This window comes from Pinus tabuliformis, chromosome 6, assembly GCF_031772625.1.
Source record: "Pinus tabuliformis cultivar Carrire ecotype Pingquan chromosome 6, CPIR1, whole genome shotgun sequence".
Lineage (NCBI taxonomy): Eukaryota > Viridiplantae > Streptophyta > Pinopsida > Pinales > Pinaceae > Pinus > Pinus tabuliformis.
In genome coordinates this window covers 67979712-68123890 of record NC_142292.1, presented here as the reverse complement: position 1 = coordinate 68123890, position 144179 = coordinate 67979712, and the positions used below count along the sequence as shown (strand labels likewise).

The following is a 144179-nucleotide window of genomic DNA, read 5'->3' as shown; positions in this document are numbered from 1 at the left end:
TGGCAAGGTCAAAGAAGAAAGCCTCCAAGCCTGCTAAAAATGTGTCTCCCTCTTCTACTAAAATAGAAGACAGTCTATTTGAAAGCATTCTATTTGAGGCTTCAAAGTTTAATGGAAATTTTGATATGTGGGAAATAAAAATGAGGGTTGTCTTACAGTCTCAAGGGATTGAAGTCTGGGAATCAGTGATTGATGATAGCAAGAAGGATAAAGAATCCAAGGAGTATAATGCACAAGCAGCAAAACTAATCTTGGATGGACTGCCTGATTCTGTAAAGAAGAATCTAGGGAAATATTTATCAGCAAAGGATATTTGGGACAGACTGCATGACCTTCATGCAAAGGGAGCACTGACCATGACCGTCAGTGAAGAAGAAAATTTTGAACCCATCATAGAAGCTGAATGTGAGAATGTTGACCTCATTAAACTTCAAGTAAAAGAAAGGGATGAAGAGCTCGTCAAGCTTAAGAAGGAACTTGATGAAAGCAAGAGGAAACATCATGAAGAAGTCATATCCATGACAAATCAGTGGAATAGAGCAAAGAAGCAGGAAGACGCCTTGTCAAGTCAACTTGAACAAAGGCACAAGAGAGTGAACAAGCTTGTAGAAGAGATTGGACAGTACAAGGTAGAGGTCTCCTCCCTTAAGTCTGAACTACAAGAAGCCAGGAAGCAGGCACAAGGAGCTGAAAAGAAAATGGAGAGCAGTCAAGCAGAAATCTCCAAAATGAAGTCTGATATTATCTCCCTCAAAATAGTAGCAGCTGAAGCTACTCGTAGCAAAGAAGAAACTGAGGAACAACTTACAAAGAAGAATAATGAGTGTGAAAGATTGGAAGAAGAGATTGTTCTCCTCAGGAAAAAGGTTGAAGGGATGAACAAAATCATGAAGAGCTCTCAAGCCTTGGATGACATGCTCAGCTATCACAGATCTCCATTTGATAAATCGGGACTTGGGTATGTAGGTGAACCCTCAAACAAGAATGAAAATGCTTTAAGCAAAGGAGATGTGAAGAAGCAAGAAAGAGATTGTGATGCTCCTAGTTCCAGCAAAGGCAAGGAGAAAAATGAAGGCTGCAATAGAAGAAATCCTACTCCAAGTAGAAAATCAGCTCCAAGAAGAAATGTAGTTGATGTCAAAGAGGCAAGATGCAATGGTTATCATCAAAGGATCTCAAGGCAGCAAGGCTTCAGAAGTACATCAAGGAAACCTCCATCTCCCAGGTACCAAAGTTCATTTTTTGGTTATTGTTATGCTTGCTCAAACTTTGGTCATAAGGCAAAAGACTGTAGAGCATTTCATAGAGATAGATGTTGTAGTCTCCGACAATCTCCAAGAAATAATTTTACAAGAAGAAATCATGAATTCTTATTCATGAACAATGTAGAATGTTTCAAGTGTCATAACATTGGGCATATGGCACATGATTGTAACTTAAGATGGGCTCCTATGCAAGCTAGACCCACACAAAAGAAGAAAGTTACACAAGTATGGAGAAGGAAGGAAATACAGTCTGAAAGCCCCTTGAGCTCCCTAGTTGATCTAAGTTTCTTTTGAGAAAACTTTGTTGAAAGAAGATGATGCATAAAGTTAAGGGGAGCATGTAATTTTTATCATAATTGCTGAACTGTTTTAACAGTCGTTCTTTGATGAAGACCTTTTCATAAGGGAAAGATATGAAGTTAAATCTGCCATAGAAGCAGAGAAGAAAAGTATGCAAAGCAAGAAGACCCTCACAGCAGTGGGAAGACAGAACATAAAACAACAGTTTGGAAATTTTTTTTGTTATGGAGCACATGCATTGAAATGCATAGCAATGGAAGGTAGTTTCCTTCTATGTAATGTTAGAGAATATACTCACAACAAAGTGAGTGTAATACACAGCAGATGGAAGTGTTTTGTATTGACAATGAAAATGCAAAGCAGTGAGAGGAAAATGAGAAGAGGGTAAAACGCATCAGAGCGTAAATGCCCAGTGTTTGAGAATACAATGAAATTTTTTACACAGTAGTGAAAAGGGTAATGCAAGTCTTGTTTTTGTTGTTGGAGAATATGTAGTAAAAACACACAGCAATGTGAATATGAAAAATGCAGCAGCATGAAATTTTTTGTTGTTGTTGAAGAAACGAAATGTAATGGGCAGCAGCACATGTAAAAGAAATTTTTTTACAGCAGCAAATGTAAATGAGATTTTTACACACCAGCAATGTAAAATCTCATGAGGAGAACAGAGTAATATTTTCGGTTGTTTTGGAACTGCATCTAAAGCAGTGTCTGGCAGTAATCCCTCCTTGAGAGGAAGTGAAGTTCTTGGTGAATCCCTCTGTTAAAGAGGAAGGTGCTTTTCAGCACAGTGTCATGGTGAATCCCTCAGTCAAGAGGAAGATGCTTTTCAGCATAGTGTAGTGAATCCCTCTGTCAAGAGGAAGGTGCTATTCAACATAGTCTCAGGTGAATCCCTCTGTCACGAGGAAGGTGCTCTTAAGCACAGTGTCAGGTGAATCCCTCTGTTAAGAGGAAGACTATTTTGATTGCTTGTGGAACTGCATGTGAAGCAGTATTGGTGAATCCCTCTATGTGAGGAAGATGTTATTGTAACAGTAGTTGGTGAATCCCTCTATGTGAGGAAGATATTTTTGTAACAGCAGTGTTGGTGAATCCCTCTATGTGAGGAAGTGTTTGGGTATGTTTGAATGCCCAGCAGTTGAAATTAAAGGGGAGTGTTGGAATGTTAATTCCAACTGCAAGTTGCAGACACCGTGCAGGCAGACGTGGGCAGCCGACTCAACAAGCACGAACGACGGCAGACCGAAACCGTTCAGCAAACCCGTCTGAAATTTCTCGGACCACTTTCCGGCAAAGGTATTTTCCATATGTTTGAACCCGATGCAATCAACCGTGGACGCATGTTCCTCCCTCTACGTCAGCCAACGTAATATCTCGGGAGGTAAAGTTCTGCAGCAAACTGTCTCCCGATATCTCCGTCCACTGTCCGATTGTTTCCATCGCTCTCCACCGTTGATTGCTCCAAACCTTCATACGGGCAACATTAAATATTTACGTGGAGTAAAAAAAACAAGTTTGGTTGACTGCCGAATTGTCAGTGAATGAATTGACCGCCATGCTGAGAATTAAATGGGTTCGTAAGTTGTTGGTAGAACCTTAAATTTTATTTACACGGAAGCATGGGAACAAAAATGTATTTTTTATGTTATTTGTTTTATGCGTTGACCATTTTTTATATATGCATTACAATGAAAAGAATGCATATTGTAGTGTATAATGTAAGGAGCGAATATTGCACAGCAGTGCGTAGAAGTAGTGTGAGAAAGAGGATAATGCACAGCAGTGCTATCCACGAAGAACAAGGGAGCAGCATGTATTTTGTTGACTGGTGGTAAAGCTCGCTGCGGAAGAAAAACTAAGAGAGATGCACAGCAGTGTAATGTGTGAGCTCAAGGCAGCGAATAGAGAAAACGAGGAGGAAGCATGAAAATCGTATGGTGTGAGTAAGGATTTCATTTTGTGAATCATGTAAAATTTCACTGCATATGTAAATTTATTTTTATAGCAGTAAGTGTAAAAAATAGTTTTACAGCAGTAATGTAAAAGGGGTTTTACAGCGATAAACCCAGCACAGTGAATTCTCAAGTGGAGAGAAAAGACAGAGTTTTTGTTTTTGATGGGTGAAAGTAATTTTGGTGAATCCCTCTTAGCAAAGAGGATGAATATGTATCAGAGTTGGCTGAATGTATTTTTGGTAAATCCCTCTGAGTAAAAGAGGATGAATGTTGTTTCAGGCATTTTATATTTTAATGAATACAAGGATTTTTATGGCTGTGTAATACTCTCTTCTTCAGTCATTTAAAAAAAAAAAGCTTCCCTGTGCACAAAAGATCCTATGGAGCAAAGGAAACAGAGCATTGTCTCTGTGTGGTGTTAATGTTTGTTTGGTTTTGGTATTTTCCCATTGAAAAATACCCAACACATTCTTCCGCAGCAATAAAAAGCGGAGCCTTGGACATTGGATGGCCATTTCCTCGTTGATTGTGCCCGATATTTTGTTCTGCGTCAATGAAATCCTATGTGCGCCCCGGTACTCTTCCAATGGAGGTAATTCTACCAACTCTTTTGCAGGCATTAACAAGCATTTAGCTTCCTCATGAGACTCGGAAAGAGCTAAGCGGTGCATCAAATCTTCCATTTCATACCTTACCCGCCCATCCCAACGGACCGGTGATTTTTGTATCATGCACTGATTAACCAGTTCTTCTATGTAAGAGGATGCTACATCGTATGCATCAACTCCAGAAGAAGTTACAGAAACAAATTCTTGAGCAATCCATGGATAGACTAGATATTCAGATCTTATTGGAGTATTTGGAGGAAATGATGCAAAATAAAGAAAACAAGGCTTTAGATTATCAGGCAAACCCTGGTAACTTAACCTCAGAGTGGGCATAATCTGCCGGTTTATGATGCCTGCTTCATCTAGATGAGATAACTGCGCTTCCCAGGTATACCGATACTTCTTTACCGGAGCCATGGACTTTCCTATTGCCTTGATGGCCAAAGGTAGCCTCGAACATTTCTCTAGAATACGTTTGGTATCGACACCTTGCAGCTGGCTCGGAAGTTTTCTGTCCATGCCCTCCTTGGTCCGGAAAGCGTGAACACAGAACAACTCAAGGCTGTTTTCTTCAGATAAATACTTCATCCGGTGGGTATAATAAGCCCCCATGGCATCTGAAACTCCCTTATCACATGTGGTCACCACAATCTTATTTTTTTTATTACGATTTTCCCCGCTTGTGCCAAGGGCCAAGCCAATCTGTTCCAAGATATCTTTTTGCCACACGTCATCCAGAACAAATAGACAACATTTCCCTTGTAGATTTCTATGAAGTCGGTATCTAAGCCCCTCCGTGCTTAGCTCCGTCAGCTTGCTGTCGGGATCATCTTCTATCTGTCTATCCATCTCGAGGAGCAGCTTTTTAATGTCAAACATCTGCGTTACTGGGATCCAAACCAGATGGTCAAAACGTTTCTCTGCGCCCTTTTGTTCTTGTATTTTCAAAATATTTTGGAAGACATGTTGGACCAGAAGAGTTTTGCCTATCCCTGCCATGCCTACAACGGCAATGACTCGTGGGCCCTCTTCATCTTCGTCTGCCTGCATTACCTTTTGTGTGATGATATCGATGTTCTTTTCCATGCCCACAATTGGATAATCAAGAGGAACTGGGCTCGATTTTTTCCTCAACTCTTTTAAAAATGCACCGTCATTAAGACAAGCATTCACATCCATAACGGACGCAAGATATCTGATATATTTCTCGCCAGTTGCATGTATGTCGCTGATTCTCTCTTTTAACTTCTTAATCTTACGGGCCATCCTATTGTTGAAACGTGGATCACGGAAGAAAAATAATGCGTTCCTTTCACCCGCTTCCTCCTCGTATTTCTCCACGGTCTCCACAGCATCGATGAGAAAATCCTGAAGTTTTTGCAGCCAGTTGGTGACTGAATCAGAGTTCCTCTTGTCCTTGGCGTCGTTCAACAGGGATTTAATGGCAACAAGCTCGTCACATATGGACTGAAAATCCGCTTTGAAATTGACAGCCAACGACACCTCTTGCATCACCTTGTCTGCGAGCATGGCCGTCAGTTTATCAATAAGCGTGTTAGAAACAACGCCTGCCATGCTTTCTTTTGCTTCTCAGGTCCTCCTCCTCCTCCTGATCTCACCAAATCTAACTTTTCACGGATCTCTTCTTCTAACTATCAACAAGAATAGATCCACTGCAATTAACTAGAAGCTACTACCAGTGAAAACAAATAAATAGAAAGTTACCTGGACCGCTAAATGCAACTTCTTCACTCGTGATCACCAGCCCACTGATCTCTGCGATGCAGTTACGATGCCATCAAATAAATAATGAAACGTCTTGTTAAATTCTCCCGAATGGGAGACAAAATACGAAAATTATATTCGAACGCTAGTTCGGCCGAAGTACGAAAATTATATTCGAACGCTAATATTTGAGGAGAACATGCACGAAAATTGTATTCGAAGCTAATAGTTTGGTGCAATTCGATATGGTGGAAAATTCGATAAGATTGTGACGTGTGATTCGACACTGTTGGCACATTGAAGTGACTGGCGGCTCACTGAACTCATATATTTCAATATCAGGTAACTCCATCGATCTCTGAAATGATTTATTATCTCTGAAACAGATTCAGTAACTCCATTGATTTCTGCAATGTTTTATCATCTCAGGGAGATTTTTCCGAAATGTTTTATTTTTTAAAAATTATTACAAATTACAAATGGGTAATTCGTTAAAGTAATCTGAACAACTTAAAAACTTTAACAGCAACAACCGTCAGACCCTACCAGAGTGGAGTCTATCCAAAGATTTAACTAAAAGGAATAAAGATGAAATGCAGTTTGGTGATGATAAATACGGACTAACTTAGCAAGAGTCGAGAAATCCCGACTATACTAGAGTGGGCTCTATTAAAAGATTTAAGTGAGAGGATTAAAGGTGAGAGGAATTAGGGTTTTCGGGGGATAAAGTTAATGATGGAAATTTCTGTTTATTTCAAACACAAAAAAGAAATTTGCACAGAGAACAACGCTCTGGTTTTCTACAGGATCTTAATCATATAAAATAATAATAAAAAACTGTTACAGAATTTGTCTTCCTCAACTCAGAGGGATTTACAACAGGAACTTCAGTTCCAGAATCTGATTCCACTAACTCCGAAAATTATATCTTCAGCACTACTATGCATTGCAGAGAAGAAAGAACTCTTCTTGCTGATACTCTCTACACTAAGCGTCTCTGCTCTTGCATTCTTTTTATATTGAACAACACAAAAATATCTTTTACAATACGTGTTGCTTTTCCCTTACTTCCGTGAAATAAAAAATAATAAAATTTAAGATTTCACCTACATTTACCAACCCTAGTAAATATCATTAATTACATGGCTCAAAATATCTTATTTGAATTTAATGCATGGCTTATCACACCATTGCATCGCAAGAAGAGAAAGGATGTGCCACCACCTCTATAACCTTTAAATCATGCGATCTGCGATCTGCGATCAGATCGCATCGCGAAATCGCATCGCAGACAATCAAAGGACACGTTGAAGTCTGGCAAGAAAGGAAGTGCGATATGCGATGGGATCGCATCGCAGGAAAATTCCAATCGCTGTTTTCTGAATAAGCTGGGTTGCTGCTCAACTGTCAGCTCCCAGCAGTTTAAAATTATCATTCCAACACTCCCCCTTAATTTTAACTGCTGGGTTTATTCTGCATACCTAGGTATTTCCTGAAATGATCAAAGCTTTTCTTTGCCAATGGTTTTGTCAAGATATCAGCTAGCTGATTCTCTGTTCTGCAGTGCTGTAAAACAATCTCACCATTGTTAACTAATTCACGTATGAAGTGAAATTTGGTATCTATATGCTTTGTTCTTTTATGAAAAACAGAATTTTTAGACAATGCTATTGCTGAGCTATTGTCACAGTAAATGGTTGTGCCCTTTCCTTGTTCATGACACAAGTCTCTGAGAACTCTTCTCAGCCATACTGCTTGGCATGCTGCTGCTGTTGCTGCCACATATTCTGCCTCTGCTGTTGACAAAGCCACAACTGGTTGCTTCTTGGAAGCCCATGAGATGGCTCCCGATCCCATATGAAACACATATCCCGATGTGCTTTTCCTATCATCAACACTTCCAGCCCAATCACTGTCAGTGTAACCTGTCAACATGAAACTTTCAGAAGAGGAGTATAAAATACCAAACCCCTTCGTTCCATTCACATACCTTAGAATCCTCTTGGCTGCCTGCCAATGAGTCTCTTTCGGTCTTTCCATAAATCTGGAAATTAAACTCACAGCGTGCATAATGTCCGGCCTAGTTGCAGTCAAGTACATAAGGCTGCCAACTATGCTCTTGTACAATTTTGGATCAAAATATTTGCTGCTGTCTTCTTTGGTCAATTTTAACCCCACTACAGTTGGAGTCACAGCTGCCTTGCTGTTCTGCATGTTGAATCTCTTCAACACTGCTTCTACATATTTATCTTGAGAAATGAAAATGCCATTTTCACTTTGGTCTACTTCAATTCCAAGAAAATATCTTAAGAAACCCAAGTCAGTCATTTCAAATTCACTTTTCATGACTGCTTTAAAATCAGCAATGAGAGAAGCATCATTGCTTGTAAAAATCAAATCATCTACATATAGAACAACAATAAGAATCTTACCGTCATTCTGCTTTATGTAGAGTGTGGGTTCACCATCACACTTGTCAAACCCATTCTCAATCAGATAAGCATCTATTCTGCTGTACCATGCTCTTGGAGCTTGCTTCAGCCCATAAAGAGCCTTCTTCAGTTTACAAACTTTATGCTCTTGGCCTTCAACTTCATAGCCCGGAGGTTGTTCAACATAAACCTCTTCTTTTAATACTCCATTCAGGAATGCAAATTTAACATCCATCTGATAAATCTTCCATTTGTGTTACACTGCAATAGACAACACTGTTCTGACTGTTTCCATCCTTGCTACTGGTGCAAAGGTTTCATCATAGTCTTTGCCTTGTTGCTGCTTGTAGCCTTTCACAACAAGTCTTGCTTTGTGCCTGTCAATCTTGCCTTCAGCATTGCTTTTGGTCTTATAGACCCACTTAACTCCAATGGCATATTTGCCTACAGGGAGGTCCACTAACTCCCATGTTTTACTCTTCTTAATTGCACCAATTTCTTCATTCATTGCTTCAATCCATTTATCTTCATTTACAGCATCTTCAAAATGGACTGGGTCATCAACATGACAATATAAAGCGAATAATGAATTCAGACCAGTATTGTTACTTACCTCTCCTTGTTCATAAATCTCATTCAGATTTCTGAATCTTGGTCTTCTTGGTGTGCTTGGAGTTCCATCCGAACTTGAGGGTATTTCTGATCCCTGTGGTGTGCTTGGAGAAGCACTTCCTTGACTTCTTAAGGCTGTTCGAATTCCCGTTTGTGGTGTGGTTTGTTGTACTTGCTGTGGTGGAGGAGGAGCCACCAAGGAAGGATTATTTGCTTCTGTCCCTTCCTCTTCTTCTTCGTGAGACACAATTGTCTTCACATTCACTGTCTTCTCTAAGCTTCCATCCCAAGCTTCATCTTCAATGAACTACACATCTCTGCTTACTATCAATTTCTTGGTGGATGGATTATAGAGTTTGTATGCTTTTGACTCATCACAATAGCCAATAAAGACACACTTCTCCCCCTTACTATCAAGCTTCTTCCTTAGCTGATCCGGTACATGTGCATATGCCACACAACCGAATACTCTCATGTGAGTGACAGTTTGCTTTTGACCACTCCATGCTTCTTCTGGTATTCTGTTCATGACAGCTTTAGTTGGGCATCTATTCAAGATGTAAACTGCGCAAGTAACAGCTTCTGCCCAATACTCATGCGGCAAGTGTTTTGCCTTCAGCATACTTCTGACCATGTCAAGAATGGTCCTATTCTTTCTTTCAGCAACTCCGTTTTGCTGAGGTGTATACCTTGCGGTGAACTCCTTTCGTATGCCATTCTCTCTGCAAAAACGCAGAAAGTCTTGGGAGATGTACTCTCCTCCTCTATCTGTTCTGAGCACTTTGATATAATGCCCACACTGCTTTTCAACAAGAGTTTTGAAGTGGTGGAATTTCTCAAACACTTCACTCTTCTGTTTCAGCATATACACCCATGTCTTTCTAGTGTAATCATCAATGAAAGTTAAAACATATTTATTTCCGGCAAATGATGGTGTTTGCATCGGTCCACACACATCAGAGTGAACAATTTCCAATGGTGCTTTTGCTCTTATACTCTTTCTTGCTGGAAAGCTTTCTTTGTGTTGCTTGCCCAAGATGCGGCCTTCATAAAGGCTGTCTGGTTTTTCGATCAATGGTAATCCCTTTACCATTCCCTTTCTGTGCAACAGATTCAAGCCTCCGAACTTGAGATGTCCAAATCTCAGATGCCACAACCAATTCACATCTTTCATTTGTTCCTGAAAGACTTCTTGTGTTACAACTACAATAGTTCTTCCTTCCTTCAAATTTGCCCTGAGTTTGAGAGGAAACATTCTATTGCTGGTCATCTGCACCTGTGCAATGATCTTCTTACTTGGAGGTATGTCTCTGATTGTACACAAATCATCTTTGAAGAACACATTGTAACCTTTGTTTATGAGCTGTCCAATGCTCAAAAGATTACATTTCAGACCAGGTACATAGTATACCTCTGGCACAATCATCTGTTCTCCATTTTTTGCTCGAATACTGACTCTGCCCTTACCCTTGACAGATATCGTATCATCAGTCCCTGTTGTTACCTCAGATTTCACATTTTCATCCAGATTGGCAAACATTGCAATATTTCCAGTCATGTGATTACTACAACCTGAGTCTAAGAACCAAAAATCTTCTTGTTTGTCTTGTGCTATGTTACATGTTAACAACACGTTCTTTGGGTTCTTATCTTCTTCATTTGTAAAATTAGCATTCTGCCTATTATTCATGTCACTTTGCTTTTTCCTACATTCATTGGCATAGTGCCCATATTTCTTACAATAATGACATTGGACTTGGGATTTATCATACCTTTGTCCATGAGCTTGCTGTTTGCTTGAACCTTCATCTTGGTTCTGATTGCAGCTCCTTCCTTCTTGTTGTTGATCTATAAGGTCCAATGGTTATTATGCATCACCTCTGCACTTCTCTGCTCTTCTCTTTGCTTATGGTTTACGCTATTCTTCAGCGTTTTCTCTGTAGTTCGGGTTTTTTCAAAGGTCCCATTCTTCCGCTTCCGCTACTCAACTCACTCCTGAGCTTGACCTCTGCAAAATCTCACATCGCAGTCTCTCAAGAGTTTCACTCTGATCCTTCAACTAGATTCAATGATTCATTTTGATTCCTCCGAATCATTCTTCTCCTCTGCGTAGTTCTACAGAACTCTGCCTACAACTTCAGTTACAGAACCTATGAATTCACACATAAATCAGTCGTTAAATACTCATTTCACACACTTACACTATTCCGGGATAAACCTCTGTATATACAAGTATAAACAATTGATTACATATCGAGACCCTCTGTCTCACAGGCCTGATCTTCAATATTAGTGGCCTCCTCTCCTCACTCTGCCCATAGGCTTACATTTATACCAGAAAGGTTCTGTTGAACTAATTCTGGTTCAAACCCTTAATCTACTGAACTGACTCCTAAATGTCCTCTATGTCCACTTCTAACTCCAGTTAATCCCTAAGAACTCTCTTTAGTTCCTCGAATCATGAAACTGCCTTAAGAGTTATAATTGACTTCTAACTCTCTTGTCATTATTAACCACTCATGTTCTCCTTAATTCGAGAGCATTTACAACATCCTCACAACATCTAATTAATTCTTATCCTACTCACTCAAAAGCCTAAATATTACATTAATTCATCACTTAGGAATTCAACTTCCTTAAAACACATGACCCCCTATGTCTACTAAAATACAATGATTTTCTCTTGGGTTGAATGCTCCTGCATCAGACTCCAAAAGTAGAAAATATTCATGATCTCCTGATCATGTGTTTTCGTGTGTTGATAAAAACTCTAGGGTCCGAAACTTTAGTTTGTAGCTGCCCAAGTGTCTTGCACCTTCGCTATTGTTGTATTTCTGTTGTCTTTTGTTTCATCTTCCTTTCTTTGTCAATTAGGTTCAAGTTCTGATTGATCATCCTTCATGTTGCTATCGTTTTCCTCCATATGGACTACTTCATCATTCACTGCCATAACTCTTCAATCTCCATCTCTAGCATATCTTTGGGTTGGTCCATATTCTACCATTCATTGTTCCCTCTTTCTCTCTGCTTCGGGTTGTTACTACTGTCCACTAACTCTTCAAATTGTTGTTGGTTATTTTCACTTTGTAGTTGTTGGTTTACTTTTTCTTCTACTTTTGCTCTTGCTCCAACTTTTTCTGCCCTAGATATTGCTGTAGACATTGTTGTAGTTACTGCTCTAGGTACCACTGTAGACATTGCTTCCACCCAAACTTCCTGAATATCTTTAAGGATATCTCCCTCTGCAACATCTAATTTCTGCATTGAATTTTGACTTTCCAGCACTCTCTCCAGCAATTGAGCATCTTTGTTCCATGGATTAAATTCTTCCACAGAATCCTCTTCTTTCATCTTTATTTGGTTGCTCATCTGTGCCAAATTTTCTCCAGCATCTGCAACTAAACCTGCATTCACAAAACATTTGTTAAAATAAAAAACATAAGGCTTCAATGCCTTATTTTCCTTTGGCAACAATTCAATTTGCTGCTCTGTTTCTTTCTCCTCTGTCAACACATCAGTATGTTGTTTTGAATTCTCAAAAGAATTCATGAGACTGTCAATTAGCCTCTCCTCCACATCCTTTGTTTCAATGATGCCTCCTTGCTTTTGTTCACAATAGTGAACTTCTTCTTTCTTAGCTTGCTACTGGTTAATTCTTCTTTGAAATTGTTTGATTCTTACTGCCTCCCTTTCATCCTTACCCTCTTGTTCTTTAAGAACCTCCATATCATCTTCAAACAATCTTTGTCCTTCCCCAATGACATTCATTGGATCATTTCTTTGGGACAACATTTCTTCAGTCTTCATTGAAATAAGACTGCCATCTTCCTCCTCTATGATAACTCTAACATTCTGCTGCCTACTCCCAGGTGACTCTTCTGTCTCCTTCTGGTTCTGAGATCTTGCCATCTCAGTCTTGATCTGAACAGATTTCAGATTCTGCTCCTTCTCTCTGACAAACTCTAAAGTTTGTTCATCCTCCTGTGATGTACCTGCAATCATCCACAAATTATTAATTTTAAAATCATAAGACCTAGCGGTCTTACTCGACTCTTCAGTCATCACATTTCCTTGCTTCTCTGAATCTTCTACGTGATTCAACTCCTCAGGCTCAACTTCATCTCCTTCCTTCACAAGGAATGGTTCTTGTCTTGTAAGAGCTCCAATTATTAATTTGTCAATGAGTTCTTTCTGCTGTAACAACTCAATACTTTCCTCATTTGAGAGGTCTTCTTCATCATACTCTGCTCTAGAGTACCTTTTATCCCCTAAAACACATTGCTCCTCATACTTCAGTTCAAGAGCTCTATTCAGCTTCACTTCAGAGTATTCATCTTCTGTAAGATACTCCTCCATGCTTTCGACAGCTTCACAAGACTGTCTATCCTCTCCTATGCATCCTGCAAGCACACCAAAACTATTAGGTTCAAAAACACAAGGCTTGATGGCCTTATACATCAGCTCTTCATCTTCAGTCAGCATCTCCTCATGTTGTTTTGAACTATCCCAATAGTCCATGAGATCTTCACTTGATCTCCATTCTTTAGCTTTAGTGTAGTCTTCACTTTCTCCCAGAATTTCTCCCTGTTCTGGTTCACAAATGGACTCTTCCATTTCCAACTCAACTTCCTTGAGTTTTTCCCTCAGCCACTTTACTTGCTTTTGTTGTAGCCTTCTTTGCATCTCATGCCACTCCACTGGCTTCTTCCTTAATACCCAACCTTGTCTCTGGTTTTCTTCTAGCCGCATTGTTAACACATCAAGTTCTTTTCTTATCTTAGCCAACTCCTTGTCAATCTCCTCTTGACTCAGTCTCTTGCCATCTGCTTTGGCATTCTTCTTCTCATATCTTCTATTGTGGCTTCTCTCTGAACCTCTGTTATGACTATCAGTAGTCATCTTCTTCTCCTCTTTCTTCATGAGCTCCTCACTCATCTACAACAAGCCTCTGCAACAGCTAGTCCTCCTCGCTGCAATCTTACCTCACTAAGCTCTCCTCACTCAGTCTTTTGGTAAGCACGGGTCCTCTGTCTAGAACCTCCTCTTGAGCAACACCTTTGCTCCTTCTAGGCTTCTGCAATCTTTCACTCTCTCTTGAGAACACTTCAGCTGTCCTCTCTTTGTCCAACCTCTTGTTGGATTCTTCAGGTTCACTACCACTTCTCCTTCAAAGTGTTTTCCTTACTCTGCCTTCAAGAACACATCTGGTTCTCCTCTCACAGCTTCTCTTGCTATCCTTTGCTGAGATGCTTCATCTGCAACCACAATCTTCAATTTCAATTTGAAACAAAACACACTATCTTACCTCCAAGATCTATGTATGATCTTGTTCTCCCATTCTTCTGCACTTTGAATGGATTGTCCTCTGTTTGGTCTCCAAGTCCTCTTTCCTTCAAAACTTATACTAAGCAATCTTTTTTTCACTTTTCTTCAAGGAATCCTTTGTTCCTATCTACTCCAAACCTCTGCTGGAACTGCTACAATCTCCTAGGAACTTCAAAAGTTCCCCCTACAATCTTCTGTTGTAGTCTTTATCATTCATTCACATTTGAGTGAATCTCCATTCTCCTCAAGAAAACAAACATCACTGTGTTTTCTTTATGCTTCTGCAGTCTCTTCTTCTTAGAGTATCACTTACTCTCATCTTATCTCATGCCTTCTACTTATCAGATTCAAATATCCTGATCTCTTCTTTCTTCTGCAATCACTCTTGTATTCTGCACAATTCTACTTTAATCAAAAGAGCTTAAACTCGCTCTGATACCACAAATGACGCAGGGTTACCCCACTTACACCCACAGTATGCATGTAAAATGCATAAGCACATTTGTCCCAGAAATTTTAACTCACCATTGAGTTAAAATCTTCAACTATCAATGGTTAAGGTCCCCTTATTAAACTCAACAGAATCATTCATTACAATAGCCCAGTCTTTCATTTCCTTCTATCGGGACTCTATCCACCTTATAAACCTTAGTTTAGACCTTACCCGCACATTAAGCCTTCATAATATTGCTGCCACATATATATAACCAAACCCCTCTTAAAACTTTGGCTAGTGCGGACTTAACCCATAAACCTACAACCGCATATTATTCCTATTATACCCCTTAAGAGAAATACACATAAACATACCTTTTTCCACTTTTCAAAGCCTTTGCACATTTTCCAATGTTTCCCCTTTATCGCTAAGCGCAATCGCAATTCTCTGCGGTCACCCTACACACTCTACCTTCCGCCTCCGATATGTGATAACCTTTGGATCTCAAAAATTATACACCCGCCACTATAACTCCGTCAAGTCCGTCTCGTGGCTTCAATCCTTTCCGTTGTGTTCCACCTTCTCCGATCTCCGATCGCGCTTAATGATTAAGTCGAACTTCAAAAGGAATACTCCCGCATCTATAGATCATCGGGTATGCGCATCAAAGCCTTCCTCTATACTCCAATCCAACTCCATGTAACATTTGCGATCTGACTTAATCTCCGTCGTTGATCTTCCGCCATGAGATCGACGACTGATATCCTTTCCTGTTCACCAAACTAGTCCGACATTCCTCTACCGTAGATCTGTACTCAACAGATCCAACGGTCCACGATGAATTCGGGTGAACAAGTAGTATGGGAAATACCCACCCGATAAGGCGGTTTTCCTCTCTCCTCGGCTGCTATGTGTCGTGATATGTGTGGAAGAGGGAAGGATTGTTTTGATTTTTTTATATGTATATGATCTAATCATTACAAGGAATGTTGATAATCTCATTAAAGAAATCAAGGAGTAGATGTCACAAGTCTTTGAGATGAAAGACTTTGGAAAGCTACATTATTGTGTGGGTTTGGAAGTCTGGAGGGATTCTGGCCAAAATTTTATGTCACAGAGTAAGTCAGTCAGTAGCTTACTGGAAAAGTTCAAAATGGATCAGTGCAAAGCTGCAGCAGTACCTTTACAGCAAAATTTAAAACTTCATAATGATGATGGATCTAAGGAGGCAGATGTGACTTTGTATAGACAGCTGGTTGGGAGTCTAATCTACTTGACTACAACTAGGCCAGATTTGGCTTATGCAGTCAATGCATTGAGACAATTTATGTCAAAGCCCCTTGAGAGCCATTGGGTTGCAGCAAAAAGTGTTTTAAGGTATCTCCAGGGAACCTTAGATTTTGGTATTGTTTATACTAATTCATGTGATGTTAGATTGACAGGTTTTTCAGACTCCGATTGGGCTGGAAATGTAGATGACAGACGATCCATAACAGGCTATGCATTTAGCATTGGATCTGGGGTCATTACATGGAGCAGCAAAAAGCAGAACATAGTATCCTTGTCTTCTGCAGAAGTTGAATATCAAGCTATGTGTGCAACAACATGTGAAGCAGTTTGGTTGAGGAGACTTCTCCTTGATGCTGGAGAAGAATAGAAGGTTGCAACAGTGATCAAATGCAACAACCAGAGCTCCATCAAACTTGCAAATAATCCATTATTTCATAAGAACACAAAGCATATTGATACACAGTTTCATTTTGTCAAGGAGAAAGTTCAGTCAAAAGAAATCCATATTGAGTATTGTAATAGTTGTGACAATGTTACTGATATTTTTACCAAACCTCTTGGTAGAATCAAGTTTGAATTGTTTAGGGAAGTATTAGGCATATGTGTGAATCCATTTCTCCATTAAGGGGGAGCGTTGAGATTAATGAGGAAATGTCTTAATGGAGTGATGATTCAAACTGAACCTTAGATTAGGAGTTTGTTCCTGTTTTCTAGGGTGTTGTTTCAACTTCCCTAATTGTGTGTAAATTATATATATTTCTCATATAATGAATATAAAGCAGAGTGTGTTCTGCAGAGACAGTCTTACAGGTGGTGTTCCACACTTATGAGCTGCTCAAATTTGTTAATAAATTTGAATTTTATATTTTTGACAATTGTAACCCATTAGATAAATACCATATTAGAGACTTCATATAAAAACTTCATGCATTTATAATTCTAATAGATAATGTTTTTTACAATTACAAAAATAACTTGATATTATATAAAAATAACTCTAATATTATAAAAGTTTCTATAGCTAACTGTATTAGAACCACCCTCTGAAATAGCTACCTGATAAAGCAAATTTGTGATTTGGCGATATTTCTTTTATGAAAATTGCTATTAAAAAAAATGTAGAAATTAAACTTGCCGTCATATCACTAAATAAAATGTTTAAAAAATAGGACAATTTTACAATATGAAAAATGTTGTTGATGTGGAGATTTAAAGGATGATTTGTAGACATTGGCCGTATTTTTCAATTTTAACATTAAAATAGGTCCATAAGACTTCAGTGGAATTTTAGAGAAGATGCCACAGGTTGTAAGCCTTCCTCGTTTTCCAATTAAAAAACAAGTGGAGTTTTGCAAAGGACGTGGTTTCTCATATGAGGACATAGCAAAGAAGCCATTAAAGGAAAAATAAGTGAAGTTTTGCAAAGGACGTGGTTTCTCAAATGAGGGCATAGCAAAGAAGCCATTAAAGGAATATGTATTCTCGAATTCAGAATCAAATCTCGGTTTCAAAAATGTCAAGAAAGACAATGGTTAAATCTTAAAAGTCATTTGTCGACTTGAAAACTTCAATCTATAAAAGAAAGAATTTTTTTAAAATATATTTAAATAGATTAATAAATATTAAATTTCTTGTAATGGTTATATAATAAATTTGTAAAGGCAAATTTAAAGCCATATTTTATGGTTATCTTCATACTTTTTCAGTTAGGGAACTTTGTTCATGATTTTTTTGTATTGGAAGGTTTTTCGTTTTTGAAGAAATTTTTAGTAGATCATAATATATATTGGGGAAATCTGACTTTGACAAGAATTGTTAATTCTTCCTAAAAATTTAGTTACTAGAAACAATCACACAGATACATCACACTCTAAAATCTAAAGAAAATGAGGGAAAGCATTATTTAGTTTTATGCATTGGCAACCAACATAATTTCCTTATACAGACTTAGTTACTGAAGTACCCCAACACAAACACATTGCACTCAATATTGAGAGACAATGAGAAAAAACATTCAAACCCACTCGAATAGTTTTCATGTATTTTTCACAAGGATCAAAAGCCAAATTAAACTCAGGTTTGCAGCTTTGGGTGTCATTATATTGCCTCAATTGGTGAAGTTGGTGTGTCATTTCTTCTTTGAAACCAAGGCTCATTACATGTTTCTATAAGTAATCTTGACCTAGATTTCCACTCCATTGCCCTAATTATTAATTTTTTAAGTGTCTTACACTTTTGGAATGGATAGCATTAGCATTGAATATGTAGTTGTTAGATAATAGGTATTTTTACTCTTCAATCAATATGTTTAATCCATTTTTAGGAAAATTAACTCATTCAAACCATAAACAAGTAGTCAAGACATGAGTAACTATATAACAGATTTAACTTTAGACTTATTAGCCTTAAATACAAATACCAAAACCAAAAACTCACACCTATATGATTTTGAAAACATTAAATAAAATACACTAAAAAAAAATTATTATAGAAATCAAAGTACAATTATTTCAATTTAAAATTTTTATTAAAAACAATTACTAATTAATATACACTTATCATTAGTTTTTATTCTCAATTAAAAAACTAATCCGCATTATTATTATTATAATTATGCTAATATTTATATGTTTATCACTGCATTACTTTTATTCGCAATAAAAAAAATCACTCCACATTATTATAATTTTGCTAGCATTTATAATAAGCCACGTTAAAAAAATCTTAGCCACTACCAATAAAATACATTTAAAAAGTCCAAAAACTATTTCCGAGTGAGAGTTGAAAGAAGCTCGATTTCTTAATTTAAATTGATGAGTGCATGTCGTCGTTTATTTATGCGTGTTTTTCTTATTTCGAAAATATTGTATTATAATTTTATTTGATTAACTTAATATATTAACATTTTAAGGTTATATCTCTTATATTTATTATAAGAAACAACCCGTTTAAATTTATTTTAATTTTTAATCTATTAAATATTACCAGATCAATTTTTTTCACTTTAAAAAAATTGTATTTCAAAAAATTTGATCTCTAGATAGATCTAGAGTCAAAATAAATCTTTAAATAAGTTATATTTAACATAAATATCATAAATTTTCATATAAAAATCCATAAAATTAATATTATTTTTATTTTTAAATATACCATAAATCAATACCATAAATTTTCAAAATAACCCTAATTTAACTAAAATAAATATATACCAATAAAATAAATACATTCAAATTTTATTTTATTTTCACTTACATCACAATAATTACATCACAGCATATCAATGATAAAAAAATTTACATCACAACAACATATCTGCGATAGTGAGGTAGAGAGCCTAAACTACAACATACATACAAATCAAACACTTCCCGGCCAAGACAAGAATGAGAATCACCAACATCAGCCTAAACTACAACATACATACAAATCAGATACTTCCCAGCCAAGACAAGAATGAGAATGACCAATATCAGGTTGAGGTTGAGGTTGTTCGGGTTCCAGTTCCGGCTCTAGCTCCGGCTCCGATTCCAATTCTGCTTTCGCTTCAGATTCCGATTCCGCTTCCCCATCAAATTCCAACGCTTCAAATTCCACATCATCCAATTCCAACGCTTCTATATCTGGTAAAGATGACGCCGGTTCTGCTGTTGCTATTGCTTTGATCTTAATTTTGCGCTCCAAAACTTTCCATGAGTTGACTTTCTCTAGTTCCACCAGCAAGCGTTGGTCCACATCTAGTTCCTCCAGATTAGCCAGTCGCTCTAATCCTAAGAGGGCAAATTTCAGTTGGTTGCAATTTCTGATCACCAGCTGCTTTAACTTGGGCAATGCTTTATCTTCTATGGATGGAAAGGATTTCAAACCCTTGAAATTTTCTATTTCGAGTTTTTTCAGTCGAGAAAATGCATTAGGTTGTCCCAATTCCCGTGGAATCTCTTCACAGCTTTCATTGTTTGACAAGCGTAGCATTTTCAGGTTAGGAAGATTTTGGAGGGCTTTAAAATGATCTGCCCCAATGCTGTCATCTCCATCCAACACCACCACCCTGAGGTTTCGAAGCTGAGAAATCCAATAATCAGGTTCAGGCGGGGGCGGCAGAAGCCTACATTTACGTAACCAAAGGATTTCAAGATTTTCCATGTATTTCAGACACATGCCCTTTGGAATACTGCAGCACTGACCAGATGCAGATGAAGGAACATATTCCAAGGAGAGCGTCCTCATCTTTGTCAGGTCCCGCCATATTTTTAACTCGGGGAAATATGTTGATATTGATTCCTGGTTAAATGCTAATGATAAGTGTTGCAGGGCGGTCAAATTTTTGACATCCGTCAGTTGAAATGCATTGCCTGTGTTTTTCCTTTTCACTGCGAAGTCTCCCAACTTCAACGTCCTTAAAGAGCGGAGTTCTGATATCCCTGCAGGCAACCACTCCAACCTTTTGCACCCCTTGGCATTGATATGTAGCATATATTTATGGTCACCTATCCCTGAATGCAACTTTTCTAGATTCTCGCACTGACTAACATCCAGAAACTGGAGGTTTCGGAGACCACTCAGGGATCTAGGAAGCTTCTGTATCTTTGTTTTGGACAAATTCAGGAACTTTAAGCCCTTTAAATCCCCAATAGATTTGGGTAATGACCCTATAGCAGTTTCACTTAAATCTAAGACAGCCAGATATCTCAACTTGTTAAAAAAGGATTCAGAAATTGATGTGATACCTTCATTCTTCCGCAGCAATAAAGTGCGGAGCCTTGGACATTGGATGGCCATTTCCTCGTTGATTGTGCCCGATATTTTGTTCTGCGTCAATGAAATCCTGTGTGCGCCCCGGTACTCTTCCAATGGAGGTAATTCTACCAACTCTTTTGCAGGCATTAACAAGCATTTAGCTTCCTCATGAGACTCGGAAAGAGCTAAGCGGTGCATCAAATCTTCCATTTCATACCTTACCCGCCCATCCCAACGGACCGGTGATTTTTGTATCATGCACTGATTAACCAGTTCTTCTATGTAAGAGGATGCTACATCGTATGCATCAACTCCAGAAGAAGTTACAGAAACAAATTCTTGAGCAATCCATGGATAGACTAGATATTCAGATCTTATTGGAGTATTTGGAGGAAATGATGCAAAATAAAGAAAACAAGGCTTTAGATTATCAGGCAAAGCCTGGTAACTTAACCTCAGAGTGGGCATAATCTGCTGGTTTATGATGCCTGCTTCATCTAGACGAGATAACTGCGCTTCCCAGGTATACCGATACTTCTTTACCGGAGCCATGGACTTTCCTATTGCCTTGATGGCCAAAGGTAGCCTCGAACATTTCTCTAGAATACGTTTGGTATCGACACCTTGCAGCTGGCTCGGAAGTTTTCTGTCCATGCCCTCCTTGGTCCGGAAAGCGTGAATGCAGAACAACTCAAGGCTGTTTTCTTCAGATAAATACTTCATCCAGTGGGTATAATAAGCCCCCATGGCATCTGAAACTCCCTTATCACGTGTGGTCACCACGATCTTATTTTTTTTATTACGATTTCCCCCGCTTGTGCCAAGGGCCAAGCCAATCTGTTCCAAGATATCTTTTTGCCACACGTCATCCAGAACAAATAGACAACATTTCCCTTGTAGATTTCTATGAAGTCGGTATCTAAGCCCCTCCGTGCTTAGCTCCGTCAGCTTGCTGTCGGGATCATCTTCTATCTGTCTATCCATCTCGAGGAGCAGCTTTTTAATGTCAAACATCTGCGTTACTGGGATCCAAACCAGATGGTCAAAACGTTTCTCTGCGCCCTTTTGTTCTTGTATTTTCAAAATATTTTGGAAGACATGTTGGACCAGAAGAGTTTTGCCTATCCCTGCCATGCCTACAACGGCAATGACTCGTGGGCCCTCTTCATCTTCGTCTGCCTGCATTACCTCTTGTGTGATGATATCGATGTTCTTTTCCATGCCCACAATTTGATAATCAAGAGGAACTGGGCTCGATTTTTTCCTCAACTCTTTTAAAAATGCACCGTCATTAAGACGAGCATTCACATCCATAACGGACGCAAGATATCTGATATATTTCTCGCCAGTTGCATGTATGTCGCTGATTCTCTCTTTTAACTTCTTAATCTTACGGGCCATCCTATTGTTGAAACATGGATCACGGAAGAAAAATAATGCGTTCCTTTCACCCGCTTCCTCCTCGTATTTCTCCACGGTCTCCACAGCATCGATGAGAAAATCCTGAAGTTTTTGCAGCCAGTTGGTGACTGAATCAGAGTTCCTCTTGTCCTTGGCGTCGTTCAACAGGGATTTAATGGCAACAAGCTCGTCACATATGGATTGAAAATCCGCTTTGAAATTGACAGCCAACGACACCTCTTGCATCACCTTGTCTGCGAGCATGGCCGTCAGTTTATCAATAAGCGTGTTAGAAACAACGCCTGCCATGTTTTCTTTTGCTTCTTAGGTCCTCCTCCTCCTCCTGATCTCACCAAATCTAACTTTTCACGGATCTCTTCTTCTAACTATCAACAAGAATAGATCCACTGCAATTAACAAGAAGCTACTACGAGTGAAAACAAATAAATAGAAAGTTACCTGCACCGCTAAATGCAACTTCTTCACTCGTGATCACCAGCCCACTGATCTCTGCGATGCAGTTACGATGCCATCAAATAAATAATGAAACGTCTTGTTAAATTCTCCCGAATGGGAGACAAAATACGAAAATTATATTCGACCGCTAGTTCGGCCGAAGTACGAAAATTATATTCGAACGCTAATAGTTGAGGAGAACATGCACGAAAATTGTATTCGAAGCTAATAGTTTGGTGCAATTCGATATGGTGGAAAATTCGATAAGATTATTCGACACTGTTGGCACATTGAAGTGACTGGCGGCTCACTGAACTCATATATTTCAATATCAGGTAACTCCATCGATCTCTGAAATGATTTATTATCTCTGAAACAGATTCAGTAACTCCATTGATTTCTGCAATGTTTTATCATCTCAGGGAGATTTTTCCGAAATGTTTTATTTTTTTTAAATTATTACAAATTACAAATGGGTAATTCGTTAAAGTAATCTGAACAACTTAAAAACTTTAACAGCAACAACCGTCAGACCCTACCAGAGTGGAGTCTATCCAAAGATTTAACTAAAAGGAATAAAGATGAAATGCAGTTTGGTGATGATAAATACGGACTAACTTAGCAAGAGCCGAGAAATCCCGACTATACCAGAGTGGGCTCTATTAAAAGATTTAACTGAGAGGATTAAAGGTGAGAGGAAATAGGGTTTTCGGGGGGATAAAGTTAAGAGACGGATATGGCTTTCCTCAGCAAATCGCACTTTAATGGTGTTGCCTTATCCAGGATTCTGGAATTTATTCAAATTTCAAAGTAAATGACTATGAAAATAAGCAGAATTCATTGTTCGATTATATGGAGTCAAATTTGTTCCATGAATAGAAGCGTATGTATTAGTCGGGGAAGCATATAAATCAGTCTTTAAGATATGTATTCTCGAATTCTTTTCGAATTAAAATCGTTCATTCAAATTTTCATACCGGATTCGTATTCGAACTGAACTTGGTAACTACGAAATGATATAGATGACTTAACCGAATAATGCACCGAATTCAAATTTGAACTGGAAATGAACTTTGCAAGTATGATAGAGAATGGGCGGCTTATTCAACCGAATAATTTAAAGATTGGGAATGACTAACTTCACATTTAATTCACTTTTTCCACCAACTATTCATGTGGAACAGAATCAATGCTGAGAAATAAGTTATTTTAATCAACACCGTTAGGAAGGAATAAAGATTGGAATTGATTAACATTACACTTCATCTTGCCACTGCCCACTGTGAGGAATGGGATCGATCATCTCACTTTGAATAATATTTTTAAATGAGCTTTGAGTATTGTGAAGGACGAGAATAATTGTTTTGACACTGTTACGCTCACGGCCGTTTGAATTTGAATACAAAACATTCTAAAATTAGTCTGCAGACTGAGGCGAGGAAGGTTAATTATGCCAAGGGGCGTTCCTCTCTGCGCTGGGCAGATCCAACCAATCACAGAGGCTGATTTTCTTCGTCCTTAAAATAAAAAATTGACACGTCAGCCCAGTTCGTTCATTTATTCGTTCCATACTCATCTGCCACTGTTTTCGCACGCCATTTCCGGTGAGGTTAAGTCGATGGCATATTCCCGGAATATTCTGGGATCCGACGGACATGGGCGCGGTCAATTCCCAGGATCCCGGAAATCTGCAATCGACCTAAGGCCGCCATTTCTTTGGGCCCGGGTATTTTAGAACGAAAGCTTCAATACATTAAGGTCCTTCAGAAAGCAAAGCTCCAGATTTGCTGCCATCCAATAGCTCTCCGAATCCCATTGCCAGTTGCTCGAAACTGCTTAAAATCTTTGCCCAGATATCTGCTTCAACCCGAGACCCAGAAAATCGAGTTTGTCAATCGCCATTGGATTTTTGTATTTGCTCCTGAGAAGTCAGAAGTCTGGAGTTTGAATCCCCGTGATCGTCTGCGTAGCCCCCACATTCGCAATCTTCTTCATTTCATTCGCCAAGGACTGTGACGCAATTGGGGTTGGGTTTTCTGTCATCATTTCCATCCCCTACCCGCTCTTCTCGAGGAGGAATTCGAATGCATCTGCGAATTAGTCTAATCCGGCGCTCGCAGCGTTTGAATCGGACATGTTAGCTCACCCGGAAGGCCTGAAATAGTCCACAGAAAACACCCACAGCCACCTGGTCCTGGATTGGCTGGGTGAAAAGGATGAAAAGTCGATCAGTAACTATCTGGATGATGGCTTTAAGCTCCTGGACGTATGCAATGTCGTCAAGGAGAGCTTCGCAGCTATGTTACCAGAAACGAAGTTCATAGGCGTGGAGCGCTACCAGATGCTCGTAGAGCTCGCCCTTCACTGCTTCGATAACAAGGACAACATGAACGACAAGAACTTGATCAGGGCAAAAGACATTCTCCATGAATGCATCGAAGCCATGAAGGAGGACAAAGAGCTCGACAGACAAGGGCAGCAGAGATCCAAGCTGGAAAACTGCAGCTCCATGCTTAAAAAAATGTGGGAGAAGTTAACCTCAGCGCTGTACTTTAGCTGTTCAAGTCCACCATTCATATCAGAGTTGCTACCATATAAAATCCGTTTGTGTCTTTTCGAACAAATTGCCAAATTGTATATGATAATGGATCTCGGTGGCACAGATCTTTGTTCCTATGAGGTGATCTACATAAACATGAGAAAAACAACAATTTCTTGGTTTCAGGGTTTATTCATTTTTTAAGTTCGCATCATCACAGAGTGTAAATCAGTCACAATAAAAGAGTTTTAAGTAAAACTCAAATTTTATAGCAAATCCACAGGGCATGGTACAAATTACCATAATAAATAGAAGCAATCCTTTCTGTGACAAGTTCCAAACTAGACTTGTAAAATAAAGATGCCTACAATTAGACGTAAACAGAAGTTCAATAAGCCAAAATGATACAAGAATAATAAAAACTGATATATGAGATCTGGAAGGATGCTTGAATGGCTCACAGACATAAAGGATTCCATCAGGCAATTCTCCTCCTAATGGAGCTCTAATAGCTAGACCAATAGCCCATGCTGTTCCAGAAGTCAATAACCCTGCTACATCTGAAGAATGCACTTCTCCTTTTTGTGGTGGAGTTTGGACTGCAACCTGTTCATCAAACGAGAACAAAACTCAGATTAGAAAGCACACTGGAATGATACTTTATGTTCCTAACCAATGGGAAATTATACACAAACTCCAAGTTGATTTCCTTCACAATCCATGAAACTTGAGAGTATAAACTTTGGTGAATAATAAGGATATGGAATAACCAGTATTGATGAAATACAATTGAAATTCATGAGATAAATGGGTAACAGGCATTCTTTGTTTTAATAGAGAAAAAACAAAATAGTTGTTTAGTATAGAGCCTGTGGACTTCTTATGCATAAAGTTGGACAGAGTAAGAATAGAGATTAACAAATAAGGTCTTATATATTTACATCGAGACTTATACTGGCCCTTTGAATGACAACCTTAACATACTGTCGAAAGCAATGAGAAAGTCCTGGAATTGTTCTTAAAATCCAGTAATAATCACTTGCTGTTGTTATTTCAACATTTGTATATGAAGTTTTATTTAGATCCTCTCTGTGCAACTATTCTGTCAGATCCAGAACAAATCACCATCGTTGATCTTACAAAATGATTTATTTCTAGGAGCTCTATACCACTTGCAACAACTTTTCTGCATCTAGATCTGGAAACCATGTATGATGTTCCATAAGCCAACAGAACCACAAAAATAGGCAGATCTCATTTTCACTGAAGTGCTCATCAATTTTGTCAGCCTCATTATCTGTGAATTCAAGCTTTGAAAGAAAGTGAGCACTTTTCCTCACTTCATGAAAGAGCATAAGCTAGTGTTGATAATATTGCCGAAATATCGGTGATATTTGGAAATATCACGATATTTTCAGCAAGCCAAAATATCGCCGAGAAAATATCGCGATATTTCCTTGCCTGAAAATATTGCAATATTTCCGAAATATCGCCGATATTTCGGCAAAAATATTGCGCGACGACCCTAAAAATTGCCGGGCAAGCTGGGCCGCGGCTAGGAAAAACAATTTTGGTCATTTCATTTGCCCATTTTGGTTTCTGAGTCTTGGAGAAGGAAGGGGAAGAGTTTTGTGTTGGTTGTCAAGGAGGGATTGAGGATCAAACAGCGATTATCACCACCAACTAAGAATTCTTTAAATCAAAAATTGAAGAGCAATGAGACAAACTTCATTTCTTTCATTAACAAGTAAGTTCTTAAAAACCCCTAGGGCCTATGTTAATGACTTTATTCATAGATTTAGGGTTATGCTTGCTTGCCTCTTTGCCTACCAACATTTTGCTTCTTTGTTTTTTTATCCATTTGCTATGGTTTTCATGCCATGAGCCAATGCAAGGGTTTTCTCCATATTTGGACAACAAGCTTCATTTTTTTTTAACTTTCTTATGCACCCTCTTATTGCCATTTTTCATTCACATTGTAAATAATGTAGTAAAGAAAAAATTAAAATGAGGTGGTTATTACTTATTATTTTTTGTGTTGGGATGTTTAATGCCAATTTTTTGTTTTTTTTGGTATCCTAGGTTTGAATTAGTTCATTACAAATATGCCAAAAGCCTTGGACCCATTTTGGGAGTATGGGGAGCCTGATGGTGGGACAAATCAAGCATATCTATCATGCAAATTGTGTGGGACCAAAATGGCAAGAGGGGTTACGCTATTGAATCAATGAAATACCACCTGGCTAGACTCCCTGGACATGATGTAATGCTTTGTACAGTTTCTAGTGCAGAGCTTATACAAAAAACTCTTGAAGCAATTGATGAAAAAGACAAAAAGGTAACTGCTAAGGAGAGGGCATTGATCTCAGATAGATAGCTACTAGTTTTATTTGTTTTGCTACATATAACTTATGGTGATGAGATACTTTTATATATGTGATGTTATTTTGTATTGGTTCTCCACATTTGAGTCCTTGATTGGACAATTATCAAGGATCAGTGAGATTTTGTGTCGCCTTTGATGTATCATTTTTATTTTACATCCACTACATCATATATACCAGTGCTTTCTTCATATTTATGTGCTAATGTGTTTATTTCGTGTTGTTATTGCTTTATATGTTTAAAAATCTGAAGAAAAAACAATGTATATATTAGGCATTTTTTATGTTTGCCGATATTGCAGATAAGATGTTTTCTCGACCCTCGCCGATACATTAGGGGAATATTGAGGTCTAAAATGGGCCTCTTAAAAAAAATGCACAACCAAATAAACTTTATAAGAACCAATAGGATTCAAGATGATGATGTCAACCATGGGAGATGATTCACCATTTTTGGAGTAAAAAAGTAAAAAGATTAAAAAATAATAAAATAATAAAACTATCTTTTCAACTCTTATTTTCAACTTATCTACCTAAGATTTTACTCAAATTTTGAGTGGGAGTACTCGTTGGATGCGAAATTTAATTCATCATCCAAAGAATACCATGTTGCATACTTCGATGGACCCTGCTACATGAAAAATGAGAAATACATGAAAAAACATGATTGCAATCACGTTTTTCATGTATTTCTCATTTTTTGTGTAGCAAGGTCCACCGTCCATCAAAAGTATGCAACATGGATACTCCTTGGATGAGAAATCAAATTTTGCATCCAACAAATGTTTCTGCTCTAAATTTGAGTAAACCCATAGGGAGATAAGTTGAAAATACGTGTTGAAAAATAGTTTTTTCTTTTTTCCCTCCAAAACTTGATGATGTAATCTAATCTTATTTTATTATTTCCACTATTATTTTATAACTTCCTTAGGAGGCCCATTTTAGAGCTCAAAACTCCCCTAATGTTTCGTCAATACTAATATTTTCAACATTGGCATAAGCAATAGATTGAAAGATTGAGATGTAGATGTTTGCACGCAACACTTATCGTAACCTTTCAAGAACGTTGGCCAAAGTATTTGCCCATCTTGTGGTGTGAAATAGATTCAAACTATTGTTCTGACTTAAATCTATCAGCAACCTAGGCAATTTCGCATATTAATTGATTGATTTGTACAGTAAGGCATAGCATATTAGTGAAATGTTTTACATGAACAAAAATCATAAGACTAAACAAAGGGTTTTATAAAAATCAGAGTTTTTCTAGCAAATTGCTAAGGTATATCACGAGCCCTAACCTTCACCCACAACAATGTGGGCTTAGTTAGTAGTAGTTGTCAAGCTAGTGGCCTAGCTCAAACAGTTGAGTGCTTTAAGCTTCAAGCAAGAGGTCTTGATATTGATGCCCCAAGTTGGCAGCCTCTATTGTGTGCCTCACTTAATGTCATACCAAGTCAGATGCCATAATCAACACAAATAGGTTTAAACTAGGTACCATACACAAAATGCATGGAAGTGCCTACGAGATTTTCCACGAGGTTTTCCTAGAAAAAAAAATAGTGGTCAAGTCACACAATATATCAGGGTTCAAATGAGAACTAACTCAATATATGTGAATTTGATAAGTCATAATAGATTGTTAGGGTAGATGAGGCTGCAAATGCTTGTTTTATTTTCATATTTTCTAATTCCAATGGTCCTAGGAAATTTCCCTCTGGGTTGGCCACTCTACCTGATCAATTTGATTTATATCCAGGAATGTAGTGCTATCTTGGAATTATGACAACACATGTTCATTGTTTGATGATTTTCTACTCAATTCCCCTGTCATAATATCAAGTCACTAATACCAAAACATCTAAGGTTCGTTAGTGAGCTTTGATATAAAAGTATCCCTAAAAGAGGGAAGAAATTTATTATACACCTATACCACAATGGTTAATTATTTTTGTTTCATTAATGGTAATTGATTTGTCACATGCTTCCACAACTAATAGACTGTATGTGAGTACAAGGATTGGTTTAATATCATTACCTGTCCAACCCATATGTAAGGGGCAACTTCATCGAACCATGAGCGTCTACTTAAATCCCATTATCAAAGAGCCTGGTTACAAACTTCCAAAAACTCTTGATGTGAGCTACTTGCAACAACCCATCGAAATAACTCCATTTATTCATTTTGTTCTTTCATCTGATTATGCCAATGAATGTGGGCATTATATCCATCTATACTTATGAATATGTCCAATATTTGAGGACTATCTATTCATTGATCCTTTTCTTGGCCACTGGAATAAGAGGGTGTTGTTCATTCAAAACGATTTATTACGTCCACTAATGAATGTGGGCATTATATCCATCTAAACTTACGAATATATCCAATATTTGAGGACTATCTACTCATTGATCCTTTTCTTGGCCACTGGAATAAGAACGTGTTGTTAATTCAAAAAGATTTATCATGTCCACTATAAGGCTTGACCTTAAATGAAAGGAACTTTGAAAGAACCCAAACGTCAAAATTTTTAATGGATCTAGCACACTTTAGTGTTCTAATTAAAGTAAGCTTTCAACAAGAAGAAGAACACAGAAGGGATCTATAAACGCAACCACTTTATTTAATTAATCACTGTAAATAATGCATGCCATAATGAATAACATAAAAAACCCTTGCCAATGGCATGCAATGTTGCTCATCAAATGAGAAATCAAATACAGTGAAGCACAATCGTGGACCCTAGATGGATCCACGAGACAAATTACACCCACGAGGTTTTTGTCTCTGGGATCAAACTAAAATTGGCCTCGCCAAGTTCTCAACAAAGACAAAATAGATAGATAACTCAAGATGATCCAAATGACTAGCTCTTATCCCCTTTTATAGGCTTGATGGACTCACTAGAAACCTTATTTTATTGTTTTCCCTCGAAAAACAAAGGCAAATACCATGGGCATATTTTGTCTGTTTTGACCATATCAAGAAAAGGGAATATTACAAATCCTCCCGCTCCAAAATTGCTTGCCCTCAAGCAATCCACATCTATCCATAGCAGACGCATTTGTACATTGATACGAAGATACCATACAAACCATTGTGCTACCCTATGCTTCCCTATTAAACGAACATGAATGGATCCTTCAGTACCTAGATCCCAAACAATCCTCCGACCAATCCTGCCATCAATAGATCCACCTGGATCCCAATGCCACCTAAGTCCTGGGACTTGTGGGTTATGATACCACCTCAGCCCTCCATCATTATCTATGCCTAAGGGCCCATGCTGTGATATGCCCTTGGCTAAGAGTATCCTCCTAAGAATCATCCCATCAATAGAGTACCAACTCATAATCTCTCACCAATCCATCCTGTGGGAAGGATGAATACCTGCACATGGAACAAATCTACTTTGTTGATGCTACTCAATGCCCAACTCATGTTGCTCCACCTGGTCACTCAACATGACCCATTTGGAAAACTCACCCTACTCTACCAATGTATAAAGGTGGGTTGGTAGTGTTGCAAACCCTATATATGTATTCCTGTAGAGGGTTGCTCTAAAACTCCCAATTGTACTCTTGCTTCCTTGTGAGGGACTTGAGTCGTTCCTCAACACTAGACAACTTGAATGTTGACTCGGCACATACTCTTATGAGCTCCTCAATTTTCTTGTTCTCCTGTAAGACAATGCCTCAAACTATTTGAATCCTCTGCTTCAACATCATAAGATCTGTCTTGAAATGCTTAATCTTTTCCCAACAGTCCTCTCTTGGAAATTTTGGTGCCCTACTGAATGTCTCTACATCTGTCTGCACCAAATGCCCAACTATCACAACTTCAACTTGAGCCTTTGACTGATTCTTTGGAAATGGCTCATCCTGCATACTATGTTTGTCATGTTTCCCCTCATGATCATGCTCATCATGTCGGTTCACTACTATTGGCTCCTCACTTAAGTTTCCTTGAATGTCTTCTCCCTGGCCTTCTCCACCTGTGGGGACAATTTTGTTGTTCATCCTCTCTGGTTGTCAAACATGGATGCACTGGTGGACTGTTATCTACACTTGATCGATCATATTTTTCATGGATGTCCTCCTCGAGATTTATGGACTCAGTGGTACAAAAGTCTACCACATCGTTAAGAGGAATTTCCTCCTCCTTTTCCCCATGTACTTCTAAGTGCTTGTTAAGCTAGATAATTATCATCAACTTGTCTTGCAAGTCTCTCTAAATGTCTTGCAAGTCTCTCTAAATAACATTGTGTTATTGCTCACTATCTGTACTTGACTACTCAAATCCTTAATGGGTGCTCTCCGAAAAACCAATGAACCCAACTATAGGCGAATCCACATGATCTGAAGGAGTCTCCAACTGTTATGCCCTTGTTGCCTCCTTCCTATCACCTGGGCATGAATGGTTACGTGCCCAAGGTCCCTTACAACTAAAGCATAGTCCTCTAGTTCTTAGTTTTTACTTGCTACAAGTTTTATTTCCTTTGTTCTTGCTTCCTCCATCAATCCTCTTTAGCTCCTTTGTTAAAATTGGCAACTAGGACCAAAGTCCATGTGGGTCAGCTTATTTATGGCAGCTGATATTTTTATTGGATCCCTCTCATCGAGAGGTGTAGGATTGATCCTAAGATCATCCGATTCCGATAAGTATTTATGGAGATATGAATTTATTTTGATTATGTAATTATTATCAAGCCGACCAACTCTTATGTAGGCTCTAGAAGCCCAAACGTCATGTCTATTCAACCTATACATTTTTGGTATAAATAGATGAGGATTTGATGTCATTTGTATACTCATTCTTAATGTGATCTCCTCTCCTCGTCTTGGGTTTTTGGAGAAGGAAAGTCACAAAAAGGATACATTGGCCTAGTTTGATGATGCCCTAATCCATCGCAGTCTTGGAGACCTTATAAGATATATGTTGCTCATAGTGAATGAGAAACGCTATTCATAGTGGATACGTTGTGGATGTTATACGTTGGTTTCATGCAGTCAAGGGAGATATTCACGCAGTCAATGGTCATGTTGTCCGCAGTCAATGTTCACGTTGTACAGGTTGACACTTATACGCAGCCCTAGCTTATACGCTGAAGTGGAGCCTAGCCGCAGTAAGGGAAGGAATATATATGCCATCACGCAAGGCATAAAGTTATTAACATGCAGGCAGAGACACATACGTTGGGTCATGAATTCGCAGGCAATGGAGACAGATACGCTGGTCATTGATGATACCTCTACGCAGATCATAGATGATATTCAACGCAGATATAAAGACTTATTTACACGCTGGTCATACGCTGTTCATGCAGAGATATATACGCTTCTCCTAGAAACATATATACGCAAGTAATGGTGACAGTTACACGCAGTTCAAACGTAGTCATGGTAACGCTGTTCATGAGGCACTTATACGCTGTCATAAGGGAAGCCGCAGTCAAGGCATGAAGTTGTATTAAGGAGCCGCAGTCAGTAAAGGGAGGAGCCACAGTGAACTGCACTGAGCCACAATCACGAAGAAAGGAACCGCAGTAGGGTTTGACTGCACCTAGTTTGGGTTTAAGGTGCAGTCACAACCTCAATCTCGACATACCAGTGATGGAAGATCTAGATGGTATCATTATAACAGTGTCGGTGATAAGTACAATGGCTCAAGCACTTGTGGTTAAGTAGAAGTACAGTAAAATGAAACCTCAATGAGAACTGTAACTTGGTGCCTCTCGATGGGTATCATGATCCAAGCATAAAAAGGAACGTTACCACGGTCTTAGTGGACTTATTTGATGGAAAGAAGCCCAGAACCCTCACTGTATCAGAATAAGGCTCCACTGTTACAGTTTAGTTAAAGTATAGTAGTGGAGACCAAACTTTCAGGTAGATCTCATGGATATGATAGAGAAGCAACAGTGAGGATCTCAGCATGATGATGGGCAGCGTGATGATGGATAAGATCATGGACATGGGCAGCATGATGATAATCATGATTAGTGCAGCATGGTGCAGTATGCAGTGGTGCCGCAAGAGGACCAGATGCATCACGATGATAGGTGAAGGAGTCACCTTGAGAATCAGTTGAAGCAGAATGTCTTCAACTAATCTCATCGTTATATGAAATGATCTATGCTAGATCTAGATAAGTCAAAGTGTTGACTTCTGTTGTAAATGTACTATCTCTCTCTCTCTCTTTCTCTACTGAACTTTGAAGAACATAAAAGAAGAATTGATCAAGGGTTTCCCCACATTGTGGGGTTTGTCCCTGGCTACTGCTACATCCTGTGTCCTCGTCTTGGCTTGTCTTCTGCGATTTATATTTATGTTCTATCTGCAGTTTATCTTAATGCTGATGTGATTGCTAACTGTGAAAATTTAAATAAATTGCTCTAGCATAGAACATACCTAAAATTAACATGGTATCAGAGCTGAGGCGAAGACAATGCCCAAGCAAGAGTGAAAGAGCAATCACCAAAGACAATAGGGACAAGATAAAAGGATCAATGGGTTCCACATCTCTTTTCTAAGTTCACAAAAGGTGAAGTCGAAGCTTAGCATATTATCAGAATGGCGTAGCAGAAGTCTCTGATGGCCCATCTAAAGATCACTTCATTGGGAAGTTCAGATCTAAGGATGGAAGAAAAGGCAAATGCCTTGGTTGCAATAAGTTCGGCCATTATGCAAAGGAGCGGCAGAGACACATCTCTTGATGAAGATAACAATCATTCCAGGGACATCTTCAATGATCAAAGGAATGACTGGTAATGCAGGTCATCAAGAAAATGGTCATCTCTTCAAAGAAAGCAAGGAACCCCAAAATCACTTTTATGTACCTGATCGCAAGAAGAACCTGGTGTCCATCTCGAAAATGGAAGTTTAAGGTTTCAGGGTGGCACTCATCGATGGAAAGGTACGTGTTTAAAAATAGATTTTTCAAAGATGTTTTAGAGTTCAGGGTTGTATCAAGTCCACTGGGGACCATGACCATTGACTCAGCACCGGAGGTCTGTGAGTCAGATGGTGACCGGGATGCCTGAATTCAAAAGGAGCATGAAGGTACATGTCTGAGATGTACCGAAGGAAAATCTTACAAGTGGACCATTCCCCTCATGTAGCAGGTCCACAGGTTTGGAACAACCCATGGAGTTTGAGATTCATGAACAGGGAATCTCATGTATACAGGTGGAAGAAAGCCCTCTATGGCTTGAAGCAAAACACCCCGGGCGTAGTATGAGAGGACTGATAGCTGTTTGATGAAGCTGAGATTCACTAGGAGTGAAACCAATCCAAACCATTACCCGAAGGCTAAGTTGCACGAAACGGGGAAACGGGGAAGCGACACGAAACGCGGAAGCGAAACGAAACGCGACCTCCCCGAATTTTGGAAACGGGGAAACGCGAATATATATAATAATATATATATATATATATATATATTAAAAACATTTAAAAATTATTAATATATATATGTGCAAGACTGCAATCATAAAGCATTAATGATACATTTACTTAAACATTTTAACATTAAGATTAAATTTACATCACAATGATCACATTTACTCATGAGTCATCACATAATGAAAATAAAAATATAGGAACTGGAAAATCCAAAATCAGCCTTTATTTATATTAGTATATGAGGCTGCAAGTACAATAAAGACTATAAGGCTGCAAGAACTATAGAGACAAGTCACAAAAGACTAATCCTCATCATAACAATCCTCATCAAAAATAGAAGCAGCAGAATGCTCAACAGTGGATGGTGGTGCTGAAGAAGATGATGCACCAATTCCACTTCCAGAATCCTCCTCAATATTCAGGGCAGCAAGAGAGAGATCCAAATCAGGATTTTCTGCATCCACATCCCATTCTTTAGAAGGACCACTGTTGTATTCTGGACCCCTACGAGATGCAAGGCGAAGGTTGGAGTGCACATAAACAAGATCCTCTGCTTTCTGTGAGCCCAACCTATTGCGCTTCACGGAATGAATAAAACCATAAGTGCTCCAATTCCTTTCTGCTGATGAAGAGCTTGCCACTTGTGAAAGAATACGAATGGCAAGGCTTTGCAAATGTACACCATTTGCTCCATGACAAATCCACCACCTAACTGGATTCATGGTGCTTCTCTCCTCCAAAGCTGATATATCTGCATAATCATCTATTCCTGCAGCAAAACTGGCAAATTCCTCCTTTACCTCCCTATGTAGGTGAGAAGGAAACATTCTCATTAGTGCTTTTTTCACCCCAGTAGCCACCTCTCTATCCTTATGGGGTGCCTTCCTCTTCCCATTGCTTTTAGCAATAAGCTCCTCATCATAAAATTTGGGGTTCAAAGCATGTGCTAAAGTGTGCAATGGTGTATTGAAATTGTTCCACCGGTCAACAATGATTTTCTTGATCAAACCAGCAAAATGATCATCAACAAACAGAAGTTGTGGAGACTCCTGCGAAATGATTTCCATAGTTTTCTCAACCATGGAATCCATGCCATCATATACCTCTCCCAAGAAAGGTTGGTCAGTGTCAGCACTCCGGAGAAGCTCAAATGCAGGGGTTGTGAACTTTAGCAAGAAATCTACCTTGCTCCACCAATCCTCATCAAGGCACAATCTACGCACCATAGATCCCCGCTCTGAATCTGCTTGTCTCCACTCAATCCACAGTTGACTCACCACCATAGAAACTAATGCATGCTTAACCTCAACAAGGCGGCGCAACATCACGAAGTTTGAGGCATATCTTGTCTCAGCAACTTTTAACAACTCCAATTTGGAGTACTCTCGAAATATGGCCTGAGACTGGTGGTGGTTGGTGATGAATTTGATAATCTCCCTTGCATCCCCTGTGACTTCCTTTATCCAGGAAACTTTGTTGTCGATCTCCTCTAAGATCAGATTCAGATTATGGACAATGCATGGTGTCCAAAATATGTTGTCATACCTCCCCTCAATAATCAAACCTGCAACTTTGCAAACTGGTGCATTATCCGTGATAACTTGCACCACCCTGTTAGCCCCTATTTGTTCAATAGCTTTTATAATAATATCAGCAATGAACTGTGCATCTTTCACCTCTCCTGAGCAGTCTTCTGCCTTGATAAACATTGCTCCTTTGGGGGAAGTGGCAATGATATTTATCAATGGTCTGCGCCTCATATCTGTCCAACCATCTGAGACTATGGTAACCCCAGAGCTACTCCAGGAAGAACGAATTGGAGCTAAAACGTCCTCCACAAGTTCCTTCTCATTTTTGAGAAGCTGGGTTCTGACTTTCTCATAGTTGGGCCCCTTGTACCCTTGAGGAGCTTTGTTAACTGCCCTCAACATATCTTGCCAGTAAGGAGAGCGAACAACATTGAATGGGATACCACATGCATAAATGCACCTGGCAACTCTGGAATCAGCTTCTTCTCTTGCTTGCACATTCACCAATCTAGCAATTCTGCTATCCTGAACTGATTGGGATGCCCCTGAGCCTCTGGTATGTTTGGGTGCTACTTGTTCATGTTCTTGACTGTGACCCAGACCACCTCTCCTCTTTCTTGCTTCAACTACAATCCTTGGCTCAACGTTAGATGTAGCCTGAGTATGCTCATCATGCCTCCTCTTAGTACCATCCGCCTCATCTTGCTCTCTTTGATATGCCCTCCTTACCAACAGATCTGCTGTTTTTGTGCAACCCACAATCCCCTGTCCTCCTCCATGCAACAGATGCGCCTTCACTCTTGGGTAGGAGCCCTTGTACGTAATATTGCAAAGAGTGCATCGCCATTCCCATGAGCCACCACCTCCACATTTTTGAAGCTTCACCACATGCCTCCAAAGAGGATAATATTCAACCCTTGGGTTGGCCCTAGGGTTTGAAGTTGCAGCTGCACTTTGGCTGGAAGCCATTGCTGCAAAAATAAATTAAAAAAACAAATCTGTAAATAATAAATTTATAAAAACGTTTTTCATATTTTTGGCTGTATAAACCCTAGAAAAATTAAAGAAATAGTAAGGAAAAAACTAAGAAATAAATGTGGCTTACCCAAATGAATTATCTGTGGTTGAATCTACCCTAAAATGCCAGAAAAGAGGAGAAATATGGTTGTAGTTGAGCCAAATCTGCTGCAAAAATAAATTTAAAAAACAAATCTATAAATAAAAAACGTTTTTCAGCAATTTAGCTGCATAAACCCTAGAAAATTTGAGGAAATAGTAAGAAAAAACTAACAAAATGAATGTGGCTTACCCAAATTAATTTTCTGTGGTTGAAACTACCCGGAAATGCCAGAAAAGAGAAGATAAATATGGCTGTAGCTGAGCCAAATCTGCTGCTACAGAAATCTCTTGCTGAAATCTCCTTCTCTTGCTGCTGAAATCTCTTTCTCCCGCTGCTGAAATCTACTTTGCTCAATGCTCAAAACACCAACTACTGAAACAACTGCCAATCTCCAAGAGAAACTCCTTGCTGAATAGTGTGATGAGAGAATGAGAGGCACAGCTCTTTTATAACTTTAGAAACGCTTTCTAGAAGTGATTAGAAACCCTAAGCTAAACCCTAAACTAATTAGGAATTTTTTTTTTTAAAAAACAAGTGCTTTTTTACAGGAAACGGGGCCCGTACGGCGTGGAAACGAGTTTCCGTCCGTACGGGCGCGTTTCCATCTCGGGAAACGCGCCCATACGGACGGAAACTCGTTTCCACGCCGTACGGTACGGGGAAACCCGTTTCCGTTTCGTTTCCGTATGGAAACGGACCCCTGCCCAGCGTTTCCTGCTACTTAGCCCGAAGGTTGTGGATGATAAACCTCTTATACCGGCACCTTATGCGGACGAACTATTTCTGACAGGTACAGACCCTCTCATTTGCAGAAGTAAGAGGGAGTTGGATTCCAGACATGTTTTACAGTTAGCATGGTGAGCTCATATTTGGTTGAGCCTCACTGGATTGATGCCAAGAATCTTCTGAGATATCTTTGGGGCACAATCTCTCATGGATTGAGATACACTGCCGGAAATAAGAAAACTGCATGATTATTCGAATGCTGATTGGGCAGGCAGTGTGGAGGATCACTAAAGCACTTTTCATTGCTGGTTCTCTTTGGATTCTGCTTCGATATCATGGATGAGCAGGAAGCAGAAGTCGGTTGTTATAAGTACCGCCGAGACTGGATACATAACTACGAGTATGACCTTGTATGAAGTTGCCTGGTTGTGGAAACTCTTCAGTAAGTACACATGATGAATACCACTGTGATTCTCTGTCACAACCAGAGATGGGATTCGATTATTGTGGAATCCCGTATTCGACGATTGCTCCAGCAGATAGACATCAGATACTGCCTTATCTGGGATATGGTAAGTCAATGAGTAAGGAGGCTCCATCACATTAAGATGATGTACAGGTCGATACACTTTGTTAGAGCCCCAGGGAAAGATCAAATTTGTGATTTTCCCGAACGACTTGGAGTCGTCGAGAGACCCTTGTACAAGGGTCCTGCATGTTGCATACATTGAGCTCTGGGAGCTCTGGGGGCTTGCGGTTCTTACTGGAGCAACATACGACCACAGGGTGACTCACCCTCCCCTGGTGGTGCACACTGGGACAAGATGATTCGCTGTCTTGTGGGACAAGATGATTCGCTCTCCTATGAAACAAGATGACTCGCTCTCTTGTGGGACAAGATGATTCGCTCTCTTGTGGGACAGGATGATTCGCTCTCCTGTGTAGCAGGATGATTAGTTCTCCTGTGAGGTCTGGATGATGTGTTCTCCATGACGATTATGTAGCAGGATGATTAGCTCTCTTGTGAGGCCTGGATGATGTGTTCTCCATGGCGATTCTGTAGCAGGATGATTAGTTCTCTTGTGAGGACAGGATTGATTAAGTTCTCCTGTCAAGGCATCCTACCCATGCAGTCTAGGACTCATGGGAAGTACCTCTCATCTAATCATTGAGCAGGGAAATGAGGATAGGGACCATAGTAGTACCGATGGACGCATCGCTGTATCTATCGTACTACCTATGCTAGGATGACCTTCATTGATCTGGGATCGATGATACTAGTCTAGGACCAGTGGTAGGAGTTGTACCTACTATGACGCTGACTTCGAGTCGGTTGAGATTGGTCTGGGACCAGTGGTACATACTCTGAGACTGACTTCGAGTCAGTGAAGGACTGATCTAGGACCAGTGGTAGGAGTTGTACCTACTATGACGCTGACTTCGGGTCAGTTGAGATTGGTCTGGGACCAGTGGTACATACTCTGAGACTGACTTCGGGTCAGTGGAGAACTCGTTTGGGACCAGTGGTAGGAGTGGTACCCACTATGACGCCAACATTGGGTTGGTTGAGACTGGTCTGGGACCAGTGGTACGCACTCTGAGAGTGACTTCAGGTCAGTGGAGAATGGTATGAGACATTCTCGATCAATTCTTCTTCTTCATAGTTCAGCAGAGCAAAGTTGAGCAGAGCAAAGCTCGCAGAGCCAGCAAAGCTGAGCAGAGCTGAGCTGAGCAAAGCTGAGCAGAGCTGAGCTGAGCAAAGCAGAGCAGAGCCAGCAGAGTCAGTAGAGCTGAGCAGAGCCAACACAGCTGAGCAGAGCTAGGCAGAGCAGCGCAAGGCACTGATGGCAGAGATAGTACAGTCGGACATATGGATCAGCAGATGGAGTTTTCCCTAGTTGAGAGGGTGTGTTAAAATTGGCAACTAGGGCCAAACTCCATGTGGGTCAGCTTATTTATGGCAGCTGATATTTTTATTGGATCCCTCTCGCCGAGAGGTGTAAGATTGATCCTAAGATTATCCGATTCCGATAAGTATTTATGGAGATATGAATTTATTTTGATTATGTAAGCATTATCAAGCCGACCAGCTCTTATGTAGGCTTTAGAAGCCCAAAAGTCATGTCTATTCAACCTATATGTTTTTGGTATAAATAGATGAGGATTTGATGTCATTTGTATATTCATTCTTAATGTGATCGCCTCTCCTCGTCTTGGGTTTTTGGAGAAGGAAAGTCACAAAAAGGATACGCTGGCCTAGTTTGATGATGCCCTAATCCATCCCAGTCTTGGAGACCTTATAATATATACGCTGCTCATAGTGAATGAGAAACGTTGTTCATAGTGGATACATTGTGGATGTTATACGCTAGTTTCATGCAGTCAAGGGAGATATTCACGCAGTCAATGGTCATGTTGTCCACAGTCAATGTTCATGCTGTACAGGTTGACACTTATACGCAGCCCTAGCTCATACGCTGAAGTGGAGCCTAGTTGCAGTAAGGAAGGAATATATATGCCATCACGCAGGGCATAAAGATTATTAACACGCAGGCAGAGACACATACGTTGGGTCATGAATTCGTAGGCAATGGAGACAGATACGCTGGTCATTGATGATACCTCTATGCAGATCATAGATGATATTCAACGCAGATATAAAGACTTATTTACACGTTGGTCATACGCTGTTCATGCAAAGATATATACGATGCTCCTGGAAACATATATACGCAAGTAATGGTGACAGTTACACGCAGTTCAAACGCAGTCATGGTAACGCTGTTCATGAGGCACTTATACACTGTCATAAGGGAAGCCGCAGTCAAGGCATGAAGTTGTATTAAGGAGCCGCAGTAAGCCGCAGTCAGTAAAGGGAGGAGCCACAGTGAACCGCACTGAGCCACAGTCACGAAGAAAGGAACCGCAGTAGGGTTTGACTGCACCTAGTTTGGGTTTAAGGTGCAGTCACAACCTCAGTCTCGGCATACCAATCATGGAAGATCTAGATGGTATCATTATAACAGTGTCGGTGATAAGTACAATGGCTCAAGCACTTGTGGTTAAGTAGAAGTACAGTAAAATGAAACCTCAGTGAGAACTGTAACTTGGTGCCTCTCGATGGGTATCATGATCCCAGCATAAAAAGGAACGTTACCACGGTCTTAGTGGACTTATCTAATGGAAAGAAGCCCAGAACCCTCACTGTATCGGAATAAGGTTCCACTGTTACAGTTTAGTTAAAGTACAGTAATGGAGACCAAACTTTCAGGTAGATCTCATGGATATGATAAAGAAGCAACAGTGAGGATCTCAGCATGATGATGGGCAGCATGGTGATGGATAAGATCATGGACATGGGCAGCATGATGATAATCATAATTAGTGCAACATGGTGCATTATGCAGTGGTGCAGCAAGAGGACCAGATGCAGCACGATGATAGGTGAAGGAGTCACCTTGAGAATCAGTTGAAGCAGAATGTCTTCAATTGATCTCATCGTTATACGAAATGATCTATGCTAGATCTAGATAAGTCAAAGTGTTGACTTATATTGTAAATGTACTATCTCTCTCTCTCTTTCTCTGTTGAACTTTGAAGAACATAAAAGAAGAATTGATCAAGGGTTTCCCCACATTGTGGGGTTTGTCCCTGGCTAGCGCCACATCCTGTGTCCTCTTGTCTTGGCTTGTCTTTTGCGATTTATATTTATGTTCTATCTGCAGTTTATCTTAATGCTGATGTGATTGCTCACCGTGAAAATTTAAATAAATTGCTCTAGCAAAAATTAACATCCTTCTTAGTCAGCACCCTTCTAAGCAATTTTATGTTTTGCATGACCAACTTTTCAACTAGATCATAGGCGGTTGGTGATACAACTAGTTCCTTTCTCCAAATGGTCAACAGTTTGGATCTTAGTATCTTGCAAATGTCAACATCTCCTTCTAAGAACAAGGACACAATCTTTTGCATGCTTGTTTTGACACGGTCGGGATGAGCTGATGTAATGCTAGTGTAAAAGGTCTAGAGCAACTGAAAGATTAAGTCATCACATTCCAAATTCAACATAAAGGTGCCAAAGTTGAACTCTACCATGAGTTCTAAAATTTTGCGCCACTTTTGAAAGGTAGGAAGCATCATGTTGTTCAACCCTTGAAGGGTTTCCACTATCAACTGCAATATCTCCCTCATGAGATCATTATTGTAAGGCGGTAGAGGTGATGTTAAAGCTATGATCCTGCTGAGACAAGAGGCAACTATGAGCCTAAATTCTTCACAAGGATGATCCCAGAGTTTGGGTTGTATCAATGCAAGCATGGATGGCTTGAGAGCCCAACTGAGTTTCTTCCATTCTCGCTGCCCCACCCCGGACAGACACGTGTCTAATTCCTCCAACTTATGAAGGTCTATGACTGAATTTTTTCATTGCAATTCAAATCCAAGTGCGAAGAGACACTTGCTTTTTACATCTTCCTTTCAAATATCCTTTGACTGTTGAAGGATAACATGGACCTTCCAAGAGAAAGGCATGTTGTTCTGCTCTTGCTTCTGATCTGTAAGTTGTTGCCATTTTTTATCCATAGAAGTATTGTAGCCCAAAGAATCAACTGATGTATTACTATGTTGATTCTTATGGTGTTTCCAAAAGTAAAATGATGACATTATGGTTTGGCATCAATGGATCTCAATACTTAGTCTTCCTTCTCTCTCCCCTTTTTGTGGTATCTCAACAATACCTTAGTGTGCATGATACAGGCTCACTAGAACTTGCAGCAATCACTCGACATACAACTTCACAACTCTACAAACAAACTCTTGCTTAGCCAATGTGTGATTAGCAATACAAATGACAACAATACAAGACTATATGCCAAACCTTGATTGTAACTTATCAAACTCAGACTCATACTCTGCCCCCAGCATACATCCATACTACATATACTGACATCCTTATGACAACAGCGAATTAAACTCAGTCTTTTACAAATTGATAGTATGGGCTACACCAAGAAATACGGCTACAAATCTGGTCTTATTTTCCATGGGTCACCCTAGAATCTATGGCAGCATATTGTAAGGGTTTTTCTAGAGATGAACTAGAGGACAAATACATTAATAGTTGATGAAAAGAACATTGAATGCTATAACAATCCTCAAAAGTTTTAATGCAACAATGAACAATGCAATAATTGGTTGGAGCAAACAAATACCGTATTAATTCTCTTAACTATATTTGTCATAAAAAGAACCTGGACCCTCTCGGAAAGACTTCAGGGAACTGGAGATTGAACCTTCACAATTTCACACTCCTTGGCAAGGAACACCTCTATTAGCCTAAGTCTCTGCAGTTCTGGCAAAGAATGGTACACAAATCACTCTAGACTGTCAATGATCTCTAGTTGCAACAATCCAAAATGCTCTTCCAATAAAATTCAACACACTTTATACTCTGTGCAAGCAGGCACTGCATGTCCCAGTGATCAAACCACTGAATCTGTCGCACAATATTCACACAACATCAAAACCATTAGTGTATACCATAGTTTTAAAACTAGGTCGCTCTAACTCAGAATCGGCCTAGTAGACCAAGCCATACCCCGGCCCGGACCGACGAGGTCAATTATCCGGTTCGGTGTCCAGTCTCTTGTCGAACCAGCCAAGTTAGTCACCAATTTGATCAGTTCGGTAATGGACCGGTCAGACTAACCAAGAGAGACTTAAACGGGTCGGTCTCGACAGCGAGAAAAAAGGCGGGTTGGGTGGACTTGAAATCAATTTTTTTTGTTTAAACTATTTCCTAGCCCCTCTATTCTTCTCCCATGCCTATAAAGGTGACCCAACCCGCTCATATTTCCTCACAACTATCTCATTGCATTTATGTGAGCCCTTGTGAGGAGTTTGTGAGCCGTTGGAGTTGGTTTTTGGAGCAACATTGAGGAGGTTCTTGGGCGATCTTTGGAGCAACATTGAGGAGTTGGTTTTTGGAGCAGCATTGGTTATGTGTTTTTGTTTTGATCTCTATATATTACATGTATTGGACAGTGCACTCAATGCCATTTTGATATAATAGATATATTCATGAGCATGCTTTGATCAAGTGTTGTCTTCTCTCTATTATTCTAATGCTTTGATTTTGGAAACATGAATAAAAATCTTTAAAAATATGGTTTTTCATTAAAATTAAATATTTAATGAACTTTTTACAAAGATTGAGTTGTTGGAATCAATTAGTCGGAGTTGACCCTCAGTGAGTTTGGAGTCTGAATCTGAGTTTAAAAACTATGGCATATACCTTAATCAATTGTAAGTGTACAACCCTTAGATTGTGCATGCAGGTGCCCCAGCGATCGAATTTGTGGCCCAAGGCCATTATGCACGCACAGTAGTATGGTTGTCAACTCTGAAATGTGGCAAATTTGCACGAGATCGTATGGCTCGTCGGCTCAGAGATCAGCATATGAATGGACCAATGTGATGTGTGTGGCTTTACGGCCCCCAATCCCTGTTGCCTATGTGTGAACAACCTGATGCATAACATTGAATAACCTTCGCACCATGGCACAAGGATGTCATCGTCAAGAATCGGCCTTCCACGGAATTGATGTGATGCCCTTCTTTAATCAGCTAGATGGCCCAACACGTGAGGAGTATGGCTTCATGTGATGCTTCACGATCTCTTGTGTGCTTGTGCATGGCTGCCGCCTGTACAAAATGGTGATTGGCTCCAATGACTCGGCCTCCAATACTTGTCGCTTGCACAACTCATGTATGCTTCAAAGCTTACTGATAACTCCACAACTTCAACGAGTAAATACCGTATGAGCCAAATGATGAGAAAAGGGTCAAAAAACAATAAAATGAGTGGCAAAACCATTAGATCATTTTATTGTTTTTCATTCATTTTATTGTTTTTCATCCATATAAATGGTTTGAGAGTGGCAAAACAGGCTCTTAAACATTCCAGGAGCGTTTATATGGATGAAAAAAATTAGATCATTTTTAAAAAAACTATATTATCAAAAAAACAATATTATCAGTATGCTTCAAAGCTTACTGATAACTCCACAACTTCAACGAGTAAATACCATATGAGCCAAATGATGAAAAAAGGGCATGGATTTGTTTAATTACGATTATCCAACCTTAAATTAACACATGACTGTGTTACCACCAGGGAATACTATGCAAACCCCACACTCAAGAAATCAAACAAAGAATATTCAGTTTCAATTTGTCTTGTGAGAACATAGATGACACATATTATTCCCGGCAAGTACCAAAAATATTTTGCATGGCATTCGTAATGGCTCCATTGATTCAGCTAAATCGCCACAGCCCTTTGATTATTGACAAATGTCAGGGAATGAACGTGGGACTTAACCTCCTATTAATGAACCAACTGGCCCAGCAGCTCGACCTTTGAGTCTGGCACAAATTCAGCCAGCAAGACAACATTTAGATCTCCTTCAAAATAGGTGTAATCCACCCACAATCTATTACAAGAATGATGATTGGTTAGTCTCTGCTATTTGGCCTTAAATACTCGAACTCCTCGAGCATAAATCAACATCTAATAAACTTTCGTAAATTGGCGTCCCAAATCAAGATATTCAACCACGAACTTAGTGCACTTTACATATACTATTAAGCCCCTCAAAGATAACGGACTTGGTCAATTAAACTCGGCTTGCAAAAGAGGTAAACTCGGTCAGCTTCTTCAGTGATGCAACTTTGACCTATAAGTTGTTCTTTTGATGCCATGGAACCTCATCCTCCTCATTAGGTGAATTTGGCCTTAAAACCTTGTGCTGGTCTTCAATAATTCAGTCCACCTTCAACTGAGCTTTGCCTTTCACAAAGGTATGTTCTTAGCCTCTCTGAAGACGTTGAAATGACACAACGATCAACCCTTAAGAAGCTAAGGAAATACTCAACTCTCCTAATGGTTTTGGTCTTCGTCACTACAAACATAAACCAGATCCGGGAATGACTAGCACAATTCGACCTTTAGATGAGTTGATCCGGCCTTCGTAAAAAATGCTCTCAACTCCTACCAAAAAAAAATTGCTCTCATTCCCTGCAGTTTGATCGGCCCTCCTTGATATTTTTGGTCTTATGACAACCCTTTCAAAATACGGCCTCAAAAGATAACAATAATTCAAGTTAGCTTCACGGCCTTCAACAAAAGTAAAAATTGGCCTTCTTTTAAAGATATTGGCTTAATAAAATTAAAGTTTTGGCATTTTTAAATAAATAATTTGGCTCTTTTTCCATTCTTTTATCTTTTTTCTTAAATAACATTAGACTTTAAAAAAAATACTTCTACAAAAACAACCTACGAGCAATGAACTCCGGAAAAATTTTACAATAATAAGCCAATTAGGGTGGTTATAGAAAACCACCGAAATCACTAAGATTCTAGCTAGGGTGATTACCTGAGGATCACCGAATACGAGTTTCTCCTAAACCCTCGATCTTCTCCGAAGTTGATCTGCAATAACCCTAAAATTGGCAGGATGCACAGCTCTGATACGATTTCAAGATCCCAAACATCAAAAATTTTAATGAATCTAACACACTTTAGAGTTCTGATTGAAGTAAGCTTTCAGCAAGAACAAGAACACAGAATGGAACTATAAACACAGCCACTTTATTTAATTAATCACTGCAAATAATACATGCCAAAATGATGAACATAGAAAACCCTTGCCACTGGCATGCAATGTTGCTCATCAAATGAGAAATCAAAGACACTGAAGCACAATCATGGACCCTGGATGGATCCACCAAACAAATTATTCCCACAGGGTTTTCGTCCTTGGGATCAAACTAGAATTGGCCTCAACAAAGAAAAAATAGATATACAACTCAAGATAATCCAAATGCCTAGCTCCTATCCCCTTTTATAGACTTGATGGACTCTCTAGAAACCTTATTTTATTGTTTTCCCTCGAAAAACAAAGGCAAATACCATGGGCACATTTCATCCATTTTGACCATATCAAGAAAAGGGAATATTATAAATTTCAATGCTCTCTTCTAGACACGAAGATCAGGGTCCTCTTTAAAATACTACCAGCAGAAAGGACACATGTTTCCATAATGCCTAAAGACTATTCCTTGACCCCATGTGGGAAGACATGCCCAACAATGAGTAACAACGGAGTAGGGATGCACCATTTTGTATAAGAATCATATGCATGTATTTATTGAGCAGATATATGTTGCATATCAGCAGTTTAGTAAGAGAAATTAAAGACATTGAATTACTTTTGTTTGAGTTTGTTATAATGTAAAACCATTTATCCCGCTTGCAAAAAAATAGCTATGAATTCAAAAAGTCGTTTTAGTTGAATAAGTTTATGATGTAAAACCATTTATCCTACAGAAAGATACATGTCAGAATAATATCTATAAACAAGGTCTTAAGCATTAGAGTAGGATATGTTTTTGTGAATGTTTAGTGCAGGTAATCAATGAAATATTGTAGCATATTTGACCAAGTGTAGCACCCAGACAAGTCTTTGAGAGGCAAGACAACCTAATCAGGGATCTATACCTTCTAAAAAAAGTTTTAGAATAATATCTATAAATAGGCTCTTCGGCCTTAGAGTAGGATATATTTTGTGATGTTTTGTATAGGTGGTCTATGAAATACTGCACACTTAGCCAAGTGCAGAGGCGACACTGTTCTTTGAGATAGCCTAGGTGGGCATCTATTCCTTCTTAAGAAAGTTCTCTCCAATGTACTATTTTAGGGATATAAGTTTCTGAGAAAGTTCTGTAGGGTGGCGCCCAAACTACTCTTCAAGACAGCCTGGGTGGGCATCTATACCTTCTCAGAAAAGTTCTTTCTCCTATGTGTTATTTTAGGGATATTTGGATTTTAGAGATAGTTTTGTTTAGCTAAAGGTGATAACTGTTGTCCAATCAGTTCATATCTGAAGTTTATTCTGCAGGACTTTCTAATTCCTTAAGGCAGTTATATTTCTATAATGGCTGGATTTACTTGCTTACTATACTTTTGTACTACGTTTGTATTGTCGTTTCCATAGTAAACTGGTTATACTAGATCTGTTGTGCTATTTTTGGGATACCTGAGTTTCAGAGATAATTTTGTTTAGCTTAGTACTATAACTGTTGTTCAATCAATTCAGATCTGAAGTTTATTCTGCTGCATTTCTAATTCCTAGATGCAGTTTTATTTCTACAATGGCTGACTTTACTTGTTATTATACATCTGCACTACATTTTTCCCAATTTATTGTTGTTTCCATAGTGAAATGTCCGTATTAGATCTGTTTTTGCAGAGCATATCAGTCTATTTTCAGTGCAGTCTCTGTGTCCATTAAAAGAAGAATGCATATCAGATTATCTTCTCATTTATAGTATCAGATTTCATATTAGATTCATAACAGTGGTATCACAACCACTTTCTTGGCATCATGGGGAAAACCAATGATTACAAAATTTCCTAGATCTAGAGAAGTTATAACAGGAAAGGTAGTGCAACTATTATCTATTCATTGATTGAAATCCAAGTTATGGGAATCTTGTAACAATGAATCTCTTGAGAAGAAAAAAATTGCAGAATATGTTCAGCTTTATGAAAAAGATAAGAGGAGATGGTTCTTGGAACTTGAAGATTTTTTAAAGGAGGAATCCAAAGTGGTGATAAAAATGCAAGTCATGTTGAAGACTACAAGGATGAAGTGAACATCTCTGTTCACAATTTGGGTGGCTCCAGAAATTGACAGTGCTACATCAGTATTAGCTGCATAGTATCCTGTCAATGATGAAGAGGACACTGCTAAATCATCAAGTATTACCACATGGCATACAAAATGTGATGATGACTATCAAGATCAAACTATTAATCTATCTGTTAGCTCATATGTCAACCAGAAGCTGTTGACACTCCAGAGATCATGCAATAGAACAGCTAAGTTCTAACCATGTGTGCACTCCCAGAAATCAACAATTTGTTTGTTCCATTGTTGTCACAATTATTTTTCGTAGTACAAGAACTCTTTCTCTACAAAAAGCTTAGATCCCCTGTCATTAAATGAAAAGTATTTTGGAATCTCTTGTGGATATGTAATTATTAGATCGTTGTTACTTCCAGAAAGCAAAACAAGAAGTACCAAATTTCAGAGAATAGACAGTAACTCACGATAAATTACCTTCAATCGTGCATCACACATACTTTGATGATCACCTGTCTGATTTTTCGGTGTTCTAATATAGCAGAAGGGAAGCTTTTTCTAGATCAGAGGCAGGGTGTCACAAATCTAGGACTATGGGCATCACAAATTCAACAAATAAGAAATATTTTGCCGAGTCCCATCAATCTTCTTCCTCCAAATACAATTTCACAACTTCCTAGAAATGTCTGCATGCTCAACAACATTTTAGAAGTTTCCAGGTTTGCCTTCTGATCCAAGTTGGACATTACAAAGAAGCTTGGACTTTGCAGCTATTTTGAAGGAGAGCCCACATAATTTTAAGACTTCAACTACAAAAAAAAAATGATTATGATGATAAATCAAAAACATGGATAATAAAAAAAAATTAGTGTATAGATTTTAGGGTGTTTTTTGGGATCAACAAGTGAAACTATTATCTACTTTCACTTCTTACATTCAATGCTCTCTTTTACATTGGAATGAATACTACAATGATTATTGTTTCATATTGGCTTATTCACCATCAGCTCACTCTTTTCTGTTTGCCTCATATGTTGTGTGCTTGGAAAAGAAGGACCATCAGAAATGAGCGATATTTCAGATACCATTTGGGATGGGGAAGATGTGAAAATTCCTACACTCAAGGAACCCCTACTACAGCAAAACTGAATTTACTTCTACTTGATTTTAATATACATTATCAAGTTATTTTCTGAATACTGAAGTAAATTACTTCTGCAGCCTACACTACTTAAAATTTGATTACATGAAACAGAAAACTAAGCAAAGAACAAGATACATACGACACGTTTATTTTTGGACAAAATAGTCCCCGGAAAAATCCAATGTGGAAAAACCGGTGCAACAGCTCTGAGGGTTTCTATTATTAAGCAGTGATTCTGAATACAATGCTGGATGCCCTCCCGGCAATCTAGTGACACAGCAAATACAATGGCGGAAAACTGAGCGAGTTTTACCTCACTCCACCCAGCAGATTCCGGCTAATCCGGCAACAAAACTGGCTAACCTCGTCTATCTCTGCGTTGGCCCTGCGTCAGCATGCACTGTCTCTTCTGCCTACCGCATCAACCTTCCCGGTTGTTCTGACATTTCCGGCTTTCTGCATGAGGGCAGCGACTGCTTATGCGCTAGCCCTTTTGGCTCTGTGTCAAGCCTGAGTAGGCCCAAATTGGCCTAGCGTCAATCCTCCTAGTTGCTACGCTGCCTCCACTAGCTTCTCTCTGCTTCTCTGTCCGTACTCCCAAACTATCCCTGCCCTTCTGCTCCAGAATGATCATTCAGTTCGAAATCTCAGCTTCCTATGTTGATTTGGGATAGCATCGGATGTGCTCTAGCCACGAAAATTGGTGGAGAGGCTAAGGCACATGAGATCTCCAATACGCAGAAAGGGTTTGGGTAAATTCTAAACAGTTTGGGAAGAAAACGCTTACTGAGCAGTATCTTCATGCCGAGTCCCATCATTTCCCTGCTCAAAAGTTGGGTGTTCTTAACACCCTCGCTACTCGTGCCCTTAGGATTTCTGATAATGAGAGCTTCGATAAGGAGAAATCCCATCTCCTTAATGTCTTTGTGGAGAATGGCTATAGTAGGCGCCTAGGTCAGAAGGCTTTCCTTAAAGCCTCTAAAAATTCGTTAATTAAAAAAGAACCTAAAGAACGCCGGCTAGGTGTCCATCTTCCCTATGTCCAGGGAACCACAGACAAGATTGCTCGGATCCTTAAGAAGTATGATATTCCCTCAACCTTTAGGCCCCTCAACACCATTCATAAATCCCTCCGATCGGTGAAAGATCCCATTGACCCTAAAGACATGAAGGGTGTCTACTTGATCCCTTGTTCTTGTGGGACCCCCTATATCAGGGAAACAGGGCGCTCCATCCATCAAAGGATCAACAAACATGCAGCTAACCTAAGACATGGGAGAACCAAGTCTTCAGCGTTAGCAGAGCATGCGGAAAAGACCAAGCATCAGGTTTGTATAGAGGAGGCCAAGGTTATTGCCAAGGTTGCACAGTTCCATCACCGTAAATTCAAGGAAGCTATTGAAATTGAAAGAAGGCCTAACAATCTCAATAGAGATGACAGTTGGAAGATCAGTAGCTGTTGGATCCCTGCCCTTTCTTCCTAGTCTTGCTTTTCCTTCCCCCCCCCCCCCTTTTTTAATCTTTTCGAGCTTTCGATGTTTCCCCTAAATTTCCCGAATCCTTCTCCTTGGAGCCTTGTCTTTTCCTTCCTCCTAGGGTTTCTCCTTTTGACTCAGTGGTTTACTATTGGTCCTGTTCTTGACCTTCTTCTTTTTTAAAATGTGTCGCTCTTTCTATTTATTTTTTCCTGAAAGATATAAATAAATAAAAACTTAACTAATATTCTTTAATAGTTTATTATTTCCATTAAATCAATTTTATTAAAAAAACCCCCTTTTACTCATCCCTAGTGATATAAATACTTAATTAAATAAGTTAATTTAACAACCATAGAATAATAAATAAATAAATATTTATATTTATAAATAAATAAATAAAAATAAATAAACAGAAATTTAACCAATATTAATAGTTTATTATTTCCACTAAATCTATCCTATTAGAAAACCCCCTTTACCTTTCCCTAGTAATTAATTAAGTTAATTTAACAACCAAAGAATAATATATAATAAAATAAAATAGAATAACATTCTTGGAATTAAATAAATTAATTTAATAACCGAAGAAAAACTTTCTAAACAAACCCCCTTTACTTATCCCTAGTATATAAATCAATAAAGAATTAAATATATTAATAACCAAAGAATAATATATGAATAAAATAAAATGGAATCACTTTCGGATATATAATATATTAAAAAAATATATATACTAGAATTATAATATTAGTTTTTATTACCTTTTGACTAAAATAATATAGTATTACATTCGAATATATAATATATTATAATTTAATTACTATATTTATAATATTATTTTTATCACCTTTTAACTTTTTAACATTATAATATTATCTAGCCGTTTTTCTTTATAGCCATTGTTGGTCAACCTAGCTGTTTGGAGGATCTGCTCTCCCTATTTAATATGCAGCCATGATTTGACTTCTCAACTTGTCCTGACAATGAACCACACTAGCTGATTCGAAAGGCGTCGACAAAGATTTTCTGCATGTGATTTACGCCGAAATTTCTTCTTATAAGTTTGAGAGATATTAAAATAATTAATATTTTTAATTGAGTCCCTAAGTCTAAACTTAGGGAAAATAGAATATTAATGTGAATTAATATAAAACTGTGTTAGAATGGTCCAAAAGACATGGATCAAGCCAGATCTAATCTTAGCCGTTGATTAGGAACTTAATCTCGTCCGTTGATTTGTCAACGAGAAAAGTATAAGAGGAGGCTTGAGGGTCACTTGGAGAAGTTGATCAAGATTTCGACTTTCTGGAGCAGGGTTTGTTGAAGAAGTCGAGAGAGTGATCAGAGTTACAGCTGAGGGGCAATGAATACAGAAGCAAAGAAGCCGGAACTGCTGAGAACTGTCGAGAACTGCCGGAACAGCCAGGAAAGCTGACACAAAGGGCAGAAGCCGGAACTGCTAGGAACTGCCAAAACAGCCGAGAAAGCTAACACAGAGGACGGAAGTTGGAACTGTCGGGAATAGCCGGAACTGCCGGGAACTGTCAGAACAGCTAGGAAAGTTGACGCAGAGGGTAGAAGTTGGAACTGCGGAGAACAGCCGGAACTGACGGAACTTCCGGGAACAGCTGACGCAGAGGGCAAACCCCGGAACTGTCGAGAACAACCGGGAAAGCTAACGCAGAGGGCAGTAGCCGAAACTGCCGGGAACAGCCAGAACTGTCGGGAATTGTCGAGAAAGCAAACGCTGGGCCAGAAAGGGCTGACGCAGTCCATAGAGGCTGACACTGGGATTTTCGTGGGGAAGATTGGAGCTGAGGAGCTGTCGGAGTGTTTATCCGGGATTTCAGCCGAAATATCTGTCTCCGAAGGAGTGGTACTACTGCCGAGATTTTTCTCTGTTGGGTGAACCGGTTTTGGCACCTAGATTGTATTCAGAAACTGCATAATAATAAAACCCTCAGATAGCTACACCGGTTTTCCCACATTAGGTTTTTCCAGGGACATTGGTCCAAAAACAATGGTGTTACTTGTGTGCTTGTTTTGTTTCCTTCAGTTGATGATCTGTAATGTGTTGAGCATGTACTTGTATTTATTTTCAGTAGTTACATGGTAAATAACTTGTTAATTAACAGAACAAGTAGGCAGGAATAAATCAATGAAGTACATGAAGGGTTTCTAATAGTTAGACTTAGAAATTCCAACATCCTAGCCCCAGAAATCGAACTCCAGATCAATTTGTTCCATCTGTGTGTCTTTCTAAATGAACCCCAAGCCTCCTTATACTTTTCTCGTTGAGACTTCAACGGCCGAGATTAAGTCTCTAATCAACGACTAAGATTAAAACTTGACTTGATCTGCCTTCTAGATCATTCTCACCCATATTTTGATTAATATTCATTAATACTTTAATTTTCCTAAGTTTAGACTTAGTAACCCCATTAAAAATATTAATTATTTTAATAAAATACAATCCAAGTGGAATTTCACCAAACGGTTTCTGGGTTCTTTAGAACTCATGTGCCTTAGCCTCTCCACCAATTTTCATGGCTAGAGCACATCCGATGCTACCAAAAACTAACACTCCATCTTAGCGAGGAAAGCGCTCTAGCAACAATATCTAACTGTATGTTGCTTTGTCTCTGAGGCACCCCTTTCCACATTATTGTTGCCACCAACACTATGTTATTGTTGCTACTATATTGTTGCCCATGACACTACCATTGTTACATCTGTACTACAACTCCCTCTCAAATGTTGCATCTGCTATGTTGCTAACACTGCCACTGGTACTGCAACTCTGTTGCTGAGAGAAGCAACTGAAAAAACATCCAACATTACTTAATTATGTTCAGCATAATACCATGAAATTTGAATATTCGAATTTGACTGCTACTAGTCTCTGACCCTCTGAATCTTCTACGATGTTGCTGACTTCTGCACTGTGCCATCTGGACTACTGCCAACCTTGCTCTGCGTTGATCAGTCATGGTCTCAGGCTACTACATCTGTCCTCCAATCAACCACCTGCATCATCTGACACTAAGTCCATCTCGCTACTGCTAAATCTCGAGCTCCCGTAGCAAGGAATTGATCCAAGAGGTGGACTCCTCAAGGATCCTGCCCACATGTAGTCCTCCCGACTACAGCTCAATATCGCCCCATTTCCCTCCTGGAGATGCGTGGGCACTCATGGCAAACTCATCTTCGTCAATTTTTGTTGGAGCAGCCTTAGGATCATGTTTCTCATCCTTATCCTTTTGCTTCAAAGGACATTGGGATGCAAAGTGGCCCAACTCGCCACATCTGAAACATTTCACCTTCGAAATGTCCTTCTTCCGCTTCTGCTTCTGCTGTCCCTTTGATGCTAGAGCTGCGTTCTCCTCCTCCTTGGTCTTCGTGCCACTCCCACTGTTGCCATTGAGGTTGACCTTTACTAGGTCCCTCCTTAATTCTTCCTATTGAAGAGTTGCCCACATCTCCTCCCATGAAGGTAGTCTTTCCCTGCCCAATATACTTTGGACAAAGACTTTCCATTCATCCAAGACTCCATTCAGGGCCGTCCTTACCATCGCGGTAGACTGAGGAGTAGATCCCACTGCAGCACGCTGGTCTCTGGTGTCCTGAAAACGTTGAAGATAGGAGTTAACCCCTTCTCCCTTTTGCATCAATGTTCGCTGCAACTTTTGTTCTAGGTACATCTTCTGTTGTTCGAAAGAACCTTCATACAGTGAAGACAAAGCTTCCCACATCTCTCGGGCTATATCTTTGCCCTACAAGTGTGAGACCACATGATCTCGAACTCCATCGAGTATGAACCTCTTCGCCTTCCCCTGCTTGGCCTTGTACTTCTTCTTCTTATCATTGTCAGTGGGAACAGCGACAACACTCTTGACGTAGGCTTTGTTGTATCTCTGAGATGATAATGATCAGCTATCATGCCAGGGCATCTAAGATATTTGTTTTGGGGGTTTTGTTTTAATTTTGGAGGACCAATGTATGAAACAGATTTAAAACAGTGATGCCTAACCTTCTTGAATAATACCAATATTAAACAAAGGGCTGCTATTAAAATCCACACAGTGATTTAGCTTATCTTGTGATGAGTAGATACAGAGAGATGTAATGACTATTACAGTTTTCAAATAGAAAATTAAATAACCATGAGTAAGAAAACCTTCAAACAATGTTTAGAAAGTTTAACAAAATATGCCCAAGATTACAAAGATACTGATGATTTTATGATTTAGAGGGAATTACTTAAACAAACAATTTTTATAATTCATTCTCTTTAAAGATGATCACTTCAGAAAGCTTATAAGAGTAAATTGAGACACAACTACTCCTACCTAGTTATCTTTGTAAAACTTAAGAATATGAAGAAAACACAGTGAATGAAAACTAGGAAAACTTACAAGGAATACGAAACTGTATGAATCAAAATTCAAAATCCTTTGCTTTGCTATTAATGATTCAGAAAAAGCTGAGTACATTTAGTGCTTACAAATGTTCCTTCAAGGGTGCAACCCTTAATAACTCGTGAAAGAGAGTCATTTATACAAGTTTAAAGCTAAGAAAATATCTTAAACAAATTTACAAAAATATCTTAATACAAAATCAGGAAAATAAACTGATAGTCGATCTGTCACTATTTTGTTGTTGAACTGTTGATGACTGTTCCTCAAAAATCTGGTTGCTGATGATCTGTTGATGACTGTTGATGATTGTTCTTGAAAATGTTGAATGTTGTTGATCCTCCTTTCAATCGAGTAAATCAGTTAACTATTCCCAACGTTTCTTATTTGGGATAGATAACTTAGTTACCCTTCGATAAAACTCATCCATTTCTGTATATTTAGTAAAAGTGGGTTTTATTAAAAATATATGTTTGATTTCATTTAGGATGAAAAAGGTATCTCTGAGTGCATTCAGCACAAGCCTTGGTGTTGTTGTACCTTTTATGTTTGAAACTGTAGCTGCACTGGCCCTGACCTCTGTAAGCTTGTGGACATAGTCTTCAATAGGCATTAACTTATCATTTATCACAAATATAGAGGGCAAACCCTTGCTGGTCAAGGGTTCCAACCTGCTAAAAAAACGTTGAACTATGACATTAACACTGCTGCACTTTTCCTCCAACTGAAGAGTGAGATTTTTCTTTGTAATAATCTTCTTCACTTCCAGTATGGTTGTTGTCCTGTCATCAATACCTAATTCTTCTAGCTCATAGTTGTCTTTAGAATTCAGAAACTTGATTATTTCAGTGGCTATTTCTAGCATGTCCTCAAGTTCCTTTGAGATAGTTTCAATAGCTTCCTGAGCTTTTTCCAACAAGTCTTTCTGATCAAAGATTATTCTGATATAAGGCCAGATATCTTTCATTGATTCAATAATCTCTCCCCATAAAATATCCTTTACCAAACCCAGTGTATTTCCAAGGTAAGAGTCTTTGATTTCTTTCTGCAATGTCTCAATTTGACCTCTTGCCCTCTGCAACTCAACTGCATGTGAGCTATCTGCAACTGCTTTCATGTGTTGTAATTCCTTCAGCTCATCCTGTAATTTCTTGATTTCTTTTGTCTGAATAGACAGGTTCTGAACAACTTCAGCAAGTTGTTCAGCTCCTTCTGTAGTACCTATGGTTTCTGTTATGCCTGAGGTAGAAACTCTAGTTATAGGGACTGCTGCAAGAGGAACTACATCCATTGGAATATGGGCCTTTTTCACAGCTTCCTCTTTCTCTTTGACAAGTTTCTCCATTTGCTCTTCCATCTGTTTTATTTGCAGATTTTGTTCCATGATGAGCTTCATCATGTCAGATTTCTTAATCGCATTTTTTTCAATCTCTTTAGTCATCAGGTCCTCTGAAGCTGGCAATTTGAGCTATTTCCTTCATGCTGAAACCTCAACATTTTTCTTCCTGACAAGTTCTTCTGCAACATTTATATTGGAGGGATCATATCCCATCTTCAGCACCAGATCTTCCAAAGATTTGATCTTGGTTTCCTTTGCCAATGAGGAAACTTTTTCCATCTTGAGCTGAGACTGTGTGTTAGCCAAGGTGACCTGCAACTTTGACAGACTCATAGCAGTGTTAGTTAAAGTTGAAGAAATCATTTGGCCCAATGTTGCACGAAGCGGGAGCGAAGCGGAAGCGCGAAGCAGAAGCGCAGAGCGCGGAAGCGTCATTTTCCAAAAATCTAGGGAGCGAAGCGTCCGCGGAAGCGTCTGCTATATATATATATTTTTATATATTTTTTTGCATTTATACTCAAAACAAACATCCCAAATACCAAATTAATTGTAGAAGACATGAAAACATGCATATTTTTGCATAAATCAAGATAGATATGGCATCCATGATTCCATTGTAGTTACTAGTATGTACAACAATCATCTATATTCTAGCTATTACAAACATACATCAAATTTTTAAGCATATTATAAAACATAAAACTATAAAAAGTATTAACCCGCGTAATAAATAATTTAGTTCTTATCCTAATATAATTCTTTCTATTTTCTGGTTCCATATTTTTAACCCGTATCTTATTTAGATTCTTAGATAACTTGGTTCCATTAAAACAATATTATTGAAATTATTCAATCCACTCAAATTTATTTAACCATTTCTTTTTCTTTCTTTTTCGTATAAATTTTAAAACATTTCTTTATTATTATATGCACATAAACATAAACATAATTTATGATTCACATAGCCAATTGACAGTCTCGGTTGATTTAAATGTATAATGATAAGAAGTTTCCTCGGTTTTCCATACAAAAAGTCTAACATATATTTAATATTCGACCACGCATAAACATAAATCATGGTTTACGGAACCATTTGGCACTCGCCACAGTTCTAGATGAAGAGGCTTAATTTGAACTTCGTTTATTCGGATGGAAATATATTACCCTGAACTTTACATTGTTATTCACATTGAATCAGTATATAATATGGACAATATTCAAACAAATAAATAGAATCGAAAGTTTTTACGAGAGATTTTATAGTTTATAGTCACTCGAAAAATAAACAGAATTGATTCACCGAATGCACAACAATATTATTTTCAAGATGAGAATTTATAATTTAGAATGACATGAAAACCGGGCAAAAAAGTCAATAAAATTGATTCTACATTAATAGGAATGATATTGACTCGTTATTGATCATATAACGCCAACAAAGACCAGAGTCTCAAATGAGCATAGCTGCAATATTATGATCAGAGATCAGCGAAGACACCCCGTGCCCGAAGCGTCTGCCGAACCGCGCTTCCGGGCAGGTTGCGTGGCGCCACCCCGTGCCCGAAGCGTCTGCCGAACCGCGATTCCGGGGGGCCGCAACATGAAATGGCAGGAATCGTTTTTTTTGCCCGGAATCGCGCCACCTCCAAAACAGAATCGCGCTTCCAGTGGGGATTCCGGATCGATTCGCTCCGATCCGCGATTCTGCCTTTGGATCCGGGGGGGGGGCGATTCCTGCAACACTGATTTGGCCAATCTGTTTGTGCATCTCAATTTGGTCAATTGGATGTACATCTTTAACATTAAACTCAAAGGAGGTTTGCTTCTAGTAATGTGCAAGAGTCCTGGGCTGTGGAATCTGAGCTTGTAAGAAAGCCATCTGCATTTTACCTTTCTCAAAGTCAAAGACTGAAAGAAGTCTGGCTTGAGAACTGGAAGAATGTTTCCAGAATTGAGTATAAGTATTCAATTTTAATTCCTCATTCTTCTTAATTTCACTAAAAACATGAAAAATGTCATCTTCTTTATCCTTCTGACTGCCTTCACTGGTCTGAATCACCTGCTGTTCCTGGGATGTGGTGGAATGAGTGGGAGACTGAGTAGACTGTCCACCAGATTGTGTGAAAAGAGATGTTTCTCCAAGTCCATCAAATGTTGTTTTCTGTGACTCAATAGTTGCACTGACCTTCAAAGAGAGCCTAGGTCTCTTCTTTCTATGTACAATTCTAAAACCTTGACTTGATGCTTCAGTTGTAGGGGATGACTGTTCTTCCCTTCCTCGTTTGGCTGTCTTTTCCTGTGCAAGTGGAGTTTGTAAATTTGAAGTAGAAACTGCTTGTTCTTCTGCTTCTTGAAGGGTGTTCTCCTTCCATTCTAACTGATTTTTGTATTGCTCAATTTCAAGCCTGGCTGTGTGATGATATGGAGTAAACTTATTTTCAACTCCGAGTCTAGAAATCACTCCCATTGGGTCATAAGACCAAGTGAAGCTGAGGCCAAACTTCATCTCCTTCAGTAACTTGTCTGCTTCTTCTCCTGCTGCTCTAGTGTTACAGATGAATGGACCAACCTGAGCCTTTAGCTTAAACTGTGATTTCTTCTTTGCAGCCACAAAATGTATTTCATCTACACTGAGCCTCTGCCTAATGTATTCTAATGCAAAAATTCTCATAGGGAGGTACTTAGGCAACTTGTAAGGTGGAAGTTCACAGCCAAAGACTCTGATCTCTGTATAATTTTGGTAAAGATACCAATCTCCTGTTGTGGCTTGATCAACTAACTGTAAAACTTTTACAATTTCATCATTAACTCTTGGTTCTGGAGTGTTGCTCATAAGATTAATGGCTGGATGAACAAACAATTCTATGAACTGTTTATATGAAAATTCTTCTTTCTCCTTCATTCCCATAGAAGTCCAAAAGATCACTGATTGTTGGTTGCCTTCTTCATCTAGCTTCTGCAAAGTGAATGGAAACTTGTCTCCCTGAAAATAGATAAAAAGATATACAAGTATTGAAGCATACTTGAATACCTCTTCAGTATTGAACTGGACAAATTGTTCATGAATGGTCTCAGCTAGAAATTGACTAAAGTTAAAATGAACAGTGGGTTTGGAACCAGCAGAAAAGATAGACAAGAAACCAATGATGGCTTCATCTACATGTTGATCAGAATAGTAACCAAGAAGATAAGAGAGAATGGTGGTAATTTGCTTGGTTCTGTCTGGGAATATAGATGAATCATAGGGAGGGTTTCTTTTAGGCAGAGGGCTATCTACAACTAGGAAAAGTTCTAGAGTTTGAGCTCTTTTAGTGAAATCTAGCTTTTGATAGGCTTCTGTTAGGCTTTCATGAGAAAAAGGATGGGTTGGCACAATAGTTGGGGCCTGCAACATCTGTTCAATGGACTGAGCATTTATGGAGCACAGGATTTCTCCTATAGGTGAGATAATAGCTCTTTGAGTGGGGTCATAAGATGCATGACATTTTCTGACAAATTCAGGTGCTCTGTGTATCTGAGGGAAGATGTAATGAGGAAGGTGGGAGTCCCAAAGTCCTATTTCATCCGTTTGATCAACTAATTGGTCCTCCATCCAGCAATAGATCTCAAACAAATCAAATTCGGACAAAAACTCATGGATTTTACAGTCTCTGTCAACCAAGGGAGTATGATGGAAGTCAACTTGTGGACGAATAAGAGGATTTGGGATTTTTGCAACTTCCTTCCCCTTAGGAAGCATTCTGTTGATTGAATTGCAAGATGAAAGTGACAGAAATGGGAAGAATTGCACTGAAACATAGTGATAACAAAATAACAGTATAACTGAAAATAGATTAAGTGGACCTGGATGCTGGCTCGTTGGTGAACAGGACAAAATATTTCACTCGAGTGGTGAATTGTCGTTTGGACTATAAGCAAGAAGTATCCAGTGAATTATGGAAATGCACTGTGTAACGGTTTTTATGAAATAACAGGGCTTATAAGGCATAAAATGGAGCGGGGTTGTTAATCAACGGCTAAATTCTCATTAATTCTCCAACGGGACTAAGAAACGGATCGATGGAATATTCATTTGCAGGGGTGGTGAATTAAATGGATAATAGGCAGATAGACGGAGGTTGATTGGATAGAGGAAGTGACGTGGGAGCAGTGGTGGATGATGACGTAGGAGCGGTGGTGATGGAATAGACCGAAAACCGCGTTCGGGGGTAAGTCTGAGTGGTAAATGGTTTGGGATTGTAAGTCCTGAATAACTAGGAGCGGGTGTTGGCAGTTTCGGAGGGCGGTTTCCAAAACTGTCGACTTCGGACTCCCGCCCCCCACTCCCCGGCTGATAACGTTCAGACAGCAAGGGAGGGCTGAGGAGCGATAAGGGTCATCGAATCAGAGGGAGATGCGTGGGATGGAAAGAAAATGAATGAAGTTTAATGAAGTGAGGCGGAAAGTGATGGTGGGGTCGCTTGGGAATTAATGGATAAAGCTAGTGAATAACATTGGGATTTGGAAAATAATGGTTAATTAAAACGATTCACTACATGCACATATATCCAATCTTTTAATCTTAGGGTAAAAATCCTATCATACTCCAATTCCATTTCATTTCTCTACCTACCCTTAACTTTCCTAACATTTTTACAATCTTAGTCACCCGAGTGCATTTGGACTAGCAACTCAACATTTTCCTTTTAATGATTAATCTACTTCTATCTCTTATTGCTTCCATTGGCTCAGATTAAACTATTGAGCCAATTTTATTTGCTACCTATCAACAAACAATTTAAATCTAATCCAATCATGATTAAACTGTACAATTGGATTGTATGAACTAGTGTGGAATTTAAACAATCTGCACACAACTTTATTTGCAAAACTAGAATTGACTTAAGAGTAGTGGCATTTGGATTTGCAACACTTTCAGAATTTATTATTTTTTCTTTTCTTTCTAATCTAACATTTTATTTTTTGTGCCTTCCTTTTTTAGGGCATCTATTCTAACATTTTATTTGATATGGACTTATTCATCAAAATATCCCTAACATTTTTTGTCTCTTTATTCTTTTTGTCCATATCCTAACTTAACATTTTCTCAAAATATATTTTTTTAAATGCTAACTTACCAAAACCAAAAATTGCTACAACAGGCTTCGAGATCGTACTCCTTCAAAATAGCTAAGATTCTGGTCTTCCATATGACATAGTTGGAAGCTCCTTCCAACCTGTCTTGATCTCTGAGCCCATGTGATGCCATCTCACCCAAACTGTCGAACTGACTCCTCTAGTCACTTCTCAGCACTGCTGCCCAGCAAGTGAGAAATTCGAACTTTTGGCAAGAAAAGTTCTCTGAGGAGAAAATTCCCCTTCTATGTGTCTTCGCTCTTTTCTGACAGATTTTTGCTCCGGCAGACACTGCACCCTTCAAGCACTGTGTTGAGGCTCTGCGTCACTCCCTGTGCCTCTACAAGCTTACAATTTGGAAATCGTACCTCTCTGTCAACTTTCTCAGAGAGAGATTTCCTCAAAATCTCTGCTTCCCGGCAAGGACTGCGCAATCCCTTCAAGGGGATTCAAAATGCTGCCAAGTGCAGCTATTGGCCTCTCTTCTCAGCGCTGGATATACTCTTCCTGTTTCAAAATCAGTGCTTCGATACCACTTGAAAAGTCCTACAATCAAGGAACCCCTATTGCAGCAATATTGAATTTACTTCTCCTACTTGATTTTAATACACATTATCAAGTTATTTTCTGAATACTGAAGTAAATTACTTCTGCAGCCTACACTACTTAAAATTTGATTACATGAAACAGAAAATTGAGCAAAGAACAAGATACATAGGACACAGTTATTTTTGGACAAAATAGTCTCCGGAAAAACCCAATGCAGGAAAACCGGTGCAACAACTCTGAGGGTTTTCTATTATTAAGCAATAATTCTGAATACAATGTTGGATGCCCTCCCGGCAATCCAGTGACAGAGAAAATACAATGGCGGAAAACTGAGTGAGTTTTACCTCACTTCACCCGGCAGATTCTGGCTGATCCAACAGCAAAACTGGCTAACCCCGACTATCTCTGCGCTGGCCCTGCGTAGGCCCTGTGTCAGCTCTGCGTTGTCTCTTCTGCCTACTGCGTCAACCTTCCCGACTGTTCCGGCAATTTTGGCTTTTTGCGTGAGGGCAGCTACTACTTCTACGCTGACCCTTCTGGCTCTACGTCAAGCCTGCGTGGGCCCAGATTGGCCCAGCGTCAGTCCTAGCTGCTACGCTGCCTCCACTAGCTTCTCTCTGCCTCTCTGTCAGTACTCCCGAACTATCCCTGCCCCTCTACTGCAGAATGATCACTCAGTTCGAAATCTCATCTCCTAGCCCCAGAAATCGAACTCCAGATCAATTCATTCCCTCTTGTGACTTTCTAAATGAACCCCAAGCCTCCTTCTTATACTTTTCTCATTGAGACTTCAACGGCCGAGATTAAGTCTCTAATCAACTGCTAAGATTAAAACTTGACTTGGTCCGCCTTCTAGATCATTCTCACACATATTTTGATTAATGCCCATTAATACTTTAATTTTCCTAAGTTTAGACTTTAAGAACCCCATTAAAAATATTAATTATTTTAATAAAATACAATCCGGGTGAAATTTCACCAAACGGTTTCTGGGTTCCTTAGAACTCATGTGCTTTAGCCTCTCCACCAATTTTCATAGCTAGAGCACATCTGATGCTACCAAAAACTAACAAAAGAAGCTTTCTTTACAACCCAATATGGTATAGATTCATAAAATAGCAATTTTGTTCGCATTTGTGACTTTGGGTACATAACTCTTTCAAAATAGAACCAAACAAAAATCGTCTAGATTTGAATAGTCAACTTCAGCATACATTACTGTAATATCATTCCTTCTCAGACCCTTGTTCAGCTACTGCAGCGTTATAAAGAAGACATGGCAACAAGGGACTGAGCCAAGTAATCTATGAGACCCGAATAAGCTTTATGCCCTTATACATTACATCAGGCAAGCATTTTATACGTTTCCCCCTCCGTAACATATAGAATTTCTACACCTTACCTTTCAGACAGACGAAGTCAGTCGAACTTCTGAATATATATCTGAATCTACTATTCGATCAGAAACGACTACCTTCCCTGTTATAGGTGGTTCTCTAGCTACCTTAGCTTTTGGTTCCTTGACTGGATATCTTTCCCTCTTTTGAGTTTTAATTACGCTCCAATACATCCCAAGTTTTCATTACATTCCCATACATCTTCCCTGCATTCAAGAAAGGTGAATTGCCCGAGAAAACTACGGTATGCGTCTAGTAGTTGCGATGAAATAATGAATGTAACAACTGAGTGGTATTGTCCCTCGGAAAGGAAGTGATGTCATCTCGGTAACGAACTTTAAGTCTTTAAGTAAGGGAAGTATTGCCATCTCGATGACAGGCTTGAAGCCTCCCCCAAAGTACTTTCATCTCCATATGTTGGCATGTGGGTTTATAGGCGTGGAATGCGAGTTGGGTTTATAGGCATGCGAATGCGAGTTGGGTTTATAGGCATGCAAATGCGAGTTACTAGTGTTGCACTGCTGCTAGACAGTCAGAGAGAGAAGCTTTACAGGTAGTTGTTCATGCTGATGGCTTCTCAGCTATTCATGTAGTAAGCATCACAATTATAGGACTAGCAATGTTATATGCCTTGTTCTATGTATATACTACATATTCATATAGGGGTGGATAAGCCAAATCCAACAAAAGTAACTGGATTGCCTCTTCTTCCAGTTGATTATGGATTTGCAGCCTCATTTGTATCCCATTTTGTTCAGCTTGGAGAAGAAATACATGTAAAAGCTGCAAACATATGTGTTGATCTGGTTGGGAAAGTGGAGCAAGGTATTCATGAAAATGATCCACAACCCAGCTATCATTGTTGACTTCAATGGAGACAATGTTGGCAATTCCTTGTGATGCTGACCTTTTTGAAAGTATCTGTATAGGACCTAGGTAATTTGCACAATGAAACTTGGGGGACCATGGCTATACTATATAAGATTGAAGATCCATCTGGGTAATAAACAGTTGGACAAGCCATGTTCGGCATCTTGGAATAGTTTCCTAGACTTGAAATCTCCTCTCCTCTGCTCTCCTCCCACTTGTTATTCATTCTTTTGATTCAATTGTATCCGTATGCAAGATATCTTCCATTAGAAGTACACATCATCCAAAGTATGAAGTCACCCATGAAAGATCCCATGGCAATTTTTTAGAGAGGATATTTTGTCCTTATATTTTTGGCAGTTATTACATTTGTTGTGTCTTCAAGTTGGCTTTCACAGCACGGTTACTATAGAGTCCAAGGACTGTCTTACCTTGACACCCTTTTTGCCTATATTTCTTCCCTTTTTCCTATACTTATCACCTAAATAATGCAATAGACACAAGGTTTTGTTAAAGGTAAGCATTTACATGTCTTCTTCTTCATATTTGTCTATATACCTTATTGTTTTGTTAAAGTATGCATTCGGCTACAAAATTGGCCTGTTTCTGCAGCTAATTCGGATTTCTGCAGTTGCCTCCATTGTTCACAAGGTTCAAAAGCTCCAGCTCAGCGAAGGAAGATACGGATGGATAAGGAATAGTCCCCTCGTGGATTCCTTCCTATTCCCTCAAACCAATTCATCAAGAAGGTCGCATGATAACACAGTCAACCCCAAAGTCAACTGCAAGATTATCACCGGGACAGAGTCCGAGTTTTCACGAAATCTTATCGATTTGCTTTTCCGAATAGCAAATCGATTGTTTAGCGATATAGTTTGATCGAAATAAAGATATTTAGGCTTGAAATGCTCATACTGTTATGCCGAGAAGTATTATAAAAACTATGGTCGCTCTGTGTTTTGGGTGTGCGCCGATTTATGTAATTTTTTAGAACAATTTGTTAAGACTTGTTTGCAAGTAATAGACTTGGTTTTATGTTTGCTATACGCTGTGTTGATTGGAGATTGTCGACTGATTCATGGAGGGCCCCTACGACCAGTACAGGTCTTTAACCGATTGCACTTAGATTTCTTTTATTACTTAATCATAGATGCTCTGTTTTGTGTGATGAAATGCAGTATGATGAATTCACCATTGAATCGTTGTATGCATAAGCAATTTCCTTTGCTTTATACCTAGCTTAACTCTGCCATTTGATTTGCTTTTTATCTGGTACAGTGTGACCATTTTCATTTGCTTTCTATTTAGTGTAGTTCCACTGTTTAATTTCATAGCATAGCGGCTATTCAGAATGTTTTGTTTGGATGAAGTTGAATAAGTAAAAGAGTGAGAGTTTTTTCCTTAGCAATTAAATTCAGACATTATTCATTTATAGTTTGATAGAATAGATCTCTCCTGCACATAGTAAATTAGATTTGGCTACAACATAAAAATTCAAGACAAAAACCCAAAACAGTGTAACACAAGTAAAGTCTAGAATCACCCACATATCATCCATTAACTGATTCAATAGAGAATAATTCCTAAGAAAACTAGCTAACAACTTTAAGGATCAAGACACTAATATAATTAACAATTCCATCTCCATACTAATTTTAAGTTTAGATCCTAATAGGAACATAACGACATAAAATAACTTCTAGCACATATAGTGCACCCGTGCTTCATCAGTATACCTGCCTTGGTCGATAATTTATGATTGACAATTTAAGGACATTAAATTGGCCAAACATTTTGGCGTCGTTGTCAAGGAAGTACAAATAGAAGTTAAGAAAAAAAATCATTAATTCAAAACATGATATGCGTAGGGATAGAGACTCTAGAGGTAGATTTGTAGGGCGAGGAAGAAGTCTAATTCCCACAAATCCACTCACTTCACCACGATTTCGAGATTCCACACCACCTACTCAAACCCGAATCTCGTTTAGAGGTTGACAAAGACTTCCTGAAGTCTCAAGATCAGAAATCCAATCCAAAACTTCACCCACTTCATCTACTGAAGCTGTAATTGAAGAAAATCCTACATCCCCAACTACAGGAGTAATTTTTCTATCCTCCACTGGTGAACAAATTTTGGGAGAAGAATTAGAAGTTCCTAGTGAAGAAGGGGAACAGGAAACTTATTTTGAACAACCATTGATAGAAGAACACTATATTAGTTCTGAGGAATCTAGCATCGTTGAAGAAGGGGAAGGAGAGGTACACAATGTCAATGGTGAGGAAAATAGGATCGGAGGAGGTAGAGGTAGAGGTAGAGGAGGAGGTGGAGATAGGAATAGAGGAGGGGGTAGAGGTAGAGGAAACCAAGATCCTTTTGGATTTCCTATTCTTGATGAAGATACAACCCTCACAATGAAAAATATATCACCCTCAATTCTTCCTAACTTCCACGGAAAAGGAAATGAAGACCCAGAGACATTTCTCTTTGAATTTGAAGTATTATGCAGATCATATGACTATCTGCATGATGCTCAAAAACTAAAATTGTTCCCTGCTACATTAAAGGACTCAACATTAAAATGGTTCATGAGTCTAGAAGTCCATTCTATAACAACACGGGGACAAATGAAAGAGGCTTTCTTAGGCAAATATAGAGATTATTGTATGCCTAGTAACCTTAAAGATAAAGTCTTCAAAATCACACAAAAAGAAGATGAAAATCTTGAAGATTTAGTAGAAAGATTTGTCTACAATGTTAAAAGAGCAAAAATGGACAATTTGGACGAAGAAACTTTAAAGCCCCTCTTGCTCAAAACTATTAAAGATGAATGGATCGATCTCCTTAACCTAACAGGGAAAGGAGATATTTCTCAACTACCATTTGCAAATATTTGTGATTTATGTGTACATATCTCAAGGGGTAAAGCACGAGTTGGAAGGTGTCCTAGAGACCCTCTCTTATCAAGAATTAATAAATATGTCGTTGGAACAGTCAGCAGGGCAAAATTGGGAAGTTTGTTTGATACCTTTAAGACAGATATTTTAGGAAGCCTAAGTGAGCAGATAGACACCCTTAAAATACAAAACAAGCAAAATTCTGAAAATGTTGCATTATCTATTTTATGTCCTAAATTTCGAAAGAAACATGCTCTACAAGAGTGTCCCTTAGATTCAAAAGCCATAGAAACTTGTGTCATATGTGCAGATAATCTTGGTACGAAGGAATGTCCTTCTTTACCAGGTCTCAATGTTGTATTTAATGGTGAAGGAATACCAAAAAAAATAGACCCTCTTTACTTTATAGCCAAGAGACCATGGCAAAACCCCCAACCAAATCAACCACAAGGGTTCAGACCACAACAATTTGCTCAGTCTTCACAAAATAATTGGAATCCATCTTGGCAGCCTTGGGCTCAGCCACAGTCACAATCTTGGAATCAAGGATGGAAAAATCCTTATGGGGCTTATGCTCAATATCAACAATATTCACCATCCTATCTTCCACCACAATTTCTACCCCAATCTAATCAAATCCCCCAAGCTAATCAATTACCGCAAATTCAAGTTCAAAATCAAAACCCACAACTCTCCCTACCATTTCCACAAAAACCAAATCAACTACTCGCTCAACCACTTCCGAATCCTAATAATAAAATACCACAACAACCTGTGTACAACATGGAAGGGAAAAATCCTAAGACTTATGTGATAACTCCACTAGATCTAAATAATGCCCAAAGAGTGTTACAAAGAAAACCCCCTGTTGTCATACAGGAAACAAGACCAAATCTTCAAAAACACAAAAACCAGTCAGAAGGAGAGACCTCTCTCCCTCAAAAAGAGAATAAACAGAAAATGTTCCAATAAATACTCCCATCATAGAACAACCCTCGGTATCAATTAGACCACCTTTCCTTGAACGGTTGAAAATTGATGAAGGAGTAGAAAAACAAATTATCTTGCTTGATTACAATATGATGGATGAATTGAGAAATGTCTGTATCAAGATTCCTTTATTACAAGCCATAAAAGAAATACCAATCTTTGCGAAAACAATTAAGGAACTAAGTACTCAAAGATCAGGAAGAAAAAGAAAAGACATAAAAAGAATTCAATTAGTCGGAAAAATTGCAGACATTATGATGGGGAAGACGACAATTCAAAAATATTTAGATCCAGAAGCCCCATTGTAAAAATTCACATCAATGGAACTAAAATACCAAACACACTGATTGATCTAGGAGCAGCCATAAACATAATGAGTAAACAAGTTATGGACACACTTAGGCTTCCTAACCTTCAATACACACCAACCTTATTACAATTAGCAGATAGGTCTGTGATTAAACCTGATGGTGTGTTGGAAGATGTTTGTGTATCCTTAGATTCTTGGGAATATCCTGTTGATTTCATGGTCTTAACACCCAAGAATAATTTAGGAGGACATCCATTAATTCTAGGAAGGCCTTGGTTAGCCACAGTTGATGCTTTCATCGGTTGTAGATCAGGTGACATGTTTATCTCATATGGAAATTCTACAAAGAAATTTACATTATACCCTCCTGCAAGAACAACAATAGACACAGAAAATGAAGAATGGATAGAAGATGAAGAAGATATACAACCTATTTTTACTACTGAACAAGTAAGAGAGGAAGACCAAATTCTAAACCTACTGGAAAATAATGAATCTTCCTCACATTATGATCGTAGTCGAAATGAGTATCTCTCATCTAAACAGGTATCATTGCTCTCCATGGAAAAATTTGGGAATTATTTGATAGAAATCTTTCTAAGTAAAACCTTGAATGTTAATGAAAACTTGGAAGAATTACAAAAGAATCAATTGGTAGAAGTTTTACAGAAACATTCTTCTGCTTTTGCATGGGAATACACTGATATGAGAGGGATTGATCCTAAAACTTGCATACATCATATCTACATTGAATAGAGTGCAAGACCGGTTAGACAGCCTCAACGAAGAATGAACCCAAATTTAAAAGAAATTGTTGAGGAGGAATTGCAAAAGTTGTTAAATGTAAATTTCATCTATCTAATATCCGACAGTCAGTGGGTTTCACCCCTAGTAATCATTCCAAAGAAAGACGGAAATGTTGGAAATACTGAGAGGGTGGGTGAATCAGTATTCCTTTTCAATTGTTATTTTTACCAGTTAAATCATTTATATTTAGAACACAAAATGAACAATAGGAATAGATGCTTTTATTAATATAATCTTTACAATAAATCAGGTACAATATATATATAAGGCTCCAACCTGTTGCCAAGCACCAACTTGGTCTTTTGTGAGGCTCCAACCTCTAGGGCACCAACCCTATCTTGTCAAGGCACCAACCTTATGTTTAGGAGCACCAACTCCAAGGACACCAATCCTTCCAATTCTAAGGCACCAAGGGCTCCAACCCTCTGCTATATATTGTCTAGATATGTTTGGTAGTAATTCTTTGCTCCCAAAATCTTCTTCACTGAATTGTGTCAATCTACAGTTTCACTGTAGTCTCCATGCTACATCATTAATGACAACCTTGTCTCATAGAAGGTATCACCATTGCTCTTCATTATACCCAAGCAAAATCTCCAAGTCACATCATGATGACTAATACATCATGGTCTTCAATAGTCTCCACACAACTTCAATGTGTCTACAATGAACTGCACTAAGCTCTGCACAAAGACAACTCTTTGTTTCAACCCTCTATCCTAACTGTCACAGTAACTGCTTCGGGAGTGAGGCTTCAAGAGTAACTGCTTCAAGAATGACTTCTTCAGAGGAGTGACTGTCGCAGTTTCATATTGTGCATTCAATTAAAAACAACCCTGTTCATACTCAGATAATCTTCTTAGATCCGCAGAGCGTCCTTTTGAACTATTATCTCAATCACTATCAAACACAGGTCCGAGCTTTTCAATAAATAACCCAGTAACAGAATTTTCAACCTTCGGCTTCCTTCTTCTTCCGCTGGACCTTTCGCCTTCCTTCTTCGCTCGCTCGACCTTCAGCTTCCTTTCTTATGCTAATTCACGTTCACGAGTTGTGAACTATCCTTCTTCTTTGTGATAGATGCCCGAGATCCGTTACCTGAAGTGAAGCGTTTCAACTTGTATATATATGAGTTTTGCCGATAACCAAAAAACACGTTCAATGGGAGGAGAGGCCGACTTATGAGTTTGCACATTAAAAGATTTTATCGGAGAGGCCCTTTTTTAATATTCATCCAAGGCTATACCCACATGGAGGTCCCACATTAATCGCAATCGCAACATTCATGAAAATCAGAGTTATTCCTTTAATCCCGCAATCGCAATTTTCAAAGGTTTGCACATAACATAGCCAATTCCCCTACTACCGACGGCGCGGATGCGATATGATATTAAACAGTTGTTAATAAATCCATCGGATTCACAAGTCTTATCACAATCGGCGGTCGGGTTCACGAGTCTTATCACAATCGGCAGTTTGGTTCACAAGTCTTATCGCAATCGGCCTTTCGGCGGTTACAACCCTTATGATTTGCGTAACTTCCTCAATACCTAGACGTGATACCACATAAAGGTATATTATATGGAGCTATCAGGTCCGCGTATTATATCGTAATCGGCATTTTGACATCCCTTTGAAACTTGCGATTATTGCGGATGCGATATTTCATTAAGTCATACTATAATGGTGCAGCGGGTCCACAATGTTATCGCAATCAGAGGATTTGGATATACATCCCTTATGATTTGCGATATGAACATTCCGATAGGCGGACGCGATATTTCATTAAGGTGAATTGTAATGGTCCCGCGGGTCCACAATATTATCGCAATCACAGTTTTCAAGTGGCATTCCTTTGTGATACATAACTTCCAATGCGGATGCGATATTTCATTAAGGTGTAATATAATGGGACCATCGGGTCCGTAACTCATATCGCAATTGGGGGTTCATTACTTCCTCCGATATGGCTCTTACTCTTGGCATATGCGATAGATCTGCATTGTCTTGGCTCGTCGCTCCTATGGTTTCTCTTTACTCCTATCCGATACACTGCTCCGATAGTTCTTCTATGCTCCGATAACTCTTCTTCTGATAGCTCTTCTTTGATGGATTTTGATGAACTCTTCCTGCTCCTGTTGCTTCACGAATCTGCTCTGCTTGGCTTCACATCATTATTTACTATCCAAAATATTGCCATATTGACATCAATGACAATCTAGATCAACAATCTCCCCCTTTGTCATTGGTGGCAATATTCTTCTTCTCTCCCCCTTTGACATCAATGGCAAAGGAGTGCACAAGGACTCCCCCTGTCGTGGTGCTCTTTTTTTACTCAAGATAGAATGATTGCTACCTCATCATCAGCTAGCACATTATCCCTTCTTCGTGTCTCAAAAAAACTACTTTATCATGGCTTCAACAATGCTTAAAGATGCTTCACTTCAATGCTTCAAAACGGACTCCAAATAGTCATACACCAAATGTCCAAGTCCAAGTTTTTACGCTTCTACACTTTATTTTGTTGTCTCCACAGTCAGAATTAAGAGGCCTTCACAGTCTGAATCAAGAGAAAATGCCACTGAAACTGTCATTCTCGCTATCTTTCTTCAAATCAGGATTCCTCTGTATCTCTGTGCTTCTCCTTAAGTTGTTGAGCTATATTCGACAACACAACATTCTCCCCTTTTTTTACTATCTAATCCTTCACTGTCTTTTAAATTCTTTCCACTGGTTGACAACTTTTTGCAATGCTTCAATTATGCTAGATTCTTCCAACTATTCTTGCTTCAAGCTCCATTTCCAGATGTGTTTGTTTGTTTGAAGGTTGCCTCTATTACTGTCCTTGATTTACCTGTTCTCACATTATATCCCTGAGTCGAGACATTCAACTTTTGTAATACCAACAACATAGTTATTTGCCCTATTTCTCTAGCATTGGATGGCCTTTTCTGCTGCTCCAATTTCTACTTGGTGATCAAGTGGAAAACATCTTCAACAACAGTCCAAAGAATGGTTACAAGATCGTGTTCTTCAAAGGAGTGTTCCTGAGAAATGATCTATCAAAGAATGATTGTTAATATAGCTCATCAAGGATTTCATAAGGACCCTTTCACAGATAACTTCTGCAATAATGATCAAGAATCACAAGCTCCCCCTAACTGTATGCATGGTCTCTTTTTGGCAGAATCCCATCATTAAACACTCGAAATATCAAGATTATCTTCATCAAGTCAACAACATGTGTTGTTGGCTGGAGAGTTCAGGAGATTTTCTGATTGTATTTGCTTTCTTCTCCATACTTGTGTAACTTTCTTCTCTGGCATGGTTCTAGCTTGTGTAGGAACCCAAGTTAAGTTACAATCACGTGCCATATGACCAATGTTATGACACTTGAACCATTCTATGTTGTTCATGAATAAGAATTCATGATTTCTTCCTGCAGAATTGCTTCTCGGAGATTGTCGGGGACCATAGTGTCTATCTTTGTGGTATGCCCTACAATCTTTTTCCATGTTTCCAAGGTTTGTACAAGAATAACAATAACCAAGAAATATACTTTGGTACCTGGGAGAAGAAGGTTTCCTTGATGTACTTCTGAAATCTTTATGCCTTGAGATTCCTTAATAATATTCATCGCCTTTTGTATTCTTGACATCATCTACAAGTCTTCTCGGAGCGGGATTTATTCCATTGTTGCCTTGACTCTTCTCCTTGCCTTTGTTGGAACTAGGAGCATTATTATTTCCATCAGGCTTCCTCATGTCCTTGTTGTTTGAAGTATGGTCACCCTTGCTTGAGGATTCACCTTCATAGCCAAGACCTGATTTATCAAATGGAGATCTTTGATGGCTAAGCATGTCATCCAAGGCTTGAGAGCTCTTCAAGATTTTGTCCATCCCTTCAACCTTTTTCCTGAGGGAGACAATCTCTTCTTCCAATCTTTCACAATCATTATTCTTCTTAGCAAGTTGTTTCTCAGTTTCTTCCTTGATACGAGTAGCTTCATTTGCTTCTATTTTAAGGGAGATGATATCTGATTTCATTTTGAAAATTTCTTCATTTTCCTTAGCTAGACTGCTCTCCATTTCTTCCTTGATCCTTGTAGCTTTACATGTTTCGACCTTGAGAAGGTTGATGTCGGATTTTAGTTTGAATATCTCTTCATCCTTTGCTTTTAGTTGGTATATCATGGTGTTTCTCTCCTTTTCTGCTTCATCAACCTGTCCTTCTATGATTACCAATGCTTCCATTGTCTTCTCAGCTCCTTGTGCTAACTTTCTTGCTTCTTGTAGTTGAGATTTGAGAGAGGAGACCCCCACCTTACACTGACCAATCTCTTCTTCAAGTTTGTTCAAGCTCTTGCGCCTTTGTTCAAACTGACTTGACAAGATATCTTCTCGTTTCTTTGCCTTATCCAATTGATTTGTCATGGATATGACTTCTTCATGATGCTTTCTTTTGTTTTGATGAAATTCCTCCTTAAGCTTGGCAAGCTCTTCATCTCTTTCTTGTACTTGAAGCTTGACAAGGTCAACTTCCTTCCTTGTTTGGTCTTGGTCACCAGCTAGTGCTTTCTTCTTAAGTTCCTCGTTTTCCTTTTTCAAATTGATAATCTCTTCCATGGCAGCCATAAGTTTAGTGAGGAGATCTTCTTCAAAGTCTTTTTCATTCTCTTCATCTTCTAGGTCTTCTTTAGCCTTGATGTCATCAATCTTATCTTCAGCTTCCTTGATGGGCTTTGGATTTTCTTCTTGTTTTCCATCATTTTCTTGACTAGAGATCATTGTGAATGCTCCTTTTGAGTGAAGATCATGAAGTTTATCCCATATGCCTTTTGCTGACGAGCATTTTCCTAAATTGTTCTTTATAGAATCAGGTAGCCCATTCAAGATTGCTTTCATTGCTCTTGTATTATGTTCCTTGGATTCTCCATCCATCATGCTATCAATAATCACCGATTTCCAAACTTCAATGCCTTGAGTCTTTAAGAAATTCCTCATTCTTGCCTCCCATATATCAAAGTTTCCATTGAACAATGGAGCCTTCACAAATTGATTGATTTCAATTTCGGTGGTTGAGAGAGACACATCTTTAGGAGGATTGGAGACTTTCTTCCTTGGCTTCGCCATTTGTGTTCTAATGATCAACCTTCAAGCTGTTAGGCTTTGAGTGAAGGTACTGGCTCTGATACCAATTGTTGGAAATACTGAGAGGGGGGGTGAATCAGTATTCCTTTTCAATTGTTATTTTTACCAGTTAAATCATTTATATTTAGAACACAAAATGAACAATAGGAATAAATGTTTTTATTAATATAATCTTTACAATAAATCAGGTACAATATATATAAGGCTCCAACCTGTTTCCAAGCACCAACTTGGTCTTTTGTGAGGCTCCAACCTCTAGGGCACCAACCCTATCTTCTCAAGGCACCAACCTTGTGTTTAGGAGCACCAACTCCAAGGACACCAATCCTTCCAATTCTAAGGCACCAACCCCAAGGGCTCCGACCCTATGTTGTCAAAGCACCAACCTTGGATTTAGAAGCACCAACTCCAAGGACACCAATCCTTCCAATTCTGAGGCACCAACCCCAAGGGCTCCGACCCTATCTTATCAAGGCACCAACCTTAGATTTAGGAGCACCAACTCCAAGGACACCAATCCTTCCAATTCTGATGCACCAACCCGAAGGGCTCCAACCCTCTGTTATATATTGTCTAGATATGTTAGATAGTAATTCTTTGCTCCCAAAATCTTCTTCACTGAATTGTGTCAATCTACAGTTTCACTATAGTCTCCATGCTACATTATTAATGACAACCTTGTCTCATAGAAAGTATCACCATTGCTCTTCATTATACCCAAGCAAAATCTCCAAGTCACATCGTGATGACTAATACATCATGGTCTTCAATAGTCTCCACACCATTTCAATGTGTCTACAATGAACTGCACTAAGCTCTGCACAAAGACAACTCTTTGTTTCAACCCTTTGTCCTAACTGTCACAGTAACTGCTTCGGGAGTGAGGCTTCAAGAGTAACTGCTTCAAGAATGACTTCTTCAGAGGAGTGATTGTCGCAGTTTCATATTGTGTGTTCAATTAAAAACAACCCTATTCATACTCAAATAATCTTCTTAGATCCGCAAAGCGTCCTTTTGAACTGTTATCTCAATCACTGTCAAACACAGGTCCGAGCTTTTCAATAAATAACCCAGTCAACAAAATGTTCGACCTTCGGCTTCCTTTCTTATGCTAATTCACGTTCACGAGTTGTGAACTGTTCTTCTTCTCTGTGATAGATACCTGAGATCCGTTACCTGAAGTGAAGCGTTTCAACTTGTATATATATGAGTTTTGCCGATAACCAAAAGACATGTTCATTGGGAGGAGAGGCAGACTTATGAGCTTGCACATTAAAAGATTTTATCAGAGAGGCCTTTTTTTAATATTCATCCAAGGTTATACCCACATGGAGGTCCTACATTAATCGCAATCGCAACATTCATGAAAATCGGAGTTATTCATTTAATCCCGCAATCGCACTTTCAGAGGTTTGCACATAACATAGCCGATTCCCCTACTGCTGACAGAGCGGATGCGATATGATATTAAACAATTGTTAATAAATCTGTCGGGTCCACAAGTCTTATCGCAATCGGCAATCGGGTTCACGAGTCTTATCGCAATCGGCGGTCTGGTTCACAAGTCTTATCGCAATCAGCGTTTCGACGGTGACAACCCTTATGATTTGCGTAACTCCCCTGATACCTGGACGCGATACTACATATTATATTGTAATCGGCGTTTTGACATTCCTTTGAAACTTGCGATTATTGCGGATGCGATATTTCATTAAGTCATACTATAATGGCGCAGCGGGTCCGCAATGTTATCGCAATCAGAGAATTTGGATATGCATCCCTTATGATTTGCGATATGAACGTTCCGATAGGCGGACGCGATATTTCATTAAGGTGAATTGTAATGGTCCCGCGAGTCCACAATATTATCGCAATCACAGTTTTCAAGTGGCATTCCTTTGTGATACATAACTTCCAATGCGGATGCGATATTTCATTAAGGTGTAATATAATGGGACCATCGGGTCCGTAACTCATATCACAATCGGGGGTTCATTACTTCCTCCGATATGGCTCTTACTCTTGGCATATGCGATAGATCTGCATTATCTTGGCTCGTCGCTCCTGTGGTTTCTCTTTACTCCTATCCGATACATTGCTCCGATAGCTCTTCTTTCGATAGTTCTTCTATGCTCCGATAACTCTTCTTCCGATAGCTCTTCTTTGATGGATTTTGATGAACTCTTCCTACTACTGTTGCTTCATAAATCTGCTCTGCTTGGCTTCACATCATTATTTACTATCCAAAATATTGCCATATTGACATCAATGACAATCTAGATCAACAGGAAAATGGAGTATGCATCGATTAAAGGGAATTGAATAAAACAACATTAAAAGACCACTTTCCACTACCTTTCATAGATCAGGTCTTAGACACTTTAGCAGTAAAAAAAGTATTTTTGCTTCTTGGACAGGTTCAATGAATATAACCAGATTCAGGTAGCCCCTGAAGATCAAGATAAAACCACATTCACTTGTCCATGGGGAACTTACGCTTACCGAGTACTTCCCTTTGGATTATGCAATGCTCCAGCAACATTCCAAAGAGCAGTCCTCGGAATTTTCTCTGATCTTATTCACGATTGTGTGGAAGTGTACATGGATGATTTCACAGTTTATGGGGATTCTTTCAATGAAGCACTGGAGAATTTAGAAAAAGTATTAATAAGATGTAAAGAAACAAATCTCTCGTTAAGCCATGAAAAATGTTTCATGATGTTTAACGAAGGAATTGTTTTAGGTCACCATATTTCAGGAGATGGAATTAAGGTGGACTCATCTAAAGTTGAAGTCATTTCTAAGTTATCAGTGCCAAATTGTCAATGAGATGTTAGAAGTTTTCTTGGTTTTACTGGATATTATAGAAGATTCATAGAAAACTTCACAAAAATTTCATCCCCACTCTTTAAATTGCTTACCAAGGACTGTGAATTCAATTGGGATTCTAAATGTCAAGCTGCCTTTGAAACTTTGAAAAAGAGAATTTTTGAAGCACCTATCTTAAAAGGACCTAATTGGAAATTGCCTTTCCATATCTCAACGGATGCTTCAGATTCAGCCTTAGGAGCTGTGTTAGGACAAAAAGATCTTACTCCTTATGCAATCTATTATACTAGTAAAAATTTAACTCCTGCAGAGTTAAATTATACTGTAACTGAAAAGGAGTTTTTAGCTATAGTTCATGCCATTAACAAGTTCAGACATTACATAACTAGCTATGAAATTGATGTTCACACAGACTATTCTGCCATTAGATACGTAATGAATAAACCAGTCACTAATGGAAGAATAACCAGATGGCTCTTACTGTTACAAGAATTCAACATAACTGTTCAAAATAGGCCCGGAAAACAGAACGCAATTGCAGACTTTTTATCTAGAATTCTGATAATAATGATCAACCCGTAGAGAATAAATTTCCTGATGAATATCTTTTTGCAGTATCTACTAAATCACCTTGGTATGCAGATATTGCTAACTATTTAGCTACAGGAAAAATGCCATTTCATTTGTCTCCTAGAGAAAAGAGGAGAATAGTCCACAATAGCACATCTTATTCATGGATAAATGAAGAGTTATACAAGACAGGACCAGATCTCATCATCAGAAGATGTGTTCGAGAGGACGAAATACCAGAAATACTTAAAGCTTGCCACAATGAACCATGTGGAGGACATTTTTCTGACAGAAGAACTGCTTATAAAATCTTGCTTTTAGGATATTATTGGCCTTCCATTTTCAGGGACACCAAGGAATATGTTAAGAGATGTGATAGCTGTCAGAGAATGGGCAAACCCACTCTTTCAAATGAAATGCCACTGCAACCACAGGTACTCATCAAACCATTTGAAAAGTGGGCACTAGATTTTGTTGGACCAATCAGCGCACCTTCAAAGTAAACAAGGTATATTCTAGTATGTACTGATTATGTCACTAAATGGGTAGAAGCTAAAGCACTTCTTTTTGCTACTGAAAATGTTGTAGTTTCATTTCTTTTTGAGGATATTTTCACTCGTTTTGGTGTTCCAAGAGAAATTGTAACAGATCAAGGAACACAGTTTACATCCAGATTAGTGCAGAAACTTGTGGAGCAGTACAAGATCAAACATCGAAAGTCCACTCCATACCATCCACAAGCCAATGGACAAGTTGAGTCTACAAATAAGGTGATTGAAGCAATCCTTACCAAGACTGTACATTTACATAGAAAGGACTGGGTAGAAAAGCTTCCAAAAGCTTTATGGGCCTATAGAACTACATGGAGAAATACTACAAGACATACTCCCTATGAACTTGTTTATGGGAAGCAGGTCTTACTTCCGATAGAGTTCCAAATCCAAACCTATAAGACAGTAGTCCAGTTAGATCTTGACTTATCAGAAGCACAGAAGCAAAGGATGAGACAACTTAATGAGCTTGATGAAATCAAACAAGAAGCCCTCCAGAGAACTAGCCTAGTTCAACAATAGAGATCCAGATATCATGATAAGTACAGTAAAGAAATAAAATTTCATCCAGGAGATTGAGCATTACTCTTTGATTTGAAGTTCAAAAATTTTCAAGGAAAATTCCAAACCCACTGGCCTGGACCTTATGAAGTTGAAAGTGTCTTTGACAATGGTGGAGTTAGAATCAGGACTATTGATGAAGAGAAAAATCCTCTTTAAGTAAATTACTAAATGGACATCGACTCAAACTTCACCAAAAGCCATTGACAAAAGAAGAATTTGTTAAAATGTCCAAGATAATTTAAAACTGATGCTGGTCAAGAAGAATTCTTCTTCTTTTCCACCTTAGAAATTTTACTCAGTTTTACTTTATAGATATATATATATATATATATACACACACATATAATAATAATAATAATAATAATAATAAAGGTATAAGCATGAAAACCAACATGTTGTTGGCATGTTTATACAAAAAATTTAAAGTGAAAACCAATTTTTGTTGGCACTTCAAATTTTCTTTTCAAAAAGAAAATAACAAAGTTCCTTTATTAAAGTTTTTTTTCTCAGTTGCAGAATCAGCAACTTTCCGTAGCTCAGACAAGTTTATATAGCTAAGACAAGTTTTTGTAGTCTAATAAAAATTTTGAAGCCTATAGGGACACTTGGTGATTTGAATTGAAGGACAATTGACAGAGCAAAGTACCTGCAGGAGATCTCAGAACAACAAATAAGGTTAGCAAAGTGAATCAAAGGTATGTGCTACTTTAATTTAGCAATAGGGATTGATATATTGCATATATGACTAAGAAGACATAGTACTACCAAAAATTAAAACGAAATCATTGCAATTTAAGGGTGATGGTCGCTTATCAAAAACATCATAATCCACCACTTAAAAACCTTGTCACATCCTCATTCTGAATCTACTGAAGTAATCACCGAATCATTATTTTAAATGCGCCCCAACGGTCAAATTCATTTCCACAACCCTCATTATAATCCACATGTTCTTGCATTTCTCCAAACTCACATAGCCACTCTGTCTCTCCACCACTAAACGAAACCCTACCAACACCATTCTCTTGTCAAAGTAACCAGTCCTTGAGGCAAAGCATCCTCCATAATGGGTGTCATTGTCCGAACCGAGCCAGCAAGGAAGAAATTCTTGGAGGGATATCCTCAGACCAGGGAGTTGTTGCAGAAGAAACAATGGTTGCAATTCATAGAAAAATTTGACGGTTTTCATAGGGAAGTGACAAAGACTTTTGCACGCTCGTTTGATGGAATGGAGGCTAAAATAGGAGACATTAAGATCACCATAACGGAGTCCATGATCGCAGAAGCTACTGAATTGCCTAGAAGCGGAGAGAAATGGTTTAAAAACAGGGGAATCAATGGAAAAGATTGGAAGGTCTTCCTGAAAAATCCAAATATGGACACCAATGTCTTCAAGAAAGGTATTCCTAGTACAGCCCTTAAGAGTAAATGGAGGAATTTACTACTTATACTTCAAAAATTTATCACTTGTGAGGGTTGGTTTGGATATATTTATTCATGGAGATAGGATTTTATTTGTGTTATGGGACAATTCGTCAAGGTCGGCCAGCAACTAATCTGCCCCCTCTTGTGCTCCACGTTTTACTATAAAAGGAGGAGGTCTTCAAGTCATTTGTACACACACACACTCTTCTTGTGATCTCTTCCTCTCCACTTTTCTTTGGGTTTGGTGGGAGGAGAGATCCTAAGAGTATACGCTAGCCTAAGTCTTATGATGCCCTAGCAGCAATGTGGTTGCAGTTAAAGGAGGAACATCTAGACGCAGTCAAAGGGAATATGCCATGCCCTAATCCGCATTCTGAGAGAGACCTTAACACTGTCATGGAGGAGAGAAGAAGTCTAAACGTTGACCTAAAGGCAGATGCCCTAATTGTTGTTCTATACAAGATCAAGGCACAGTCAAAAGAGAAGGCTCAATGCAGTCAAGGAGGGAGCTCTATCCACAGTTAAGGGTGGCCCTAATTCACTGTTAAAGAGGCCCTTATACGTTGTCCTAAGGTGCCCTAATCCGTAGTCTGTTGAGCCCTTATTCATAGCTAAACAGTGATCCTATTCCGCAACAATTGGGCCCTAATAAGCAGCTAAGAGGAGGTTCTATACATAGCTAATATAAGCCCTAATCCGCAGCTACAAAAGGCCTAAATCCACTACCCTATCCGCTGCCTTAGCTGTTGTTTATCTAACCCTTAATCCGCAGTCAAGAGACCTTAGACGCAGTTAAAAGGGAGGCCTTAAACTTCAGTAAAAGAGAACCCTTAGACGCAGTCAAGGAGAGACTCTTAACCACAGCAAGAAGGGGTCTTATCACTACATGAATAAGCCTGTAAGGACAACATGTTTGCTGTGATAAAAGAAGTTGTTTATCGTATGCCTTAAGGACTGTTTGATAAGCCACAGTTATACAGTGAAGGAAAGCGTTGAAGTCTGCTCCTTAGTGTTGCTGCATTAATGATGTTTATGTAACTGTTTTGAGGACATTTACTTCAGAGTTGCTATGTGCTAGGCCATAGGCCATAGCATCATAGCAAGGGCTTCTTAGAGCTGCTCTTTTGGAATGTTTGGAGATTATGAAGGAAGTTTAGGTATGCCTTAGGTACCCTCATCAGATCAACAAGCTTATACATGGGACAACTGCAAGTGGGACAATTGCAAGCTTGGTGACACATGGACAGCTGCAACATGGGACAACTACAAGCATGAAGAATCATGGACAGCAACAGCATGTTAAAGCATGGACAACGGTACGTACAGTGCAGCAAGTACATTGGGACAGCAGTGAGCATGGTGCAGCAGTGGCACTGTGTACAACAGTGATAAACACTGGGACAGCAGCAACATGAGGTCCAACATTGTGATGATGGGTACAACATGGTGCAGCATGGTGAGGCGCAGCATGATGATGAGATGCAGCACGATGATAGGTGAAGGAGTCACCTTGGAGAATCAGTTGAAGCAGCATCTTTTCAACTGATCTCATGTATCATCTTCTTAGAGATGATCTATGCTCTCATCTAGATAAGTCAAAGTGTTGACTTCAGTTGTAAATGTATTATCTCTCTCTCTCTGTTGAACTATTGAAGAACATATAAGAAGAATCTGTTGAACTATTGAAGAACATATAAGAAGAATTGATCAAGTGTTTCCCCACATTAGGGTTTGTCCCTGGCTAGCGCCACATCTTGTGTCCTCTTGTCTTGGCTTGTCTTCTGCGATTTATGTTTATGTTCTATCTGCAGTTTACTTTAATGTTGATGTGATTGCTAATCTGGAAAAGGTATTGAGCTAACTATGAAAATTGAAATAAATTGCTCTAAGCATAGAACATACCCAAATTTAACATGGTATCAGAGGTGAGGTGAAGATAAAGCCCAAGCAAGAGTGAAAGAGCAATCACCGAAGGCAGTTGGAAAAAGACAAAAGGATCAGTGGATTCCTTATCCCTCTTCAAATTCACCAAGGATGAAATCGAAGCAGAGAATATTATCAGAATAGCGCAGCGAAAGCTTCTGATGGCCTACCTAAAGATCACTTCATTGGGAAGTCCAGATCTAAGGGTGGAAGGAAAGGCAGATGCCTTGGTTGCAATAAGTTTGGCCATTATGTGAAGGAGTGTCTAAATGGCAGGGACACATCACTTGATGATGATAACAATCATTCCAGGGACATCTTCAATGATCAGAGGAATGACAAGTAATGCAGGTCATCAAGGAAATGACCAACTCTTCAGAGAAAGCAAGGAACCCCAGGTATGAAGAATCAAATGTTGTTTCTGATAAGATAAAGAAGCGTTATCTTGTATTGGCCCTCTCCTTCAGATTCTTTGGGAATCTGGCTTATTGATTGTAGTGCTTCAAGGCACCTCATCGGATAGAAGGGTGCTCTCTCGAATTTGGTAGAGATGGAAACAACCGTGGGATTATACTTGGAGTCGATGCCACCTATCCCGGAAAGGGTGTAGGGAATGTTACCCCTCAATTGAATGTGGGTAACTCGATTCATTTACAAGAATCTCTTTTATGTACCTGATCGCAAGAAGAACCTGGTGTCCATTTCAGCAATGGAAGTCAAAAGGTTTCAGGGTGGCATTCATCGATGGAAAGGTATGTGTTTGGAAATAGAATTTTCAAAGATGCTTTTATCTTTGAGTTCAGGGTTGGCAGGAAGTCCATTGGGGACCATGTCAATTGACACATAGCACCGGAGGTCTATAAGTTAGATGATGACAGGGATGCCTGAATTCAAAAGGAGCATGAAGGTACATGTCTAAGATGTACCGAAAAGAAAATCTTACAAGGGGACCATTCCCCTCATGTAGCAGGTCCACAGGTTTGGAACAACCCGAGGGGTTTGAGATTTATGATCGAGAATCTCATGTGTGCCGGTGGAAGAAAGCCCTCTATGGCTTGAAGTCACCTTGGGTTTGATATGAGAGAGGATTGATAGCTGTCAAATGAAGCTGAGATTCACTAAGAGTGAAGTCGATCCAAACCATTGTTTGAAGGTTGTGGATGATTGACCTCTCATACCGGCACCTTCTGAGGACAACCTATTTCAAACAGGTGCAGACCCTCTCACTTGCAGAAGTAAGAGGGAGTTGGATTCTGATGTGGAATGGTAAACTGCAAGCCCGTGATTACCTCAAGGATCTTAACTTTCAGAAGTTATATGGTGATGATGTCGGACCAGATTTGGGAAATGCCTCTGAGTTTCATAAACTCATTTGCATTGATGTTCTTAGTGAACTTCCGTCCGGACATATGTTTTGCAATTAGCATGGTGAGCTCATATTTGGTTGAACCTCAATGGATTGGTGCCAAGAATCTTATGAGATATCTTCGAGGCACAATCTCTCATGGATTAAGATACGCAGCTGGAAATATGAAGCTGCATGATTATTCGAATGCTGACTGGGCAGGCAATGTGGAGGATCACTAGTGCACTTCTCAGTGCTAGTTCTCTTTGGGTTCTGCTTTGATATCATGGATGAGCATGAAGCAAAAGTCGGTTGCTATAAGCACCGCCAAGACCAAATACATAGCTACGAGTATGATCTTGTATGAAGCTGCCTAGTTGTGGAAGCTCTTCAGTGAACTGTTTGTACATATGATGAATACCACCGTGATTCTCTGTGACAACCAGGGGGGGAATTCGATTGTTGAGGAATCTCGTATTCGATGATTGCTCCAAAAGATAGACATCAGATACTACCTTATCTAGGATATGGTAAGTCGATGAGCGAGGAGGCTCCATCGCATTGAGACTGATGTACAAGTCGCAGACATTTTGTCAAAGCCCCGAGGAAAGGTCAAATCTGTGACTTTCCCGAACGACTTGGAGTCATTGAGAGACCTTCTTATAAGGGTCCTGCATGTTGCATGCATTAAGCTCTGGGAGCTCTGGGGGGCTTGGGGTACTTACTAGAGCGACATACAACCACAGGGCGACTCACCCTCCCCTGGTGGTGCGCTATGTACAGGGTGAAAGGTTCAACCTTCCCCTGTGATACCCCGTGACGACTTTGGAACAGGATGATTAGTTCTCCTGTGGCGATTGTTGGACAGGATGATTAGTTCTCCTGTGGCGATTGTTGGACAGGATGATTAGTTCTCCTGTGGCGATTGTTGGACAGGATGATTCGTTCTCCTATGGGACAAGATGATTAGTTTTCTTATCGAGGCATCCTACCCATGCAATCTAGGACTCATGGGAAGTACCTCTCATCTGACCAATGAGCAGGGAAATGGGGTTAGGGACCATAGTAGTACTATCGATGGACGCATCGTAGTATCTACCGTACTCCTTCTGCTAGGATGACCTCCATTGATCTGGGATCAATGAAACTGATTTGGGATCAGTATGAGTGATATGACACAATCTCTTCATATGAAACTGACTTCGGGTCAGTAGAGAATGGTATGAGACATTCTCGATCAATTCTTCTTCTTCATGGTTCAGTAGAGCAGAGCAGAGCAGTGCAGGGCACTGATGGCAGAGATAGTACAGTCGATCATATGGATTAGCGGATGGAGTTCTCCCTAGTTGAGAGGGAGTGTTAAAATTGGCAACTAGGGCCAAACTCCATGTGGGTCATCTTATTAATGGCAGCTGATATTTTTCTTGGACTCCTCTCGTCGAGAGGTGTAGGATTGATCTAAAGATCATCCGATTCCGATAAGTATTCATGGAGATATGATTTTATTTGTGTTATGGGACAATTCGTCAAGGTCGGCCAGCAACTAATCTGCCCCCTCTTGTGCTCCACGTTTTACTATAAAAGGAGGAGGTCTTCAAGTCATTTGTACACACACACACTCTTCTTGTGATCTCTTCCTCTCCACTTGTCTTTGGGTTTTGGTGGGAGGAGAGATCCTAAGAGTATACGCTGGCCTAAGTCTTATGATGCCCTAGCCGCAGTAAGGAGGATGCCCTAGCAGCAGTATGGTCGCAATTAAAGGAGGAACATCTAGCCGCAGTAAAGAGGATGCCCTAGCAACAATCTAGTCGCAGTTAAAGGAGGAACATCTAGACGCAGTCAAAGGGAATATGCCATGCCCTAATCCGCATTCTAAGAGAGACCTTAACGATGTCATGGAGGAGAGAGGAAATCTAAACGCTAACCTAAAGGGAGATGCCCTAATCGTTGTTCTATACAAGATCAAGGCACAGTCAAAAGAGAAGGCTCAACGCAGTCAAGGAGGGAGCTCTATCCGCAGTTAAGGGTGGCCCTAATTCATTGTTAAAGAGGCCCTTATACATTGTCCTAAGGTGCCCTAAACCGCAGTCCGTTGGGCCCTTATTCACAGCTAAACAGTGATCCTATTCCGCAACAATTGGACCCTAATATGCAGCTAGGAGGAGGTTCTATACACAGCTAATATAGGCCCTAAATGAAGGCCCTAATCCGCATCTACAAAAGGCCTAAATCCGCTGCCTTCTCCGCTACCCTAGCTGCTGTTTATCTAGCCCTTAATCCGCAGTCAAGAGACCTTAGATGCAGTTACAAGGAGGCCTTAAACTTCAGTTAAAGAGAACCCTTAGACGCAGTCAAGGAGAGACTCTTAACCACAGCAAGAAGGGGTCTTATCACTACATGAATAAGCCTATAAGGACAACATGTTTGTTGTGATAAAAGAAGTTGTTTATTATATGCCTTAAGGACTGTTTGATAAGCCACAGTTATACAGTGAAGGAAAGCGTTGAAGTCTGCTCCTTAGTGTTGCTGCATTAATGATGTTTATGTAACTGTTTTGAGGACATTTACTTCAGAGTTGCTATGTGCTAGGCCATAGGCCATAACATCATAGCAAGGGTTTCTTAGAGCTACTCTTTTGGACTGTTTGGAGATTATGAAGGAAGTTTAGGTCTGCCTCAAGTACCCTCATCAGATCAGCGAGCTTATACATAGGACAACTGCAAGCTTGGTGACACATGGACAGCTGCAACATGGGACAGCTACAAGCACGAAGAATCATGGACAGCAGCAGCATGTTAAAGCATGGACAGCGACAAGTACAGTGCAGCAAGTACATTGGGACAGTAGTAAGCATGGTGCAGCAGTGGCACTATGTACAACAGTGATAAACACTGAGACAGCGGTAGCATGAGGTCCAGCATTGTGATGATGGGTGCAGCACAGTGAGGCACAACATGATGATGAGATGCAGCACAGTGAGGCGTAGCATGATGATGAGGTGCAGCATGATGATAAGTGAAGGAGTCACCTTGGAGAATTAGTTGAAGTAGCATCTTTTCAACTGATCTCATGTATCATCTTCTTAGAGATGATCTATGCTCTCATCTAGATAAGTCAAAGTGTTGAATTTAGTTGTAAATGTACTATCTCTCTCTCTCTCTCTCTGCTGAACTATTGAAGAACATATAAGAAGAATTGATCAAGGGTTTCCCAACATTGGGGTTTGTCCCTGGCTAGCGCCACATCTTGTGTCCTCTTGTCTTGGTTTGTCTTTTGTGATTTACGTTTATGTTCTATCTACAGTTTACTTTAATGCTGATGTGATTGCTAATCTGGAAAAGATATGGAGCTAACTATGAAAATTGAAATAAATTGCTCTAAGCATAGAACATACCCAAATTTAACAATGTATTTTTACCATGTTAGGATAATGATGCATTTTCTTGAATATCACTAGATGAATCTTCCTTATTATCTCTTGCATAGTCTCAAGAAAATGTCCATGAACATTCAAAAGAAAATTCAATTCATAGATAATACCATGTATCATCATGGCTTGATAAAGATCTTGGTTGAGTTCCACCTTCGGAGTGTAGGGGATAACTGGGAAAGTTTCTGGTGAGGAACCATTTTGAAGAAAGATCTCTCGAACAAGCCAGCAGCAGTAGGACCCTCAGGGGAAGGAAGAGAACAATGGAAGTAATAAAAGAACAAGAACCCTAGACTCAACCGGAATTATCAGAAGATGAACTGCCCATAGTAGATATTTTACAGAAAATGAAAAAGGGAAATCTTAGAAGAAAGAAAGCTAGCAAAAGAACAGAGGATTTACCACAAACCAGGACCCTTCCTCAAGAAGAAAAGCCAAAAACCAAAAGAAGGAAAGCACAGGGATTACAGACCTCAGGACTAAGGAGGAGTACAAGGTTGAGCACAGTGCAACAAGCAGTCTCAAAAGCTACGAAATACATTGATCTCGAGGAAAACGAGCCAACTGAAAACCCTGAAGGTTCCCCAAGAGGATCACCAAAATTATCACCGAGAGTGTCACCACCACCTTGCAGTTCACCTCTAAGGAGCCCAATGCATAGTCCGGGTGTTGACCCTGTTCAACAAGAGATTTATGACTACATAGAGTCATTAGAAAGAAAAGAGACAACAACTAAAGAAACAATTCAAAGTCCTGGAGAAGGGAGCAATCAATTCAATGAGCCACAAGAACCTTCAGCATCAAATGTTTTAAAGCAAGAGATTTTTGAGCTGGAAACATTGAACAGATATCTCAAGAATGAAAATCAGACATTGAAGGCACAGAGTGAGATTCAAATTGCAAAAAGTGACAACCTCATCCTTCATTTGAGTTTGTGGTACAAAAAGAACAAAAAGTTGAAGAAGGAAAATAGGGCAATGCAAAGAGAAATTATCAACTTAAAATATAAAATTCTCATGAGAAAACCAAGGATGTCAGTGGTTGCCAGAAAGAAGAAGAAAGTGAATCCTGGAGGTGATGATCAAAAGGCACAAGTGACTGACAATGATGAATTGTATGAGGACATACAAAACCTCCAACATGGGGGAATGTAGAGTCCAAGGATTGTCTTACCTTGACACCCTTTTTGCCTATATTTCTTCCCTTTTTCCTATACTTATCACCTAAATAATGCAATAGACACAAGGTTTTGTTAAAGGTAAGCATTTACATGTCTTCTTCTTCATATTTGTCTATATACCTTATTGTTTTGTTAAAGTATGCATTCGGCTACGGAATTGGCCTGTTTCTGCAGCTAATCCGGATTTCCGCAGTTGCCTCCATTGTTCACAGGGTTCAGAAGCTCCAGCTCAGCGTAGCAACATACGGATGGAAAAGGAATAGTCCCCTCATGGATTCCTTCCTATTCCCTCAAACCAATTCATCAAGAAAGTCGCACGACAACACGATCAACCCCAAAGTCAACAGCAAGATTATCGTTGGGACAGAGTCCGAGTTTTCACAAAATCTTTCCAATTTGCTTTTCCAAATAGCAAATCGATTGTTTAGCGATATAATTTGATCGAAATAAATATATTTAGGCTTGAAATGTTCATACTATTATGCCGAGAAATATTATAAAAACTATGGCCGCTCTGTGTTTTGGGTGCGCGCCTATTTATGTAATTTTTTAAAACAGTTTGTCAAGACTCGTTTACAAGTAATAGACTTGGTTTTATGTTTGCTATACGCTGCGTTGATTGTAAAAATTTCTCATTTCCCACCCCGATTTTCAGTTTCACCTTATTTCTCCAAAATAGTTAAATGCCCTTTCCCATATCCATACATTTAACAACTGAAAAATAAATTTTGCTGAAAACACAAATTCTAGAAATTTTACAGAATGCTGGAAAATGCAGAAATATAAAAATCAGCACATATAAACAGCCATTCAACACATTTAAACACAGTGATTTTTGGTCAAGGTGACCCTGGAAAAACCCCCTACAACTCTTGGGGAAAACCAGTTCGAGAGCTCCTTATTTCTGAAAAATGCTTTTTACAGTGAGAAATATTCAGCAAAAAATCAGCAAGCAAACTTTTACAACTTATCTCGTTTTCCGTGCCTCACAGCCAACTGGAAAACTTGCAAACAGCAAAACAGAACAGCAATAAATGTTGTACGGCCTCCTCGAAAAAATAGCAGTACAGCTGTACGGATTTCTGCCCTCAACTTGCTGAAACTCAGCTGTACGGACTTGCTGAAACTCCGTTGTACGGACTTGCTGAAACTCTGACTTGCTGAAATTCTGCCTTGCTGAAACTCCGCCTTGCTGAAACTCTGACTTGCTGAAATTCTGCTTTGCTGAAACTCTGCCTTGCTGAAACTCCGTTGTACGGACTTGCTAAAACTTTGCCTTGGAATGTGTGCCAAGCTGCTGCCTCCTTCTCCTCACTATCCAGAAATCTTCCTTGCTCTCTTGCTCTCCTTCTCTCAATCTGCTCATGAAAAAATGAATGACCTTTTCTTCATTTTCCTCCCTTAATCTAACCCTAAGTGACTTTTTGGTAATCCCTAAATCCAATGGCTGAAATAAATTGAGATCTAGGGCTGAGATTAAATGCTTATTTAAATCTCACTTTCTATTTTTTAATTCACCCCACTTTAATAAAGACCCACTTAGTGATTTATTTCCAAAGTCACTTTTCCTTTCTAATTTTTCATTGACTTTAATAAAGTCACTTTAAATTAGACTTTAGTAACTTTATCACTTAAAGTCACTTTTAAATTAGATTTGACTTTATAAAAATTATAAAGTCACTTTAGGATAAAAATTAAATTCTTTTGGACACTTTTCCCTAGGCCAAAGATCAAAGCCTTAGGGAACCACCTGTCCTCCGGTACCAAACTTCAACATTGATTGGAGATTGTCGACTGATTCGTGGAGGGCCCCTACGACCAATACAGGTCTTTAACCGATTGCATTTAGATTTCTTTTATTACTTAATCATAGATACTCTGTTTTGTGTGATGAAATGCAGTATGATGAGTTCACCATTGAATCGTTGTATGCATAAGCAATTTCCTTTGCTTTATACCTAGCTTAACTTTGCCATTTGATTTGCTTTTTATCTGGTACAGTGTGACCATTTTCATTTGCTTTCTATTTAGTGTAGTTCAACTGTTTCATTTCATAGCATAGCGGTTGTTCAGAATGTCTTGTTTGGATGAAGTTGAATAAGTAAAAGAGTGAGAGTCTTTTCCTTAGCAATTAAATTCAGACATTATTCATTTACAGTTTGATAGAATAGATCTCTCCTGCACATAGTAAATTAGATTTGGCTGCAGCATAAAAATTCAAGACAAAAATCCAAAACAGTCTAACACAAGTAAAGTCTAGAATCACTCTCATATCATCCATAAACTGATTCAATAGAGAATAATTCCTAAGAAAACTAGCTAACAACTTTAGGGATCAAGACACTAATATAATTAACAATACCATCTCCATACTAATTTTAAGTTTAGATCCTAATAGGAACATAACGACATAAAATAACTTCTAGCACATATAGTGCACCTGTGCTTCATCAGTATACCTGCCCTGGTCGATAATTTATGATTGACAATTTAAGGACATTAAATTGGCCAAACAGTTACACTTAGCAATACGTGGATTAGCAAGAATAAGACGTATATGCCAACTCAAGACAGTGCAAAGACTGTACTTGGCTAATGTCTCACAAACTATCTGTAACAAAAGATTCCAAAAGGCATGTCTATTATAAGGCTGAAAGGCCTACTTAAAGCTTTCAACTCCAGTTCTACCCGTTTGCCTTTCTTTAAATATAAGGTAAGGATTTCTAATTGTCTTTATCTTAATATCTTAATATACAACCTTTAATTCCTCCTAAAACTTATGCTAGCCATTCTAACTCCATGTTGTCATTCCCTAATTAGTTTTCCTCATTCTTGGGCGAGAAGAATGCCAGCATTTCTTCTTACAAGGGAAGAGTAGGGCCGCATTTAGACCTTATGACATTTTACTTAATTTGACTACACAAAAATTATTTTGAAACCTCGCACTTGCCAAAATCTAAGAAAAGAAAGCATCAAGAGGAAACCAATCTTTAACAGTCTTTGGAATTCTTATTTTTCTAGGTGATTTTTTAATTAGCAAATAATTTATTTTTTTCTCAATGGTGTTTTTTATAACATTTTTTTCCAAAAGCATTGATATAAAGTGCACTGCTACTTTTTCTCTTTCAAATTGTTTTCAAAAACTACAAACTTATAGTCTTTCCAAACATATCCTACTCCAGCTTTTGATTCCAACAATCAATGATAATATTGGTTCTCTATCATTTTCAATGTTCCTCCATTTCACCTTGCCAAACAGATTTCTTGTAGTGAGCTAGAGTAATTTTATTCTTTTTATTATTTTTTTGTGCTAGAATTTCTCCCCAATAGCTAGGGTTCCAAATATAAAAACTCACAAACAATTTAACTTAGCACACTTACTAAGATCTTTTAAGAGGTCGACCTTCCAAATAAAAATCCAACAAGATAATCACTAGTGGAATCAATCTAATTTTGATAGCAAACATAATTCAAATATCCATACAGCAAGTGCATCCAATAAGTAATCACTAGTGGGCACACTAAGTGTCCCCACTGTGAATGTACCCAAATCCAATCAATTATAAAACTAAAACAAATACCGAAACCGACTAATGACAAATTTTGACTTAATCAACATTGCTTGGACGGCAGCGCAAACTGAGCATGTGTTAGCGCTCATTCTGGAGTTGGACCCTACACACAACTGAACGATTTCAGAACCCAAGAAGTATTCCACGTGTTCAATTCGGAAATCCGCAATCTGTTACAGGAGTCGTGTCATTTATAGAAGCTCAAATTTGTGGCGAATGTTTGTCAACGTTATAACGAGCTCTGACGCGGAACCCTCAAACGGCATTCAAATTTTATAAGAATTCAGGTTCGCTTGGTATCGTCCATTGTTTGGAGATTAGAGCATAACCACGGGTTTAATAAAACAAAAACCCCCGTTTGGTAACCCATGTGCCTGTGCGAATTCTCAGAAATAACAAAGAGAACCCTCATTGTTGGGTGACGTGGTTGTGCCTCAAACAAGAAACATGCCCTCCTGAATTCACTATTTTTCAAACAGAGTTAAGTCCAGATTAATTTTTCCTATGCTAAACCAGATTGTTCTTGTGGCAAACAAGGGAAAAGAATAGATGAATTCGCTACTTCAAATTAAAAGATATTGTGCCTAAATTAAAGAAACAATTCGTCAAAAGTTGTGTTCTTTAGAAAGATCCTTGTACTCAATAGAGGAAGAAAGAGAGAATTTTAGTCAACTAGGGTGGAATCTTTCACCACCGAAATTGACAAGAGAGAGTGGGGCCTTAAACCCTTAGAGCTAATGCTTAAAACAGATGAGATGATCCACACAATTATGCTCAAAATGAATCCAATCCTCCTTTATTTATAGGCTTCCTTGATGGGTTTCATCTTCATAAATGGTTGAGTAAATCTCACTCAAAACCCTAGATTTGGGTTTTTTCGCCCCACCCAAAACTCGCCCATAATGGGGGTTTTGGGGTTTTATCCCCTTTTTGAAGGACCATAGCCTACGGGGACAAATAGGCTATTAAGTCCATTAGTCCTCCATTCGTGAGGACATCACAGTCCCCCTTGCCCGAAATTGCTTGCCCTCAAGTGATTGAAATTCAAGTGTTGTAGAATTTGTTCTCCTTCCCATTTCGTGTCCTCATCCGATAAATTCTTCCATCTAATGAGGTACTCCGGAATTACCCTTCCCCTTAACTTCTTTTCTCGAACAGCCATGATCGTTTCTAGAATCAATTCCAATTGTCCTTCCTCATCTAATGGTGGCAGCTCAACAGAAGTGGTGACCTGTTGGCCTATAGCCTTCTTGAGGCACGATACATGAAATACATTGTGGATTCTGCTATCTCTCGGTAGCTCCAACTCATACGCCACTTTACCCACTCTTTAGAAAATTTTGTAAGGCCCATAGAACCTTGGCTTCAGCTTCTTTGCCCCGCTCTTCTTGAGTGTAGACTATCGATAAGGCTGCAAATGCAGAAAAACAAGATCCCCTACCTCAAAACTGCGTTGTCCAATGCTAGTCTGCATATATCTTCTGTCGATTCTGAGCAACCTGAATATTCTCCTTGAGTACCCTAAGAATGTCCTGACTCTCCTATATCCAATCCTTGGCAAGAGGTGCCTTGTTGTCTCCAAAGATTCTATCGATGAAGGAGGGTGCATCATACCCATACAGAGCCTTGAAGGGTGTCATTCCAATGGATAGGTGGTAGGTGGTGTTGTAGCAATGCTCCCCGAGGTACAACCATTTGATCCAAGCCTTCTGCTGACCTGTTACGTAGTTGCGCAAATAACCCTCAATCCATTTATTTTCAATTTCCATTTGGTCGTCAGTTTGCAGGCAATCGTTGGTGCTAGGGGTTAATTTAATTCCAACTAGTCTAAAATGTTCCTGCCAAAATGCGCCCATGAATCTGCTATCACAGCCACTAACTATGTTCTTCAACAACCCATGTAATCTGAAGACTTCTTTGAAGAAGAGTTTTGCCACTTGCTTGGCCAAGTAATTTGTTGAGATAGCAAAGAAGTGTGCGAATTTAGTCAATCTGTCCACCACAATATATATGCAATCCTTTCCCTAGTGCTTTCGGTAATCCTATGATAAAACCCATCGATATGCTTTCCCATTTTTGTTCTAGAACGGGTGGAGGTTGGAGAAGACCTGTGAGAGGTGTATGCTCAACCTTATTTTGCTGACATGTCATGCATTCCTTGATGTATTTCATCACATCTTCCTTGAGTCCCTTCCACGAGAATCGCTCTCGGATCTGTCGGTATGTCTTGAAGAACCCCTAGTGTCCAGCCGAAGGAATATCATGTGTAACCTTCATAATTTTCTCCTTAAGTGTAGATTCAAGGACCAAATATATCCTGTCTTTATAGTAAATGACGTCATTGACTATTTTGTACCTGTCATCCTGGATAATCCTGTCAAAAAGCATGCAAGCAAACTAGTTCTTAGCATATTCGGTGGAGAGGTGCGCCTTCCAATCTTTTGTGAGCTCTATGAGGGTGCAAGTTGCTGGTTTCCTGGAGAGTGCATCGGCCACCATGTTTTTCTTCCCTTTCACATATTGTATGTCAAAATTGTAAGCTTGAATTTTGCTTACCCATTTTTTTGTCGTTAATTCACGTCCCTTTGTCCCAAGAAATGTCGCAGGCTCTTGTGGTTTGTCCTAACTACAAACCTATTCCCCCCAAAATACTATTTGAACTTTGCCAACACGTGCATGATGGCCAACATTTCTTTGTCATGTATGGAGTAAATCCTTTTTGTATCTTCTAGCTTCCAACTTTCGAATGCGATCAGATGACCTTTTTGCATTAGGATGGCTCCTATTCCTTCTCCAGACGCATCGCACTCTAATATAAATGGTTGGCCAAAGTGAGGAAGAGCTAGTACTAGACACGAGCTCATTATTTCTTTGAACTTGTTGAATGCCTTGTTAACTGCTTCCGTCCACCTGAATGCTCCCCTTTTTGTCAAATCTGTCAAGGGCGCACTTTGTTGGGAGAACCCCTTAACAAACCATCAATAATAGTTGCAGAGCCCAAGAAACCCTCGTAACTCTGTTAGTGTCTTAGGTGTAGGCCAATCCACTATTGCCTAGATCTTCTCCTAGTGGACCTGTACCCCTTGTGCGTTGATCATATGCCCTAAATAAAGAATCTTTGTCAACCCAAACTCGCATTTGGATGCTTTGGCATAAAGGGATTGTTCTTGCATGATGCTCAAAATCTGATCCAGGTGTCTCAAATGATCGTCCCACGTCTTACTGTAGATGAGGAGGTCATCAAAGAATACCAACAAAAACTTTCTTAGTTGCCTGTTGAAAATGCTATTCATGCATGATTGGAAAGTGGCGGGGGCGTTGGTTAGCCCAAATGGCATGACCAAAAATTCAAAGTGTCCATAGTGGCAACGGAATGTTGTTTTGGGCACGTCTTCCTCCCGAACTCGAATTTGGTGGTACCCAAACCGTAGGTTGATCTTTGAAAAATATGTTGCTCCATGTAGCTCATCCAGTAATTCATCAATTCGAGGAATGGGGCACCTGTTTTTGATGAACTTCTTATTAAGTGCCCAATAGTCAATGCACATTCTCCATGTGCCATCCTTCTTCTTCACTAAAACCACCGATGATGCGAATGGGCTTGAGCCAGGTTGGATATGTCCCATAGCTAAAAATTCTTGGATAGCTTTTTCTATCTCATCTTTGAACTTCTTTGGATGTCGGTACGGTGTGGTGATCACAGGCTTAGCTCTTTCTAGCTCAATAGTATGCTCCTCTTTTAGGAGGCAATCGTGGTGGAATGTCATCAAACATTGGAGTGTGCTTATCTAGTACTTGTTGAATATCAACCCTGTATTGAGATTTATCATTGTCGAGAGTCTTTTGGGTCATAACCTTACATTCCCCATATGCTATATCCCTGTGTCTAAAAAGGGCTTCCATCCTTCTGGCTGAAACGACTTGCAACCACTGTTTTCAGAAACGGTCAAGCCAGACCAAGCCACCGGGTCGGCTCGATGGCTGAATTGGTTCGGCTGGCCGGGTTATTATCGAGCTGGTGACCGACTCGATAACAACCCAACCGGATCAGTGCCCGCGGCCAAAAAGTGGCCTACAAATTTTTTTGGGGGAAAAAATGTTAATTTTAGGCAACAATGGTATGTTCTATGCTTTAGAGCAATTTTACTTCAATTTCTTTATTAGCCCAATATCAATATTCAAATTAGCAATCACATCAACATGATAGTAAAATGCAAATAGAACATGAACATAAATAGTAGAAGACAAACTAAGACAAGACGACACAAGATGTGGCACCAGCCAAGGACAAACCCCAATGTGGGGAAACCCTTGATCAATTAGTCTTATAGTCTTCAATAGTTCAGCAGAGAGAGAGATAGTACAATTTACAAATCTGATAATTTATAACAACAGCAAAAGAGCCCTAACCAGAAAAGTCAACACTGGTCAACAGGGCAAATTTGACCCTCAACAAGTTGGTCAACTTCAATCAACTTTGGCCTCCAAATAGCAAGATGAATCAACCCTCAAAACAACCCAAAAACAACCTAGTCAAATCTGGTCAAACAGCCAACCCTGCGGTTAGCCCTAGCTACAGTCAATGCTGGTCAAATCAACATTTGGCCTCGATTTCTGTGCCCAGAAATGCACCCTACCCAAAAAAAAATACCTCACCCAAAAATGCAATCAAACAAGTCAACACAGCTGGTCAACGCATGGTCAAACAGTCCAAAAATTTGGTCTCCTAAAATTTCGCTCTCCTGAAATTTCGAACGTGTGGAGAGAGAGAGACCCAGAAATCCGTACCCAATCAATGAGGAGAGAGAGAGAGAAGTGTGAAAATGAGTGTGCCCAAATGAGGCTAAGTCACCTTCTATTTATATGCAACGTTGAGGATGAATAGATGTGACTGTTGGGCTTCTGGGCCTACATAAGGTTGTTGGCCGACCTTGACAATTTGACCATAATCAAAATAAATTCATAACTTCATTTGTACATGTCAGAATCGGATGATCTTTAGATCAATCCTACAGCTCTCGAAGAGAGGAATCCAAGAAAAATATTAGCTCTCATAAATAAGATGACCCATGTGGAGTTTGGCCCTAGTTGCCAATTTTAACACTCCCTCTCAACTAGGGAGAACTCCATCTGCTAATCCATCTACTAATTTGTACTATCTCTACCATCAATGCATTGCTCTGCTCTGTTGAACTATGAAGAAGAAGAAGTGATCGAGAATGTATCATACCATTCTCTACTAACCCGAAGTCAATATCAATCAAAGGAGAGTGTGTCATACCACTCTTACTGACCCGAAGTCAGTTCCAATCAAAAGAGAGTGTCTCATACCACTCTTACTGACCCGAAGTCAGTTCCAGTTGATCCCAGATCAATATCGATTATCCTAGCATAGGGAGTACGGTAGTACATGATGCGTCCATTGGTAGTACTATGGTCCCTATCCTCATTTCCCTACTCATTAGCCAGATAAGAGGTACTTCCCATGAGTCCCATACTACATGGGTAGGATGTCTCAGCAGGAGAAGGATGAACCACTCCTCCTGCCTAAATGTCGCCAAGAGGTATCGCAAGGGAAGGCTGAACCACTCACCCTGTACACAGCAAACCACTAGGGGAAGGTTGAACCACTCACCCTATGGTTTCTCATCGCTCCAAGAAGTACCCCAAGACCCCCGGAGCTCCTAGAGCTCAATGTCCATCTCATACAGGACCATCATAAGAGGGTCTCTCCACTACTCCAAGTCGTTCTCGAAAGGCCAAGAACTTGACCTTCCCCGAGGGCTTCGAAATATCAGTGATCTGTTCATCAGTCCCAATGTGATGGAGCCTTATTGCTCCTCGTTGTACCATGTCCCGGATAAAGTGGTACCTGATATCTATATGCTTGGAGCGATCATGAAACGCGGGATCCTCTGATAATTGGATCCCACTCTGGTTGTCGCAAAGGATCACGGGGGTATCTAGCACATGTCCAAACAACTCACGGAAGAGCTTCCTCAACCAAACAACTTCACAGGAGGCCATACTAGTAGCTATGTATTCGGCCTCGGCAGTGCTCAAGGCAACCGATTTCTGCTTCCTGCTCACCCAGGATATCGAAGCAGAACCGAAGGAAAAACACCGCCAAGAAGTGCTCTTGCGATCCACCACACTACCGGCCCAATCAGCATCAGAATAACCATGCAGCCTCACATTTCTGGCAGTGTATCTCAGTCCATGAGTGATTGTGCCCCGAAGATATCTCAGAAGATTCTTGACAGCAATCCAATGTATATGATGAGGCTCAACCATGTATTGGCTCAATGTGTTAACTGCAAAACATATGTCTGGACAGGAGTTCACCAAGAACATTAGTGCTCCTATGAGTTGACGATGCTCAGAAGCATTTCCCAATTCAAGTCCAACAGCACTACCACTTAACTTCTTAAAGTTAAGTTCCATCGCAGTAGTCACAGGCTTGCAATCCACCATCCCAAATCTTTCCAATATCTTCACAACATATTTTCCTTGAGATAGGAAAATTTCACCTGCCTTTTGCCAGACCTCCAACCCTAGGAAATAGTGCATCAGTCCTAGGTCCTTCATCTCAAATTCAGAAGCCAACTCCCTTTTACATTTTTGAATGAGAGGGTTTGCACCTGTCAAAAAGAGGTCGTCCACATAAAGTACCAGAATGAGAGGTTTATAATTTTCAACCTTAAAGTAAAGGTTCGGATCGGCTTCACTTCTAGTGAATCCCAGCTTCATCAAATAGTTATTGATCCTCTCATACCAAACCTAAGGTGCTTGCTTCAATCCATAAAGAGATTTCTTCACCCTACATACATGAGATTCCCGATCATGAACCTCAAACCCCTTGGGTTGTTCCACATAGACTTCCTCTTTGATTGATCATTGAACCATGCAAGAAAGCGATCTTGACATCCACCTGATGTAGGTTCCATCCTTGCAAGGCAACAAGGGCTATGATCGAGCGGATGGTGGTGTATCGGGAAATAGGTGCAAATATCTCATCGTAATCTACACCTTCCTTTTGAGAGAAGCCTCGAGAAACAAAGCAAGCCTTGAACTTTTTTGCACTTCCATCAGCTCCATGCTTGAATTTGTAGAGCCACTTAGAGGTGACAACCGATTTGTCCTGGGGTCTAGGGACCACATCCCATACATCATTCTTCATAATTGACTCGTATTCTTCATTCATAGCATCCTTCCATACTTGATGCTTCACGGCTTCTTCGAATGATGAAGGCTCATTTTGAATGATGGTGGTCAAATATCCTTGATACTTGTTCGGCTTCTTGCTTTCACGGAAAGTCCCCCTTGGTGCAATGTGTCTCTCGGCATCTTCGAGAGTCTCCCTAAGCCATGAGGGTCTCCTTTTGGAGGAGGAGGGCTCATGAGGAGGATCAATAGGATCCATAGGTTCATCAACATCAGGCATCATTTCGTCTTCTTTTGCACCCTAATTTCCGGTGTCAGCTCTTTGTCCTTAGGATAGGAAGGTTGTTGATCTTTCTGAGGGCCATATCTTCGTCGAAGGTGACATCATGACTTATTTCAACTTCCTTTTGACCAACCACATAAATTCTATGTCCCTTAGAATTTTCACTATAGCCCACAAAGATTCCTTTCTTCCCAAATGCACCCAATTTGCTTCTTTTCTCTTTCGACACATGAAAATATACAGGACTTCCAAAAATTCTAAAATGAAAGACATCGGATTTCTTACTAGTGAACATTTCTTCAGGAGTCTTGGAGTCCATTGCTTGATAAGGGCATCGGTTTTGAACATACACAGCGGTATTTGCAGCTTCAGCCCATAGAAACTTCGGAAGCCCTTGATCATGAAGCATGGCACGAACAACTTCTACAATAGAGCGATTCTTCCTTTCAGCCACACCATTCTGCTCGGGAGTGTATGGCATTGTAGTCTCCCTCTTAATGCTAGCTTCTCTGCAATAATCTTGGAATTCATTGGATTCGTACTCGGTCCCATTATCAGTCCTCAATATCTTGATTTTCTTCTCAGATTGGTTTTTGATCAAGGCTTTGAAGTGTCGGAACCAGGTGAACACTTCATCCTTCTTCTTCAAGAAGTAGATCCAAGCCTTGCGCGAATAATCATCCGTAGAGGTGAGATAATATAAATATCCTCCCAAAGAGTTTACGAGCATCATACCAGATATGTCAGAGTGGATCAATTGCAATATATCTGTGGTCTTTCTATTACTTGAGGGGAATGGTCCCCTTGTAAGTTTTCCTTCGGCACATCCCGGACATACACCTTCATGCTCTACTTTGAACTTGGGCATACCTGTCACCATCTGTCTCACATCGGGAAGGGCCTTATAATGAAGATGGGCAAACCTCCGATGCCATAGTTCAGATTGTAGAGATGTGTCGTAAGACATGGCTCCCAATGGACTTCCTCCAACTTGATATAAAGTGTCAACCCTAAACCCAACAATAAAAGCATCTTTAAAATTTCTTTTCCAAACACATACCTTTCCATCGATAAAAGCCACCTTGAATCCTTTGTCTTCCATTGCTGAAATGGACACCAAGTTCTTCTTGAGATTGGGTACATATAGTACTTCTTGCAAATGAATAGTGTTATCTTGATTCAATTGAAGGGTAACATTCCCTACTCCCTTCACAGGATAGGTGGCATCGTCTCCAAGGATGATCTCCAAGTTATCTCCTTTTCTATCAGATTAGAGAGGGCTTCCTTGTATCCGGTGAAGTGCCTTGAGGCACCACTATCAATCAGCCAATTTCCCAAAGTGTCCGGAGAAGAGGCAATGGAGAGGGACGATATAACTTAGTACTCTTTTTGTTTATTGTTAACAACCTTGGATTCTTCATACCTAGACTTCCTTGATTTCTTGTAGGGTCGACCATTTCCTTGATGTCCTGCATTCCTTTTATCGTTTTGTTGAAGTTGCCCCTGGAATGATTGTGATCATCATCGTGCGATGTGTCCCTTCTATTTGGACACTCCCTTGCATAGTGGCCAAACTTATTGCAAACAAAGCATCTTCCCTTCCTTCCATTTTTGAATCTCGGTCTTCCTTGACTTTACTTCTTTGAACCTGCATTGATCTTCCTCTTGGCATGAGCGGAGAATACAGTGAGGTTGCTTCTATTAGAAGGCATTTCTTGCTCCACCATTCTTGTTTCTTCTTGAATGCATCTCGACATCAATTCTTCAAACCCTGGAATTCGATCATTGTTAACTATAGTGGTTCTAAATACATACCACTCAGGTGGAAGTCCTCCAAGGGTGGTGAGAATAAGTTCCCTGTCAAGAATGACTTCTCCAATCGAGAGTAGATCATTCTTGATCTCAGTAATCCTCAAGAAATAGGATTGAATGTCCTCTTCCTTGCCCTTCTCAATATCCTTCAACTTATTCTTGAGAAATATAATTTGATTAGCATTACTAACCTTGAACATGCCGACCAACCTGTCGTAAATCTCTTTGGAGGTCTTCAATTTGGAGATATAGGCCACCAAATGCTTGTCAATGGAATCTTTGATAATCTTCTTCACTTTGACTTCAGCCTTGTTGTACTTGGTCTTCGCAGCAGTCGATGCATTTGAAGGAGGTTCTAGGATTTTACCCTGCACATAAACCATCACTTCTTTTTCTTCCAAGGTCAAATCAAGAGACATCTTCCATCCATGATAGTCAGATTTATCATGGAGCTTTTCTTTAGCCAGGAAGTAGGATGAGGAACCCATTAAGCCTTTTGTCCTTGATCAACTGTCTTTGGTGATTGCTCTTTCACTCTTGCTTGGGCTTTGTCTTCACCTCAGCTTTGATACCATGTTAATTTTAGGCAACAATGGTATGTTCTATGCTTTAGAGCAATTTTACTTCAATTTCTTTTTTAGACCAATATCATTATTCAGATTAGGAATCACATCAACATAACAGTAAAATGCAGATAGAACATAAACATAAACAGTAGAAGACAAGCCAAGACAAGAGGACACAAGATGTGGCACCAGCCAGGGACAAACCCCAATGTGGGGAAACCCTTGATCAATTCCTCTTATAGTCTTCAATAGTTCAGCAGAGAGAGAGAGTACAATTTACAAATCTCATAATTTATAACAGCAGCAAAAGAGCCCTAACCAGAAAATCCAACGCTGGTCAACAGGGCAGATTCGACCGTCAACAAATTGGTCAACTTCAGTCAACTTCGGCCTCCAAACAACAAGATGAATCAACCCTCAAAACAACCCCAAAACAGCCTTGTCAAATCTGGTCAAAGAGCCAACCCTGTGGTTAGCCCTAACTACAGCCAATGCTGGTCAAATCAACGTTTAGCCTTGATTTCTATGCCCAAAAATGCAACCTGCCCAAACAAAAATACCTCACCCAAAAATGCAGTCAAACAACTCAATACAGCTGATCAACGCATGGTCAAACTGTCCAGAAATTCAGTCTCCTGAAATTTCGCTCTCCTGAAATTTCGAACGTGTGGAGAGAGAGAGACCCAGAAATCCGTACCCAATCAATGAGGAGAGAGAAAGAGAAGTGTGAAGATGAGTGTGTCCAAATGAGGCTAAGTCACCTTCTATTTATATGCAACGTTGAGGATGAATTGACGTGATTGTTGGGCTTTTGGGCCTATATAAGTTTGTTGGCCGACCTTGACAATTTGACCATAATCAAAATTTATTCATAACTTCATTTGTACATGTCAAAATCAGATGATCTTTAGATCAATCCTACAGCTCTCGGAGAGAGGAATCCAAGAAAAATATCAGTTGTCATAAATAAGATGACCCATGTGGAGTTTGGCCCTAGTTGCCAATTTTAACAAAAAAAAACCCCACAGCCAATTCTAATTTGGCTTAGGGTTATTTGGGGTCCATTTACCTCTCCCAAACCCTATAAAAGCTACCCAACCCCTCTCATTTCCTCACAACTATCTCATTGCATTTGTGTGAGAATTTGTGAAGAGTTTGTGAAGAGTTGTGGAGTTTGTTTTTGGAGCAGCAATGAGGAGTCTTGGGCAAGCATTGGAGTAGCAATGAGGAGCTTCTTGGGCAGCCATTGGAACAACAATGAGGAGTTGGTTTGTTGGAGCAACATTGAGGAGGCGGTTTGTGCCTCGAGGTATTTTTTTTTCAATTCTAAAATCTGTTTTTGCTTATTTATTTTTTTGTGCAAATTTGGAAGTTGAAAAGTGTGGTTTTTGTAAATGAAATGAACATTGAAGCAATGCTATTTCTTTTGCTTTCATTTTCAGATTTTTTCCTTTCATTTCCATGTCAAAAAATGGCTCCCAGAGTGAAAGATGTTGCTTGGGCATATGCTAAAATGGTTGATAATCAAATGCATTGCAAATTTTGCCATAGAAAACTTAAGGAGAGTCATGGGGGCATTCACAGGCTAAAATAACACTTGGCAAGTATTAGGGGCCAAATTACTCCATGTGAATCACCACAAATTGAGGATATTAGGAAGGAGTTCTTAAATAGCTTTGACAAGTTTCAGGAAGAAAAAACTAGGAAAAAAATATATAAAGGCTGAAATTGGGAGGAAGAGGAGTATACAACAAATGATGGCTACCAACCCCCATTTTGATTTTGAGTGCTCTTCTTCTATCCCTTGTACTGATGCATCCAACCCCTTCTGCTGTGTTCCTCCCTCTTTGGATTCCATGCAAGAAAAAAAGGGTAAGGTAAAATGAAAAAGAAGGGTGATATGAATATCAAAAGTTATTTCACTATCACACCCTTCTCTCCATTAGATGCACATGGTCCTCAAGCTAGTAGAACTTTGAGGCCCACTTTAGATGACCATTGGAAGAAAGAATTGATGAAGACTGCTTGTGATTACATATCTAGATGGTGGTATGATGTTGATATCCCCTTCAATGCTTCCCGTTCACCATATTATGAGCCTATGTTTGATGCCATATTTGTTGTTGGAAAGGGCTTCAAAGGCCCTACTATGCATGTGTTAAGGGGGCATCGTTTGCAGAAAGAAATTTCCTCCATTAATGAGTATTTGAAAGATTTCAAAAACTAGTGAACAAAAACAGGATGTACGATCATGTCAGATGGATGGACTGATCAAAGGAAACGTACCATGATAACTTTCTTATCTTTTTGCCCACAGGGAACCATGTTTCCAAAATCAGTTGATGAATTTGATAGCGTGAAAGATGGACAATTGTTGTTTTAGCTATTTGATGAGGTTGTTGAGGAGGTGGGGGTGGCTAATGTTGTTCAAGTCATCACAAATAATGCCTCTAACTATGTTCTTGTGTGAAAATTCTATCACTGCAACAACTGATTTACTTTACCTACTTATTTTCCAATAAGTTATTTATGAAATTCCTTCAACAAACATTAAAATAAATTCCGTTGTAGATATCACACCATAATACAGAAAGAAACACATGCCCAAGAATCTACACATCAACACAAATATTTTGGACAACAGTCCCCAGTAAAACCCAATGTGGGAAAACCAATGCAGCAAGGGAGGATTTTATTATTCAGCAATTCTTCAGTACAACAGGGTGCCAAACTAGCTTACCCAACAGAGAGAAAAAATTCTCCAACACTTCTCCCAATCTCAATGTCAACCTGGTTGACCTCTGCGTAGCTCCCAGACACTTTGCGTCAGCCCCTGCCTCTCTGCGTCACCCACGCAGGCCCTCCAATGACAGCGCAATTTGCTGTTGCCTCTACGTTTGCCTCTCCAACCTTTGCGCTGGTCTTCTGGTGCTGCTCCCAACTCTCTGTTCCATACTTGTTGCCTCCTGCTGCTCTCCAGACCACTAGTTCAAATTTCTTAGCTAACCCCGCTCCAGAAATCGAATTCACTAGACTCCCTCAGTGCGTCCTCCAACTGAACCTCAAGTCTCTTCTTATACTTTTCTCGTTGGTCCATCAACGGCCGAGATTAAATCTCTAATCAACGGCTAAGATTAGATTTGGCTTGATCCATGACTTTTGGACCCTTCTAACCCAATTTTATATTAATACCCATTAATATTTTATTTTTCCTAAGTTTAGACTTAGGAACTCCATTAAAAATATTAATTATTTTAATATCTCCCAAACCGGTTAGAATCTGCCCAAACCATTTCTGGGTCTTGGAGATCTCATGTGCTTTATCCTCTCCACCAATTTTCATGCCTAGAGCACATCCGATGCTACCCCAAATCAACATCTTGTTGGTAAATTGTTAGAAGAAAAACACAAAACCATCTTTTGGACCCCATGTGTTGCACATTGCACAGACCTCATGCTTGCGGATATTGGCAAATTAGATTGGATCAAGAACACTATAGATCATGCCAAAAGCATAACAAAATTTATCTACAATCATTCATGGATTTTGAGCTTGATGAAGACACACAGGGGGCAAAGATATTATTAGGCCTACCATCACTAAATTTGCAACTCATTTTTTGACATTGCAATCTATGCTTTCACAACATAGAAACTTGCAAAAGAAGTTTTCCAGCGATGATTGGAATCAAAACCAGTGGTCTATCAAACAAGAAGGCAAAGATTTGAAAAAAAAAGTTAATGAAGAAATATTTTGGAATAAGGCAGCAAAGATTGTGAAGGTTGTTGAGCCACTAGTTAAGGTGTTGCGGTTGGTGGATGGGGAAAGATTGGCTATGGGCTTCATTTATGAGGCCATGGATCAAGCAAAGGAGCAAATAAAGAGGGCATACAAGGATAGAGTGGCTAACTATGGGCCCATTTGGGCAATCATTGATGAAAGATGGAACAATCAACTCCATCGCCCTATACATGCAGCTGGGTATTTTTTGAACCCATGATATCATTATAAAGCTCTGGAGGCAGGAGCTTTGGGTGGGGAGGTTAGAGATGGATTGATTGACTGCATTGATCGCATGATCCCATTGGAGTGTGATCAGCTGGAGATACACCGACAGGTCACAACTTTCAGCAAAGCCACAAGTACCTTTGGCAAGAACCTAGCAAAGATTGCAAGGGAAGCAGATGAGCCAAGTAAAGAAAATTTTCAATTTTCAAATTCTTAATACTTATTTTGTTAAATTGTTTATAATTTGAAAGTTGGATATAATTTGTTGAGCTAACTCATTACACTACTATGTTTTTTGCAGCACAATGGTGGGAGGCTTTTGGTAGCCATTGTCCTCAATTGCAGAAGTTTGCAATTCATATTTTGAGTCAAACTTGCAGTGCTACTGGGTGTGAGCGCAATTGATCTGTCTTTGAGAGGATTCACACGAAGAAGAGAAACCGTTTGGATCAAAAACGGTTAAATGATCTAGTCTATGTCCAATACAACCTCTGGCTCAGACGCAACCAATTGTTGAACAAAAGACCTGATTCAGATCCCATTGTGTTGGAAGATATTGATCCAACATCAGATTGGGTAGTGGAGAGTCATCCAATAGAGTTTGATTCTGATGAGGATCTTGATTTGGATTTACAGGCGGAGGCATCACTTGAACAAAATGTTCAGTTGAATGCAAATCCACTTGTACCAGCCTCAGGCCCAACCCCAAGTCCTCCAGTTGCAAGCGCTTCCTCTACTCAGCCACGACGGAAGCGCATATCTCGTCTATCTCAGCGTACAGCAGCTGCACAACCTGTGAATGCTACCACTTCTACAGTTGCAATGGGAGATGATGATGAGGAGGAGCCATGGGTTTCCCTATCTGACTCTGATTCAGAGTCTGAGCTAGATGATGTTGGCTCCTCTAGCAGTAGCCAGTAGTACTTGTGACTAGTGATGTTCCACAGTTTACTTTTGTTGTAAAGGCCATTTCTAGCCTCCTTGGTTATGTGTTTTTGTTTTGATCTCTATATCATCATTCATGTATGTATTGGATAGTGCATTGGGTTCCATTTTGATATAATGGATATATTCATGAGCCTACTTTGATCATATGTTGTCTTCTCTATATTCTAAAGCTTTGTGTTTGGAAACATGAATTAAAATCTTTAAAATTATGTTTTTTTTATAAAATAAATTAATATTTAATGTATTTTTTACAACGATCGTGTACGAATTTACAGGGTAAGTTCCTCAAATAGAACACCAAGGGACACTGCTCACAAACAGATCACAGATCAATACACCAATATTCTTGACGTGGTTAAAACCCTCAAATAGAAAAACAGTCCACAGCCTGAGCCAACGCGGCCACTTTAGGCAATTTATTAATGTAAAAGAAATAAAATTTACATAAGCTTCTCTCATGAACGGTCACCTAACAAATGACCCTCCATGCTCTTTAAATAGAGATCATGGACCAATCAGGTGTTAAGCCACGAATCAAGTGTCTGTAATACCGAGAGAATGAACTGTCGGATCACTTCATGTCTAAAACATATCGTGACCGTCGAATTGTAAGTTACAAGAGTACATACTAAAGAAACACACCTTACCTAACTATACACTAGACCAAGTTGTACTTAATTATTTCCTATGTGTCGAAATATCCTAACATCCCCCCTTAAGAACAACTTAGGATAGGATTGTAGGATGTACAAAGATGACAAAATAGAAGAAGGAAGGAAGCATTAGAGCCTATCCCCCCTTAGTGACAACTTCCTGAACTCCAACCATAAATCGAAGTTTAGTAAACTTTGCCTCTGTGAAAGCCTTTGTAAAGATGTCTACAACTTGATCATCAGTTGAACAATAGTGCACTTCAAGAACATGGTCATGAATGAGCTTTCTGATGAAGTGCATGTGTAGTTCATTGTGTTTGTTGCGCTAATGTTGGACTGGATCTTTGCATAGTTGAATGGCACTTTGATTATCACACCAAAAAAGTGTAGTCGGATGTTGTTGTTGAAAACCAAACTCTGACAAGATCTAATGAAACCACAGGGCTTCCTTACTAGCTTCAACGACGCCACGATACTCTGCTTCTGCTGAAGAAAGGGAAATGGCACTTTGTTTCTTGCAAGCCCATGTAACAGGTCCAAAACCAAGAGTGAAGACATAACCTGCATTAGAATTCCAATCATCAGGGTCACCAGCCCAATCAGAATCAGTGAAACCAGTGAATAGAGAAGATGCTTCTGCACTGTAATGAATCCCAAACTGAACTGTACCTCGAACATAATGAAGTATTCTTTTAGCTGCTTTCCAATGACTTTCATGTGTGTTTTGCATAAACCGAGCAATAAGGCCAACAACAAAGGAAAGGTCAGGACGGGTATGGGTCAGATACAAAAGTTTTCCAACAAGCTGACGTATAAGGTAGCATCAACTTCAGGGGAAGTACAAGTCACTGAAAGTTTGGCTCCAAACTGAAAGGGAGAAGGGGTTGGCTTACAGTCTTCCATGTGAAAGTGGCGTAGAAGATCACAGGCATACTTGGACTGGGAAAGGGAAATACCTTCTTTAGATTGCAAGACTTGAAGACCAAGAAAATAATGCAAGTGTCCTAAGTCTGTCATTTCAAACTGCTTTTTAAGGCTGGACTTCACATGGTTTATAAGGTTGGGATCACTACTAGTAAGGATAAGATCATCAACATAAAGAACAAGAATGATAAGAGACTTACCCACTTTCTTAGTGTAGACAGTATTGTCAGAATGACACCTAGAAAAGCCAGTATCTAAAAGAAAGCTATCCATTTTGGCATACCAAACCTGAGGGGCTTGCTTGAGACCATAAAGGGATTTCTTAAGCTGACATACAAGGCTGGAATCTGTTTGTATAAAGCTAGGAGGTTGTTCCATATAGATTTTTTCATGCAAGTCCCCATGCAAGAAGGTAGATTTAACATCCATCTGATGGACTTCCCATTTGAAAGAGGCAGCAAGGTAAAGAACAAGGTGGATAGAGTTCATTTTGGCAACAGGGGAGAAGGTTTCAATATAGTCAATGCCTTCAACTTGTGAAAAACCCTTAGCAACAAGACGAGCTTTATGTTTATCAACTTTTCCATCTAGTCCAAACTTGGTTCTATAAACCCATTTGCATCTAACAAGTTTTCATCTCTTTGGAAGAAGAACAAGGTCCCATGTATCATTTGCCAATAATGAAAGATATTCTTCATTCATAGTTGCGTCCCAATTTAGATGGCCTGAAGCTTCTGCAGAGGTGTCAGGATCATAATTCGTTGAAGCTTGAGCCAATAAAAAAGAAGGTCTATCGAATTGAGAACGTGTACGACGTTGATTTGTAGGATCACTTGCAAGAGCACCTGCTGCATCCCGAGTAGCATGGACCCATTTTGGAAGCTGAGGAGCTGAAGGAGGATCTCGAGAAAGTGGGGAGAATTGTCATCCTCACTGTCATCATCTGAAAAAGGAATATTTTCAGAAGTAGAAGGGATAGAGAGAGGTAGCACATCCGCCGAACTAAGCTCGCAGGCCGATATATTTTCAGCAAACTTTACATCTCTTCTAATGATAACATTTTTGGATTTAGGTTGAAGAAGGCTATATCCTTTTGACATCTTCAGAATATCCAACAAAATATATATTTTTCACTCTTAGGTTCTAAGGCTTTATGTTTCTCATCTGGAATATGGGCCCATGCTTCACTTCCAAAAACACGAAAGTGACTTACATCTGGTTTAATTGAGCTCCATGCTTCTTCTAGAGTGATATTCTTTAAAACCTTAGTAGGGAGTGTGATTTACTATGTAATTTGCACAATTAATTGCTTCTGCCCAAAAATTAAGACTAAGTCCTTTAGATTGAAGCACATAATTAGCCATTTCCTTTATGGTGTGATTCTTCCTTTCTACACCATTTTGTTGTGGAGTCTATGGAACAGTGTATTGCAATTGAATTCCATGCTCAGTGCAAAAGTTGATGAATTTGTTGTTAACATATTCTCCGCCATTATCAAATCTTAGCTTAAGAATTTGATGTCCAGATTGTTTCTCAACAAAGGCCTTAAAGGCCAAAAACATGTTAAAGACTTCCCTCTTGAGTTTTAAGAAGTATACCCAAGTGTGTCTAGAAAAATCATCAATGAAAGTTAACAAATATTTGTAGCCAGAGAATGAAACCACTGGAAGTGGACCACATAAATCACTATGCACAAGCTGTAAAGGAGCTGAGGCACGCCAAGAGGCACTTTTTTCAAAACTATCTCGATGATGTTTTCCGAGTACACATCCGAAACAAACACCATCTCTACAAGATACCATAGGAAGACATGTCACCATATTTTCTTTACAGAGATTTTGAAGGGAGCGATAGTTTAAGTGACCAAATCGCTCATGTCAAAGTTTGTTCACTTCATCATTATGAGCAACAACTATCGAGGGAAGAGTTGATGACCCAAAGTTGTTAAACTTATACAACCTTGTAGAATCATCAACAATGCCAGTAGCTAAAATCTGTCTAGGATCTCTTAGGTCCTTAATTACAACATCATGAGGTGAAAATTCAACGGTTTTACCTTCACCTGAATGAGTTATCTGATATACAGATAGAAAATTGCAAGATAAGGTAGGAACACATAATACATCATTAAATTGATCATTGTCTAGATGAATAGTTCCAGTCCCTACAACACTAAGAGATCTATCATCACCAACATAAATATTTTTGGTGTTACAATCATTTAAAGAAGAAAACGTGGCTTTGTTTTTGGCCATGTGATAAGAAGCTCCAGAATCAATGAGCCACTCATGAGAATGAAAAGAAGAAGATACATTTAGTGCATAACCAGACCGAGATGCTTGACAACCACATGCAAAAAGTGTTATTCCTGAAGATGAAGTTGAAGTTGAAGAGTGTTCCAAATGGATGTTATGCTTCTTCATGGTTGCTTCCAAGGCTTCCATCTTCTTAAAGCATTTGGATTCTAAGTGGCCATCACGATTACAAAAGTTGCAATGTCTATCAGTCTTCTTCCCTTTGTTTTTATTTGCCTTATCATTTTGTTGAATTGATTTTTCATTTTGAGACTGAAATTGCTTAGGACCCTTGTTTGGTTTAGGACCATTCTTTTTAGGATGTTGCTTCTTAGGATTCTTTGAATTTGGTTGTTGTTGGGCTGCTAAGGCTTTCTTAGAAGAATTTCCAATATTAAGAAGACCAAGATGTAATAGTTTTTTTTGTTCTCTTTTTTAAAAATCACAAAAGGCATCAAAAGATAGTTTTTCTTGTTCTCTTATTAAAGAATCACAAAAGGCATCAAAAAATAGGGGACTTGTAGTCTTGTCCTTGAAAAATAAAGGCTTCTCTAGTAGAATGGAAGGTGGAAACAAACACAGAGTAGGCTGGTCCCAACTTAGTAAGAATGGAGTAGATAAGCCTACCATCTTCTTTCTTAACCTTAACACTTTCCAGGAGAAATCTAAGGGTCTTGAAATTGGACAAAAAATCTTCAATGGAAGAAAAATTATTGGGGTCCAATGTAAGCAACTCATTTTCAAGTTGATGGGCTCTAATTTTATTTTTAATTCCAAAAACTTTATTGAACTGTTTCATTGCTTCATCGGAGTTATCAATTTCTGCGATATGGAATCTAAGGTCTAGGGAAATAGACATCCCTATCAACCCACATGCTTGATCTTGCTTATTTTCCCATTTGGCTTGTTTATCTTAATCTTTAGGTTTAGACTCTTGGCCTGAAGCTATTCTATAAAGACCTTTACTTCTAAGTAAATCCACAATGTAGGATAGCCATTGGAAGTAGTTGGTGCTATCAAGAATAACTAGGCATGAACTTTCCATTTTAAAAGAAACTGAAGCTTTAGATGCTAAAACTAAGTGTTCCAATGGAAAGAACTCGAAAAAATAGGTCAATTAAAAAAAACGTCTCTGAAAACAGCATCCAGATGAAGAAGCTATGGCTTTTTGAAGAAAAGTTGTTGAAGATGCCGACGAACTACGTGAATGTTGGGAAGTGAATGATAATGTTATATTTAAAAAAAAAAAATCTCCCCCTTTCCAACTTAATCTAATTAGCTCACTTTAAAAAAACACTTTATGTGACCCACTTTTATAAATAAGTGAAAGTCTCTTTTAAAATGGTACTTTATGAACTATCCACTAAATTGTAACTTAAATAAAAGATAAAGTGACTTTAGAATTATAAGTGACTCACTTTTTATAATGAGTGAGAACATTTTTACATAAAGTAACTTTAAAACATAAGTTACATGTGTTTTTTGAAAAAGTAACTTAACAAAAAAAAAAGACTTGAACCCAAAACTTTTATTCTCATAAAGTAACTTTGGACCATGTGAGCTAGTTTAAAAGGTTAGTAATTTTTGGACAAGAGGAAGGGTTTTTTTTTGCTCACTGAAGCTTTGGAGTGCGTGCTTACTTGAAAAATCTCTTTTTGCCTACAAAACAAAACAAAAAAACCACACAACCCAAAAGGAACACACAAAAGTAATCCAAGCCTTACAGCTTAAAGTTAGATTTGGCTGTAAACTATATATTTTCTTTAATGTTTCTGGTTTTCTGAGATCACACTAAGGCACAGCGGAAAAGAGCATATGCATGAGAAAAATCTTTCTTTTATGTTTCTGGTTTGCCCAGATCGCACAGAGTCGCGGGGCAAAAAGCATACACAGAAATGAAAGGTATGGATCTGGTAATAAAAAAATTTATAGAAGACTATAAACCGAAATAAACAAAGAGATAAATAACTATAACTGCAAATAAAGGCTGTATACCTCCAGATCTTAAAAATGACTTAGCTAGGGCTACCGGAAACCTTTTCGCGTGAAACGAATGGGGTTCCTCACTAGAACAGATGCTCCTAACACAATAGAGCAGTCCTCTCGGCCCTAAAGCGGTCAGAAACAGTAGATCTAGAAAACAACAGTCGAATGCAGTTGTACCGGCTTCGGATTTGGATCACCAACAAATGCAGCGCTCGAATAGCTCTGATACCATGTACGAATTTACATGGTAAGTTCCTCAAATAAAACACCAAAGGACACCGCTTACAAACAGATCACAGATCAATACACCAGTGTTCTTAACGTGGTTAAAACTCTCAAAGAGGGAAACAGTCCATGGCCTAAGCCAACGGGCCACTTCAGGCAATTTATTAATGTAAAAGAAATAAAATTTACATAAGCTTCTCTCATGAACAGTCACCTAACAAATGACCCTCCATGCTCTTTAGATAGAGATCATGGACCAATCAAGTGTTAAGCCACGGATCAAGTATCGTAATACCGAGGAGAGAATGAACCGTTGGATCACTTCATGTCTAGAACATATCGTGACCGTCGGATTGTAAGTTACAAAAAGCACATACTAAAGAAACACACTTTACCTAACTATACACTAGACCAAGTTGTACTTAATTATTTCCTGTGTCGGAATATTCTAACAGACCGAGTCATTGAAATCAAATTGGTCGAGTCGATACCGAGTCGGAGTCGGAGTCGGAGTTTTAAAACATTGCCTGCGACCCACCATTTGACATGCCTCTTAATACGACCTTACTGCCATTTGGTGCTCTAAATTCCATTTCCAACGCTTGGTAATCCATTGTGTGTTTGCCCAATGAATATAACCATTGAACTCCCAATACCATGTTGAGGTCTACAAGATCTATTACATAGAAATCACTAGTAAAATTATAGTTACCAAGAGTTACACTCAAACCTGGGATCATTCGTGTGCAATCCAAGTTGTACCTGTCTGTAACTATCACATCCAAGCCCTCGAACTCTTCGGTGGGAAGTCCCCTTTTTGCTACTAGTACTGCATCAATGAAGTTGTGTGTGGCTCCTCCATCAATTAGTGTTGTGATGTGTTGTCCCTTGACAACTCCCCTAACCCTAAAGGTGTAATACTTGGGCATGCCTAAAAGAGTTGCAATCTTGACCTGTGGTCGTGTCTTCTTTTCTCCGCTGAGGCTTTCCTCTTGTGGCGATCCTTCCTTGGAGTTGTCAAGTTTTTTCTTCATCCTTTACTTCCTTCTGCAGTGGCTCTTCATCAGTACTTGGAGTGGCCTCTTCTTCTTCTTCGTCGTCAGAGAGTACTTTGATGTAGTGAATCTTCCCCTTTCCTAAACAACGATGACCAAGTTCCCATGGTTCCCTGCAAGTAAAATATAGTTTTTTCCTTGTCAGTTCACTTCAAGTTTCCTCATCTAGTCTGTCTCTTTTGGGCCCATCACGTTGGAAGGGCTTCTTCTCCTTATCTTTTGGAGGGATGAAAGGCTTGGACAAAGCCTTAGCTTTAACGGTTGCATTACCCAAGTCTCGAGTCTTCTTGATGGCTTCTTGAAGAGTGGTGGGATTGAATGCTTTGACCCATCCTTGTAGGGGCTCAGCTAATGCTTCAGTGAAAAGCATAACTAATCGCTCTTCAGATATATTTGTCACCATAACTGCGATGTATTCAAATTCTGCAATAAACTCTTCATGTGATCATGTTTGCTTAAGTAGTGTCAGTTCTCTGAAGTGGATTTCTGGGTTCTTTCGGTCAAATCTTTCTATCAGCCTTTGTGTAAAATCTTCATAAGAAGTGATGTTAGCATGTCCCAAAGTTACTAGACCATGATACCACCACTCATGTGCTCTGATGTCATTGTAGTGAGCTAACATAATTTTTTCATTATTTTTTTGTGCTAGAATTTCTCCGAAGTAGCTAGGGTTCCAAATATAAAAACTCGCAAACAATTTAACTTAGCACACTTACTAAGATATTTTAAGAGGTCGACCTTCCAAAAAAAATCCAACAAGATAATCACAATTGGAATCGATCTAATTCTGATAGCAAACATAATTCAAATATCCATAAACCAAGTGCATCCAACAAGTAATCACTAGTGGACACTAAGTGTCCCCACCATGAATGTGCCCAAATCTAATAAATTATAAAACTAATACAAATACCGAATCCAACTAATGACAAATTTTGACTTAATCAACGTTGCTTGGACAGCTACGCAAAATGGGCATGTGATAGCGCTCATTCTGGAGTTGGTCCCTACGCACAACTAAACGATTTCGAAACCCAAGAAGTATTTCACACGTTCACTTGTGAAATCCTCAATCTGTTACAGGAGTCACGTCATTTACAGAAGCTTGAATTTGTGGCAGATGTCTATCAGCGATTTACTTAGCTCTGGCGGGAAAACCTCAGACAGCATTCAAATTTTATAAGAATTCAGATTCGCTTGGTATCATCCATTGTTTGGAGATTAGAGCATGATTGCAGGTTTAATAAACCAAAAAACCTTGTTCGATAACCCTTGTGCCTGTGCAAATTCTCAGAAATAACAAAGAGAACCCTTGTTGTTGGGTGACGTGGTTGTGCCTCAAACGAGAACCATGCCCTCTTGAATTCACTATTTTTCAAACAAAGTTAAGTCCAGAATAATTTTCCCTATGCCAAACCAAATTGTACAACTTTACTTCTTCCCAATTGTAGTGCCCGCTCTGGTTGACTGACAGTGATATGACACTAACATTTACTTAGCCCTAAGGCTCACACATTATTCTTTGAGGACCTCAGGTTGAGGATCCGGGCACATGACGCTATTATTAGTGATTGAGATATTCATGGTTGTGATGTTTATGTATGCTTTCCATTGATATTATGATAGCATGAATGGTTATGTATCTTATCTATCGGTATTATGACGATTGTAACATTAAATAGTTAAGATTGGTCTCTATTTGAATTTATGATGATGATGGCAGTAAAGGATATGTATGCTCTCTATTAAAAGCATGATGATGATAAATTTGATGGATAGGTATATTTCTATTGATGTTACGATGTTGATAGCTTAATGGATATGTATGTTTCCATTGATGTTTGATGATGATAGCCATGATGGATGTGTCCCCTATGTTACCTACTTTCATTAGTTTGGGCTTACAATGAACAATGATGTGAATGACTAAGAGTTGCTAATGATGCTATTATGACAATGACTAACGCTGAGAAACCTTGTTACTGATGATTATTGAGTATGGCAAGAAACCATCAGAGGCACTCGCATATGACGAGTTGATGACACCTGATTTGATGAAAATTTATATTATTTTATCTTTGAAATTCTAAGTCGATTTTGAAACCTGCTATATATGTTTATCTATATTCTGATGATATGTTAATGGTTGCAAGCACAAATTAGTTGCTTGACCGAATGACTCACATATGGGTGATGGGGTTGTACAAGTGGATGGAACTACATGGGAGGGGTGGAACAGTGTCCCTGATCTCACCCACTAGCACTCCCGCCGTGACTTGGGCTGGAAAGGTTGAAACACCTTCGCCTTGAAGATCACGATGCCATGAGGGCAGGTCCCAAAGTTGGGTCGCTCATGAGGATTTTACCGAGGGGCACGCATCAAGGCAGATTCCTTGATCCCCGACACCATTAGTCTCACTATAGCAGGCAACATAAGAGATGATAGTGGTCTATGACGTTGCACCTATACTTTCCCCTCGTAGTCACTGAATGCTTGAAGGGCAAGTGGTGTGGCACCCTTGGAACTTCAAGGGAATTTCTTGAAGGGCACGACCAACTTGGCACCCTTGGCATCACAAATAAACTATTAGGCGTGGCACCCTTGGAACTGCAAGGGAAGTTCTTATAGGGCATGACCAAACTTGGCACCCTTGGAATCATTAAAAATAAATTAAATGAAAAATATAATCAAGAAACGAAAACTAGGTAAATTTACATCAAGGGTAAATGATGTTAGAAACCGAGGTAATTAAATCAAAAATAAAACTTGGGTTAAGAGGATCATAGGAAGAAATAAAATAGATTACCTTAAAAACTCTACCCTTCCCATGTTGGAAAATATTAGGTAGATTATGTAGTTTAATTAGGTAAAAGGGGAAAGAGGGACATAATTGTAAGGATAAAGATTAATCCTAAACTAATTAAACCTAATTAAGAGAAGAGGAAGGTGAATTAAAATAAGAATAATAAATTAAATTTAGAGAAATGTAGAGAACCTCCATGTGGCAACAACCAACATAAGAATATCCATCTAAGAGATAACTTGAGTTAAATTAGGGGGTAGATAGGGAATCAAATCTTGACTCATTAATTGACTTTAGTAATGAACACAAATTAAGGAATAAAAAGGGGGATAAAGAGGCAACTAGGAGAAGAAATAGGAATCTTGTTGAGGTGAGGAAAATATTAGTTTTAAATTAAAATTTAAGTAAATAATTTTGGGAGACCCTTGATTATTCACACATGGGTGGATGAATAATCAAGCTATTAAATTATAAAACAATAATTAATTATGCATGACATGCCAAGTGTCACCTATGAGGACTCCTATAAAAGAAGGGGCAAGCCATGGGAGAAGGGACTTTTGGGGAACCCTATTGTTGGATGGATGAGACTATGTCAGAGCAGTGATTACGAAACTATAGTGAGTTTGGTGAGGTAGAGGATTTTAGAGAGGGGACTCTTGAGCCAAGGAGTGCTCTCCTCTACCAGCTATTGCATTCCTCCATTGTACAACCCCATTGCAGCTCGGGGGTCCGCGGGGAAGAAGAGTACCCAAGGAGTAGGCTAGGAGGTTAACCGGTGGGTCATCGCATTCGGATCAAGTACGTCGTCATTCACTCTCGGAGGTGACCGGCAACAAGGGAATACCAGTAACAGCAAAGCAAGCAGAGTCTCGTCTTCTGGTGAATGGTACATATGTGTTGCAATATTATTTTGTATGATTGCTTTATGGTCTTAGTTAAATGTATGTAAATGTTATGATATGTTTCCTAAAATGAATTTCAGGAATGTGTTAGACAGTGCTGAATAAATTTGAATTCCCAATGTGTTTCTCTTCTGGTTGTATTTTGTCGTGATTTATTTAAAAATATATATATATATATAGATAGTATGGATGTTGGTCCTTACAGTTCCTGTGCCAAACAAGGGAAAAGAATAGACGAATTTGTTGTTTCAGATTAAAAGATATTGTGCCTAAATTAAAGAAACAATTCATCAAGAATTGCGTTCTTTAGAAAGATCCTTGTACCCAACAGAGGAAGAAAGAGAGAATTTTAGTCAGCTAGGGTGGAATCTTTCACCACCGAAATTGACAAGAAAGAGTGGGACCTTAACACCCTCAAAGCTAATGCTCAAAATAGATGAGATGATCCACACAATTATGCTCAAAATGCATCCAATCCTCCTTTATTTATAGGCTTCCTTGAGGGGTTTCCTCTTCATAAATGGTTGAGTAAATCTCACTCAAAACCCCAGATTTGGTTTTTTTCGCCCATCTTACCCAAAACTCACCCATAATTGGGGTTTTATCCCCTTTTTGAAGGACCATAACCTATGGGGATAAATAGGCTATTAAGTCCATTGGTCCTTCAATTCGTTGAGGACATCACATTTCCTTACTAAAACCTTCCTCCATTTTCCATCTCACATCATGTCACATTATCCGTAAAAGATGCCTTTCGCATGTGGGAAATATTGCCTCTTGTCTTGATTGCGGGACAAGGATGATCTTAGATTAAAGGATCCATTCAATGCAAATTAGAGCATCCTCAACATAGTGCTCTATGGATACACATAACAAAGCTTTTATATATGAGTGAGGAGCAAATCTTTGCATGATTGTGAGAGAAGTATATAATATATAATGGTCCAAAAGAATTCCTTCAATGGAAATTATAAGCTACTCAACCAACCAAAGAGAAAAATAAAGCAACACCTCTTGTTTGTTTATTTGGTATAAAATCTTGCCAGCAAGGTCATGAATTCTTCTGGTTCTTAGGTCCAAAAGGTTGTGCTCATACAAGGTACCAGTAGCACATGCCACATCATTTTTACATAATTCATTCACTGAAGATTCATTTTGGCTTCTCTTCCAAATCTTTTTTATTTCTTTGTCAAGTTGTATGAGTTCTCCAGAGAATATTTCAGGCTTGACCTATAGCTTGAGAAACCGTGACCAAGGGGATCTACGCAGTCAAAATCACTCGAGGATCGCACCCGACCTGGGCCACACCAACCCTTAACATGGTCGGATAGTTCTCTAAAGAATATTTCAGGCTTGACCTGCAACTTGAGAAACCGTGACCAAGGGGATCTAAGTCGTCAAAATCACTCGACGATTGCAACCAGCCTAGGCCACCCCAGCACTTAACATGGTTGGATTTTTGCCCACAGAGTTTCAAACCGGTGACCTTCACGTCACGAAGTGACTTAACAATACACCCCATCACTGTCTATTCTACGCCATGTGGACTGCTTTTCTTCCAATCTCATTTATTGATTAAGAATCAACTTCCATTCGATAGAGTAAAAGGGATCAAGCCAGGCCTATTGATATGGACAAATGTAGTAGCCCAACTTGACAATTGTACAGGGACAATCTAAGAGATGATCGACAACACAAGATGACCAACAATTTGAAATGAAGGGAAACAACATTTTGTTGATTGCATAAATTATCCACACTAACTTGCCACAAAATACATCAACCTTGTTATTTCCTTTGCCGGGACACTTTTTGGTGTTTATTTTCCTAATTTTATTATATTAGAAAAGGAAAAATGTCCAAACATGTTGCAAAGCATTGTTGCCAAAAACACGACGACAGCGATCGTTCTTGAAAAAAACGAGCTAGAAACAAGACGGTACGGGAAACATCGTTATCTACAACCGTTCTAGTCACCATGGGTCAATGCTAAACATAGTGAATTCTTTGGAATACATAATCTATAATTCGGTCTATAAGATGTCTAAATAAGGCAGTTTATACACCTAAGCCTTTTATTTCATTCTTCAAACTGACCATCGCTATTTCCAAGGTGCGAAAGCACCCACCAGGATGTGTTGTTTCACCCTCTATTTCATTTCAAGTGACTTCCTGGGCAACATCGCATTGCGAGAAAAATCAAATATTTTCCGATTGCTTATTATTTGGACATTGAAAACCATCGAGAATGTTATTGCCAAAACAATCAAATATTATAATATTATCATATAGTTTATTATTTGGATCATGTTAAAAGTCGTTAATGTTATTTTGAAATGATGTATTTTTAAATTCTATTTAATATTTTATAAGTGGTAGATTGTGTATGCTAATTAGGTTTTAGATTTTATTTACAAAGAATTTTTTCTAATTTATAGTTTTATATAAAATTGAATGTGATCACATTTAGGTTGAATTTTACTTTATTTGAAGAATTAAAATTTGTTTTTTTCATATTTTTATTGTTTTTTTCTCTCTCCTCGTTTCTTGAATGTGAAACTTCCAAACTCTGTTTCTCGTCTCGTTTCCCGTTTCCCGTTTCTGGTAACATAGCTGAAACCTTCCACAAAATCCGTATATCTTTTGATTTCCTCTGGAAGCTTCTCCACATGTCCATACATGGAATAGTACCTGGACTGACATCGTTTAAACTTTAAAGAAGGGCGTTATACATTATGGAACTTACAGCAATTCTAATATATGTATATTGAATAGCTGATTGTTCTTTCATCAACGATACTGTTTTATTTTCTTTACTCAAAACTACAATTGCGGAGAATATACAAAGTCTTCCAGTTTCCCAGGATTCAACTATGGTTATTAAATGGATGGAAGGTTCCTCACATGTACTAAGCTTGTGACTTGAGGCCATGGCAAAAATCAATTTAAGGAGATCATAACTTTATTTCATGATATCTCTTTTATTCATGTTTAGATAGAGCACAATCTTTTGATATGTTCATATTGCTATAATTAGTTTGAGCTTTGTTAAAAGGCCTTGAGCCCTAAAAATCTTAGGGCTCCTATAGGCTGGAGATTGAGGTGTTTGATTTTAAAAAATAAAAATAGATAAGTACAACCAACCGCAATGGGAAGGCAGGAGTGTCAAAGGCATCTCTTGAAAAGGAAAAATAAAAGCAAGAATCTGGACAAGTAAAAGGACAAGGAACAAAATAACAAACAATACTAAGAGGAATCATTCTCAACCTGAAAGAGCAGTGATGTGCTCATGAATTTTTTTCAACATCAGCGGCGAATACTGACAAGATCACGCTGTGACTTGGGCAACAGCTTTGTGTCCTTAACCTATCATGGGAAAAACCAAACATATTTAATTAGGCTTTCATTAATGAAAAAATGAGTTGAAAAAAATAAAATGGATTTGACAACAGCCAAGCAGCTGAATTCAGTTCAACAGTGCAAAATATTACATTGGCGTGATGCATTACAATGTAAAAGCATTTCAATAAACTGAACCTTGACTTGTTTATTAAATTTAAAAACAAATGAAAAAATGAGATAACTATAACTTGTGTTCTACCTCCCAACACCAGAGACAAGTTTCAGATTCATCCTCAAGAACATCAACATCTGCATATTCCATTTGCATTTGGAATGTCATAAAAAGGACGTTGTCCAATAAGCAGCGCTTAACTTCTTTAAGCTTCCAGGCTGATCTATGTTCCTCCACTTTGATCTATCTTCTTCAACTTCTCATAAATCTGCTGCACTAGTTTTGAGTATGGAAGCCTACTTTCTTCCAAATATCGTGCAACAATCACATTGGTAGTGTTGCTCCCCATATCCACAATTTCATCAGAGCCTTCAGAGCTATTATTTTCAAACCCTTCATTGAAATACTGGAACAGTGAAGAAATTTCCTGCTCAAATTGGCGAACACAAGCTGCTTTAGACTCTGAGTCTAAGGTTTCCACAAATAAAGAACGCTTTCTCTTCGATCCTTTTTTTTGTTGAAGGTGTACATGACGTGGATGAAACCCTTATTTTACTGTCGCTGGTACCAGATGCCTTTATAGGACTGTTGGGGTTTATAGGGATCATAACAATCGGTGCATAAAACGTTTTGCTCTTCAGATGTTTTAGGCTCATATAAATTCCCCGATTTCTTAAATTCTGTGGCTCCAGTACAGGGATTTACATCTGATTTAACGGTACAAGATTTCAAAGGCAACAAATCCAGTTTAATGTTCTTAGACTTTGGCAGCGGCATTGCAATAGTTTCTGCATCTAGACTAGGAGAACGAGATGAAGTTAAAGGCGAGAGATCAGGCTTCATGCCATCGGAACTCGGCAACAAAGTTACAACATTTTTCGGTGGTCGGCCGCGAGGACGGGAGGACTTTAGAGGCAGAGAATCTTTTTTGTTGCCTTTACTGTTGGGAGAGGAATTTACTCTGTTTTTTGGAGGTCGACCACGAGACCAAGTTCAAGAATTAGAAAGCTGTGTCTCATTTCCAGTAGCCGCTAGTTTAAAAGGGTTTTCTTCGGTGTTCGCAGTAGAGAAAGGTGCAATATTCTCATCATTTTCCACCTTTCCCCTTCTACGATGCCCGACATAGGAGCAACTTCAGTTATCATGCAAAGGCCTGGATACCAATTCGAATTTCGGAGCAACTTCACTTATCCTGCAAAGACCTGGATATCAATTCGAATTTCAGAAAAGCGACCGCGACGGAGCAAGCCTCAATTAATAATAATAATAATAGAGTAATTTAACAGTAAGCAGGGTTTGCATACCTGATATTCCTAATTTATTGCGAGTTCAAGCACAAATCCTTTCAAAACTGCGATGAGCGGAATAAACAGAGCGCCAAGGATTACATAGAGAAAATCAGGAGCTGCGGAACTCAATATGAACATTTAATCTTCCAATCCCTGCAAAATGCACATCCACAGAATCGGGCGAAGTATCAGAAACTCGGTTCAACGGCCAAATTGGGCGATGAAACACCCAGAGAGGTCAAATTTCACAATACGAGAGGTCAAACTTCACAATACTGCCCCTCTCTGGCCTCAGCCCCTCCCGTGAAAAGATCTCCTTGAGTAGGCAGAATGGTCTTTCAGTTTATTCACTCTGGCGAGTCAAAAACAAAAGTGAAGTTTAACCCTATGAAAGTCTGCGAGAAATGTAGATATGGAGAAATCGGTTCCTCTGAAAGAAATTTGTTGATTTTAAATCCCGTCGATATTTCATTTTTGCCACCAAATTTGCCGGACTTTCGAATATTTACTGCCACAGTCACACCATTGGCATTGTCGAGATTGCAACGATAGATTACACAAAAAAACAATCATAGATTAACCCGAAATTTGATTTTTTTTAATTTATTTGAAAAAATAAATAGAATAGAATAGAATATGGTACTAGTACAACTATAACTATAATAATAAGATAACCCGAAATTTGATTTTTACATTTATTTGAAAACAATAAACAGAATAGAATATGGTACTAACACAACTATAACTATAATAATAAATATGGTTGATAAAATATATTTTATAAGTAAATTTTTTATTAATAAATAAAAATTCAACTCCTAGAGATGTTTTGTAACCAAAACTTTAACCTTAAACGTTAATGTAATTAAAATTTTAATCTTAAATGCTATTAGCTAAACTCTAATTTTCAAATTTTTCTTGGAGTTGTCTTTACTGTGACTTTTTGGAGATTTTACTGTGACTTTTTGGAGATTCCGGTGACGGAATTAGGGGAAAAAATTGAGGTTAAATCTTGATTTGTATTATTTAAAATGGTTTTTTAACTGTATATTTGGATTCAGCACCCTGAAAAACCCCTGGGACACTTTGATTGTGCAGAAATTAGTTATCAAACTTTCGATTTCAATAAATTGCTGCTGGATTTTAGAGAAATTTGACTGGAAAACCCCACCGAAAAAACTTCCAAAAAATCTCTTTAAAGACAACTTCATTTTTCTTTTGTGACTATCAAATTAAACACATTCTCTGATCTTCTGAATTTTCAAATTTTCACGTGTGACTTTCAAATTAAACTTTGGAACATATGCCTAAATTTATTAAAATACTCAATATTTATAAAAGAGTGAGTTGATTAAATGTGATTCAGAGAACTTTTTATCTATTTTGTTTTAAGTGGAGATTGATTTATTATTCAGCGTGTGTTTGAAACCAGTTTTACATTTAAAAAAAAATGAAACCGCCCACAATTTTTACATTTAAAAAAAAAAATTAAACTACCCACAAAACTTAAGTGATAGTAGATCTATTTTATAAAACAACCTGTGTATAGATTTTCTGGAATGATTGATTGAAAAATGAGAATTTCACCAATTAAATAATGTAAATCTCATCCAAAGCATTTTTCCTTCTAACTAAAACCCATCTCAAGGATTTATCCTGTGCCATTGTTCGTAGAATGAAAGAAAATATTATTAGAGAATATTTCCTTTTATTTTAATTTTCATTTTGGGGAGCTTTTTTAAGCACGAAAAAAAGCCATATTTGTATTATGTTCATCAAAGAATATTGTACAATCAAAAATATATATATGAAAAAAAACCAGCATCTATCGCAGATATGAGTTCAAAGCCATACAAAGTGGAAAGGACTTAGAAAAGGTATCATGTTCAGCTACATATAGAATATACGGAGAAAAATATATATATAAACAAATGGATAGTGAGGAAAATTGTTCTTTATAACAAAATATATGAGAATTTCTTCACAATGGAAAGGCAAATACGGGGTAAAAGATACATACCAGAGATTCATCATTAGAAAGAAAATTATGTACCCGGTAAGCAAAAGTCCTGGATCTGGAAGGAGATGTTGTCCACCGTGATCTGCGTCCTCTAGACACCTTGGGAAGAAGATAGGCCCATTTTGGATAAAGCATCTGCCCTTTTGTTTTTATCCCTGTCAATATGTGAAAAGAGCTTTTTTTAAATATATAATAATGAGAGTTCAAACTTACTTACTTCATATTAAAAGGATCCTTTAAATGAAGAATAGGTTGTAATATGTTAATGTGGTTGTGCTACATCGTCAATTCTGCAGAATCATAGAAGAAGTTGTTTAATTGTTTCTCACCCGTGGTCATTGCCGTTAGGAATTTCTTGTCACCGACAATGATCAGATACAAATAGGGTAAACACGCCTTGGTTAGCTATATGCATCTGCCCAAATACAAAATAAACATTTGAAAGGCACTTGCATTGCTATTGGGAATTTCCTATCATGGACAATGATTAGATACAAATAGGGTATTTTAAACATGCCTTGGTGAGCGTAATGACATGCCCTAAGTGTGGAGGCTGAATATTTGAACATGCATATATGCAAAGTAAAATATTTGAATATGCATCTGTTTAAATATATCAGCGTAAATTTATTTTAAATTTCATTTTGGCGAGCTTTAAAAAAAAAAATCAGCACGAACAAAGCTATATATATTTGTATTATGTTCATCAAAGAAGATTGTACAATCAAAAACATATATATGAGAAAAAACTGGCATCTATGGCAGATAAGTTCAAAGCCACACAAAGTGGAAAGGACTTAGAAAAGGTATCATGTTCAGCTACATATAGAACATATGGAGAAAAATATATATAAGAACAAACAGATAGTGAGGAAAATTGTTCCTTATGACAAAATATATGAGAATTCCTTCACAATGGAAAGGCAAATAGGGGGAAAAAGATACATACCAGATATTCATCATTAGAAAGAAAATTATGTACCCGGTAAGCAAAAGTCCTGGATCTGGAAGGAGATGTTGTCCACCGTGATCTGCATCCTCCAGACACCTTGGGGAGAAGATAGGCCCATTTTGGATAAAGCATCTGCCCTTTTGTTTTTATCCCTATCAATATGTGAAAAGAGCTTTTTTAAAATATATAATAATGAGAGTTCAAACTTACTTACTTCATATTAAAAGGATCATTTAAATGAAGAATAGGTTGTAATATGTTAATGTGATTGTGCTACGTCGTCGGTTATGCAGAATCACAGAAGAAGTTGTTTAATCGTTTCTCACCCATGGTCATTGCCATTGGGAATTTCTTGTCACCGACAATGATCAGATACAAATAGGGTAAACACGCCTTGGTTAGCCAGGCTAAACATTTGAATATGCATCTGCCCAAATACCAAATAAACATTTGAAAGGCACCTGCATTGCTATTGGGAATTTCTTATCATGGAAAATGATTAGATACAAATAAGGTATTTTAAATACGCCTTGGTGAGCACAATGGCATGCCCTTAGTGTGAAGGCTGAATATTTGAACATGCATATATGCAAAGTAAAATATTTGAATATGCCTCTGTTTAAATATATCAGCGTAAATTTATTTTAAATATGGATTTAACATGAACAGAGATGGATTAAATTTCTTCACGTGTAATTTTTTTTTATGAATTGATATTATTTAAATACTTTGTATAGTTTATTATATATATATATATATATATATATATATATATATATATATATATATATATATATATATATATATATATATTTTGTTTGGGCCAACATGAATAAAATCAATTTTGATGACGGACCTACAAAATTACACATTACACTGGGTTGTAGAATAAGCCTTTCAGCTCAAAAATAAACATTTGAAATGCACCTACAAGAAATTAGAAATCCTAAATCTACAAAACATTATATGGAATGCGAGGTTCTAAGTTTTTGCTCTGGCAATTTCGGCGGGAGTTTCCTGTTTGAACTGAATCTTGCTAGCTTCCCCAATGGATGTTGCGGAGGGGTTCCCCCCCTCCCCCTCTGGGCTCCTCCGTCGATGTCGCCTTCTAGTCTTTGGTGGCCTCCCACCTGAAACGCGGGCGACCTTCTCTCGTTGCTTCCAAATTTGTCAAGCGAAATGATGAGATGAAAAATGTCTCCCTGTCAGATGGAGCGCATCGCACCTCCTTTGCTTATGCGAAGAGGATGTTAATTATGAAATTCGCGAGTATGTGGCCCTCTCCTAGATCGATGGAAGCCTGGATTAAGAAAACCTGGAATCCCATGATGAAGGGTGAGATTGCTCTTTCTGCAGTTGGCAATGGGTTTTTCATCTTCTTATTTGAAAACAAGGAGGTAGTGTTCTATAATGGGCCATATTTCTTTGGCTCTAGAGAGATGTATTTGAACAAATGGTCCCTTGATTTTAACCTTGGTGAGGAGATCCCTACTGCTATTCTTGTTTGGGTAAAGTTTCCGTGTCTCCCAATTTCTTGTTGGAGTGACAATTGCCTTCGGGCTATTGGTAATGGAGTGGGGAAATACTTGGATAAGTCTGAACCAAAAGGCTCCCAATTTTCTTGTGCCAAAATCTATGTAGAAGTTGATTTGGAGAAGGGTTTACCAACTGAAATTAACCTAAACCTGGGAGAATGGAAGCACAAACAAGTCTTGGATTATGAACAGATTTAAATTCAGACACTGGCATGACTATGGCCACTTTGACAGAGACTGCGCCAAAGCTAGGAATGATAAAAGTATGGATGCTTCGACCGTTTAGGAGGAGCAATGGCAAAAACCTAAGAGGGCTCTGAAAGGAAAATCGATGTCAAAACCTTGAGGCCCTGTGGTCAACATTGTTGTTCCGTCCACTTTGAATCCATTCAAAGTGTTAAGTGACGAGGAACTGGAAATGGAGGCTCCCCCTTAGACAAATGTAGAGGAGACCCCAGTAATAGAAGAAGGAAAACTAGTAGCGGAAACTAGTCTAAAAAAGGGTGGAGATGAAGTCAGTCTGTCGAAGATTGTTCTTGTCACTTACATTCCCCCAAGCAACCTGCTCAAAGGCTCGGAACATGTTGTCACTCGGAATTTGTCCCAAAATTTATCTTGGGTTGATGATTGTAGTAGCCAGGAATCTGACCCTACGAAGAAAGTAGGGAGGCCAAACAAGAGGGTTCAGAGAGAAAGAGAAGTAGAACTAAATAAAAAATTGGGGAATCAACCAGTCATCTTAGAGATTTTGAAAGGGAAAAAGGTAAACAAAGAAGGAAAGGATGGTGGTCGCTCCCCCTCCACTCACAAGTAATGAAAGTAATATCTTGGAACATAAGGGTGCTAGGAAACCCTGTTAAAACCCTAGCAATTAGGGATATAATCAAAAAGAATCTCCATTGGTAGTGTTTCTTCAAGAAACAAAGTTAGAAGAAGTGGAGGCTCTAAAAGCAACTGGAAATTTCTGGAGAGATTGCTCGGGGTCAACTCAGTCCTCTAGGGGAGCTTCAGGAGGGCTTGGCATATTTTGGTTGAACAAGAACTTTACTCTGATTGAAGAAATTAAGACAAAATCTTGGATTATGGCTCTTCTGGAGGAAAAGGATACAGGGGAAAGAACTCCCTTCATAAATATCTATGGTCTAGTTCTATACAACGACAAGGCCAAATTCTGGGACTCATTAGAGGTGCTAAAGGAAAGGAACTACCACATCAATAGCATAATGGGAGGGGATTTTAACACAGTCCTAAATACGTCAGAAAAAAGAGGAGGGTCTTCGAACAGGGATCCATTTAGAGACAAAATGGAGGAAATAATGGAACGATGGGATTTGATTGACATCAAGCCTAAGAACGGGAAATACACTTGGTCTAATAGACGATCCGAAGACCATTATATCGTTGCTCGTCTGGACAAGTTTATGTTGCATAGAAATTGGCTTCTTAGTGGTTTGGATTGCTCTTTGTCTATCAAATCACAAGGACATTTGGATCACCACCCTATCATGATTTCAATGGAGAAGACTGAAAACCTTGGGTTGTTGCCCTTCAAATTCAAAGTAGAGTGGGGTCAAGTTGAAGAGGTTGGGAATATGGTAAAGCGAGCCTGGAGTTGCCATGTCCAGGGCTCCCCCAACTATGTTTGGGAATTTGTTGTGTCACTCAACAACCCCTCCCCCCATTATGAGTTAACTTAGCTAATAATGGGGACCCTTTTAAATTTTTAATTTAGAATCTTTTAGCAATTAAATAAAAAAAAATCTTCCAAAAAACCAAAAAACTATGTTATCTGAGCTTAAGTCTTAATTCTATTGGCTTGAAATGACTTAAACAAAAGGTTGTAAAGACTATTCGCATATTGCATGTCGCTAATCGCATAAACATATTAAAGCACCCTATCAAGGAAAAATGTGATGTGACTTGCCCAAATTAAATGAACAAACGAAAAGTCTTATATAATTTTAACAAAGGAAAAAGCCCTCAGTGCATGCAAATTCCAGAGCCACCCCCACCAACAAGTCGTGTCATCATCGCATCCCATTATTGCAAGAGTAATATCAACATTTCCTTTTGTTAAACAATTCTAACTTTCTGATAAGGCTCTTCTTTGATATCGCAATTGCTCCATTGCATCGCAAAACTCAAATCAAGCCTTTCCTTAAGAACCTCTAATGTGATAGACTTTGATATATGCCTTTCCGCCATTGTATTTTAATTATTATTTAATATTCAATCGCATGTCAGCAAAGGTAAATCTCGCAGTTTGAAAGTTATGCATGGAAAAGAAACTTGCGATGTGAAAAATTCGACGAAGCGCTAACCTGTATAAAAGATCATGTGAATGCACATTTTTCATTTATGATCAGTTGTAACGATATTTATGATTCTCGAAAATGGAAATGATTTGATCGTTATCATTTAGTGTTTCAAGGTTTTTCATTAATTGTCTATTTGATACCATTTGGTCATTTTTTTGTCATAAGTTTTGAATTTTAAGTGTTTGTTCTTCATTCTCTGTGTTCTCTCTTCTGCGGGCTAGTCTCGATAAGCAAAACCTAAGTGAAATGTCAAAATCTACTAGGAAGAACAAAAAGTATGTGGTGCAACCACAGCCGGCTCCGCCTACTCCAAAAGTAACCGAGATGCCCCCATTATTCTCCGATACCACATGCACTACAGATTCCAGAAGTTCTTCCTAGGAAGCCATGTACAGATTGCTTGAAGAAGAAAAACCTAGAGTGTTAACAAGACAAGCTATTTTTGATGATTCTTCATCACTTGCCGAAACTACTTGGGCAGACATTGCTAATTCCCACCTCCATCGAATTGTTGCTCAGCCCAAGATTCTACCCTACACTGATATGGTCAAATGGGTTATCGACGACTTGAACATCTCGGAAAGGACCTTCCTGACCTCAAAGCGAACATTAATTGGGTCATTTAGAGCTGAGGAGTTGAGAAAGATGTATCACTTGCTAGAGCTGGAAAGGATATATGATAACCAATTCCTTCAGAAGTTTGTAAAGGAAAGCAAAGTTGAATCATAGCCAATAAGGCAGTGGAGACAGGATTCGAACAAACACAAGCATGAAGACAAGGGTATGTATTCTATAGATTCCCTTGTTGGTCCTCATTCTCAGTCTATTGCTATGTTGTGTAGGTTGTTTGGATATCCCAACACACATAAATTTACATTTGAATGGGTCCCCTTGATGGATGTTGTGTCAGATGCCTATATTATGGATTGGGCCACTATTTTATCAAACAATTTAGCTTCCCAAATCCTAGCCTACAGAAGCAAGCACAATATTTCCACTAGGACTGTGCCCCCTTTTTATATGAGTGCATACATTATGGAATGTACCCTAGAAGACCCTACCCCTATCCACGTCTATCATAATATCCTCTAAGAGTCCAATTTCCAACTCCATTTGTACAAAATATGTCATGGAGTAATGTTTCCTTTATACTAAGATATCTTTGATGAAAGACCCCCTAGATTATCCAAAGAAGCTAGTGATGATTTTATAGCCATAGGTAAATGGTTTGGTGAGGAATTCTTCACTTATGTTAGGGTTTTTGGCAGTCTGGCTAGTCCACACGTTCTCCCCCTCTATGTTCCTGACAAGCTTTTAGCCCGAGAGGTTGCCTATCAAACTATGGGCAATGGCCTAACTAAATCCCTCAAAGAAGCCAAGAAGTCTGTCTGGCCATCATTCCCTATTCATTGTGGAGTATATACTTTAGAAAATTTCAAACACGCAGCACTTGAAATTGAACAGATACAGTGCTTAAACTTTCCCACTGTTCCAGCCAGGCAATATGACCTAAATAAAGTAGCTCAAAATTTTACCGCTCAGGTCAAAGTTAGACAATTCCAACATGAACCTGATGATTTTGATGACTTATTTGAATTGGCCCAAGACTATACATAGGTGGAGAAGTTAGCTGAGATTTACTTGAACCCAGAGGAATTAAATAAATTCAGAGAATACAAAAGCAAAAGGTTGGAAAACCTCCCTCTTGATACATTGAAGATTTCTCAACCAATTCTACAGCTAGATCAGGTTTTGGCCCAATTTTCAAAGGGCAGCGATATCGAACAGGGTAACAAATAAGGAACATCATCAGCACAGAAAACTGATGAATCGTTGTATGCCAACGATTTAGACAAAGTATGGGAAAAATTTGATCAAATTATCAATACAGGATCGCAGGAAGCACATATTTCAATTCCAAAAGAAACACTTAATACTCCTGAAATCACTAAGAATAACCCGCTCACTATTGAGTCTTTTGACAAAGCTATTAATACTGATTATTTGGAAATCATCCCGGTTCACCCTACTTCTGAAATTGTTCTCAAAATTCAAGAAATTCTTCCTCTCAACGTATTTTTACTGTCCAAAGCATAGGGTTGTTATGAGCAGGCAGAGAAAGAGAAAAAGGGTTGAGCAATCCCGGGCACTAGTTCCTACAGATATACCATTGGATGTTGTGTGGAAAGATCCACATACAAACCCTTCTGATGATCTAACCAGGGTATTGCAATTCGTTGGGGACTATGCAACAACTACCATTGATAAGGCCTCAGAAGTTTAACAGTTAATCAAAGACAAGGATGATAGAATCATACAGTTGGAATAGGAATTATTGAATGCAAAACATAGCATTGAACAAGGATGGCAGGTATAGGTAACCCAATTACAATTTTTTCTTTTATGAGATGAAGCTTCAACATGAAGCTGACATCAAAAGAAAATATGATCAGTTACATCAACTCCAACTCAGAATTGATCAATTGAAGGATAATCCTAAGATTAAGGATTTCAAAAAAGAAGCAGGAGAACTCAATACTCTCCTTGCTCGGAAACATGTGGTATTTTGCCAAAAGTTAACAACAATCAATGATTTATGTCAAACAAGTTATTCACTAATAAATCAATTGTTCGATCTGAGGACATACTTTGAAGACATTGAGGAGAATATCTCTGATTATATTACATGGCAGGACAATGCAGACGGAAGAGTAGTGAATCCTCCAAAGATAGAGGATTCACATAAAGAAATCCTCTTTAGGGACTAGGATATAAAACTTAAGCAAGTTGAAAGAGCCATTTTCAGTGCGAGGGACATCGTGAGCAACCTTACTGAAACCATTCGCGAGAATATTTTTGATGCTAATCTAATTCGAGAATGCCTAGCTGATGCTTTGCCCGACGTCAAAACATTGATGAAATATTGGCAGGATTGGTCCAAGACAAAGGAAGATAACATTAAAAAGTTATCAAAGTTAAATCTTGAACATTATTGTCAGTACTTGGTGAAACCACATAGCCACCGGCAGATGTTACGGTGCCTAGCCAATACCACTTCACATATGCTCCCATTTCTCTCTGATGTTGTATACATGGGACAAATGTGCAAAAGGCCAGCTCAACCTCCTAAATTGAAGCCTATGTTGGATATCTATGAATTAGGGCAGCATATGGGAAAGCATCAAGCTTCCCATTCTTGATCTTATTGTTGAAACAATCTTTATTTTTGAATTTTAAGTTTTATTTTAGGATGGTTTGTTTAAAATTCCCTAGAATTTCTTGTATTTGCTATTTTTACAGTTTAGTTCTCAGCGATAAATACCCTTTCATGTCAGTTTGGAAAGGGTTCTGAATTTTTGTAAAGAAGGCTTTAGAAAGTTGCACTACTGTACTTTTTAATCATCTTAATAGAAAAGTTGAACCAAGACTATTTTCTCATGAGCAGAGCACTGATATATCAGGTACTTCTATCTTTATGTTATTGTTGTGTCTATGTTTGATCAATAGTCATTTTAGAACTGTTTTGCTATATATGATCTTTAAATGCAGTTAAACACTTATTCACTATTGAAAGTGCGAAATTGTCATCTTCAAATGTATGTGTGAAACAATGAGATCTTTTATGTGATATGTTTTAACAACTAATTTGATTAACTATTTAATCAAATTAGTAATCTTACTTGTATTTACTTCTTGAAGTGTTGGATGATCTATATTATCTTGCATAGAGGGAAATCTTTAAATCGCATATATAAAGACAAGTCAAGTCCCGGATATATATATCACATCCATTTCACTGTCATTATACTTCACATTCAACTATATACTTTTAAAGGGAAATTGGTCCCATTATACCCACCACTATTCCAAACGGAAAAGGAACAATTTTCAAGTTCCCATCCGGGTGGTTATCCCCGATGTTGAGGCAGCGACATTTCGAGCCTTCAATAGAATCTAAGCTAAAAATGTTAAACAGGAATTGAGGAGGTGGCTTAAAGAGAATTATCAACCCCCTGGGAAAGAAAGAAGAGACAAAATCCATGAATTAGAAGAGCATTATAATATGATGGAAAAAACCCACATTGAAGAAACACACATTCAAAAGGAAAAATATCTCTCCACTCAGATTTTCAATCTTAGCAGGCAAGAGGAAAATTTGTGGAGGCTTAAATCTTGCAATCTTTGGTTGAAAGCTGGGGACTCTAATACTACCTTCTTCCACAAACAAGCAATGGCTCGAGAGAATAGGAATCAAATCAAGGAGATAAAGGCCGAGGGAGGGAAGACAGTCAAATCCCCGACAAAATTCAAATTGGAGGCTTATAGCTACTTTATATCTCTTCTCAATAAGGATCACATCCCTTTAGAAAACACCCCCAAATTTCTCCAGGCTTTGCCCCATGTTATCTCCTCGCCTTCCAATCTGCTCCTATTTGGTGAAATTTCAGAAGAAGAAGTCTGAAGTATTATTTGGAATTTGGAACCTAAGAAGGCTCCAGGTCTAGATGGATTCTCTATTAGTTTTTATTGAATTTTCTAGAGTATCATAAAAAAAGACCTCATTAAGATGTTGAACTATTGCAGAGTCAAAAAAAAGCTGGGGGATGCACTAACTCATCCTTTCTCGCCCTGATTCCAAAAGAGGCCAATCCCACCTCCTTCTCTAGATTTCGGCCTATCTCGCTTTACAATTCTTTCTATAAAATTTTGACGAAAACCATTGCCAATAGAATTACAGCCTTGCTCCTTTCCTTTATCTCTGAGAATCAAGGTGGGTTTTTGTAGCATCGAAACATCCTTGATGACATCATCTTGGTGCAAGAAGCAATGCATTCAAGCAAAGAAGCAGGAGAAGCTGGAATGATCATCAAACTAGATATGGCAAATGCGTTTGAGTGGGTAAATCACTCCTTTCTCTTCCTTGTCATGCAAAAGTTAGGCTTCAGTAATGAATTCATCTTATGGATTAAAGCATGTATTGGTTCCCCTTAGATCGCCCCATTAATTAATGGTCACCCAACCCCCTTCTTCGCTACCTCTAGAGGTCTTCGACAAGGCTATCCTCTCTCGCCTCTTCTTTATATAATCATGGAAGAAGCCCTTAGTAGTAAACTTGAAGTTGGGAGGTTGGATGGTTCTCTCCTGGGTCTTAATATTGCAAGAAATGTTAGGGGAATTAACCACTCTCAATTTGTCGATGATACTCTTATGATTGGAGGAGCCTCCTTGGCGATTGCTTCGAGATTCAAAAAAAACCTAGATTGGTTTCTTCTTCTATATGGGGGATTGGTCAACAAACTGAAATGCCAATTAATTGGCTGGAACTGCCAAGTGGAAACGATGAAGGAAATCGGTCGTTTGTTGGGCATCCCTATGGATGTTCATCGAACTTCCTTCAAATATCTTAGGATTCCTATTTCCATAAATAAGGCTTCAAGGGAAGATTGGGAGAATTTTCTACAAAAAATAAGGAAAAGGGTGCACTCCTAGGGAGTTAGATGGCTCAATTTGGTCGAGAGAGTTACCCTCATCAAATCAGTTCTATCTCCCCTTCCGATATATTTGGGTGCTAGTCTCTTAGCATTAGTCTACATTAATCAACAAATTAACAGACTCATCTGAATTCTTTTACGGAAAGGAGGCAAGGGCAACGATCTTAAATTCCACTTTGTCAACTGGAATTTGGTTAAGCAACATAATAACATGGGAGGATTAGAAATTAAAGACCCTAGACTAATGAATCTGCCGTTGTGGGCTAAATTGGTTTGGAGGCTCCTCTCGAACTCTAATGAGTGGTGGAAAAGGCCTTTATAAGGAAATACTTTCACAAAAATCGTCTCACCATACTGGAAAATGAATCATGGGAAAGGAAAGGATCAAAAGTTTGAAGACTGTGAAAAGTCTCGTCTGCTCTCATTTTGAACCATCTTGGCTGGCTTCTTGGACTAGGAAACACATTCTTCTTGGATCTAATTGCTCAACAGGGCTTGACCCGACCCTTTCAATTTGGCTCGAAGAGCAGGGGTTCTCTCACCTTGTGGATATCTCTTGTTGGGATGATCATGGTTTGTGGTGTGGGTGGATTCCTTTGGAATTGCCCAATCACCTCCTCTTGCATTGACATCTTTTGATTGAAACCTTAAAGGGTTCGCTCCAATTATCATAAGCAAAGTAGACCATCACGCCTGGATGGGAGGTAAAATTAAGAAATATTTTGTTAAAGATGGCTATGCTCTCTTAATTAAGAACCCCTCCTCCCCCCATCCTTCCAAATTATGGGGGAAATTTTGGAACGATGATGGCGTTCCTAAGATAAATATTTTATGCTGGGAATTGGTCCATGAGAAAATCCTTACGAAAGATAATTTAAAGAAGAGGAAAATCAGTGGCCCCTCCCGATGTGTGCTTTGTGGTAACACAAAGGAATCTATCAATAATTTATTTTGTCATTGCCCCTTTGTCGTGGAAACATGGAACTATGCCTTAGCGCCTTTGGCTTCTGCATCCCAAATTGCGGAAGACTGGGGTGAGATGTTTATTCATTGGAAACATAAATCTCCATGTTCCCCAAACTCTCTGTTAAGGAGTTGTTGGATGGAAATTCCCAAGTATCTATGTTGGATGATATGGTTATGCCATAATCAGCCTACTTTTCATAAAAAGCGCCATGATTATGAAATTGCTACAATCAAAGGAATGACACTACTCTTTGAGGTTATTTCTTCCTGGGGTTTCAAAGCTTCAGACTTGAAGGAGTTGTCTAGCACTGAAAAAAAAAGTGGCTTAGGATATCCTCTTCCAACCTCAAAGTTACTCTTGCAAAGTCTTATGTTCCTCCGCCCTTCTGTATCAGACTAAAAGGGGAAGAATTTGTTGAATGACAAAGGAAAGTCGGGAAGAGCCAACTATATTTTGATGGAGCGTCGAAAGGCAACCCCGGGGAGGCTGGAGCGGGAGGGGTAATTGTTAACCTCGAGGACAAAACAAAATAAAGTTTACATGGGGTCTTGACATCGCTACGAATAATCAAGTTGAAGCCTTATCTCTTTAGTAGGGTTTGAACATCAGTTTGGGTAATGATATCAAAATATTGACTATAGTTGGCGATTCTATGATGATTATACAAAAATGTGTGAATCTCCTCGAGAATGAGATCCTTCTTGAAGATGAAACCTCCTCAATCATGGTCAAGAATATATATTTATTAATTTTTTTTTGGAAAAGGTGGAATTATACCATGTGTTGAGGGCCTACAACCACTTGGCGGATGGTCAGGTCAATGCTGGGGTGACACTAGAACAAGGTAGTTTAAATATCAATCAAGAAGTTAAAAAATGTCATATCCCCTTAACCATAGCTCTAGGTCAGCGTTGTACTGTTGGGGTACGAGTCTTGAAAGTATTAAATCAGTAGTTAAGATAGTTAATCTCTCGATGGTCTCTTCCAGTGCTTAGGAAGATGGGATGGCAGGTAAAGAGTTAAGGCACAAGTGTGGAAGCATTAGTATGAGGTTCATGTGCAAGGACAGGTGGGCATCAAGGTCTTGGTTACTCAGCGGGACTTTCAATATAGTTACATTCGTAATGAAGGATGGTACCATTGCTAAGCGTCCCTGGTTATTTCTGGCGGTGGAGGAAATGGAAGGAAGCTTAATTGACATGACTTTGAATCGTTTAGCATTTATGAAAGATAAGAACGGGAAGAATGTCGGGGTTAAACAAACTCTTATATATTGCACTTGGTTGTGGCCGGTTAATCAAAGGATCATGATTATACATTGTCTGATTGTTGCGAAGATGGCCTTTGCGAGTAACCACAGTGGTGAAGGTTCAAGGTCAGGAGGCACAAAATAAGGTCATGGCAGTGGGGGAGGCATCGAGAGCTTGGTTGATAGCTCGTGTAAGCAAGTCATTAAGGAAATTGTAAAGGAATTAAATGAAAACATGGTAGTTCTCTACGCACAATTGTCAGGACTGGGCAAAGATATGGAGTTGTTGCAGAAGACAATGGAAGGCATGTGCACCGATGTGTTGAGCGTGCAACAGAAGGTGGAAAACATCGAAATAATGGTGGAAGCTTCCACTGTTGGGGTTCTAAAGGAAGTTTTCAGGTTCGAGGAAGCTTCAGTCGTCATCGATGCGGTTGATGCAGTCGCCGCTGCTGAGCAGGTTCTGGATACCAGAGAGGATAACGTCGAAGAACTGGCAATGATAGTGGATGAACCTTCAGGAGAAGAAATCGACCCCGGTAGCGACTGAAAGATTTCATTTTAATGGTTATTATGTGTTTTGTTGAAGTATAGAATACAGTGGAGTTTTTTGAAGAGTTTATAGCTATAGATATGGACGAACTTTTGTGTAAATAAAGTTGGTAGCAAGAAGGTCCTATTTCAATGTAAAATGATGAATATTACAAAGAGCATACTCTTGAATTTTGTATGAAACCTAGCCCTTACCAGTTATAGGTGCCTTTCCAGTTCATATAATGAAAATGCTATCTTTTTCTTAAAAATAAAAATAAAAAACCTAAATAATGACATGTCAATTTGCTCTGCATAGTCATCAACTGCTTCTTACCTTCCTCTGTAGATTTCTTCAATTGCAACACGCTGATGACATTCACACACAGGGGGTCTCTCGCAGATTCAAACTCTTCATAATGCAATGGAAAACTCAAAAATCAAATGGACATTTTAGAAGCGAACGACATTGAAATTGTAGGTATTTAATCGCTTAAAGGCACGCAGAAAGATACTGCACTTCAGCGATGTTAACCGCGAGAATGTGAATGGAAGAAGTTTCGTTTTCTTGTGCCCCATTAAGAAACATGTAATAGATGCACGAAGGAATGTGTACACTGAACGAGGAGTGTTATTTAAATATCTGACCGGCCATGGATTGCAGGGCATCCTGCACGTAGAGGAAACCAAGTGGAGTGACAAAGTTATTAGTTTAAAAATTATGAAAGAAAACCATAACTAAAAACCTGTTGAGTGCACTGAAATCCCATCCCTTGATGCCCATATAAGACGAAGAATATTTGGTTGGCATAAAATCTTAACCGTCTATTCAATAAATAAATAAATAAAATCACTCACCCCCATTTTAATATAGACAATATCTAGGGTGCAATTAAAAAAATTAATCCATTTTTAACAAAAGGAATTAAATATATTCTATCCATTTTTAATAAAGGGAGAATTAAATAAATACAATGGTTCTTTAAAAGTAGCAATTGTACCAAAACTAAAATTAGCAATTGTCCCAAAAAATACAAGGGACAATGATAATATTTTTAAAATTGGAAAAAAAAATTACTTATAAATTAATTATTTATACAATTAAATATATTTTTATAAAAGTAGAAAATGTTTAGAATTATAATTACAAATTATAATAAATTATATTTTTGAATTAAGTACATTTGATATTTACTTTTATACATTTCATAAATACATTACACAAACGATTAGTCATGTACCAATGAGTGATTTGCAATTTTTTCTTCTTCATATTCTATTATTTCTAGTTTTAATTTAGCTATAAATAATTTCCTACAAACATTTAAAATATAAAACTAAAATAAAAAAGATTAACCATCTTAATTATCACTATAAGAAGTTCAAATGGATAAACATAAGTTAATAATAATAATAATAATAATGCAATAACCAATTGATTATTGATTTAATCGAGTGTCATGTTCCTATCCTCGCACTAAGAGCACGAAAAAATAGAGGAATTCTCCAGTAATCCACTAATTTATTTGTGTTTACTGTTCAAAACTGTAAGTTCAGTTTAAATTCATACTCCTTGGAAATACACACTGAGTACTCTATAGCTGGAGTTTAGTACACTTGAATTCCAACTTTGAAAGGGCTTGGGTTGAATTACACTTGAATTTTTGTGTTTACTGGTGAAAACTGTATTTTCAATTTATATTCATACTTCTTGAAAATACATAGAGTATTCTACAGTTGGAGATTATTACACTTGAATTTTTGTTTTGACAAGCACATGCCACTATTGTTTGCATGTTGTGACAAACACATGCCACTATGGAAGATTTTTTTGTGTTTTGCACCTTCAGCAAATGGTGAAAAAAATATGGGGGGAGAGATGGCCAAATGGAAAAACATGAACCCTACACTTTTTATACTGAAAGTGTAATACCTAGTCCTTGCTGCTCTACAAGAAGGTTGAAAGCATACACAAGTTCGAGAATGAACCTGCAGACACATAAGTGCACAAGCCCACCCTGTAACATAAATGATAAAGAAATATCTTCTGAGCTCTAATTGTCAAGATGGTCACTTTCTTGAGACGAATAACTCCCTCATGTCTCCATCCATGGACTCTGAATCGGAACTTGGCTTCAGTCCCACATTCTCCTCATAAACAAGGCAAGGATTTGGGTTTGGGTCAGTTATGTCACAATGTTGCAACATTGAGCCACATCTAGTCCTTGATAATCCCTTGCAGCTTACGCAACAGGCATTCATGTAATAGCTTCTGATAACATACATGCAAAAGATGCCCTCAACCTGCACAAGTCAAGACTGTTCTTTAAAAGAGGACCTCCTAAAGACCCTTGGTTTCTTACCATGTGCTTCCTTGGCTTTAGGACCTTCTAATAACATAATTTCATCACATATTAAATTGGAGCACCATTAACCTTTCAAATTCTTCGAGTCAGTTTCAGTTATCCGAGTGTTACACGTCCATTTCCATCGGGATATTATTGATTAAAAAAATATTAAATAAGTATGGAATCAAGTGAAAAATATTGGGTGCTTTGTTAAGGATCGACTAACAACAACAAATGCAATAGAATTTATAGACATACTCTAGGAAGTGTTTTGGATGACCCAAATGACGAATCTTCCTTTACTTTGTATAGAGAATGACCTATTCTTGCTAAAGAAATTGAGGTAGAATCTCGTTGTATTGCAAAAAATTCAAATGGTTTCAATTGGCTCCCTTGGTGCCATTTGGTTTGCTTTGTGGCAAAGAAATGTATATATCCCACCACTTGAAGATCCATATATGCTTGCAGAAGAGAGACAATTCATCCTATGGAATAACAATCTAAAGGAATGTGTTGAATTCATACCATGGATATTGCTTATGTCAAAGCCACTAGTTTGTACATTGATAACTTCACACCTTTACCGGTTTGGAAGTGTTTTGGATGACCCAGATGACAGATCTTCCTTTACTTCGTATAGAGAATGACCTATTCTTGCTAAAGAAATTGAGGTAGAATCTCGTTGTATTGCAAAAAATGCAAATGATTTCAATTGGCTCCCTTGGTTCCATTTGGTTTGCTTTGTGGCAGAGAAATGTATATAGCCCACCACTTGAAGATCCATATCTACGTGCAGAAGAGAGACAATTCATCCTAGGGAATAACAATCCAAAAGAATGTGTTGAATTCATACCATGGATATTGCTTCTGTCAAAGCCACCAGTTTGGACATTGATAACTTCACACCTTTACCACAATTGGGATACATTCATTATTCTCACCTAGATGCCAACATATTACAATTAGGTTTTGAAGCTCAACCTCACTGAGTTGGGTCTCTTTTGCATTCTTCCCTGGCTTACTATGGTTGTGTCTTCTAATCTAGGACGATGGATTACCAATACACTAGTCAAAAGAGGTATATCAATTACAATTATTCACAAGGTTATGCAATCAATGAGCTTCCTTGGCCCTCCATTCTTCTTGACCAACTAGGCCATGTGAACTCTCCAGAAATGGAAATTTTGTGCATGACAAGAAGCCAAGGATGTGATGTTTTTTCTCAGTCCAAGCTTTATTCCAATCATCAAGATATTGGCCCATGCTATTTTGGGGTATTGTTAGGCTTGTCAAACACTCCATGAATTTGGCTAGTGTTGTTGGTGCTACATCAACTGGATATATTCTACAACACGGTTCTTGGAATGACATACATGATTAGAAAGGTAATAATTTAATATTGTTTGTTTCCCTCTGGCTCACAGAATAAGTTGATACGACACATTAATTTTGGCAAATCAAAAAAGGAAGAAAATGATAGTATGTGTCTGGACTCCTACCTATGTGCAATGGACCTTTGTACGGGAGAAGGTTGAGTGCGTCCTACTTGCGTGGAAGCTAACGCTGGACGATCATGACTGTACACATAGCCTCAGATAGATAACAAAAGAAAAAGTTCGAATGAGAAAATTTATATTTACTAATAAATTCAAGCTCTATCGCTAGGCCAAACAACACTGGAAAAACCAAGAATTAAGCAAACCATCAAAAGTTGAAAATAGTTATTGGAGATTAAATTATGGTCAAATAGCAGATTAATTGCTGATAATGTAATAAGCGATTGACATATGGGGAAATGGGGAAAAAATGTTGTAAACGCCCAAGACAGAGAAATGCGAAAAATAATGAAAAAGGATATTAAATGGGGAAAATTTATGAAAAACAAACTCATGTCTATCGACGAAGACACTTATCGTCATTTTCTCATCCTGTTTTGTCCCTCCATGTTGGCTCCTCTGCTAAGGTACTGCGATTAGGATTCATTTAAGTGTTAAAAATAAGTATAAAATATGTAAAGCCAAAACCTAGATAAACAAGCAATGAGAGAGCATAGAGGAGCTTTGCCTTTAATTGCTCTTTCCACTAAAAATGACCTCTAATTTTCCTGAATAGAAATGATAATAAAAGATATTAAAAATGATCAAAAACAAGGCCATGAAATAACTAAAGCAACCCAAGACAGGATAGGTCATTATCTACCAGGCAATATAGCCCAACCAACAGGTAGAGACATACATAAATCAACATATTTCAAAAGAAAAGACTTCCAATTTTTTTTTGGAAGGCTTTTGAAATTCATGCATAATCTCTATAACAAATGGAATGGGGAGCTAAACTATCCATTTTCCCAACTTTCGGTTACTCTTGTACATAACTGTTATGCAAATCATGGATGGCATCATCCATGCCCGCCTTGTGCGCCTCCTGCACCAACAACATGGGGCTCAATTTGATCATTAGGACTTAGAATTCCTTTTCATTAAGGGCTCATCACCATCCGAGTCACCTTCCTTGATCATCGCCTAGAACTCCTCGTCCTTCATGCAATCCATTCCCAGGAGCATGGCGTTTCTCTTGAGACTATGGAATGTGATGAGGCCTTTCTCTGGATATGCGAGGAGACTAAAGCCATTACAGAACTCCTTCATGAGCCCTTCCTCGCCAATGTCTCATTGCGCTTTCCCGCCACTTCATCTGTCACTTGGGCATTCAACCCTGTATCCGCAGAGTTATATTCGCGGAAGGTGTCGAGGGGAGTCAAGGAAGTTTCCTTGAATGGAAACATAAACCAAGGTCCTATTCTGATTTTACAATATTTTTGGGCGAAGACAATTGCATTGCTAATTACTGTAGATGTCTATTGCTGCAACTCTAGAAATATTTATTTGTTTTTGTTTATCTACAACAAAGACCAAGGATGAATAAATAGAGGCTCTAATTTTTCCCTAATTTAAAAGCACAAAATCTGATATTTTGGATATTGAAATTCAATACGTTGTTCCTACAGAGTTCAACATGGAGAACTCTCTGTAGATTATTTGTTTCAAACTCCACCCTTTGCTTCTTTGCTTATCCAGGTTCCTTAATAAGAGCTCTCTGACTTGTTGTTTTTCTACGTCTTACGATTACCTACTCCCCAAATTCCATTTCCAGAAAGATAGAAATCAATTGCTTGCCTCTGGAATACTTTTCTTTAATGAAAAGCTTCAAAGGAATGACCAGAGGTGTTGCGAGAAGAACGAACAAGAATACAACAAAAATGCATAAGAGCACCTACAACATTTATCAGAATCAAACCCTCTTGTTGCAACCAGAGGGCCATCACGAACCCACCTCACTTGATCACTACACCAAATGTCGGCGGAGGACCCATTGCAAAAATAGGATGTCTATAGATGAACTCGTGCACAACTACCAGCTCGACTTTAGTTTGACAACTTTTACTCCACTTTGACAATATAATACACACACTCATTAAAGTGAATTCTTGGAGTAAAAATCCGTGGAAGAGGACAAATGTCATTGTCAGACCACGGGGATA

The 144179-nt window shown here is 38.8% G+C and overlaps 2 protein-coding genes, 2 long non-coding RNA genes and 1 pseudogene across 5 annotated transcripts in view; 1 reads left to right on the top strand and 4 right to left on the bottom strand.

Moving 5' to 3' along the window:
* LOC149257268 (putative disease resistance protein RF9) overlaps positions 1 to 5706 on the bottom strand; it is a 21037-nt gene extending 15331 nt beyond the window's left edge. The window contains exon 1 of the mRNA XM_089367543.1: positions 3984 to 5706. Coding sequence (XP_089223669.1) covers positions 3984 to 5706 — 1723 coding nt within the window. The remainder of the gene's footprint in view (positions 1 to 3983) is intronic.
* A 13502-nt stretch (positions 5707 to 19208) lies between these two features.
* LOC149257267 (putative disease resistance protein RGA3) lies at positions 19209 to 22571 on the bottom strand. The gene has a single exon (XM_089369494.1). The coding sequence runs from the start codon at positions 22393 to 22395 to the stop codon at positions 19351 to 19353; it is 3045 nt and encodes a 1014-aa protein (XP_089225620.1). The 5' UTR covers positions 22396 to 22571; the 3' UTR covers positions 19209 to 19350.
* Positions 22572 to 25377: 2806 nt separating this feature from the next.
* On the bottom strand, positions 25378 to 121789 carry LOC149257266 (uncharacterized). Of its 2 annotated transcripts, XR_016245936.1 has the most exons (3): positions 121691 to 121789; positions 46677 to 46767; positions 25378 to 25687 (listed from the first exon to the last, which is right to left on the bottom strand). It is a non-coding gene; the product is annotated as an uncharacterized LOC149257266 (long non-coding RNA). The 2 variants fall into 2 exon arrangements; XR_016245937.1 differs by lacking the exon at positions 46677 to 46767.
* Positions 121790 to 123101: 1312 nt separating this feature from the next.
* On the bottom strand, positions 123102 to 123723 carry LOC149257265 (uncharacterized). Its single transcript, XR_016245935.1, has 2 exons — positions 123242 to 123723; positions 123102 to 123139 (listed from the first exon to the last, which is right to left on the bottom strand). It is a non-coding gene; the product is annotated as an uncharacterized LOC149257265 (long non-coding RNA).
* Positions 123724 to 141334: 17611 nt separating this feature from the next.
* On the top strand, positions 141335 to 142019 carry LOC149257264 (ascorbate transporter, chloroplastic pseudogene; annotated as a pseudogene).
* The last annotated feature ends 2160 nt before the right edge of the window (positions 142020 to 144179 follow it).

Bases quoted from the DNA above. Each gene is read 5' to 3' on its own strand.
- LOC149257267 (XM_089369494.1), bottom strand. From the start codon at position 22,395: ATGGCAGGCGTTGTTTCTAACACGCTTATTGATAAACTGACGGCCATG.